Raw genomic sequence first — 144,179 nt, 5'->3', positions numbered from 1 at the left:
GCCATAGGAGCTTGACAATGGGACTATTTAGGTAGCCCCTGGTGGCGACTGCACTCGCCCGAATTCGGGGCACGTATGTGCCTGGCCGGGAAACGACCCTTCGTTAATGCGGGGGAATCCTATAGATTCCGGAGAGTCATCGAGTGGTTGACCAGTCTCACGCCATATCATGACAGTCGGTTTTCGGCTTTCTCTACTGAGGTGCTTGCCTGGCCGAACCAGGGCACAATCGCAGTAGTTCTCCTGGTGCCGCCTTAGCCGATAGAGCGGAACGTAAGGCGGCCGAACACAGGAGCAGGGCAACCCAACATTTGACCAAAATCATGACTCGGAGCTGATGCATATAAGGCCAAACTCGCGACGCCGAACACTCCCTAAGGTATTCGGTCTTTATGAGAGCGGGCTAAGTAACGCTCTAAGGTATAAGCCCCTGGTGTCCAGGTACAAGCAAGAATTCTGACGTGGCCACATGCCAAGACGCCAGCCTCCTCCTTGGTCATAGAACCAGGGGATGTGTATCAACAAGAGATAGTAAAAAAGGTTTACGCAGGGTCTTAATCTGAAAAGAATCCTTGGAACGGGTCCCTACTGCACGTCTGCGCCTGTGTCTCCGTTGTGCCGTATCCTGGACGGGCGCAGCACGACGTTCATCTGTAAAAAAGAGAGCAACTAAGTTGAAAAAGGGGCGTGCCGAACAAAAGTTATATGAAATAAACAAAGTGTAAAGTAAAATATGGAAAATTGAGCTTTATTGTCTCTTATTTTATACGTGTGAAGCCCCTAGTACAGGGGTATATGGCCACTAAGCCTTTATCAACGATACTTTTGTGCCGGACTCGTCTATCCGTGTCCGTGGTCTTAATGACCTGTTCTGATGTTCTGGATGGTGAAGCCATTGTATGGTGGGGCTGTTAAAGCGGCCGCACAATCCTCCGCTTGGGGGAGGCGCCCTTACTGCTTCCCTGTTAAGGAGATGATGCCGCGTGGACCGAGCATCTTAAGCGTAAGAGATGCATAATGCGGTATTGCGTTAAAGCGGGCGAAAGCTTCGCGTCCCAGCAGTGCTTGATAGCGACTTGAGAATGGGACGATGTGGAAAGTCAGCTTTTCGCGACGGAAGTTATCGGCAGAGCCGAAAATAACCTCGAGCCGGAGAAAACCCATGCAATGGGTGTCTGGACCTGGCGTTACTCCTTGAAAGGAGGTTTTGCTGTGGCGAATTCTTTTTGGGTCGATCCCCATGTGGCGGATTGAGTCCTGATATATCAGGTTGAGTCCGCTGCCACCATCCATAAGGACATTTGAAAACTGGAGTCCGCCAATTATTGGATCGAGTACCAGGGCAGTCCAGCCTGGGTTCCTGATACTTCTAGAATAATCCAGATGATCGAAGATGATTGGTTTTGACAACCAGTGGGAGGATTCCTTTGGGATAGACCGTGGGGCGCGTACCTTTATGGCCGCCGCATGTTTTGTTATGTGGAGTAAGTTTACTGTTTTTACTTCTTGTGGCAAATTCTTTTGTTTCCCGGTACTCTGCTTTTGGGGTTCGTCCTCGTCTTCGCTTGGTGTATCGAGCCCCTTGTGTTCGGCGTTGAGTCTGCCGGATTGTTTGAAAACCCAACAATCTCTGTGGGTATGGTTAGCAGGCTTTCCGGGAGTATTGTGTATTTGACATATCCTATGCAGGATTTTGTTTAGGTTGGATAGGTCGTCCCTGTTATCTTGGAGGGGCAGCTTTTTCTGATTCTGTCGTGTGCTTTTGAATCCGGTGTTAACTGCCATGCTCTTCGGACTTTTTTCCTTAGTCCGGTGATGGTCCTTATTGCATCACGGTTTTCTGTTTCCATCCCTAGTTTCGGATGTACTTAGGTCGCTGGTGTTGCATCTTGCCAACCAGCTATCCTCTCCCGCGCAAAAGCGGGTCATGATGCTTGTTAGTGCGGCCATTGTTCTTGGCTTTTCTTGGCCGAGGTGTCTGGCGAGCCATTCGTCTCGGACATTATGCCTGAAAGCTGCTAAGGCTTCAGCGTCCGGACAGTCGACTATCTGATTCTTTTTAGTAAGAAATCTATTCCAGAATTGCCGAGCTGACTCTCCGGGCTGTTGAGTTATGTGACTAAGATCGTCTGCATCCGGAGGGCGGACATAGGTCCCTTGAAAATTTTCTCGGAAAGCGTCCTCGAGCTCTTCCCAACTTCCGATTGTGTTTTCAGGAAGGCTTTTAAGCCAATGCCGGGCTGGCCCTTTAAGCTTGAGGGGTAAGTATTTTATGGCGTGGAGGTCATCTCCTCGAGCCATATGTATGTGGAGGATATAATCCTCGATCCAGACTCCCGGGTCTGTTGTTCCATCATATGCCTCTATGTTTACGGGTTTGAATCCCGCTGGAAATTCATAATCCAGGACCTCATCAGTGAAACATAAGGGGTGTGCGGCACCCCTGTATTTGGGTGTGCCGTGTTCTGATAATGGCTTTATTGTATTGCTTACGAGAGCTTGCTTTCTTGGCCCGTAAATGGACCTGGCTGGGCCATGATGCGAATCCTTAAGTGGGTCGCATACCGGCTTAAGTGCGGCGCTGCTTGCCGCTTTAAGCTGGCCCTGGGGTCGTCTATCCGACCGTGTGGCTTTCTTACTTTTTGAATGCGAGGGATCTAAGGCCTCCTTGTCGAATTTAGGCAGTAGTTTTCTCCTCAGATAGATTTTAGTGTGGTGACTGCCGCCGTATTTGTCTGCGGTATTGATTACTTTACTCCATATGATCCTGAGTGCATCTTCCGCAGTCTTTAGCTTCCGCTTCTACTTTTTCAGGCTGCGTGCGGTTGCAACAAGCCGTTTGTGGAGGTTCTTCTGCTTCGTGGGCTTGTCCGACGTAGGGTCGTCCGAAATGCCATTTTCGCCGGGGGAGGAATGTTCAGTTTCTCTATCCGGGTTGTCTTGTTGGGACGGTTGCTCTAAGGCATGCTCGTCGTCTACCGTCTCATCCTGCTCTATGGCTGGGTCTTTATCGAGGCGGGGCTTAGGTCGGCGTTTACGCCGACGCTTTGATTGTTTTTCGAGAGGTTGATCCCCTCCCCGTTTTCCTCATTGTTGCTTCCTTTAGGGGTATCCACCATGTACACATCGTGAGATGAGGTGGCTATCCAATGCCCTATAGGCGTTTGTTCTTGGTTGTCTCCTGCATCGTCGTCCATACCGTCGATGTCTTCGGAGTCGAAGTCGAGCATGTCGGTTAAGTCATCGACAGTGGCTACAAAGTGGGTGGTGGGTGGGTTTTGAATTTCTTCATCGTCCGTATCCCAACCTTGCTGACCGTAGTCCGACCAGGGCTCTCCTGATAAAGAGAGAGACTTTAGAGAATTCAGGATGTCGCCGAAGGGCGAGTGCTGAAAGATGTTCGCGGCAGTGAACTCCATTATCGGTGCCCAATCGGATTCGATCGGCGGGGGCACCGGGGGCACGGAGTTCGGAGAGGAATCCGGCTCTTCGGAGTCACGGGCCATGCGGAGTGCGGGGCTGGAGTTCGGCTCGATCGCCTCTGAGATCGTAGCCCCTGAGGCAGCGTCTAACCGCTGATCCTCGATCGGCGCAGTAGGCTCTAAATCAATGGTCGGAACCGGTGCGTGTGCGGCCTCCCAAGCGCTGCTCGGCGGCAGAGCTATATCATGCCCATCGAGACAGTGCGGTGCGCTTGGCTGTGGCTCAAATCCGTCGAAGATCAAGTCTCCGCGGATGTCAGCCGTGTAGTTTAGGCTTCTAAACCTGACCTGATGGCCAGGGGCGTAGCTTTCGATCTGCTCAAGGTGGCCAAGCGAGTTGGCCCACAGTGCAAAGCCGCCGAAGACGAAGATCTGTCCGGGGAGGAAAGCCTCACCCTGGACTGCATCGTGGTTGATGATCGAAAAAGCCATCGGGCCTGAAAGCGACGATACAGAGGAACTCTCAATGAAAGCACCAATGTCAGTGTCAAAACTGGCAGATCTCGGGTAGGGGGTCCCGAACTGTGCGTCTAGGCCGGATGGTAACAGGAGACGAGGGACACAATGTTTTACCCAGGTTCGGGCCCTCTTGATGGAGGTAAAACCCTACGTCCTGCTTGATTAATATTGATGATATGGGTAGTACAAGAGTAGATCTACCACGAGATCAAGGAGGCTAAACCCCAAAAGCTAGCTTATGGTATGATTGTTGTATGATGAAGTTGTCCTATGGACTAAAACCCTCCGGTTTATATAGACACCGGAGAGGGTTAGGGTTACACAAAGTCGGTTACAATGGTAGGAGATCTTGAATATCAGCATCGCCAAGCTTGCCTTCCACGCCAAGGAAAGTCCCATCCGGACACGGGACGGAGTCTACAATCTTGTATCTTCATAGTCCTGGAGTTCGGCTGAAGGTATAGTCCGGCTACCCGAACACCCCCTAATCCAGGACTCCCTCAACGAGAAGAGAAGGCAAAAGCACAGTCGTACAACTATGATCAAGAAGTGACCCTAGAACAACCTATGTCAAGCATTACTCCAACACCGTGTTCACTTCCCGGACTCTGCCGAGAAGAGACCATCACGGTTACACACGCGGTTGGTGCATTTTAATTAAGTTAAGTTTCAGGTTATCTACAACCGGACATTAACAAATTCCCATCTGCCCATAACAGCGGGCATGACTTTCGAAAGTTCAAATCCCTGCAGGGGAGTCCCAACTTAGCCCATCACAAGCTCTCACGGTCAACGAAGGATATTCCTTCTCCCAAGACATTCCGATCAGACTCGGCATCCCGGTTACAAGACATCCTCGACAATGGTAAAACAAGTCCAGCAACACCGCTCGAATGTGCCGACAAATCCCGATAGGAGCTGCACATATCTCGTTCTCAGGGCACACTCAGATAAGCAATCAGTACAACTAAAACCAGCCCTCGAGTTTCCCCGAGGTGGCGCTGCAAGGGGATCTAGTTTGGACCAACACTCAGAGGAGCACTGGCCCGGGGGGTTTAATAAAGATGACCCTTGGGCTCCGGAAACCCAAGGGAAAAAGAGGCTAGGTGGCGAATGGTAAAACCAATGTTGGGCATTGCTGGAGGAGTTTTATTCAAGGCGAACTGTCAAGGGGTTCCCATTATAACCCAACCGTGTAAGGAACGCAAAATCCGGGAACATAACACCGATATGACGGAAACTAGGGCGGCAAGAGTGGAACAAAACACCAGGCAAAAGGTCGAGCCTTCCACCCTTTACCAAATATATAGGTGCATTAAAATAAACAAGATAATATGGTGATATCCCAACATTAAAAAAGTTCCAACAAGGAACGATCTCCAATCTTCACCTGCAACTAGCAAGACTATAAGAGGGGCTGAGCAAAGCGGTAACATGGCCAAACAACGGTTTGCTAGGACAAGGTGGGTTAGAGGTTTGACATGGCAATTTGGGAGGCATGATAAGCAAGTGGTAGGCATCGTAGCATAGGCATAGCAAAAGAGCGAGCATCTAGCAAGCAAAGATAGAAGTGATTTCGAGGGTATGGTCATCTTGCCTGCAAAGTTCTCAGAGTTGCCTTGACCCTCGTAAGCATACTCAACGGGCTCCTCGATCACGTACTCGTCTCCCGGCTCTACCCAAAGCAGGACAACAAGCAAAAGGAACACAATCAACCACGTGCAATGCTCAAGCAACATGATGCAAACATGGTATGATATGCGAGATGTGATATGTGATGCATATGCATGATTTGCAAAGGAATGATAGGACCTAGCCTCAACTTGGAAAACCAAGAGTGCCACTAGAAAGAGGAGTTGATTTCGGTTGAAATCGATATAAAGATCACCGGAATCGGATGCACGGTTTGGAAATGGCAAGCAAAACAAATATGGCACCGGTCTGCGATAATCAGCAAGAGGCCATCTAAATGCATCAAGATAAATAAGCTACTGCATTCAAACATAGCAACAAAATACATGGCAGGGATCCACTCATGATGCTTGACAAAAGATGAACACTGAGCTATGGCTAATTCACTCACTAACATGTTCAAACAAGCATGGCAAAAGTGCAAAAGATAACAGGTTTCAGACTTAGTGAAATTAACAGCTTGTCAGGAATTTATCATCAGGAAGCAAAGTTTAGAGCACGATAACTATATGCTAAAGGAACATATCATGGCAAAGCAAGGCATGGCATGAAGCTAGTCAAAGCATATAACAAAAGTCCCTTAGTGACAATGAGCCAAAAGGGATCAGAAAATACAGTTGCAAGCATGTGAACATAGCAAAAACATAAACAGATTCAGACTTGGTGAAAACTGGAGCATGGCAAAACAGATAACGAGTAGGCATGTTTACGAGCTCGATGCACTCACTCCGAGGCATTGCATGAAAAACTAAGCATACACCCAGCAAATAGACATGGCATAGAAGTTAGACATGGCAAGAACAACATTATAGCATGCACGTATCAACAACAACAACCTCGGCAAAATTGCTAAACATGTTAACAATCTGGCAGGAACATTTTATAGCAAAAGTAGAGCTCGATTGACTCAAGCTAGGGTGCTCCATAATTGCAAGAAAAGACATGGATGGAAAGCGCACAACATTATCTACAAAACGTCCTTAATGATCATGCTCAAAAGAGGCACGGATCACTAGGAAACAACCTGAACATATGGCATAAAAATAATGACAGGGCAAGGACTTAGTGAAATTCTAAGTCCCTGAAATCAGCATCATTGAGTAAGCTACTTTACATGCTTGTGCTAGTCACCATGAAGATCACAAAAATACATGGCATACACCCCTATAAAGATAATATGGCATATATCAAAACACATGTAGAGCTCAGGATCATAGCATGCACACATTAATCATGGCAAAAATGACAAAAGTGCATTTGCTGAAACAGATCTGAAACTATCATCACATAACCCTCTTCCAACATCATTTTGGGCATCAAGATAAGCTCAAATGAAAATGAAGCAATGAGATGAAATGATGTACTCGTCGAGGCGAACATTTTGATATGCTACACGAACGAATCGGAGCCACGATGAGGAAGTTATGGCATGTCAAAGAATGAAAAAAATAACTAGGGTTTGGAGGGAAAGTCAATCGAGTGGATCTCAGATCCAGATCCGGATCATGCACTGTAGCGGCGCGGAAAACGAAGTTCAACGGAGGGGTCGACGGAGATGCGCCAGAGTTGCCGCGGGACGTCTCCGGGAACTTGGGCTGGCCGGAGCTTGGGGACTCCGGTGAGGAGAGGTAGCCAGGGCGGTCGCCGACGTTCGGGGCGAGGTAGCCGCGGTGGAGGAGTGCGTCGGGGAGGCGATCGGCGAGGAGATCGACGACGGCGGTGCGGCGGAGCAGCAGGCCGGCGCGGGCGGCGCGCGGCAGCTCTCGGGCGGTGCGGTGAGGGAGGCAGGAGGCGGTGTCGGGCGCGGGGCGCGGCCCGGTTGGCGGTGGAGAGGGCCCGCCCTGGGCCGGGACGGGCCACGACGGTGGGAGAGGTCGAAGGGACACGTGGCGCGCGGCTACTGGCTGGGCGCGGCGGCACGGCGTGTCCATCCAGGGACAGACATGTCCGGTGGCGGCGCGAGGGTTTTTCTAGGGTTAGGGAAAGAAGATTCGGGAATTGGAAATGGGGGTCTATTTATAGAGGTAGAGGGAGCTAGGAAGCTCCAAATGAGGTGCGGTTTGCGGCCACGTGATCATGATCGAACGGTCTAGGAGATGGAGGAGGCTTAGGTGGGTTTTGGGCCACTTTGGAGAGGTGTTGGGCTGCAACACACACAAGGCCTTTTCAGTCCCTCGGTTAACCGTTGGAGTATCAAGCGAAGTCCAAATGGTGCGAAACTTGACAGGCGGTCTACCGGTAGTAAAACAAGGCCGCATGGCAAGTCTCAATCCAATCCAGAAATTTTTAATGCCCGCACACGAAAATAGGTAGAAAGGGACACTAGGTGACATAGGAGCGCCGGAATGCAAAACGGACAACGGGGAAAATGCTTGAATGCATGAGACGAACACGTATGCAAATGCAATGCACATGATGACATGATATGAGATGCATGACAAAGACAAAACACACGGAGACAAAAACCCGACAATGAGGAAATAGAATAACTTAGTGCCGGAAACGGCAAGAGTTGGAGTACAAATAAGGTAAATTACACCTGGGGTGTTACAACACTCCACCACTACGAAAGGATCTCGTCCAGAGATCTAGGACTGGAAAAACTCTGGGTACTCAAAACGGAGGTGATCCTCGCGTTCCCAGGTGGCTTCGCGGTCGGAATGATGTGACCACTTGACTTTGAGGAATTTTATAGACTTGTTGCGAGTCTTGCACTCAGTTTCTTCAAGAATAGCAAGTGGGTGCTCACGATAAGAAAGGTCTTCTTGGAGATTAATGTCTTCAAAGTTGACAGTGCGGTCAGGGGTCTTGAAGCACTTGCGGAGCTGAGAGACATGGAACATGTCGTGCACGTTTTCAAAGTTGGACGGAAGCTCAAGTTGATAGGCGAGATCGCCTCTCTTGCTGACGATCTTGAAAGGACCCATGTATCTAGGGGCAAGCTTCCCTTTGATACCGAAGCGACGAGTACCTTTCATTGGAGAGACGCGGAGGTAAACATGGTCTCCGATCTCGAAAGCCAAGTCATGATGCTTGCTATCATAGTAACTCTTCTAGCGCGGTTGTGCGGCTTTGAGATTATCATGAATGACTTTGCACATCTCTTCTACCTCTGTGATCAAGTCATTGCCAAAAAGTTGACGTTCACCAGTCTCTGACCAGTTAAGAGGGGTATGGCGCTTCCTGCCATAGAGAATTTCAAATGGGGCCTTGCCCGAACTCACTTGGAAGCTGTTGTTGTAGGAGAACTCGGCATACGGAAGACAATCTTCCCACTTCATACCGAAGGAGATGACGCAAACCATGAGCATATCTTCAAGAATTTGATTAACTCGCTCGACTTGGCCACTAGTTTGCGGATGAAAAGCTATGCTGAAGCGAATGTTGGTGCCCATGGCCTTCTGAAAAGAATCCCAAAACTTGGAGGTGAAGATGCTGTGATAGATTCTTTGATAGGAAGGAAATGAGCCACTTTAGTGAGTTTGTCGATGACAACGAAGATAGCATCATTGCCACGCTTGGACTTTGGAAATCCAGTCTCGAAGTCCATCTCAATATGGTCAAACTTCCATTCTGGAATGGCAAGAGGTTGGAGGAGACCAGCTGGTCGTTGGTGTTCTGCCTTCACTCTTTTGTAGACATCACATTCATTCACGAACTGAGCAATCTCACGCTTCATTCGAGTCCACCAATACGACTGCTTGAGGTCATGGCACATCTTTGTACTTTCAAGGTGGATAGAGAGGAGTGAATTGTGAGCCTCGTTCATAATGACTTTACGAAGGTCACCTTTAGGCACAACAATGCGATCCTCGAAGAATAGAGTATCCTTATCATCAAGGCGATAGCACTTGTACTTGGGTTGACTCTTGGCAATCCCAATCTTCACCTTCTTCACCATAGCATCAAAAAGTTGAGCCTCGTGAATCTGATCTTCCAAAGTAGGAGAGACTTGGAGGTTGGCCAGAAATCCATTAGGAACAACTTGCAGACTGAGTTTGCGGAAAGCTTCACAAAGCTCGGGTTGGTAAGGCTTGATAATCAAACTGTTGCAGTAAGCTTTCCTGCTCAATGCGTCAGCAATTACATTGGCCTTGCCTGGAGTATATTCGATACTCGGATTATACTCTTGAATCATTTCGACCCAATGAGTCTGCCTGAGGTTGAGGTTTGGCTGAGTGAAGATGTACTTGAGACTCTTGTGGTCAGTGAAGATGTCCACTTTTCTTCCCAATAAGAGATGTCTCCAAGTTAAAAGAGCATGGACGACTGCCGCCAACTCGAGGTCATGAGTGGGGTAGTTCTTTTCGTTGGGCTTCAACTGGCGAGAGGTATAGGCCACAACTTTATTCTCTTGCATCAACACTGCACCAAGACCTTGAAGGGAAGCATCACAGAAGACCTCAAACGGTTTGGATTCATCAGGAGGAGTCAGAACTGGAGCAGTGACTAACTTCTCTTTCAGGGTGTTGAAAGCGATGTCACATTCAGGAGACCAGACGTACTTCACATGCTTCTGCAGGAGGTTGGAAAGAGGCTTCACGATCTTTGAGAAGTTCTCAACGAACCTTCGACAATAGCTTGCGAGGCCAAGGAAGCTGCGAAGTTGCTTCACGTTCTGAGGTGGTTCCCAATTCACAATTGCAGACACCTTCTCAGGATTAACCGCTATGCCCTTGGCAGAGATGATATGCCCAAGGTAGAGAACCTCATTGAGCCAAAACTCACACTTTGAAGACTTGGCATAGAACTGATGTTCTCTGAGCTTATCCAACACCAAACGCAAGTGCTTGGCATGATCTTCCTTGTTCTTGGAAAAGACCAAAATGTCATCGAGGTAGACCAAGATGAAGTCCTTTGTGTAGGCGTTGAAGATGAAATTCATCGTGTGAGAGAATGTTGGCGGAGCATTGACGAGGCCGAAAGACATGACAGTGTATTCATATGAGCCATAGCTTGTTTTGAATGCTGTCTTAGGAATATCCTCTTCACGAATGCGAATCTGGTGATAGCCCATACGGAGATCAAGCTTGGAGAATACTTGAGCACCTTTGAGTTGTTAAAACAACTCATTGATGTTGGGAAGTGGGTACTTGTTCTTTATTGTCTTCTTGTTCAATGGACGGTAGTCGACACAAAGTCGGCCCGTTCCATCCTTCTTCTTCACAAAAAGAACACCACAACCCCATCGAGAAGAACTAGGTCGGATGAGACCCATACGCTCTTGAATATCGAGTTGCTTCTTCAGCTCCTTCAACTCTTCAGGTCCAAGCTTGTAAGGACGTTTGCAAACAGGTTCCGAGCCAGGCTCAAGATCGATGACGAATTCAACTGGCCGGTGCGGAGGCATTCCTGGAAGCTCTTCTGGAAAGACGTCTTGATATTTGCAAACGACTGGAATTTGAGAGATGGCATCCAGCTCGCCCTTCTCATTGAGAGAAAACAGTCGAATGGTATCATCCCTTGCGGCAAAGACAATTACATCCTCAGACGGATGAGTCAATTGAATCTTCCTGGCAGCACAATCAAGCTGAGCCTTGTGCTTAGAAAGCCAGTCCATTCCAAGAATAAGATCAATATCCGAGTCACCAAGGACATTAGGAGAAGATAGGAACTTATAGTAACCCAATGTGATTGAAACATCCGGAACAAATACTCGAGAAGTCATTTAACGGGCCGGGGAGACAATAGCCAAAGGTTTCGGCAACACTTGAGTAACCAAATCATGCTTAGATGCAAAAGGTCTCGAGATTAAACAATGCGATGCACCAGTGTCAAAAAGAACTTTTGCAGGAATATCGTTAACAGGAAGGTTACCCATGATGACATCTGACGAGTCCTCTGCCTGAGCTGCATTCACCATGTTAACCTTGGCGTGCTTGGGGTTATGCTTGACCACTGTGGTACTAGCAGATCTCACAGGAGGAGGAAGACGCCTCTGATTGAAGCATTTGTTGGCATAGTGACCCTTCTGCTGACACTTGTTGCACGTGACCTCCGAGAGCGGACGGTGATACGAAGCACTTGATCTTGGAGCTTGAGACGAAGTCTTGTTCTGAAAGCCTGGGTTGGGTGTGTGAGAAGATCCACTGCCACCTTTGCTCTTCTGCTGATAAGGCTGACGGAACGGAGGAGGAGGCAGCCAATACTTTTGCTGCTTAGCCAGATGAGTTGAGGGAGAAGGAGTTGCATCTCTAACTCGCTTCTTGGAAGCATCGCACTTGAGTTGAGCAGTCTCTTGCTTCATTGCCATGTTGTAAAGCTCATCCTACTTCTTCGGCTCAAAAAGGACGAGAGCTAGTTGGAGATCTTCTCTGAGGCCACCCCTGAAATGATAAATCATGCTGTTCACGTCAGGGACGTCTTGCTTAGCGAAACAAGCGAGCCTCTGGAACAGAATGTTATACTAGTAAACAGACAAGCTGCCTTGCTTCAAGTTGCGGAATTCCTCACGCTTGCTCTCAACAACACTCTGAGGAATGTGATGAGCTTTGAAGTCTTGACGGAATTCATCCCAGGTAATCACACGGCCTCCTCTGGAATCTTTGTATTGCTGAAACCATTCTGCAGCTTGGTCTTTGAGTTGGAAGGGGGCAAACTTGACAAAGTCCTCAGGCCTGACGTTGCTGCACTCGAAATGCTTGCAGATATCCACGAGCCAATCATCAGCGTGTGAGGCCTCGACACAGTTGCTGAAGGTCTTTGGCTGATTAGCGAGGAACTAGTTGAGTGTAGCAAACTGATTCTGATTGTTCCCATGGCCATGATTCCTTTGGTTGCGCTCTTGCAGAATTTGCATGATCAGCTACGTGTTTGCATTGGTAGCGGCCATCACAGCTTGCCATGCCTCCGAAGGTGGAGGTGGTGGTGGGGGATCCTGATTCTGATTCTGACCCTTAGCAGGAGCCATCCTGAAGAGGGTGACATCCGTTAGCATCTTGACAGACATATATTCAAGTTGAATCCAAAAGATAGAAATTGCAACATATAGTCTTCACATCCGAACAAAATGAACGAATGAATTCCAATTGAAATGGTCACATTTCCATAAATTGAGAAGTCACTTAGATAGAGGTAGAAGAATGAAACAACAAGGTACGGACAAGACCAAATACTTGGTGAGGATTACCCAATCACAAACCAAATATCCGCGGAAGAAATGCTAGAGCTACAAGAATTCCCACCTATGAAACTCCCGAACCTTTCCGGTTATGCAATCAGGTGTTGGGGATACAGGGGAAGCATAATATCTCACCCAAAGCTAGCAAATCCTACATCCAGTTGTATCCATCCTTCAACACATAACAAAGAAAAACTTTGGAAACCATTTACCTCAACCTTCGAAAAGCATCTGTTATACGAGTTATGGAAATACTCCCGAACTCCCACCCCAGTACTGGGTGGCGTCGAGGTTATCTCACCAACAACTGCATAAAAGAGATTTTCAATGTCGGCGAAACTCAGGTATTCCAGAATCTCAACGATAAAATTGTGACGACAACACCTCGGAGCTCAACTCCCCGGGACACTGCCACAACCCCTAAATGACAGCAGGCACCAAGAACAATGTTCTCGTCACAAAACTATCAGAACGATTCCAAGATACCTGCGTGATCCTAATTTTTTTTAGTGAAATTTGAGAAGAGAAGAGTCAAAACTCTACGTCAGGATGCCTCACCAGAGCGACGTAGGGACTGAGGAGTAAAAAGAATTCCTAACTCTCCGATATATATAATCCTAAATGACTCAAAACATTTTTGTAGACTCAACAACTCCAACGATTTGATCCAGCAGGGGGCTCCTAAGGTCGGGGAAGGCTCTGATTACCAACTTGTAACGCCCTTGATGCGGCTATATCTCCGACGTGTCGAAGCACGACTTAGAGGCATAACCGCATTGAAAGCAATGTCGCAAGTGAGGTAATATTCACAACAACCCATGTAAATAAATAAAGTGGAAAGGTACATAGTTGGCTTACACTCGCCATGTCACACAAATACATAAATAAGTCATTACATTCATCCAAATACACTCAAGGTCCGACTACGGAACCAAAATGAAGACAAACCCCCAAATGCAACATAGTCCCCGATCGCCCCAACTGGGCACCACTACCGATCATCTGGGAAAGACACGTAGTAACGACAAGAATCTTCATCGAACTCCCACTTGAGCTCGGTCATATCATCTGGAGCGGTATCATCGGTCCCTGCATCTGGTTTTGGAAGTAATCTGTGAGTCACTGGGACTCAGCAATCTCACACCCTCGCGATCAAGACTATTTAAGCTTATAGGTAAGGTAAAGGTATGATGTGGAGCTGCAGCAAGCGACTAGCATATATGGTGGCCAACATATTCGCAGAAGAGAGTGAGAAGAGAAGGAAAAAGCACGGTCGTACAACTATGATCAAGAAGTGACCCTAGAACAACCTACGTCAAGCATTACTCCAACATCGTGTTCACTTCCCGGACTCCGCCGAGAAGAGACCATCACGGTTACACACGCGGTTGGTGCATTTTAATTAAGTTAAGTTTCAGGTTATCTACAACCAGACATTAACAAATTCCCATCTGCCCATAACCGCGGGCACGGCTTTCGAAAGTTCAAATCCCTGCAGGGGAGTCCCAACTTAGCCCATCACAAGCTCTCACGGTCAACGAAGGATATTCATTCTCCCAAGACATTCCGATCAGACTCGGCATCCCGGTTACAAGACATCCTCGACAATGGTAAAACAAGTCCAGCAACACCGCCCGAATGTGCCTACAAATCCCAATAGGAGCTGCACTATCTCGTTCTCAGGGCACACTCAGATAAGCAATCCGTATAACTAAAACCAGCCCTCGAGTTTCCCCGAGGAGGCGCTGCAAGGGGCTCTAGTTTGGACCAACACTCAAAGGAGCACTGGCCCAGGGGGTTTAATAAAGATGACCCTTGGGCTCCGGAAACCCAAGGGAAAAAGAGGCTAGGTGGCGAATGGTAAAACCAATGTTGGGCATTGCTGGAGGAGTTTTATTCAAAGCGAATTGTCAAGGAGTTCCCATTAAAACCCAACCGTGTAAGGAACGCAAAATCCGGGAACATAACACTGATATGACGGAAACTAGGGCGGCAAGAGTGGAACAAAACACCAGGCAAAAGGCCGAGCCTTCCACCCTTTACCAAGTATATAGGTGCATTAAGATAAACAAGACAATATGGTGATATCCCAACAATAAACAAGTTCCAAGAAGGAACGATCTCCAATGTTCACCTACAACTAGCAACGCTATAAGAGGGGCTGAGCAAAACGGTAACATAGCCAAACAACGATTTGCTAGGACAAGGTGGGTTAGAGGTTTGACATGGCAATTTGGGAGGCATGATAAGCAAGTGGTAGGTATCATAGCATAGGCATAGCAAAAGAGCGAGCATCTAGCAAGCAAAGATAGAAGTGATTTCGAGGGTATGGTCATCTTGCCTGCAAAGTTCTCAGAGTTGCCTTGATCCTCGTAAGCGTACTCAACGGGCTCCTCGATAACGTACTCGTCTCCTGGCTCTACCCAAAGCAAGACATCAAGCAAAAGGAACACAATCAACCACGTGCAATGCTCAAGCAACATGATGCAAACATGGTATGATATGCGGGATGCGATATGTGATGCATATGCATGATTTGCAAAGGAATGATTGGACCCGGCCTCAACTTGGAAAACTAAGAGTGCCACTAGAAAGAGGAGTTGATTTCGGTTGAAATCGATATAAAGATCACCGGAAACGGATGCACGGTTTGGAAATGGCAAGCAAAACAAATATGGCATCGTTTTTGATAATCAGCAAGAGGCCATCTAAATGCATCAAGATAAATAAGCTACTGCATTCAAACATAGCAACAAAATACATGGCAGGGATCCACTCATGATTCTTGACAAAAGATGAACACTGAGCTACGGCTAATTCACTCACTAACAGGTTCAAACAAGCATGGCAAAAGTGCAAAAGATAACAGGTTTCAGACTTAGTGAAATTAACAGCATGTCAGGAATTTATCATCAGGAAGCAAAGTTTAGAGCACGATAACTATATGCTAAAGGAACATATCATGGCAAAGCAAGGCATGGCATGAAGCTAGTCAAAGCATATAAATAAAGTCCCTTAGTGACAATGAGCCAAAAAGGATCAGAAAATACAATTGCAAGCATGTGAACATAGCAAAAACATAAACAGATTCAGACTTTGTGAAAACTGGAGCATGGCAAAACAGATAACGAGTAGGCATGTTTACGAGCTCGATGCACTCACTACGAGGCATTGCATGACAAACTAAGCATACACCCTGCAAATATACATGGCATAGAAGCTAGACATGGCAAGAACAGCAACATAGCATGCGCGGATCAACAACAACAAGCTCGGCAAAATTGCTAAACATGTTAACAATCTGCCAGGAACATTTTATAGTAAAAGAAAAGCTCGATTGACTCAAGCTAGGGTGCTCCATAATTGCAAGAAAAGACATGGACGGAAAGAGCACAACATTATCTACAAAACATCCTTACTGATCATGCTCAAAAGAGGCACGGATCACTAGGAAACAACATGAACATATGGCATAAAAATAATGACAGGGCAAGGACTTAGTGAAATTCTAAGTCTCTGAAATCAGCATCATTGAGTAAGCTAGTTTACATGCTTGTGCTAGTCACCACGAAGATCACAAAAATACATGGCATACACCCCTATAAAGATAACATGGCATACATCCAAACACATGTTGTCGGGGATATACCCCGCGGTATGACCCGACCGGAAGTATGACCCGGCCGGACTTGGCAATTCGCTGGTGACCCGCCCTAACTTGGCGACTCACTAAGTGACCCGCCCGGATCTCTCCACTCACTGATGACCCGGCCGAGCCAGGTGACTCATTGGTGACTCGACCGGCAGAGCAGAGGAGCAACAAGACCCGGTGGCCCAGGCAGACGGTTCATGAAAGGCCGGCTCGTATTATGGTGGGCCGGCTTAAGAGGAAAGCATAAGGAATATTCTCTTACAAAGGAAGCAAGCCTAGGACTCCACTTGTAATAGAGTTGAAGAAAAAGGGTCTCCCCCCGCTTTGTATTCCAAAGCAACCAACCGATACATACAAGGATAGGTGATGGGGCGGAAGCAGCACAATCACACCCAAAAGAAACGAAAGAGAAACAACAAAAGAAAAGAAAAGAATGCCGACAATGGCGGATCGACGGAAACGAAGAAGCTTCACGACCACCGCGCCCACCGAGGATCTCCCACCAAGCTCCAAGGCTCCAAAGCACCGGTACCAATCAGCACCTCCAAGAAGGACCGCGACAAAGACGACGCTGCTGCCAAGGGTTTTCCCCGGTACCCGACGAGGCGAGGGGAAGGGTCGCCCCCGACGCCCTCCAGGAAGGTCCGGCGACACCCACCAGCATCGCCACATCGGTGTCGGACAGGCCGATAGGGGTTTCCCCTGATCCCAACCTTCACCTCGGGTGCTCCAGAGCCTGCCACCAAACGGACCACCATCTTGCGCCACCATGGTCAAGAAGCCTCCATGCCGTCTCACCATGGCACCACGAGGTGAGGTCTACACGACAAGGGATAGGAGCCGGGACTAGGGGCCGTAGCATTGTCGGCACGCGGGAGGGCATAACCTCCACCGTCAACGACGGTAGCCGACCGGACACACAAGCAGGAGCCTACCAGGCCCGTGTGCCCACAGGCCCGGCCGGGAACACCATTCCCGGATAGCACCCGCCATCGCGCTGCAGCCGGCAGACCATCGGCATTGCCGTCCCCCCATCGGAGCCACTCCTCCTCCTCACCACACAAATGACGACGAAGCCACGCCGGGGGGCCGGCCCGCTAGGACCCAGATGGGGCCCGCCGGGCCCAGATCTGGGCCGAGGTCGCGACGACGGACACCCAGCACCACCACGCTGCCCCGCCGCCAAGGAGCAACGCCGACACCACGCCTGCTGCCGGCCGCCGCCGCAGGGCAGCCGGACCGCAGCCACGCCGAGCTGCACCACAGCCGCCTCCCTGCCCCGGGAAGGGAGCACGCGTGCGCGGGGAAGGGAAGGCCCACCGTCACCGGAGCCATCCGGGCCAGCGCCGGGGGCGACCGCTGACGGCGGCGAGCGGAAAAGGGGGAAGGGGAGGCCCGTGGAGGAGGGGCACGAGCTCCGCCCTGGCCACCTCCCGGGGAAACCCTAGTCGCCTATCGCGCCACCATATATATTCCACGCTCCCGTTGGGGAACATTTACAAAGTTCTGTAATAGAGTTATCCTAATCCTAATAGGACTAGTCATGTAAACCGCCCCTTCAACATATATAAGGAGGGGCAGGGCACCCCAAGAGGGACAAGTTTCATAAGTTTCACAAGTTAGGTTTAGACAAGACAAGTCAATAGCTCTCGAGATAGAGCACCCTTGTGATCGTGATCATCATCATCAATATCAATGAAGCAGGATGTAATCTTTTATCTCCACCATGAGGGACCGAACCTGGGTAAAACCTCGCGTCTCTCATTCCGCTCAACCCCTGTCAAGCTACCACATAGATGCATTAGCCTCACGACTAAGTCCTTTTCACGAGGACATTTGCCGTGACAATTCCACGACAGTTGGCGCCCACCATGGGACATGCGCACGGTGGTGTTGAGTTCTTGAAGGGATCTCTTCAGGGATCGAGGAGCTCGTGATTAGACTGATGAAGGTTTGAGTCCAAAGTTTAAGAGTGAATATCAAAAAGCTACCACATTACGGGCTATCGTTCCGAAAAACTACCGCTTTTTTTAATTTTTCAAAAAACTACCACAAAAGTGGCTGGCTGTTCCAAAAAAACCCAAGTGGCCGAACTGTTAAGTTTTAACTGGGGTTATGACATGTGGGGCCCACCCATTAGGGTTTTGTCGGCCACAGTGCTCACGGCGCGCGGGTGACGGCCATTAGGGCGCACGGGCCGTCCCGACCAGGTCAAAATGGCCGCCCCCTCACTCACTCTCACTCTCCCCCCTCACTCTCACTCTCCCCCCTCGCTTTGTTTCCCCTGGCTGAGCTCTCCATCGTCGCCGACCACCTCAGTTCCTCGTCGCCGGCCAGGATGCCTTCTTGGAATGATGGGGATGAGAGCTCCGACGACAGCATGGGGGGCAACCTGATGGACATGGAGTACTTTGTAAGCCTCATCCTCCTCCTCTCTGTCATTATCTAGGGATAGGATTAGGGTTGAATCGATTTGGGAATGAGGGTTGATGAGCTGTATATTTGTATGGATGGATTCATTTGGTTTGGTTATCTATTAGTTTTGATCTAGGGTATGGATGGCACTGTGATGTCTGATCTGACCTTGAGCAAGGCAAAGCTTGAGTCAAGTTGAACTAGTTGATGCATTGGTTCTGATCTACCTTTTACTGCATGTAGGACACACCTGACACCATCCCTGAGCCACTCTGGTGTGGTGCTCCCATGGAGGAAGTTGCCAAGTGTACTCTGCATGATATGAAGCCTAAGAAGTGTGTTGCTTTTGAAGGTGCTAAGACTGGGAGGAGGTTCTATGGATTCCCTGTTCATGTGAGTAATTGAGTATGTTGGGTGGATTCAGTTATGCCTAGTGGATTCAGTTATGCCCAGTGGTTACTGAATTTATACATTAACTCTGTTTGAACTGAATTTAGTACTGAAATTATGGTTACATGTCCTCATTGTGTACCAACCCTCTTTTCAAATTGAAGTTAGAACTGAATTTATGCATTTTCTGAAGTATGTGTTCTCAGATCAAACTATAAGGAGGTGTGAATTGTGATGTAGTTCAATGGGTTGATCCTGCCTGGCCTGATGTACTTAAGAACTGCCTCATCAAGTTGTGGGAAATGTTCCATGAGCAAAACCTTGGAAGGATTCAAGACAAGCATGCATATGAGGATGAGGTTGCCAAGTTGAAGAAGGACTATGATCTACTCTGCACTGAGTATCATAAAATGGTTGATGATGTTAGCAAGATGTTTGACTGGCAGGATGGTGTTGGCAAGATTGACTACCAAAAAGCAATGGATGCTGGGAAATTTGAGAAGCAGAAGGAAGAGCTAGAGCTGGAGATGAAGATGGAGAAGCTAAGGCTAGCAAAAGAACAGAGGTGTATCCTTCAGGCCCAGGCAGACATAATTCACAACACCAGGAAGGCAATGAACGAGATAAAGGTGGACAGGGATCTTCTTGCACAAGAGAAGATAGAGCTTGAGAAAGTAGTTGCTGATCTGCTGAATGCTGACCATGGGAGCAAGGAAAAGCTTGAGAAAATTAAGGCCATACTGGAGGCTTGAAGATTTGGACAATGGTGGTTAAGTAAGTAAGGTGGCCTACACATATAACAGGCCTTGCAAGATGATGGTAGGAGTATATTTTGTGCAGTCCTATATGAACTGTTTAAGTTATGGTAACTAGAGTGGTGGAGAACCTTTGCTAAGTCTGGCTTATGTTATTGTACTGTTAAGAACCTATCTATCTTAAGTAATGCAGTGAAGAACTGTTTTATTTCTTTAGGTTGTTTTCCTAAAAGTAGCAATGTTGAACTAGTATATTTTTGGGCCTAAAGCCATTATGTACACATTGTGGGCCTAGACTGGGCTGTTTTATTACTCCACCTACCTACGACCAACCATTAGTAGTCTATAAAGCCCAACCCTTGAGTGAAACTGCAGTCAATCCCCCCATCCCCACCCTTCTCAACCCCCCAACCGCCAAAGAAACCCTAGAATCCAAGGGAGAGATGGATCCTGGAGAGGTCATAGATGGAGAAGAAGAGGTGCCCAGGTAAGCCAGGCGCAAAGATGCAAGGAGGAGGGCGAGAAGGCAACTTGCTGAGATGATCCTTGCAGCACGCAACCGCAAGGACATAGAGCAGTTCCTGGAGGCATTCCCCCCTGGTTCCAACCCTAGTGATGATGATATCATCTACTGGGCAAGGAGGAGGGCAAATTTCCATCCCTTTCAGGTCACTAGGCAGAGGTGGACTAGGATTCTGTACCCATGATGCTGCTGTTATGTTTCTGTGTCTCTAGATCTGTCTTTCTATCTATGTGATGTTTGAAGTTGGTGTAAGAACAATTTTGAATGAGCTATGTATGTGATGAATCAAGTTGTCTATGATGCAATGCAATGTATGAAGCTGGTGAAAGAATAATGTTGAATGATCTATCTATGTGATGAATCAATTTGTCTATGATGTAATTTATGAGTGAATCTTTTATCTATATTTGTATGTATGAATGAATTGATCTGGTGATCTTGATGTTTTAAGTTAGATATGTTATGGTTTGGTCAGATGGCCATATCTTGTTGTTTTAGGTTTGATCTTTTAGGATTTGGTGCCTAGATGGGCAAATCTTGATGTTTTAGCTTTGATATGTTAGGTTTTGGTTCTAGATAGCCACTTTGGGGTTGGTCGACAAGTAGCCACCCAAAGTGGCCAAATTTGGGTGGCTTTAGGGTTGGTCGACAAGTTCCACCCCAAAGTGGCCAAATGTGGCCACTTTGGGGTTGGTCGACAAGTTGCCCCCCAAAGTGACCAAATTGACCTAATCATATCAATCAATTATCAATAGAATAAATCACTTGATCTACATAACAATGCTCATCATAAGAAATAATTTCATATGAAACAATTCATAACCTAGGACATATCAAATCAAAATAGAGCTTGACAACAGATAACTTAATTGTTCCAAGCAGTTCAAACACAGACCATATAACTTAATTGTTCCAAGCAGTTCATACATAGACCACATAACTTAATTGTTCAAATGAAAACAGAGTCCACTGCAAATAACACAGATAGCAAGCATGCCTAACAAGCAGAGTTCAAGGCATAAAGCATAGTTGAGTGCAACACATTGAATGGTTGCCACTGGCTGTGAAATACAAAGCAAGTTTGCTTGGGGCCTTCCTCTTCCTCTTAGAACCAACATCAGCTTGACCTGATGTTGATGCTGCCCTTGGAGCATTGAAACCTCTTGCACTTGACCTGGTGTTCTTTGCTGGAGATGATGCACTTGACCTGGTGTTGTTGGCTGGTGCTGAAGTAGGTGGTGGGTTCTTTCTCTTTCTTGATCCACCTGTTGAAACTGCAGTAGATGTGGTTGCCCTTGTTGTAGCAGATGTGGTTGCCCTTGTTGAAGCTGTTGCTGGTTTCCTGCCCCTAAGTGGTCCTAAAGCTGGAGCAGGACCTGCAACTGGAGCTGAACCTGAAGCTGGAGCTGGACCTGATGATGTGGCCCTAGCTGGATGTGGCCTGGTTGGTGCTGAAGTTGCTAGGTAGGATGCCCTGTTTTCCTACAATTAAAAACAAGTTGTAGCTCACAAGATGTATGCATTAAAAACAAGTAGCAGATTTTCCTTGTTGAACTGGCTTAGTTACCTGGTGGTTGTTTTTCCTTGTCATAAACTTGGCCTTAAGTCTGTCTCCACACATTGTCCACCTGTGGCCTTGCAGACCACAGTTACTGCATGTTATTGTGCCCATCCTTGATGTATCCTTTGGAGCTGGCATCTCAAATTCACCCTTTCTCCTAGCTGTCTGCTTCTTGCCTTTCTTCTCCCTAAAAACTGGTGGTTCTATATCTGGTGTGTTGGTGTTGGGCCAGAATTCAGGGCCAGGGACAGGGTAGATGATTTGCTGGTATGCAGCCTTATACATTGGCTTCTTAAAGAATGGATGCACATAATCTTCTGGATGAACTTTTATCTTCTGCATTGCAGATATTGCATGGTGGCAAGGTGATCCAGTCATGTCCCACCTCCTGCAAGAGCAGCTCCCTACATCAAGGTTCACACAATATGTGTTCTCTCCACTAGTTACTTGCCAGATGTTGGGACCAGCCATGTTTGCTTCACAGTATTTAGCGCACTTCTTGCTCTCCTCAAGCTTCTCCATGTAATGTGGGGTTATTTCCCACCTACAGCTCTCTGTTTTCTCTCTGATGCCCTGGTACTTAACCATTAGTTTGGTCCTCAACCCTTCAAACATGGTCTTAATTGGTTTTTACCTAACATCTAGAATCATTTTGTTGAAAACCTCACTAAGGTTGTTCACTACCAAGTCAGTCTTGCACACATGATCCATTGCATATGTAGTCCAACACTCCTTAGGGATGCCATTCAACCACATGTAGGCTGGTTCACATGCTGCTTTTAAAACCTCCCATTCCTTCTTTGTGACCATGTTCAGTGAAGGAATAGCTAGCTTTGTCAACCCATTTCAAGTTCTTCTGCTCTAAAGCCAGCTGACTGGAAGTTGGTGTGATGCCCGGGTAATCAAGCTACAGTAACTCTCAGGTAATTATGCCACGTCACCTCGAGTATTGTCGATAATCTCGCGTTAGTTCAGAACTGATTCAAATTCAAATTCAAAATCAAATCAAACGGTAAAAGTTTCCAAACTTTAAAACTAAAATGTTTGAGTTATGCCAAATAAAGCAAAGGTAATTTTGGTGAAGAGACCACACTTTAAAAAAATTGTTTAAATACTATAAAATGTATAAAACGCAGCGAGAACAATTATTTAAATGCTTTTAAATAATAAACAATTACAAACTAATTTATTTTAGGTGCCAAGTTGATTGTGGTGGTGGCATATTGGTTAACACTAATTTAGGTGCAACTAATGTATTTTATAAAACTAGTGTATTTAAAATGTAAAATTAAAACAGAAAATAAAAGGAAATAAAAACAAAATCCAAAAATAAATGAAATGGGGGGAGATAAATACACCCCCCCACTGGACCCTTGGCCCAACTGGGCCATGGCCCAGCCAGGCCGGCCCACGCCTCTGGCCTACTTAGGCCTCCCCACCACCGAACCCTAACCCGTAACCCCACCGACACCTCCCACATCCCCCCACGATCCCCACTCTCCCTCGTTCCCTCCCTGCGCCGTCACCCACTCACCCATAGGAGGGGCGCCCCCTGTTCGATCCCCTCCACCCGACACCCCGTCGCCGGCGCCCACTCTGACGCCGTCCTCCTCGCCTCCTCCCCCTCCCGATCTGGGAGCCCCAACGCCGCGCCTGACCTGCCATTCGCCGCCCGAAGACCCCCCCCCACGTCGCCGGACGCCTCGCAGCTCATCCGTTAAGCCCCCGCCGCGTCCTCCTCGTAGGCCAACGCCTGCTGACGCTGCGCCCGTCGCTCGTTGACCGCGCTGACGCCGCCTCACCGCCGGGATGCAAACGTCCCCGTCCTCCTCCCCAACGATGCCCCGACGCCAACGCCGTTCGCCGTCGCGTACCCCCTGCATCGGGCCTTCCCTTCAACGCGGGTGAGCAACCCCAGGTCGTCCTCCTCTCTCCGTGAAGCAGCCACCGCATCCCGCGGCTCCCCCCCCCACCATGGCCACGGCCTAGCTGCGCTCGTGCTGCGCCGGCCACGCCCGACGCGCACGCCCGCGCATTGCCTCCCTCTCCGGCCGTGCTCACACTCGCCCGTGGCTGTGCCCGATCGGCCTCCCTGCTTCGCCCCCGTTAACCCGCGCCCGATCTCTGAGCCACTGACAAGAGGGCCCCCACCCCCTGAACGTATTTATAAAATAAAAATAAAATTAATTAATTAATTAATTAAAGAATTAATTAACTTAATTAATCCTAGTAGATTAACCTAATCACTAAGTTTAGTTAATTAATCTGTTAGGTTAGTTAACAGTCAATGGCAGCTGGGCCCCACACGTCAGATTGACTCAGTCAACACTCTGTTGACTGCTGATGTCAGCATGACATCATGCTGATGTCATTAATTTATTTTTGAATTAATTTAAATAATTAATTAAATACCAGAAATTAATAAAATCTTTAGAAAATCATATCTTTTAATCCGTAACTCGGATTAAAATATTTTCAACATGAAAGTTGCTCAGAACGACGAGACGATTCCGGATACGCAATCCGTTCGTCCGCCACACACCCCTAACCTATCAAACTCGCAACTTTCCCCCTTCGGCTCCTCTGCCCAAAAACACGAAACACCGGGAATACTTTCCCGGATGTTTCCCTCCTTCGTCGGTATCACCTACTACCGCGATTGGGCACACCTAGCATCGTTACTTGTCATGTCATGCATCGATATGCATTTGTTTGCATTGTATTCATTGTTTCTTCCCCCTCTTCTCTCCGGTAGACTACGAGACCGACGCTGCTGCTGCCCAGTTCGACTACGGAGTTGACGACCCCTCCTTCTTGCCAGAGCAACCAGGCAAGCCCCCCCTTGATCACCAGATATCGCCTATTCTCTTCTATACTGCTTGCATTAGAGTAGTGTAGCCTGTTACTGCTTTCCGTTGATCCTATTCTAATGCATAGCCTGACATTGTTGCTACATCTGTTGATACCTTACCTGCAATCCTAAATGCTTAGTATAGGATGCTAGTTTATCATCATTGGCCCTACATTCTTGTCAGTCTGCCTTGCTATACTATTGGGCCGTGATCACTCGGGAGTTGATCACGGGTATATATTATACATACATACATACTATACAGATGGTGACTAAAGTCGGGTCAGCTCGAAGAGTACCCGCGAGTGATTCACGGATTGGCGGCTGAAAGGACCCTTGTCCCGACGGCCCTCTGTGTGGATCTTTGTGGCGGAGCAACAGGGCAGGTTGAGACCGCCTAGGAGAGAGGTGGGCCTGGCCCTGTTCGGCGTTCGCGGATACTTAACACGCTTAACGAGATCTTGGTATTTGATCTGAGTTGGCTACGAGCTTATATGCACTAACCATCTACGCGGGAGTAGTTATGGGTATCCCGACGTCGTGGTATCAGCCGAAGCACTTCAGACGTCAGCGACGGAGCGGCGCGCGCCGAATTGGACTGGAACGCCACTAGGCTAGGTCTGCTTTCGGCCGCCCACGCAACGTGCAGGTGTGCTCAGGGCGTTGGGCCCAGACCCCTGCGCGCTTAGGTTTAGACCGGCGTGCTGGCCTCTCTGTTGTGCCTAGGTGGGGCTGCGACGTGTTGATCTTCCGCGGCCGGGCATGACCCAGGAAAGTGTGTCCGGCCAAATGGGATCGAGCGTGCTGGGTAAGTTGGTGCACCCCTGCAGGGAAGTTAATCTATTCGAATAGCCGTGATCTTCGGTAATAGGACGACTTGGAGTTGTACCTTGACCTTATGACAACTAGAACCGGATACTTAATAAAACACACCCTTCCAAGTTCCACAGACAACCCGGTGATCGCTTTTCTACAAGGCGACGAGGAGAGGATCGCCGGGTAGGATTATGCTATGCGATGCTACTTGGAGATACTACTTGGAGGACTTCAATCTACTCTCTTCTACATGCTGCAAGACGGAGGCTGCCAGAAGCGTAGTCTTCGACAGGATTAGCTATCCCCCTCTTATTCTGGCATTCTGCAGTTCAGTCCACCGATATGGCCCTTTACACATATACCCATGCATATGTAGTGTAGCTCCTTGCTTGCGAGTACTTTGGATGAGTACTCACGGTTGCTTTTCTCCCCCTTTTCCCCTTTCCCTTCTACCTGGTTGTCGCAACCAGATGCTGGAGCCCTGGAGCTAGACGCCACCGTCGACGACGACCCCTACTACACCGGAGGTGCCTACTACTACGTGCAGCTTGCTGACGACGACCTGGAGTAGTTTAGGAGGATCCCAGGCAGGAGGCCTGCGCCTCTTTCGATCTGTATCCCAGTTGGTGCTAGCCTTCTTAAGGCAAACTTGTTTAACTTATGTCTGTACTCAGAGATTGTTGCTTCCGCTGACTCGTCTATGATCGAGCACTTGTATTCGAGCCCTCGAGGCCCCTGGCTTGTATTATGATGCTTGTATGACTTATTTATGTTTTTAGAGTTGTGTTGTGATATCTTCCCGTGAGTCCCTAATCTTGATCGTACACGATTGCGTGCATGATTAGTGTACGATTGAATCGGGGGCGTCACAAGTTGGTATCAGAGCCGACTGCCTGTAGGAATCCCCCTTTCCAACTCCTTGGCCGAAGTCGAGTCTAGTCGTTGAAAAACTTTTACTAACATGGCTGTGTGGCCCATGGGCCCACGTTGCCATCGGGTGGTAGTAGGATCTTTTACTCCTCGACCTATACTCTGGGACTCTGATCTCTCTACTATTCGGGTTAAATGAATTTGCTAACTCTAAGATTAGGATCTCGTGATCGCATCCACCCGAAGAGCCCCTTATTGCAGAGGATCACCTGCTACATCAGAAGATTCCGAAGATACTCTCTGATGTTCTCTCGAGACTTGTGCCCATCACTTTGGCTATTCCTGACCACCGATAAATCCGTACGGATAACTACTTACACTTGCCATTCATATGATCATCCCCCATTGATCTTGTTATTACAAGATACCCCAAAGTTTTCTCTATTGTTCCGAGAATACTTTGTGCCTACTGCCTAACAGTTCTTTGCCACATGAATACCCCCTTCAAATAAATTCTCGCACTTATCGAGTATCCGCTCATCCCCCAGTTGTTCATGTATTACACAAAAGTCTTCGAAATACCACCCGATATTCCGAAAATCCTCAGCAACCTATTGCTCTGGAATTTCTTGTTTGCTTTCATTATGATTAATCCCATAAGTATATAAATCTTATTGACATTCCTTGTCATTATCATTTTGAGTCTGTTGACTCAATATGTTTGCGAATACACGCAATCATCATTGATCCTTATAAACTACCTTTCCGACTGAGCTGCCATTCTTTTAACTGGAATTGGTTCTCGACCAATCCAATTGTCTTTGATTGTACCCTACGGCTATTCAACTTATCCACCCCTAATCAGAGCATTGCTTCTGATCCCTTGATTTGGAAATCATAATTTCTTTGCATTTGACAATTGAGTTAGTCAGTTGTTTCTATAATCTGCTTCCTCTAGTTGAGTACCGATGCTCACGTTAGATCCCTTGTGGACCACCAGATCCTTTGTTGGATTTTATCTGACAACGCCCTTCATATTCAATAAACTTGTGAGCCTTTTCTCGGATACATAATGCCTTTGGTAAATTGTATCGTCTGCTTTCTCAACCATGCTCTGCCTTCGAGCTTGAGTTAACTACTTCTAAAAGATTCTGGTATAGGATTCTAAGATGCCCCGATGGGTTGAACCTATGCCTTCCTTAATATGTGTGAACTCGAAAGTTTTCACGAGTCGTACTCTTCTGGTATTTTGCCAGATAAAATTTCAACGCTATAAGTTCATCGAAAGCGAGAAGTGAATGAAAGGGTATGCATTGGAGAAGTGGGAGTCGACCTTGAACTTTGTGTTCATGCCCATGGACGCGATGTATATCCTATCATGGAAGCTTCTTGTAACAATAACTATTTCCTTGATAACTAACATATGGTATCTGTGAATTGATCCCTTGCAACCGTGGTTCCGACCATGATTGTTCTTCTTTGATCTCATTTCTCGGACAATTTAAAACAATTGTCTCCTATGGATCAATACGCCAGTCCAACCTTTACTTTGATCTTGTGTCGAGTATTACCCCCCTGGTATCTCGAGATTATCATGGAACTGCATAACTTCTTATGAGTTCTTCATCAAGTGCTACCTTCCAACTAATTCCAATTTTTCACGGGCTCTGAGTTATTATACACTCAAAGACACCGATAACTGAACCGAGTCCGCACTACGGTTCAACAACTCTTCATTAAGCTTCTATAAATACGAGTTTGTACCCGATCACGCCATTCCTAGCCTGTTTGGCTATATCATTGTCGTGATGATATTAACTGTGCTACCCGGTCCTTCTTCTCGGAGCACAATTTTCGACGATGAACTAACCTTACGTCGATCCTCATCGTCATACCATTTCGCCTTGAACAACAAGCTTGGTTTCGAGTTGTGTCGTACCCTTGGTTCCAATAACCTTTCACTTCATCATTACTTTGACTTGATGTCGTCGCCGATCGATTACATCTTCATGAACTCTTGCGACAAAGGTGTCGTGATCATCAACATTCTGAGCTCATCTAGGATATCAATTGAATTCATGATGAGAAATACCATCCTTGTCCCTCGATGATTTGAGTTATCATCGGCAACATTCTTGCCTTCCCCCCCCCAACACAAACTTGTTCACAACTTGTGTTGTACCTTGGTTTCCTTGCTATCCAGCAATTGTTCTTCTTTACCTCGGAAGTATTACCATCTCTTTTTGTCAAGAATGTGGTGAGAATTTCACCACCTCTTAATAATTCTTGATATCATAATACTTCTTGCCATCTTCGTTCATTCCTTGGTCCCCGTATTGTTTTCAACCGGAACACGGACAATGGAGCTATGACGTGTGAATTCAAAACTTCTAACAACCCTATTGCTTTGAAGTGAATGGGCGATAGTTCATTCTAAGTCCTTCGCTAATTGAATCACCATTCTGACATTGGTCGTGCAACCCAACCCATATTTCGGGCGCACCTTTCAACCAATGTTTAATTGTGTATGTTTTCCTCGAGCATACTTCCTTATATCATTTGATCTGACAAATGTTATCTCCTTGTTCACTTAATGGTGGAAATCCATCTTTTGGGAATCTCGGTGAATTGCTGTTGAGTTCACCAGACACCTCCTTGTCCTCTCCTTGGGTTAATGATGGACTCTTGTTAACGGAAATCACTTCATAGTTCATTTCCCCGAGAATCTTACAATGTCATCTCGTCAATTTGCGTTGCACCTTTTCTTCTCAGGTATCCTAAGTTGAGGTATCCTGACACCAATCGGATCTGAATCTCGGTCAGATATGATGGATGGGACAACTTTCCAGGAGTTATGTTGTTTGTCCTTTGATGACCCGGTAACATGATGTCATGCCTAGCACCCCCCCCGGCTGGAGGACCTATCATTATAGATTCCTTTTCAGCAAGGTTATCCGTTCATCCATGGGGAAATTGTAAGACTTATTCTACAAGTTATTCCTGACGGATCCTTCGTGTTTCCAAAGTTTGATCTTCACCTGAAGACCATGTCAATGCTACCTCGAAGCATGTCAATGGTACTCCGATTTTCAACAGGAACATTTGAAGCACGATGCTAAATTTTGTTTATCATTTATCCTAACACCGTTGTATGGGTAATATCATGAGGTTCCTCCCCCCTTACCTAAATGGTTGTCTACTTTATATCCTGTCATGGATATCTTGCTCTGCTTGTCCTTGGGAAGGATATACCCCTGATATATGTGTTTAAACACATTTTCCTTTCCATTATTTGGTTTAACCTTTCTTGTGATCTATATAATCTAAGCAGTAATAATTCACTGTGTAGGTAAAACACCTCGGTGTACAACTCTGATAGTGAGACCCTGTTTCTATTGTTGATGGCATTTCGGTAACCGCTGATGGATGAGAACTTTGCCTCTTGGCCCGCCTCGTTCAACGAGCAGGAAAATAGTTCTCTTCGTCCCTCGCCCTTGGTATCGACGTTGTCGCCGACATAATCGACAGGCTACCCCCCCTGACATGCCTTGCTTGCATGATCACGCAAGACGTCTCCGCCCTTCCTACTTCTAACCCACATGGTGGGCCCATAACCCACAGGTCCACTGGATCGAAACCTGACTCTCCTGTACGACCCTGTTTCTAGTGGTTATTCCCCACGCTTGGCTTCGTATTTAATTCATGGGCCACCTTCCTAGTGCTCTATTATGGTATCAGACGCAATATTTACTGTCGCTACTCTGAACCCCTTTCTCACTCTGGTTCGGACTTCGAGCAACCACCTATCCGCTTGGAACCTCTTATTGTACCTTCGTACCTTACTCTCGATGTATTTTATATGTTCAACTCGAGAGATAATCTTATGCTCATTCATGGGTTAACCCCAGATTGTTTCCCTCATAAGCATTATGTCGTAGCCGAGCTGCCCCTTACCTATTCGTAAGTACGATGGAGATCCTGAAGAAAGGATGCTGACTTCATCATGATGACTGGAAGAAGAGTAATGAAGACATCAATGTAATGGATCGATCTCTTCGAGAAGAGCAACCAAGACCGAGAAGATTCGTTAGAGTTTCGTAACCAGATCTCCCCCTTACTCTCCCTCTTAAATCTCGGGACGAGATTTCTTGTAGTAGAGGAGAACTGTGACGCCCGGGTAATCAAGCTACAATAACTCTCGGGTAATTATGCCATGTCACCTCGAGTATTGTCGATAATCTCGCGTTAGTTCAGAACTGATTCAAATTCAAATTCAAAATCAAATCAAACGGTAAAAGTTTCCAAACTTTAAAACTAAAATGTTTGAGTTATGCCAAATAAAGCAAAGGTAATTTTGGTGAAGAGACCACACTTTAAAAAAATTGTTTAAATACTATAAAATGTATAAAACGCAGCGAGAACAATTATTTAAATGCTTTTAAATAATAAACAATTACAAACTAATTTATTTTAGGTGCCAAGTTGATTGTGGTGGTGGCATATTGGTTAACACTAATTTAGGTGCAACTAATGTATTTTATAAAACTAGTGTATTTAAAATGTAAAATTAAAACAGAAAAGAAAAGGAAATAAAAACAAAATCCAAAAATAAATGAAATGGGGGGAGATAAATACACCCCCCCCACTGGACCCTTGGCCCAACTGGGCCATGGCCCAGCCAGGCCGGCCCACGCCTCTGGCCTACTTAGGCCTCCCCACCACCGAACCCTAACCCGTAACCCCACCGACACCTCCCACACCCCCCCACGATCCCCACTCTCCCTCGTTCCCTCCCTGCACCGTCACCCACTCCCCATAGGAGGGGCGCCCCCTGTTCGATCCCCTCCACCCGACACCCCGTCGCCGGCGCCCACTCTGACGCCGTCCTCCTCGCCTCCTCCCCCTCCCGATCTGGGAGCCCCAACGCCGCGCCTGACCTGCCATTCGCCGCCCGAAGACCCCCCCCCCCCGCGTCGCCGGACGCCTCGCAGCTCATCCGTCAAGCCCTCGCCGCGTCCTCCTCGTAGGCCAACGCCTGCTGACGCTGCGCCCGTCGCTCGTCGACTGCGCTGACGCCGCCTCACCGCCGGGATGCAACCGTCCCCGTCCTCCTCCCCAACGACGCCCCGACGCCAACGCCGTTCGCCGTCGCTGCCACCTCGCCTCGCCGTCGCGTACCCCCTGCATCGGGCCTTCCCTTCAACGCGGGTGAGCAACCCCAGGTCGTCCTCCTCTCTCCGTGAAGCAGCCACCGCATCCCGCGGCTCCCCCCCACCATGGCCACGGCCTAGCTGCGCTCGTGCCGCGCCGGCCACGCCCGACGCGCGCGCCCGCGCATTGCCTCCCTCTCCGGCCGTGCTCACACTCGCCCGTGGCTGTGCCCGATCGGCCTCCCTGCTTCGCCCCCGTTAACCCGCGCCCGATCTCTGAGCCACTGACAAGAGGGCCCCCACCCCCTGAACGTATTTATAAAATAAAAATAAAATTAATTAATTAATTAATTAAAGAATTAATTAACTTAATTAATCCTAGTAGATTAACCTAATCACTAAGTTTAGTTAATTAATCTGTTAGGTTAGTTAACAGTCAATGGCAGCTGGGCCCCACATGTCAGATTGACTCAGTCAACACTCTGTTGACTGCTGACGTCAGCATGACATCATGCTGACGTCATTAATTTATTTTCGAATTAATTTAAATAATTAATTAAATACCAGAAATTAATAAAATCTTTAGAAAATCATATCTTTTAATCCGTAACTCGGATTAAAATATTTTCAACATGAAAGTTGCTCAGAACGACGAGACGATTCCGGATATGCAGTCCGTTCGTCCGCCACACACCCCTAACCTATCGAACTCGCAACTTTCCCCCTCCGGCTCCTCTGCCCGAAAACGCGAAACACCGGGAATACTTTCCCGGATGTTTCCCCCCTTCGTCGGTATCACCTACTACCGCGATTGGACACACCTAGCATCGTTACTTGTCATGTCATGCATCGATATGCATTTGTTTGCATTGTATTCATTGTTTCTTCCCCCTCTTCTCTCCGGTAGACTACGAGACCGACGCTGCTGCTGCCCAGTTCGACTACGGAGTTGACGACCCCTCCTTGCCAGAGCAACCAGGCAAGCCCCCCCTTGATCACCAGATATCGCCTATTCTCTTCTATACTGCTTGCATTAGAGTAGTGTAGCCTGTTACTGCTTTCCGTTGATCCTATTCTGATGCATAGCCTGACATTGTTGCTACATCTGTTGATACCTTACCTGCAATCCTAAATGCTTAGTATAGGATGCTAGTTTATCATCATTGGCCCTACATTCTTGTCAGTCTGCCTTGCTATACTATTGGGCCGTGATCACTCGGGAGTTGATCACGGGTATATATTATACATACATACATACTATACAGATGGTGACTAAAGTCGGGTCAGCTCGAAGAGTACCCGCGAGTGATTCACGGATTGGGGGCTGAAAGGACCCTTGTCCCGATGGCCCTCTGTGTGGATCTTTGTGGCGGAGCGACAGGGCAGGTTGAGACCGCCTAGGAGAGAGGTGGGCCTGGCCCTGTTCGGCGTTCGCAGATACTTAACACGCTTAACGAGATCTTGGTATTTGATCTGAGTTGGCTACGAGCTTATATGCACTAACCATCTACGCGGGAGTAGTTATGGGTATCCCGACGTCGTGGTATCAGCCGAAGCACTTCAGACGTCAGCGACGGAGCGGCGCGCGCCGAATTGGACTGGAACGCCACTAGGCTAGGTCTGCTTTCGGCCGCCCACGCAACGTGCAGGTGTGCTCAGGGCGATGGGCCCAGACCCCTGCGCGCTTAGGTTTAGACCGGCGTGCTGGCCTCTCTGTTGTGCCTAGGTGGGGCTGCGACGTGTTGATCTTCCGCGGCCGGGCATGACCCAGGAAAGTGTGTCCGGCCAAATGGGATCGAGCGTGCTGGGTAAGTTGGTGCACCCCTGCAGGGAAGTTAGTCTATTCGAATAGCCGTGATCTTCGGTAACAGGATGACTTGGAGTTGTACCTTGACCTTATGACAACTAGAACCGGATACTTAATAAAACACACCCTTCCAAGTTCCACAGACAACCCGGTGATCGCTTTTCTACAGGGCGACGAGGAGAGGATCGCCGGGTAGGATTATGCTATGCGATGCTACTTGGAGATACTACTTGGAGGACTTCAATCTACTCTCTTCTACATGCTGCAAGACGGAGGCTGCCAGAAGCGTAGTCTTCGACAGGATTAGCTATCCCCCACTTATTCTGGCATTCTGTAGTTCAGTCCACCGATATGGCCCTTTACACATATACCCATGCATATGTAGTGTAGCTCCTTGCTTGCGAGTACTTTGGATGAGTACTCACGGTTGCTTTTCTCCCCCTTTTCCCCTTTCCCTTCTACCTGGTTGTCGCAACCAGATGCTGGAGCCCTGGAGCCAGACGCCACCATCGACGACGACCCCTACTACACCAGAGGTGCCTACTACTACGTGCAGCTCGCTGACGACGACCTGGAGTAGTTTAGGAGGATCCCAGGCAGGAGGCCTGCGCCTCTTTCGATCTGTATCCCAGTTGGTGCTAGCCTTCTTAAGGCAAACTTGTTTAACTTATGTCTGTACTCAGATATTGTTGCTTCCGCTGACTCGTCTATGATCGAGCACTTGTATTCGAGCCCTCGAGGCCCCTGGCTTGTATTATGATGCTTGTATGACTTATTTATGTTTTTAGAGTTGTGTTGTGATATCTTCCCGTGAGTCCCTGATCTTGATCGTACACGATTGCGTGCATGATTAGTGTACGATTGAATCGGGGGCGTCACAGTTGGCATATATGTGTCTTAGGCAATATCTTTGTGGGGATTGAGGAAATACTTCATTAATTGCTTTAAGAAGGCCCTGTTCTTTGATTACATGAGGTAGTAATGAGATAACTATAGCAGCATTGCTATGTGCATAAGAATAATACAGAGTCAGAGAAAATACCTTCTGCCTGTCAGACATGATGGTGTAGTTTCCAAACTGGTTGCTGGTGCCAATGCAGACTCTAAGTTGGTTTAAAAACCAGGTCCAGCTAGACCCATCCTCTTTGTCAACCACCCCAAAAGCAATTGGGAACACATTGTTGTTCCCATCTCTCCCAGTTGCTGCAAATATCTGCTGGCTTGTGGATAACTTGATGAAGCAACCATCAAGTCCTGCATAAACAGAGATAGTTAGGACAAAATTGAATAACTTGATTACATTTCTAACATGATTAAATCACTGATTTGCACCTATGAAAGGCCTACAACCAGCAAGAAATCCATCTTTTGATGCCTGGAGGCAATAGAACATGTACTTGAACCTTGGTGTGGGAGCTGGGTTCAAAGGATCCTCCAAAGTTGTCACTATGCACCTGCTTCCAGGGTTTGTGTCAAGCACACATTGTAGGTAGTCCCTCAACCTCAAATACTGCTTTCTATGATCACCTTGCACAACATCAACAACCATCAGTCTTGCCGTATATGCCAAACTCCTAGGTACATGCACCCCAAACTTCTTCTTAGTATGTTTGAGAACTGTCTCTACATCAGCCTTTACATTTGATCTAACTGTGTCCTCCACAGCTTCTGCAACCCATTCAGCAGTAACCTTTGTACTCTCTCCACAAGCTCCACAACTATGATCCATGTGGCACTTCTTGATTGTGAATGTATCTTCATGGGCTACTTTGGATGCAGTCATGAAAAATTCATATCCATTCTTCCTCTCTGGGCACCAAACAATAACCCTTAATGGTTCATTCCTATGGTACTAAAAGTTTCTCAAAGTCCTAACATGATAATTTCCCAATGCCTTTCTAAACTCATACACATTGGTGAAGCAAAGGTCCTTGCACAGCCGCTCATGTGCATCAGGTGCCTTTGGGTCATACCATTTCCTCTCTTTCTTCTTCTTCAATCTTCTCTTCCTTCCAGAAGGTAGTCTTGGAGTCTCCCCATCTGAGTCAGAAATGCCCACATCACCAAGGAAGCAATACTCATCAGCTTCAGGTACAAAATCTTGAAACTTTGGGATCTCTGGCTGACTGTGAGCTCTGGAAATTGGACCTGGATTTGTTGCTGCTCTTCTCATAGGCTTGAGTTTCTCAGGCCTGCATTTTCCACAACTATTTCCTCTCCACTGTCAGCCTCTTTCTCCTCCTGCCAAAACTCTAAAACATCACTGTCACCTTCAAACTGTGGTCTGTCTTCTACAACATCTCTTACTTCTTCATTTCCAATATTTTCTTCACCTCTCTTCCAAGCCTTGTAAGACATCTTTATCCCTCTATAGTCACCCCTATCAATCTCAAAGTCTGAGGATGGTTTGTCAATATCATCATCCTCTTGACCAGTAGCCTGTCCATCATCATCTCCACCATTAGCTTCTGAAATGTTGAAGTTACAGCTTTGCTGTGTGTTCAAATTAACTTCAAGAGGGTGGACAACTCCATCTTGTGACAGACTTAACACAAAACCAGGACCCCCCACTGGACTGCCTATTGGAATTTGTTCTTCACAAACAATGTGAGCCCTGTTACAATCAACATCACTATCTTCATTTGCCTTGGAAACAATGATATTGAGCACTGTGAAATCTGAGTGGTCTATCATTTCTTCAACTGCATCTTGACTGTCCAGAAGAAATAAACATTCCTGTCCAATCCCTTGTTCTTTTACCCAGTACATGTAGTCATCTGACCCATAGCCTTCAGTCTCAGTAAGTGCTATCAAGTTCAGAAATGTGATGTCTGAAACAGAAAACCTCCTTTCCATATTATCTCTGCCCTGGAAATGCAGTCTAACCTCCCAAATTTCATCATCCAGCCTGCATTACATAATACGTTATTTGAAAAGCCCAACTAACTAAGTGTTTTTTGCTACAAAAATTCAGTGCACACTAACTATAAAGTACAGTAAGGAATCTAAATCCAACAAATGCTTCTCTGAATCCACCATGCATTTCTACTAAATCTAACTAATCCTTCAGTGCTAAGTGATACTGTTGCATCCAAAACATGCCACAGAGTGTTTGCTCAACTATTATTCAGTGCATGTTCATGTTCTAAGATGAATCACAACAGCATCAACCTAGGGTTTGGTCAAAAAACTAACTAAATTATGCTATGTTGTTTGAAATGAACAAGCAGAAATTCAGAAACTGTTGAAGGAGCTCATAAGAGAAAAAAAACTTACTCCACCCCTCCAAATGCAGAGGCCCAGTGCTGGGAGTTGGCCGGATCTGCCTGCACAACGCTAGCAAGAGACCTCGCTGCTCTGTACTCAAGCGAGAACTGGCAATCATCAGGCGACGGCGGTGTAGCCTGTGGCGTAGGAGCCTGCATCAGAGCTGCAGCCTGTGGTGTCCGCTGCGGCGGCGGCGGCGCCGCCGCCTGGGTTGCGAAGCTACCACTCCCCAGCCAGTTATCAACCTCTGAGAACTCGCCGCCTCCATCCCCCCTTCCACCTCCACCCGTTGAATGGCCGCCATCACCTAGTTTCGCCGCCGCCGCCATCGAAGAGGGAGGCGCGCACGAGAGAGAGGGAGACAGAGAGGGGGAAGACAGAGTGAGGGGGCGGGCGGGATCCGTTTGACCTGGTCGGGACGGCCCGTGCGCCCTAACGGCCGTCACCCGCGCGCCGTGAGCACTGTGGCCGACAAAACCCTGACGGGCGGGCCCCACATGTTATAACCCCAGTTAAAACTTAACCGTTCGGCTAGTTGGGTTTTTTGGAACAGCCAGCCACTTTTGTGGTAGTTTCTTGAAAAATTAAAAAGGCGGTAGTTTTTCGAAACGATAGCCCGTAATGTGGTAGTTTTTTGCTATTCACTCAAAGTTTAAGGTTGCGTGGTGCGCACCGCTACGACCAGATGCTCCGTTGGATCCGGGTCAATTCTGTTCAAATGTCATTAGAAACCAAGGCAAGGTTAATTGCCTCCTCAAGTTCTTAGATGATCAGGCATTGCAGCAAGTTACGAGAAGAAGCGATCTGCTATTTGTCTGATATATATTGTATTGAACCAAGTAGTACTTTTGTTACATCTCACATAAAGCTACGGTCAGGTTGGTTATCTGTGAGTATTGAGGATTGGATTGACAAGGAAAAAAAGAAGGAAAGGGAAGAGTAAGAAGTTTCGACTAGTGCTCCACGACAAGGGAAAGTCCCAAGAGACCTGTTATTTATTGAGAAGGAAAGTTCAGTTAAACAGCACAACAGCTCCATGATCTGAAGATGGACTCGGACGTGGATAGCCAGCCGCGACCCGGAAACGAACACTGGCCACGGATTCGGTCTTTGACCATGCCGTCGGCTCGCCCCGGTCGAGATACCGCCACGGCTGTGCTCCAGCCTCAACCTCCGCCGGCGAGCCGCCCTCCTCTGCGTTGAGTCGCCTCTGCTTGGCTTTGCTCCGGGATCGCTGGCTTTGGCTGCCGTCTCTGAAACCTTGCCTCTGGCGCCGACGCTGCGACCCGCCCTTGTCTACTACGGACTCACCACTTCACCGCCGCACGGAGCCGTTGCTCGCATCCATAGCTGCGGCCCTGCCTCTCACCTCCGCTGCTTGCTCCGGCGGCTCGCCACGGCCTCGAGCCGAGGCCGCGCCAAGCCGCTTCGCTGGGGCCTCCGAGTTGCCTCCGCCGGGCGGCCCTGCCTCCGCCCTTGGTTGCCATCGCGGACGCACCTCTCCAATCAGCCGTTGGCTCAACTGTGCTTCTTCCTCAAGGTGCCTCTGCCGTGTTGAACTGTCCCCGCCGGAGTCCGGGGTCAGCCGTTGCTCTGTTTCCGCTGACCGACTCCAATGTGACCGGTCATCGTTGCTACTGTGCCTCGCCTTGGCGTCGTTCCTCCACTGCCGAGACTGACCTCGAGCTACCTAGCCTAGCCCGCCCGTACGCCTGGACCGCGTTGCCACTCCGGTCGGCACCGGCTCGCCCCCGCCGGCTCGCCGTCTCTCTGTTCCTGCCACGGGTCGCCGCCTCCGTGACCTCGTCTCCACGTTGAGCCGCCCTGTGCAGAGCCCGCATCGAGCAGCCACCGATTCGTTTTCGTTTTCATCTGTTGCAAGCCGCCGCCAAGTGGATTTCTCTGGTAACTATGGAATTCCGCGCCCGACTGTGCAAGCCGCCGCTGGCCAAATCATTGCAGCTGCCTCACTGGGTTTCGACAGCTGCGGAACGAGTCGCCCTGCTGCCTTTGCCTTCGCGCTGCACGCCGCTGCGGGCTCTCACGATGAGTCGCCGCTACGACCACTTTCGGGTTGCCTGGCCCTGCTTCTGTCGCGGGACTTCTCGGCCTCTACTACTGCTGAGCCGCCACGAACGACTAGTGGCTTTCGTCGCTGCAAACCACCTGCGGGCCGAGTCAGCCATCGCGCGACCCCCCCTCGCTTCGATGAGCCGTCATCGTCCTCTACCATCCTGCGCCGGGTCGCCAGGCTCCTGAAGTTGCCCCGGCCCTGCGTCACCTTCACTGTGGCCCGCCTCGCGCCGCCTCCGTGCCCGTACGAGAGCAGCGTGACGAGTTCGTGGCCCTGGACAAAAGAAGATGAAGTTGTGAGCTCTGAGTTAAAGCTAAGTGGTGGCTATCTCCAGGCTCCGTTTGGAAATAATTGTTTTGAGATAATAAGGGATGCAATGGCACATTAAGAGATTTTGGAGAAGTGCCTTGGGCAGTTGTAAGCAGCCACGGTTCTAGTCAGCTCCTCATCCGACGGTATTGAGCCATCGGGGCTATACTGAGTCGCCGCTGCGGTCTGCAGTTCAGCCGCCTCTGGCATGTTGAGCCACCGGGGCTATATTGAGTCACCGGTTTGCCCGAACCGTCTTTGTCATGTTGAATGGATCATCCACCATCCGAACAAAACATGTCAAATCCATCTAAATCTATTTTTGACGCATATTGTTTTTGTCAAAGAACAATTACTTTATCCTGTAATATTTTTACGCGGGATAAATTTTTTATGCCATCATACCACGGATACGGAGTGCATGCACTAGCATTCGTCCATGCCACGCTGCTCGACAGACATGCGCGCAAGCTGCCGTTCCCGCGGTCCAGTCTGCATCAACTCGTCAGGACCACGCAAATTGCCCAATAAGCACGCACAGGCCGCCGTCCCCCGCAGTCCAGTTTTATATCAACGTGCCGGCCAACTCGCCCGTCCACGCCGTCTTACAACGCCACGGACGATTTGCCCGTCCACCTGCGAGACCGGTTCATGCATCCACGCCAGCTTACATCGCGGAGGGTAACTTTCTCGTCCGCACCGGCTTACAACGCCACGGACGACTCGCCTTAATCATGTAGAGCTCAAGATCATAGCATGCACACATTAATCATGTCAAAAATGACAAAAGTGCATTTGCTGAAACAGATCTGAAACTATCATCACATAGCCCTCTTCCAACAGCATTTTGGGCATCAAGATGAGCTCAAATGAAAATGATGCAATGAGATGAAATGATGTACTCGTCGAGACGAACATTTTGATATGCTACACGCACGAATCGGAGCCACGATGAGGAAGTTATGACATGTCAAAGAATGTGAAAAATGACTAGGGTTTGGAGGGAAAGTCAACCGAGTGGATCTCAGATACAGATCCGGATCGTGCACTGTAGCGGCGCGGAAAACAAAGTTCAATGGAGGGGTCGATGGAGATGCGCCGGAGTTGCCGCGGGACGTCTCCGGGGACTTGGGCTGGCCGGAGCTTGGGGACTCCGGCGAGGAGAGGAAGCCGGGGCGGTCGCCGGCGTTCGGGGCGAGGTGGCCGCACTGGAGGAGTGCGTCGGGGCAGCGACCGGCGAGGAGGTCGACGACGGCGGCGCGGCGGAGCAGCAGGCCGGCGCGGGCGGCGCGCGTCAGCTCTCGGGCGGCGCGGTGAGGGAGGCAGGAGGCGGCGTCGGGCGCGGGGCGCGGCCCGGTTGGCGACGGAGAGGGCCCGCCCTGGGCCGGGACGGGCCGCGGTGGTGGGAGAGGTCGGAGGGACACGTGGCGCGCGGCTACTGGCTGGGCGTGGCGGCGCGGCGTGTCCAGCCAGGGACGGACATGTCCGGCGGCGGCGCGAGGGTTTTTCTAGGGTCAGGGAAAGAAGATCCGGGAATTGGAAATGGGGGTCTATTTATAGAGGTAGAGGGAGCTAGGAAGCTCCAAATGAGGTGTTGGGCTGCAACACACATGAGGCCTTTTTGGTCCCTCGGTTAACCGTTGGAGTATCAAACGAAGTCCAAATGGTACGAAACTTGACAGACGGTCTATCGGTAGTAAACCAAGGCTGCATGGCAAGTCTCGGTCCAATCCGGAAATGTTTAACGCCCGCACATGAAAAGAGGTAGAAAGGGACATCGGGTGACATAGGAGCGCCGGAATGCAAAATGGACAACGGGGAAAATGCTCGAATGCATAAGACGAACACGTATGCAAATGCAATGCACATGATGACATGATATGAGATGCATGACAAAGACAAAACACACGGAGACAAAAACCCAACAATGAGGAAATAAAATAACTTAGTGCTGGAAACGACAAGAGTTGGAGTACAAATAAGGTAAATTACATCCGAGGTGTTATAGTCTCCCATGCCCCTCCACCTATATATAGAGGGGAGGGGCCGCCCCAAGAGGACACGCCAAGCCCTTGGCGCCCCCTCTCTCCTGTTACTCCGTAGTTCCACCGCCTCGTCCCGGTGACGCTTAGCGAAGCGATGTCGGTGCTCCACCACGATCATCACCACCACGCCGTCGTGTTGGTTGTGATCCCATCTACTTCTCCTCTCCCGTTTGCTGGATCAAGAAGGAGGAGACGTCATCGAGCTGCACATGTGCTAAACTCAGAGGTGTCGTCCGTTTGGCACTTGATCGGATTGCGAAGAGTACGACTACATCAACCGCATGATAAACACTTCCGCTTAGCGATATTCAAGGGTATGAAGAAGCTCTATCCATCTCGTAGCTATGCATCTCCATGGATAGATCTTGCGTGTGCGTAGAATTTTTTTTGTTTTCCATGCAACGTTCCCCAATAGTGGCATCATGAGCCATGTCTATGCGTAGATGATATGCACGAGTAGAACACAAAGAAGTTGTGGGTAGTGATGTTCATAGTGCTTACCACCAACGTCTTATTTTGATTCGGCGGCATTGTGGGATGAAGCGGCCTGGACCAACCTTACATGTCCACGTACATGAGACCGGTTCCACCCACAGACATGCAACTTGTTTTGCATAAAGGTGGTTGGCGGGTGCCTGTTTCTCCTACTTTAGTTGAATCGAATTTGACTATGTCCGGTCCTTAAAGAAGGTTAAAACAGCAAACTTGATAAATCACCATTGTGGTTTGCGTAGGTGAGAACGGTTCTTTCTAGTTGCCCGTAGCAGCCACGTAAAACTTGCAACAACAAAGTAGATGACATCTAACTTGTTTTTGCAGGGTATGTTGTGATGTGATATGGTCAAGACATGATGTGATATACGTTGTTGTATGAGATGGTCATGTTTTGTAATATTGACAACCGGCAGGAGCCTTAGGGTTGTCCCTTAATTATTGTATGAAATGCAAGCGCCATCTAATTGCTTTATTTTATCGCTATGCATTAGCAATAATTGTAGAAGCAATAGTTGTCAAGACGACCCCGACGCAACGATGGATATCAAGGTGTCGATCCGGTGATGTTGGAGATCATGATGTCGCTTTGGAGATGAAGATCAAAAGCACAAGATGATGATGGCCATATCATGTCACATATTTTCATTGCATGTGATGTTTATCCTTTATGCATCTTATTTTGCTTAGAACGATGGTAGCATTATAAGATGATCCCTTCACCTAATTTCAAGATAAAAGTGTTCTCCCTAAGTATGCACCGTTGCTACAGCTCGTCGTTTTGAGACACCTTGTGATGATCGGATGTGAAAGACTCTACGTTCACATACAACGGGTGTAAGCCAGTTTTACACATGCAGAATACTTGGGTTTAACTTGATGAGCCTAGCATGTACAGACATGGTCTCGGAACATTGGAGACCGAAAGGTCGAACATGAGTCAAATAGTAGATATGATCAACATGAAGATGTTCACCATTGAAGACTACTCCATCTCACATGATGATCGGACATGGTTTAGTTGATTTGGATCACGTATCACTTAGACAACTTGAGGGATGTTGTTTTAAGTGGGAGTTCATTAGTAATTTAATTAATTGAACTAAAATTTATCATGAACATAGTCAAAATGTCTTTGCATATTATATTGTAGATCAATAGCTCGCGATGTAGCTCCCCTATTTTTGATACGTTCCTAGAGAAAACTAAGTTGAAAGATGATGGTAGCAATAATGCGGACTAGGTCCGTGATCTGAGGATTATCCTCATTGTTGCACAGAAGAATTATGTCCTTTATGCACCACTAGGTGACAAACCTATTGCAGGAGCTAATGTAGATGTTATGAATGTTTGGCAAGCTCGATCTGATGACTACTTGATATTTAGTGTGCCATGCTTTACAGCTTAGAATCGGGGCTCCAAAGACGTTTTGAACGCCATGGAACATATGGAATGTTCCAAGAGCTGAAATTTGTATTTCAAGCTCATGCCAATGTTGAGAGGTATGAAACCTCTGACAAGTACTTTGCATACAAGATGGAGGAGAATAGCTCAGCTAGTGAGCATGTCCTCAGAATGTATGGGTACTACAATCGCTTGAATCAAGTGGGAGTTAATTTTCTAGATAAGATATAGTGATTGACAGATTTCTCCGGTCACTATCACCAAGCTACTAGAGATTCGTGGTGAACTATAAATATGCAAGGGATGATGAAAACGATTCCCAAAACTCTTTGCGATGTTGAAATCGGCGGAGGTAGAAATCAAGAAAGAGCATCAATTGTTGATGGTTAACAAGACCACCAGTTTTAAGAAAAAGGGCAATGGAAAGAAAGGGAACTTCAAGAATAATAGCAAACAAGTTGCCGCTCCCATGAAGAAGCCCAAAGCTGGACCCAAGCCTAAAACTGAGTGCTTCTACTGCAAAGGAAATGGTCATTGGAAGCGGAACTGCCCCAAATACTGGCAGATAAGAAGGATGGCAAAGTAAACAAAAGTATATTTGATATACATGTTATTGATGTGTGCCTTACTGGTGCTCGTAGTAGCCCCTGGGTATTTGATACCAACCCAGTTGCTAAGATTAGTAACTCGACACATGAGTTGCAGAATAAACAGAGACTAGTTAAGAGCAAGGTGACGATGTGTGTTGGAAGTGTTTCCAAGATTGATATGATCACCATCGCACACTCCCTCTACTTTCGGGATTAGTGTTGAATAAATGTTATTTGGTGTTTGCGTTGAGCATGAACAAGATTAGATCATGTTTATTGCAATACGGTTATTCATTTAAGTTAGAGAATAATTATTGTTCTGTTTACATGAATAAAACATTCTATGGTCATACACCCAATGTAAATGGTTTATTAAATCTCGATCGTAGTGATACACATATTCATAATATTGATGCCAAAAGATGCAAAGTTGATAATGATAGTGAAACATACTTGTGGCACTGTTGTTTAGGTCATATTGGTGTAAAGTGCATGAAGAAACTCCATGCGAATGGATTTTTTTGAATCACTTGATTATGAATCATTTGATACTTGCGAACCATGCCTCATGGGTAAGATGACTAAAACTCCATTATCTGGAACAATGGAGCAAGCTAATGACTTATTGGAAATAATACATACCGATGTATGCGGTCCGATGAGTGTTGAAGCACACGACGGGTATCGTTAATTTCTAACCTTCACAAATGATTTGAGTAGGTATGGATATATCTACTTGATGAAACACAAGTCTGAAACATTTGAAAAGTTTAAAGAATTTCAGAGTGAAGTGGAGAATCATCATAACAAGAAAATAAAGTTTCTACAATCTGATCATGGAGGTGAATATTCAAGTTACGAGTGTGGCCTTCATTTAAAACAATATGGAATTGTTTCACAACTCACGCCACCTAGAACACCATAGCGTAATGGTGTGTACGAACGTCGTACCCGTACTCTATTAGATATGGTGCGTTCTATGATGTCTCTTACCGACTTGCCTTTATCATTTTGGGGTTATGCGTTAGAGACAGCCGCGTTCATGTTAAATAGGGCACCATCTAAATCTGTTGAGACGACACCGTATGAACCATGGTTTGGCAAGAAACCTAAGACATCATTTCTTAAAGTGTGGGGATGCAACGCTTATGTTAAAAGGCTTCAGCCTGATAAGCTTGAACTCAAGGCGGAGAAGTGCGTCTTCATAGGATACCCGAAAAAAACTATTGGGTATACCTTCTACCACAGTTCCAAAGGCAAATCTTTGTTGCTAAGAATGGGTCCTTTCTAGAGAAGGAGTTTTTCTCGAAAGAAGTGAGTGGGAGGAAAGTAGAACTTGATAAGGTAGTTGTACCTTCTCTCAAATTGGAAAGTAGCACGTCAGAGAAAACTATTCCCGTGATGCCTACACCAACTATAGAAGAAGCTAATGATGATGATCATGAAACTTCGGATCAAGTTACTACTAAACCTCGAAGGTTGACTAGAACACGTACCTCACTAGAGTGGTACGATAATCCTGTCCTGGAAGCCATGTTGTTAGAAAACGGTGAACCTTCAAACTATGAAGAAGCTATGATGATCCCAGATTCTGATAAATGGCTTGAGGCCATGAAATCTAAGATAGGATCCATGTACGAGAACAAAATGTGGACTTTGGTGGACTTGCCCGATGATCAGCAAGCCATTGAGAATAAATGGATCTTCAAGAGGAAGACGGACATTGGTGGTAATATCACTGTCTACAAAGCTCGACTTGTTGTGAAAGGTTTTCGACAAGTTCAAGGGGTTGATTACGATGAGGCTTTCTCACCCGTAGCGATGCTTAAGTCTGTCCGAATCATGTTAGTAATTGTCGCATTTTATGATTATGAAATCTGGCAAATGGACGTCAAAACTACATTCCTTAACGGGTTTCTTAAAGGAGAGTTGTATATGATGCAACCATAAGGTTTTGTCGATCCTAAGGGAGCTACCAAAATGTGCAAGCTCAAGCGATCCATCTATGGACTGGTGCAAGCACCTCGGAGTTGGAAAATACGCTTTAATGAGGTGGTCAGAGCATATGGTTTTATACAGACTTACGGTGAAGCCTGTATTTACAAGAAAGTGATCGGGAGCTCTGTAGCATTTCTGATATTATATGTGAATGACATATTGTTGATTGGAAATGATATAGAATTTTGGGATAGCATAAAAGGATACTTGAATAAGAATTTTCCAATGAAAAACCTTGGTGAAGTTACTTACATATTGGGCATCAAGATCTATAGGGATAGATTGAGATGCTTAATAGGACTTTCACATACCTTGGCAAAAGTTTGGAAGAAGTTCAAAATGGATCAGTCAAAGAAACGGTTCTTGCTTGTGTTGCAAGGTGTGAAGTTGAGTAAGACTCAAAGCCCAACCACGGCAGAAGATAGAGAGAGAATGAAAGTCATTCCCTATGCATCAGCCATAGGTTCTATAAAGTATGCCATGATGTGTACCAGACTAGTTGTGTGCCTTGCCATGAGTTTCGCAAGGGTGTACAATAGTGATCCAGGAGTGGATCACTGGACAACAGTCAAAATTATCCTTAGGTACCTAAAGAGGACTAAGGAAATGTTTCTAGATTATGGAGGTGATAAAGGGTTCGTTGTAAAGGGTTACATCGATGCAAAGCTTTAACACTAATCCAGATGACCCTGAGTCTCAATCTGGATACATATCGAACGTGGGAACAGTTAGCTAGAGTAGCTCTATGTAGAGCATTGTAGACATAAACATTTGCAAAGTACACACAGATCTGAATGTTGCAGACCCGTTGACTAAAACCTCTCTCACACGCAAAACAAGATCACACTCTAGTAAAATCTTTGGGTGTTAATCACATGGCGATGTGAACTAGATTATTGACTCTACTAAACTCTTTGGGTGTTAGTCACATGGCGATGTGAACTATGGGTGTTAATCACATGACGATGTGAACTAGACTATTGACTCTAGCACAAGTAGGAGACTGGTGGAAATATGCCCTAGAGACAATAATAAAATGGTTATTATTATATTTCCTGAATCATGATAAAGGTTTATTATTCATGCTAGAATTGTATTGACCGAAAACTTAAATACATGTGTGGATACATAAACAAATACCGTGTCCCTAGTGAGCCTCTACTAGACTAGCTCCTTGATCAAAGATGGTTAAGGTTTCCTAACCATAGACATGAGTTGCCATTTGATAATGGGTTCACATCATTAGGAGAATGATGTGATGGACAAGACCCATCCGTTAGCTTAGCATATGATCGTTCAATTTATTGTTACTACGTTCTTAATGTCAAATACATGCTCCTTCGACCATGAGATTATGCAAATCCTGGATACCAGAGGAATACCTTGTGTGCTATCAAACGTCACAACGTAACTGGGTGATCATAAAGATGCTCTACAGGTATCTCCGAAGGTGTCTGTTGAGTTGGCGTGAATCGAGATTGGGATTTGTCACTCTGTGTATCGGAGAGGTATCTCTGGGCCCTCTCAGTAATACACATCACAATAAGCTTGCAAGCAAACTAACTAAGGAGTTAGTTTCAATATGATATATTACGAAGTGAGTAAAGATACTTGCCGGTAACGAGATTGATCTAGATATAGAGATACCGACGATCGAATCTCGGGCAAGTAACATACCAACAGACAAAGGGAATTATGTATGTTGTCATAAAGGTTCAATCGATAAAAAATCATCATGGAATATGTAGGAATCAATATGGGCATCCAGGTCCCGCTATTGATTATTGACCGAAGAGGTGTCTCGGTCATGACTACATAATTCCCGAACTCGTAGGGTTGGACGCTTAAAATTCGTTGACACTAGAGTAGTATTGGGATAATTGATGAGTGGTAACCAAATGTTGTTCGGAGTTACAGATGAGATCTCAGACGTCACGAGGAGTCTCATAATGGTCAAGAGGTAAAGATTTATATATGGGAAGTCATATTTTGGGTTCCGAAAAAAGGTGCAGTTTTTTCGGTATTGTACCGGGAAGCTTCGAGAAGGTTCCGGAGGATTCCGGAGGGGTCCGGAAGTCCACAAGTGGGTCCACCATGACCCAAGGGCTAGCATGGGCTGCGGGGAGGTTCCCTAGCCTTATTGGGCTAGGCGCACCAAGTCCTCAAAAGCCCATATGGCTAGGGAAGGCAAAAAAGGAAGGAGTCCTAGTAGGAATAGGATTGGACTTGGAGTCCAAGTCCTCTCCCCCTTGGTTGCGCCCTAGGGCTTGCAGGGGTTGTTTACCACACCCCTCCACCTATATATAGAGGGGAGGGGGCTCTCCAAGAGGAGACACCAAGCCCTTGGCGCCCCTCTCTCTCCTGTTACTCTGTAGTTCCACCGCCTCGTCCTGGCGACGCTTAGCGAAGCACTGTCGGTGCTCCACCATGATGATACGTCTCCAACGTATCTATAATTTATGAAGTGTTCATGCTAATATATTATCAATCCTGGATGTTTTACAATCATTTTATAGTGACTTTATATCATTTCTTGGGACTAACCTATTGACCCAGTGCCGAGTGCCAGTTGCTGTTTTTTTGCTTCTTTTTTACATCGCAGAAAATCAATATCAAACGGAGTCCAAACACCGCGAAACTTTTTGGAGAATTTTTATGGACCAAAACACCCTAGATGGGCCAGAGCAGCACGTAGGGGGTGCCTCGAGGGGGCACAACCCACCAGGGCGCGCCTGGGGGCCCTGGCGCGCCCAGGCGGGTTGTGCCCACCTCGGTGGCCTCCCGCACCCCCTCTTCGCCCTATAAATTCCCATATATTCCAAAAACCCTTGGGGTTAACCTAGATTAGAAGTTCCGCTGCCGTAAGGCTCTGTAGCCACCGAAAACCAATCTAGTCCCCATTCCGGCACCCTGCCAGAGGGGGGAATCATCTTCGGTTGCCAGCTTCATCATCCCGGCGGCCACCACGATGAGGGAGTAGTCCACCCTCGATGCTGAGGGTTTGTACCAGTAGCTATGTGTTTAATCTCTCTCTCTCTCCCTCTCTCTCTCGTGTTCTTGAGATGTCACGATCTTGATGTATCACGGGCTTTGTTAATATAGTCGGATCATATGGTGTTTTCCCCTCTCTATCTTGTTGTGATGAATTGAGTTTTTCCTTTTGATATTTCGTTGTTCAGATTGAATACTTTTATGGATTTGAGAACACTTGATATATGTCTTGCAATTGAATAATCGTGGTGACAATGGGGTATCGTATTGATTCACTTGATATATGTTTTGGCACTCAACTCGCGGATTCCCGAGGTGACATTGGGGTAATCTATGCATAGGGGTTGATGCACATTCTTGTCTTTGTTTCTCCGGTAGAAATCTTGGGGCACTCTTTGAAGTTCTTTGTGTTGGATTGAATATTATGAATCTGAATTTGCTTTGGTGTTATTTCGTACGAACTCTTGGTTAGATTGAGCAGAAAGAATAGCTTTGAGGTGGTTTCGTACTCTACAAACAATTCCGTCTTATATTCTCCGCTAGATAGGAACTTTGGAGTGATTCTTCGTTGCACGTTGAGGGACGGTTATATGATCCAACTACATTAGCACTATTGAGAGATTGCACTAGTGAAAGTACGAACCCTAGGCCTCATTTTCAAGCATTGCAATACCGTTTTTGTGCCTGTTTACTATTTGCTACCTTGCTGTTTTTATTTATTTAGATTATAAAAATATATTTCTACCATCAATATTACACTTTTATCACCATCTCTTCGCCGAACTAGTGCACCTATACAATTTGCCATTGTATTGGGTGTGTTGGGGACACAAGAGATTTCTTGTATTTGGTTGCAGGGTTGTTTGAGAGAGACCATCTTCATCCTACACCTCCCACAGATTGATAAACCTTATGTCATCCACTTGAGGGAAAATTGCTATTGTCCTACAAAACTCTGCGCCTTGAGGCCCAACATGAGTCTACAAGAATAAAGTTGCGTAGTAAACATCAAGCTCTTTTCTGACGCCGTTGCCGGGGAGGTGAGTGCATGAAGGTATATCTTTAGATCTTGCAATCGAATCTTTTAGCTTCTTGTTTTATCACTAGTTTGGTTTATAAAAGAAAACTAAAAAATCGAATTGAGGTTGCATCATAATATTGATCATCTTTATAATATATTTCGTGAAAATGATGGATAAGAAAATTGTGCTCAATTGATAGAGGAAGAATTCAATAGAATGTTTGGTATAAATCATGAGCATGATTGCAATGTTGTTAGTATGAATTCTTTGAATATCCATGATGCTAATGATGTGCAAAGCCATAAGCTTGGGGATTCTATGTTTGATGAAGATGATATTTTTAGTCCCCCAAGATTTGATGTGCAAATTTGTTATAATGATAGCATGCCTCCTATTTATGATGATTATATTGATGAAAGTGGATTTGGAGAGGTCATGACTTTATTTAATGACGAATCCACTATTTTGGAAGAGGATTCAATTGATTATGACAACAAAGTTGCTATCTATGATGATTATGGTGATGACATGTATGCTATATTGAATAATGATAACCATGAAACTTGTCATCATGGTTTTAATTTTCAATCCCATGATAGTTATTTTGTTGAGTTTGCTCCCACTACTATTCATGAGAATAAATTTTCTTATGTGGAGAGTAATAAATTTTCTATGCTTGTGGATCATGAAAAGAATGCTTTATGTGATGGTTATAGTATTGAATTTCTTCATGATGCTACTGAAAATTATTATGAGGGAGGAACTTATGCTTGTAGGAATTGTAATAATATCAAGTTTTCTCTCTATGTGTTGAAAATCTTGAAGTTTTGCTTGTTTTGCCTTCCTATGCTAGTTGATTATTGTTCTCATAAATTGTTTGCTCACAAAATCCCTATGCATAGGAAGTGGGTTAGAATTAAATGTGCTTTCCATGTGATTCATGATGCTCTGTTTGTGTTTTAGTTCTTTTATTTTATGCGAGCATCATTGAAATCATCATGCCTAGCTAAAAGGCATAAAAGAAAAGCGCTTGTTGGGAGACAACCCAACATTTACCCCTACAGTTTTTGTGTGTTCACATGATTAGGATACTGTATTAATCATGTTCTATTGCTTTCGTTTCAATGAAGTGCCAAGTAAGACCTTTGGGATGGCTTATTGTGATAGTTGATTTGATCTTGCTAAAAAATAGAAATTTTTGTGCTCAGAAAAACAATTCTCATTTTTAACAGAAGCGTGATAAAATGTTGATTCCTTTTGCAGAAGATTAATAGACAAATTACCCAGGTTTTCCTATTTTTCAGAATTTTTGGAGTAGCAGAAGTATGGTTGGAGTACAGATTACTACAGGTTGTTCTGTTTTTGACAGATTCTGTTTTCAATGCATAGTTTGCTTGTTTTCTAGTTTCTATGGCTTATATTGCTCAATAGAAATTGTGGAAATTATATGCTATAGTAGGCATTCTGTGAAATAAATTATGAATCTTGTCTTTGACACTACCAAAGTGAAATGGTTTGCTCTTTATCATACTAACCTATCTCACAAAGTTTCGTTAAGTTTTGTGTGATTGAAGTTTTCAAGTTTTGGGTGAGATCTCGATGTGAGGAGAATAAGGAGTGACAAGAACCTAAGATTGAGGATTCCCAAGGAACCCCAAGGTAATATTCAAGGAAGATCCAAGCAACTAAGCTTGGGGATGCCCCGGAAGGCATCCCCTCTTTCGTCTCCAACATTATCGTTAACCTCACTTGGAGCTATGTTTTCATTTGTCACATGATATGTGTTTTGCATGGAGCATCATTTTATTTTGTTAGGATTTCCTTTCTGTTATTTATAATAATATTTTGCATCTTTCTTTTCAATAAAGATATCAAGTATAGCCTTTGACATGCTTATTTTACAAGTCTACATGTTGTTGTTTCAAAACAGAAAGTTTATTGATGTTGCAAAAATTCCCTAGAAAGGTCAGAATATGATAAAATGTTGAAACGTTTTGCAAAATAATCTCTGATAAATTTTCTATAGTGTATAATTGTTTTCATTACATTTGGAGTTAGGGAAGTATTGATACTCTTGCATTCTTTACAGACTATACTGTTTTGGCAGTTTGTTGTTATGTTTGCATATGTTTGCTTATTTAATGATTCTATTTGAGGATAGGAGTATTAAATATGCAGAGGCATTTAGTATGCAATGTTGAATAATAATTTTAGTGATTTGCTACAGTAGAGAATGATAAGGTTTTTGCATTGGTTTATACTAACTTATCTCACGAGTTCTTGTTGAGTTTTGTGTGGATAAAACTTTTGAGATTTAGGAAAACTGTGATATGAGAAGAATTAAGGAGACACAAAAGCTCAAGCTTGGGGATGCCCAAGGCATTCCAAGATAATATTTCAAGAAGTCTCAAGAATCTAAGCTTGGGGATGCCCCAATAAGCATCCCACCTTTCCTCTTCAACAATTATCGGTTAGTATCGGTTGAGCCTAAGTTTTTGCTTCTTCACATGATGTGTGCTATTCTTGGAATGTCATTTTATTTTGTTTTGCTTACTGTTTTAATAAAATGCTTAGATCTGAATGTTTTTGAATAAAATAGAGTCCTCAAATAGTTGCCAGGGAGGCTAGGTATGCGGCATTCACATCCCGTCAACGAAGCTCTTTTTTCTATGGAATTGCTCATGATCTTCACTTATATCTTTTTGGAGTAGCTTGTCATTTAATCTTGTACTTCACTTATATCCTATGAGTAAATTGTTGAATGAATTGAATATCATGAAGTTGAAATCATATCATGCCTAGTGGTAGCTTCACATTGGGTGTAGAAAGTGAAATCTTTTTGAGGCTTGACAATCACAATATTGTTCATACAAGCAATTCACGAATAATTAGTATAAGAAAGAGAACTTTCACATGCAAATACACTATCTTGGAAATCTTTTGTGATTATGAGCCCCCATCAAAATATTATATGCAAAAATTGTTGACATTGGACAAGGAAGGCAACGTGATGGTTTATGTTTGTTCGTATTCACATAGAAGTTATATTGTCATAGATACTTCAACATGTGGTGCTTGCCCCCCATCTCTACTAGCCAAAAATTCCGCACCAAGTAGAGATACTACTTATGCATTCAAAAACCCTTAAACCCAAATCTTATTTTCAAGAGTCCACCATACCTACCTAAGGATTGAATAAGATCCTTCAAGTAAGTTGTCATCGGTGCAATAAGGCAATAAAAATTGCTTCTAAAAATGTTAGATCATTTAGTGTAAGAGAAAATTGAGCATTATACGAACTTGTGATGGCAAAGAATGAAAGTGATAGAATGCATAATAAAGGTTGCTATCATAAGGGACAATATAACATGGCGTTCTTTTGCACTAAGGGGTTGAGCATACAAACAAATAAGCGCATGGCTACCTCTGCTTCCCTCTGCGAAGGGCCTAGCTTTTACTTTTCAGTATTTACTTTTATGCAAAGGGTCAAAGTTTTTCTCTCTATTCCTTTTTATTTTTATCTTTTGGCAAGCATCATGTGGTGAGGAAAGATCTAGGCACATATATCCAGTTGGATATGGGTAGCATGAGTTATTATTGTTGACATCACCCTTGAGGTGAAGACGTTGGGAGGCAAAATTATAAGCCCCTATCTTTCTATGTGTCCGGTTGAAACATTTTGCTCATGTGTATGCGGTGAGTGTTAGCAATCATAGAAGACTATATGATGGTTGAGTATGTGGAGCTCTTACTTAGACTCTGTTGAAAAAGTTGAATTAAAATTGCTTGGTGACTGAGAACAAAGGTTGTTGAGTTTCAAGAGAATTCATTATTCGAACCTTAACATGTGAATTGGTTGCTGCTGTAACATGGGAAGTTTTATAAGAAAGAATTGTTGTTATGATGCTAGGAAAAGTGATTGAAATTGTCATTGATCAAACTTGTGCACTTTGCTAGCATTCACACTTCATAAATTATTTCTTTTATCATTTACCTACTCGAGGACGAGTAGGAATTAAGCTTGGGGATGCTGATACGTCTCCAACGTATCTATAATTTATGAAGTATTCATGCTAATATATTATCATTCTTGGATGTTTTACAATCATTTTATAGCAACTTTATATCATTTTTTGGGACTAACCTATTGACCCAGTGCCCAATGCAGTTGTTGTTTTTTGCTTGTTTTTTACATTGCAGAAAATTAATATAAAGCGGAGTCCAAACACCGCGAAACTTTTTGGGGAATTTTTATGGACCAGAACACCCAAGATGGGCCAGAGCAGCACCTAGGGGGTGCCCCGAGGGGGGCACAACCCACCAGGACGCGCCTGGGGGCCCTGGCGCCCAGGTGGGTTGTGCCCACCTTGGTGGCCTCCCGCACTCTCTCTTCGCCCTATGAATTCCCAAATATTCCAAAAACCCTCGGGGTTAACCTAGACCAGAAGTTCCGCCGCCGCAAGGCTCTATAGCCACCGAAAACTAATCTAGACCCCATTCTGGCACCCTGCCGGAGGGGGAATCATCTCCGGTGGCCATCTTCATCATCCCAGCGGCCACCACGATGAGGAGGGAGTAGTCCACCCTCGGCCTGAGGGTTTGTACCAGTAGCTATGTGTTTAATCTCTCTCTCTCTCTCTCTCTCTCTCTCTCTCTCTCTCGTGTTCTTGAGATGTCACAATCTTGATGTATCGCGGGCTTTGTTAATATAGTCGGGTCATATGGTGTTTTCCCCTCTCTATCTTGTTGTGATGAATTGAGTTTTTCCCTTTGAGATTTCATTGTTATCAGATTAAATACTTTTATGGATTTGAGAATACTTGATATATGTCTTGCAATTGAATACTCGTGGTGACAATGGGGTATCGTATTGATTCACCTGATATATGTTTTGGCACTCAACTCGCGAATTCCCGAGGTGACGTTGGGGTAATCTATGCCTAGAGGTTGATGCATGTTCTTGTCTTTGTTTCTCCGGTAGAAATCTTGGGGCACTCTTTGAAGTTCTTTGTGTTGGATTCAATATTATGAATCTTAATTTGCTTTGGTGTTTATTTTAGTACGAAATCTTGGTTAGACTGATCAGAAAGAATAGCTTTGAGGTGGTTTCATACCCTACAAACAATTCCATCTTATGTTCTCCGCTAGATAGGAACTCTGGAGTGATTCTTCGTTGCACGTTGAGGGACGGTTATATGATCCAATTATATTAGCACTATTGAGATTGCACTAGTGAAAGTATGGACCATAGGCCTCATTTTCAAGCATTGCAATACCGTTTTTGTGCCTGTTTACTATTTGCTACCTTGCTGTTTTTATTTATTCAGATTATAAAAATATATTTCTACCATCAATATTACACTTTTATCACCATCTCTTCGCTGAACTAGTGCACCTATAGAATTTGCCATTGTATTGGGTGTGTTGGGGACACAAGAGATTTCTCTTATCTGGTTGTAGGGTTGTTTGAGAGAGACCATCTTCATCCTACACCTCCCATGGATTTATAAACCTTAGGTCATCCACTTGAGGGAAAATTGCTACTGTCCTACAAAACTCCGCGCTTGGAGGCCCAACACGATTCTACAAGAATAAAGTTGCATAGTAGACATCACACGACCATCACCGCCACGCCGTCATGTTGGTTGTGATTCCATCTAATTCTCCTCTCCTTCTTGCTCGATGAATAAGGAGGAGACCTCATCGAGCCGCATGTGTGCTAAACACGGAGGTGTCGTCCGTTCGGCACTAGATCAGTTGGACCGTGATCGGATCGCGAAGAGTACGACTACATCAACCGCGTGACAAACGCTTCCGCTTAGCGATCTTCAAGGGTATGAAGAAGCTCCCCCCCTCTCGTAGCTATGAATCTCCATGGATAGATCTTGTGTATGCAGAGAATTTTTTTGTTTTCCATGCAACGTTCCCCAACATCTACCTGGGTGTGCGGTGTGATCCGACATCCGAGTGAGGGAAATCGCCGACTCGGACCACCAAATAAATTAGGGCGCTGCTAGCTCGATTGTAACCCTATGGATAATGGTCTTGTTCAAAGTGCAATTATGCCCTTAGTCATGTTTTCGTATTGATGTCACATACTTATATAGGACTAATATGTTTACTAAGTACATGTATAGGTTTTTTTGGAATGTTGGCAGGAGAGCTGCCAAATTCATTGATCAGAAAGAGGCATTACAAGTAACACCTCAAGGAGGAATGCACCGCATAAGGCGAGTGCTAAAAAAGAAGAAATGAAAAGAGGTTGCTCAGTTTATCAAGGAAAACTGGGCAAAAACCTAAACATCGCCTAACAATACTAGGCCTAAAGCACCACAACACATACAACATGTCAGAAGGCCAACACCCCACAACACACACGACCGGCACTCGAGCGCTTTCGCCGCTACCAAAGTGCACACTGCAAATCGTTGTATCAATCCGGGCTGCCATTAGCATATCCTCAAAACTCGGCGACATCAAAGAGAAACGCTATGTCCGATAGAGCAAACATATGCCGCTTCAATCCCGCGAGCTTGGCTGACATAACTCGCCTGACGCACATTGCATGTGGAGGGTGCTTCTGTTGCTCTCACGGAGATGCTACACGAGCCGTCGCCAACCACCTACACAAGCCCTGAGTCCCTCTGACCGGGTCTATCTTCAAGACGATGTCCTCAAGAGGAGACACGACACCAAGCAAAGCCGAAAGCATCGTCATTGTCTGACCCGGGAGACCGGATCTAGGGTTTCCCCCGAATAATGTCAGGCAAGGGAAGGGAGAGGACTGCAAAATCGATGCCTCCAACAAGGGGACGGCGCCCGTAGGCGCCGCCATCGATTGCTCCGGCCACAACCGAAGTGCGGCTTTCACCGGCAGCCTCACCCACCCAAACAAGTGACCCAGCAAGCTTTTCCTGCATACCAATTCCATAGCGCACAAGCACTGTTATACATCTCGCCCTCGAGCCGCGCCCAGGAGGTCGCCGGCCAGCTACCCTGACAGATCTACACCGGGGAAGCCAAGTGTGCACCGCACAAGCAGATCCGTCCAGATCGAGCTCAGCCCCTGCTCACCACGCCCAGGAGCTTGACGCTCCCGCGACGCCCACGCGCCTCTGTGTAGCTCTGGCCCGTCCCGTGCCCAGCCGCCCGCCAAACCCGCCGCCGCGACTGCGGCATGCCAGATCCATGCATGCCCGCATGGCAGCGCCCTCCCAGTCCGCGCCCGCATTGCCCAGCCTCCGGCTAGCCAGGCTGCGACACCCCGCCAAGCCGCGCTCGCGCTCGCGCCCAGCACCCGCGCCGCCAAGCGCCTCCTTCGCCCAGGGGAGCAGCCCCGCGCAGCTCCAGGTCTAGGCGGAAGGGAAGAGAAGGCCCGCCGTCGCCGACGCCGCGCGGGCTTTACCCGCCGGCCCTCGCCGGCAGCGGCGGAGGGAGATCTGGTGGGGGTTGTGCGGCCTCCGGCGGCTAGGTTTAGCGCCCGGGCCGCCCCGCGGGGGAGCGGCATGGGGCTCGGGTGAGTTGCTCTGAGATGAAGCCTCGTTACATGTATAGGTTTTAATCCCCATGGATATGTTGTGTTGTGGATCTTGAGGCCGGGCTCCCTTACGTCAGGTACCCCAGGTACAGGACCCCATCAGTAGCTCCCAAGCTTGGCAGAGGCTGCAGGCATCCGGGCTCCGAGGCCTCTGTCGGGCTCCTTCCTTTGCATGTCCGGCCACCTTGATCTTTAATGAAGTAGATTCCTTCTCATGCATCCTCGGTAGTGTCGCTGCTTCTTTGGACGGGAAGGCCCAAAGTCTCATGGGCCCACCCACCACTGGCGCAGGCGCCGTCTTGAACAAAATCCGTGTGCCCACCTTCTTAAATAGGGGAAGGGGAACGACGCTCCCTGGCCTCGTTTGGTAGGAGAGGATCGAGGGGTTTTTGAAGGGAATTTCCTCGCGTGGCCCAGAAACCCCGCAAAACCTCGTGGGCCTATTTGGTACATGGGGTTTCGGCGGCCCAACCCCCTCCGACCCCCTCCTATACTCTTCTTTCCACGCGGTTCAGAGCCCTCCAGGGGGGACGCGCGGATTTGGGGAGGAAACGACACCTCGCCGCCGCTCGACCCCTCTTCAACGCGCCGTCGACCAACTCCTCGACGCCGGCGTACCTACTCCGCCATACTGGGCTTCTTCCCGGTGGTAAGCCCTCGTCTCGTCTCCCCCTCTTGCTGAAATCTGAGATGGGCTCTAGGCCCATATTGCAATTTCTGAAAAATCTCTAAGGGCCCATGTGGGTTATATGGCACTAGGTGTGTGGGAAGTTTAGTCCCACCTTGGAAGTGGAAGGAGAGTTGGAGTGGTTTATAAGGGACTCTCTCCCTCATGCTATTGGAGCTTGAGAAGAGATGAGGCCCTCGCGCACTCCTCCTCCTCCGCTCGCCTCGCCACGCCACGCCTCGCCACGACGCGCCGCGGGTTGCGGGATTGAGCCGAGCCGAGCTCACTCCTATGCGCTTCTTTTTGCCGGTCAGGTACGGAGAGTCTTTGACAGGTGGGGCCACGATCTGAGACGTCGGATCGTGGGCTACCGACTTGGACGTGGGTTCAGCCCACGTCTCTCCACGCGCGGCCGCACATATATATGTGGGGCGCTGCCAACCCTAGCCGTCACGAAACAGAACGCATCTCCGCCTCCACGCCCACGTCGTTCCTCTGCTGCTGCTGCCGCCGGCGACTCCGTCCCGTTCACCGCGTACACGGTTGACGGGAGAGCAGGCCTCCGAAACCACGCCTCTCCGGATCCTGTACGGGGAGAGGGGCGATTAGGTTTTTGGGTAGCGACTACGCGACTGCTCGCTTCTGTTCATCTACGTCCGCATCACCTTCATCATCACCATGTCGACCGACACCGACCGTGCCGCTGCTGAGAAAGCCGAGGCCGACAAGAAGGCCGCCGAGGATGCCGCGGCTGCTGTCACCGCCACCGCCACCGCGTGGCCGATTGGAGGGTATACATCGCTTATCCCTCTCGTGTTTCTTTCTGTTGTAGCAGTACTAGCGGTATGCGTAGATGTCTCTACTATATGCGTAGTACATGCTCTGTTAGATCATAATCAGTATGTTATCAATGCTGTCCATGTCATGCTCATGATTTATTCATGGATTAATTTAATCGGAAAACTGCCTATTTTCTCATCAATCCAAAAACCTAATATCTGTAGGAGTTTTTCGAATTCTGGTTTTGCTGCTGCACTGAAACCGTCCCCGTTTACGGGGACGTACTTTAAGCGTTGGCAGACTAAAACCACCTTATGGCTCACGGCCATGAACGTGTTCTGGGTCGCCGGTGTGACTCCTACAGGAACGATCGCTCCTGAACAGGAGAAGGCGTTTAAGGAGGCCACCGTGGTGTTCCTCGGGGCAGTTCTGAGCGTGATTGGAGATAAGCTGGTTGATGCATATTTACATATGCGGTCTGCCAAGGACTTGTGGGAGGCGCTCGAATCTAAGTTCGGGGCTGCCGATGCAGGGAGCGAGATGTATATTATAGAGCAGTTCCACGATTACAAGATGGTTGAAAACCGTCCTGTATTGGAGCAGGCTCATGAGATAATATGCATTGTTAAGGAGCTTGAGCTTCTTAAGTGCGAGTTACCGGGCAAATTTGTCGCGGGCTGCATAATCGCTAAGCTCCCCAATTCCTGGAGGAACTTTGCCACCACTCTGAAACATCAGAGGCGTGAATTCTCTGTGGAGGATGTCATTGGCCATCTGAGTGTTGAGCAGAACTCAAGGGCAAAGGACTCGCACGGAAAAGGGGTCGAAGGAACTTCTGTGGCCAATATGGTGCATCAGAAGAACTCCAATTCCCACAAGCCCAGGGGAAAGAACGGTGTCCAACAGACTGCCGACTTTAAGAAGAAGGGTAAGAAGACCTTCAAGAAGAACAAGAAGGATGAGGGCTGCTTTACTTGTGGTTCGGCTGAACATTGGGCCAACAAGTGCCCAAACAAGTTTAAGAAGTCAGGACAGGACTCCAAGTCTGTCAACATGATTGTGAGCAACAATGAGAATGGTGCATCTGGGTACGGTAATTTATTTACTGTTTTTTCAGTGTTTCAGCCTACCGATTGGTGGGTGGATACAGGTGCAGGTGTTCATGTGTGTGCTGACATTTCATTGTTCTCTTCTTACCAGGTCACAGGCCACGGGTCCGTATTGATGGGGAATGGCGCGAGTGCTTCTGTTCATGGTGTTGGCACGGTCGATCTGAAGTTTACTTCGGGAAGGATCGTGCAGCTGAAGAACGTGCAGCATGTCCCCGCCATCAAGAAGAACCTCGTTAGTGGCTCCCTTCTATGTAGAGAAGGGTTTAAGTTGGTATTCGAGTCTAATAAATTAGTTGTTACTAAGTATGGACTATTTGTTGGAAAAGGTTATGAGAGCGGAGGGATGTTCCGCCTTTCCCTCGCAGATTTCTGTAATAAAGTCGTGAACCATATTCATTCGAGTATTAATGAATCTGAGGTTTGGCACTCACGTCTTTGTCACATAAGTTTCGGTGTTATGACGCGGCTAGCCAAGTTGGATTTAATCCCGAGTTTCACTTTAGCCAAAGGTTCTAAGTGCCTTTCATGTGTGCAAGCTAAGCAACCTCGCAAGCCTCATAAGGCCGCGGAGGAGAGACACCTGGCACCATTAGAACTCATACATTCTGATCTTTGTGAGATGAATGGTGTGTTGACTAAAGGTGGAAAGAGATACTTCATGACATTGATAGATGATTCCACTAGATATTGCTATGTGTATCTGTTAAATACTAAAGATGAGGCTCTACACTACTTTAAAATCTATAAGGCAGAAGTTGAAAATCAACTTGAAAAGAAAATTAAACGAGTCCGGTCAGATCGTGGTGGAGAGTACTTCTCGAGTGAGTTTGATTCCTTCTGTGCGGAACACGGCATTATTCATGAGAGGACGCCTCCCTATTCACCCCAGTCAAACGGGGTTGCCGAGCGGAAAAACCGTACTCTAACTGATTTGGTTAACGCCATGTTAGATACATCGGGTTTATCCAAGGCATGGTGGGGGGAGGCTATATTGACGGCATGTCATGTCCTGAATAAAGTTCCGACAAAGGATAGTGAGATCACTCCCTATGAGAAATGGGCAAAGAGAAGGACGACACTCTCGTACTTGCGCACTTGGGGCTGTTTGGCGAAAGTCAACGTGCCGATCCCCAAAAAGCGTAAGCTTGGACATAAGACCGTGGACTGCATTAATTTGGGCTACGCTAAGAACAGCGTTGGCTATAGATTTCTAGTAGTGAAATCTGAGGTACTTGACCAGAAGATCGGTACAATTATGGAGTCTAAGGATGCTACATTCTTTGAGGATATTTTTCCTATGAGAGATATGCAAAGCACTTCTAGACAGGAATCTGAGGAGACTCCTGAACCTGCCATCCCTATGGAATATTATGAACAAACACATGATGAAAATCCCGAGGAGGATGACGAGGAAACCCTTGGTAGGGGCAAGAGACAAAGGACTGCAAAGACCTTTGGTGATGATTTCTTCGTGTACCTCGTGGATGATACTCCAACTTCTATTTCAGAAGCGTATGCCTCTCCAGAAGCTGACTACTGGAAGGATGCGGTCCGTAGCGAGATGGATTCCATTATGGCTAATGGGACATGGGAGATCACCGACCGTCCCTATGGTTGCAAACCACTGGGATGTAAGTGGGTGTTCAAGAAAAAGCTTAGGCCCGATGGTACGATTGAAAAGTACAAGGCTAGACTTGTGGCCAAGGGCTATGACCAGAAAGAAGAGGAAGATTTCTTCGATACTTATTCACCTGTGGCTAGACTGACCACCATTCGAGTATTACTCTCGTTGGCGGCCTCACATGGTCTTCTCGTCCACCAAATGGATGTCAAGACGGCTTTTCTGAATGGAGAGCTAAATGAGGAAATCTACATGCAACAGCCAGATGGCTTTGTGATAGATGGTCAGGAAAGAAAGGTGTGTAGGTTGCTGAAATCTCTATATGGCCTAAAGCAAGCACCTAAGCAATGGCATGATAAGTTTAATACAACTCTGACATCTGTTGGCTTCGTTGTTAATGAAGCTGACAAATGTGTATACTATCGCCATGGTGGGGGCGAAGGAGTTATACTGTGCTTGTATGTTGATGACATACTGATATTCGGAACCAACCTCAAAGTCATTGAGGAGGTTAAGTCCTTTCTGTCTCAGAACTTTGAGATGAAGGATCTTGGTGTGGCTGATGTTATCTTGAATATCAAGCTACTGAGAGATAATGAGGGTGGGATCACACTTCTGCAATCCCATTATGTTGAGAAGGTGTTGAGTCGCTTTGGATATTCGGACTGCACACCATCTCAAACACCATATGATCCTAGCGTGTTGATTCGAAAGTCCAAAGGCATGGCTAAAGATCAATTGAGATACTCTCAAATCATTGGTTCACTGATGTACCTAGCGAGCGCAACGAGGCCTGACATCGCGTTTGCTGTGAGCAAACTGAGCCGGTTTGTTTCCAAACCGGGTGATGTACATTGGCATGCTGTAGAAAGAGTTATGCGCTATCTCAAAGGTACTATGAATTATGGACTTCACTATACCGGAGACCCGTCGGTACTTGAAGGGTATAGTGATGCGAATTGGATCTCTGATGCTGATGAGATGAAGGCCACAACTGGGTATATGTTTACTCTTGGAGGTGGCGCTGTTTCTTGGAAGTCTTGCAAGCAAACGATCTTAACGAGATCGACAATGGAAGCAGAATTAACAGCATTAGACACTTCTGGTGTTGAAGCAGGATGGCTTCGAGATCTTTTGATGGACTTGCCACTGGTTGATAAACCGGTTCCGGCTATCCTTATGAACTGTGATAATCAGACTGTTATCACCAAGGTGAAGAGTTCAAAGGACAACATGAAGTCCAACAAACACATAAGAATGAGATTAAAGGCTGTCAGAAAATTAAGAAACTCCGGAGTGATAGCGTTGGACTATGTCCATACGGCTAAGAATCTGGCAGATCCCTTTACGAAAGGGCTATCACGTGTAGTGATAGATAGTGCATCGAGGGAGATGGGTATGAGACCCACATGAGTTACCATGGTGGTAACCCAACCTATGTGATCGGAGATCCCGTGAAGTAGGACCTGGGGAAACAAGCCAGTGGTGAACTGAGGAGAGTAACTTTACTAACCCACTCCGTTGGAGATGCAATACTCTCGGAAACTGTACGGAAGGATGACTATTGTCTTAATGTGTTCCAAGGCTTATATGTATAAGCAAGATGCTATCCTACAGAGCGATCTTTGGAGGAACACACCTATGTGAGCCCGACTGCTAGTCACAGTCTATGAGATTGGGGTGATCTCTAGTAAACTCATGAATAGGCCAGGAGTGTGACTTATATGCTCCACCCGAGGGGTCAGCCTTCGGCAGCCCAGTACTAGTAAGACATGTGGTGAAACTTCTTTACGCCAAACTGACAATTCAAGGCATAGTCCATTGTTCAGTTGTGAAGGAATGTAGCTACTTGCTCTAGGTGAAGCTCAACCTTAATAGGTCTTCACTGAAACACTAGTATATCAAAACAGTATTTGGAACAGAGGACACTATGGGCCCTCGAGATCTGGTGGGGGATTGCTGAAATCTGAGATGGGCTCTAGGCCCATATTGCAATTTCTGAAAAATCTCTAAGGGCCCATGTGGGTTATATGGCACTAGGTGTGTGGGAAGTTTAGTCCCACCTTGGAAGTGGAAGGAGAGTTGGAGTGGTTTATAAGGGACTCTCTCCCTCATGCTATTGGAGCTTGAGAAGAGATGAGGCCCTCGCGCACTCCTCCTCCTCCGCTCGCCTCGCCACGCCACGCCTCGCCACGACGCGCCGCGGGTTGCGGGATTGAGCCGAGCCGAGCTCACTCCTATGCGCTTCTTTTTGCCGGTCAGGTACGGAGAGTCTTTGACAGGTGGGGCCACGATCTGAGACGTCGGATCGTGGGCTACCGACTTGGACGTGGGTTCAGCCCACGTCTCTCCACGCGCGGCCGCACATATATATGTGGGGCGCTGCCAACCCTAGCCGTCACGAAACAGAACGCATCTCCGCCTCCACGCCCACGTCGTTCCTCTGCTGCTGCTGCCGCCGGCGACTCCGTCCCGTTCACCGCGTACACGGTTGACGGGAGAGCAGGCCTCCGAAACCACGCCTCTCCGGATCCTGTACGGGGAGAGGGGCGATTAGGTTTTTGGGTAGCGACTACGCGACTGCTCGCTTCTGTTCATCTACGTCCGCATCACCTTCATCATCACCATGTCGACCGACACCGACCGTGCCGCTGCTGAGAAAGCCGAGGCCGACAAGAAGGCCGCCGAGGATGCCGCGGCTGCTGTCACCGCCACCGCCACCGCGTGGCCGATTGGAGGGTATACATCGCTTATCCCTCTCGTGTTTCTTTCTGTTGTAGCAGTACTAGCGGTATGCGTAGATGTCTCTACTATATGCGTAGTACATGCTCTGTTAGATCATAATCAGTATGTTATCAATGCTGTCCATGTCATGCTCATGATTTATTCATGGATTAATTTAATCGGAAAACTGCCTATTTTCTCATCACCTCTTTCCCCTGGTCGTCTAGGTTTGTTCCATCCGCCCGGCCATGGCTGCCGCCTCGTCTTCCCCAGCGAGCTCACGCCATGTCCGAGGGTACCAGGGCCGTCACCAAGTTCACTTCGTCTTAGATTGCCGCTGCCTGAGTCTGTTTAGTCTGGTTCAGTCTGTTCGTGATGCTTTTAGTGATGGATGGAAGTTGCTGAATGATTCCAGAACTGAATTTCTGATGCTTTTTTGGTAAACTGGGACTTTGAAAATAATGATTTATTTCTGCTGTGTTGTAATTATCACTATAATCTCTGCCATGCGATTGTTCCTTTTAGTAATACACACAGATTCTAGATAGGTGATTGATCCGCCCACAAGGGTATACTTCTAAGTTAGGTGCAGTACCCACCAGATTGTTCAATGGCCCCGTTTAATTGCGTGTTGTCACTGAGCATTGCTGTTGTGATGATCATTAACCTGGTTTGCCAATGCTTTGTTGGCTCATTGGTGGTCACTGAGTTTGTGCTGCTCTTTCAACCTGAGATTTTGAAAGCAGCAATACAGCTTCACATCCTCTTAGGTTTAGTTACTTTGGTGGTTGTTGACTCTAGTTATCTGCAAGTCATTGTAGTACTAGTGCTGGATGGAAGTTGTCCAGTTATCGCTTGGCTCTTTGGTTGTAAGAACTGAATTTGTGATTCTTCTTGTAAACCGAGACTTCGAAAGTACTGAAATTATTTTTGTTGTGATATATAGTTGTTAGTTGTTACTAATCTCTGCCATACAGTTGTGCTCCTTATAGTAGTAGTAATAATAATCTGCAGTAAGATTTTAGACTGATGATCCACCGACAGTAGGCTGATGATTCATTTTGCTGATTTTCTGCTGCAGTTTGATGGTTACTAGATGGTTCTCCTAATCTCTGCAAAATGATTCTGCTGTTGTAGCAACGTAAATGTAAATTTTGCAGTTTCTTGATCCACTGACAGTTGATTTGTGCAAAACCGAGTGTCACGGGCACTGATTGTTGTTATTGTTCCCTAGTGTCATGGGCTGGGGGTGTTATTTTGGTTCTAGATTAATTTATTGCAACATTGGTTCTCCACACTCAGATTGTACATCGACATTTTACAAACATTGGTACTCACATGACTTGGAGATGTACCGACTACAGATTGCCGTATGGATGGAAAGTTGTATTATATCAGATTTGTCAAGTTTTTACTGAATTTTGTTTCCAGGGAAATATTTCATCCCGAGCTTTTAACACATTCTAAGAATTTTAGAAGTCCTGCCGTATTGTAGTTAGTTTCAAATGTGCTTTGCTTCACTTTGGAAGTTTTCAGTTGTTTGAATTTTAATTCTGTGATCTGCTCGAGACTTTTTTGTTTTGTTCTGAACCTTGTGCTTCTGGCTTTGTCGATTTCGTTGAATTTTGTTTGACCAGACTGATAACAGGAGATGTACAGACTTAGGATGGAAAGTTTTTATTTGACCAGGTTGGGTGAACTTCACACTGAATTTTGTTTTCAGGGGCAAGATCTCATTGCGAGCATTAACACCATTTACTCGTTTGAAAATTCCGAAAGTCGGCCCTATTCTAGTGATTCTGTACACAATCTAACCCAGTGCTGATGGTGACACTTTCACGGTCTGATGTGAGGTTATGGAACTTCGAAATATACCTGATCGCTGCTGTGTCATTTCATATAATTTCTTGTAACTATATCGGTTGATGAGATATTGATTTTAAGTCATGCAAAATTATGTTTCTGCTGGAAAAAGTTGTTACTAAATTATTCCCCTGTAGCAACTTTGTCTCATTTTTATTAGGTGACCTTTACAATTGTGTCGCAAGGATATAAAGGGAGTTAGTTACATTGTAAAGATTGAATTTTTAAATGTTCTACACCATGTTATGTCAATATGACAAACCCTGCCTACCAAACAGAAATTTTGAACAAAGAGGATTGTGGATGGAGGGGTTTTGGGTATTCAAGGGGTTTTGAGGGGATTTGGTGGAAGGAAGGGAATCACCCAATCCCCTGAAATCCCCCCTTCCCAAACCTCTGCAATCCACTTCTACCAAACAAAGCCTAAGGGTATTTCCTCCTTCAGCTTCCCGTATTGACACCGTCCTCAACTGTCGCCTCGCGCGTATGGCAACCAATGTCAACATCATCTGCCGCCTCCGATGATCCGCTGAGACGGTTGCTCAGCTGATTCACAACCGACCCGTCCCAGCGCCACGCCAGAGTGGAGCAGTGACTGTAAAAGGTCCTCGATCAGCAGGGATGACTTGGAGCATTTGGTGGAACTGGGATGGTTGCCCAAAAAACCTTCGATGTTGTGGTTGGCGCCCGCCATGGGGGAAAGGGTCCCGCGCCCGTTGCTATGGAACTTGGTTGTCCATGAGGCTTTTGTCTTCCACGGACTTCGATTCCCTTTGAGTGCTTTTGTTTGTGGAATCCTCAACCACGATGGGCTTCAGCTTGACCACCTGACCCCGAGCGGGGTACTCCATTTGTCGAGTACACCGCGGATTCCCGCGGTGAACTCATCCTGTTGGGATGGGCCCTGGGTCAAATTGAGAACTTTCCCGGCTCCGGAGGCTTGACTCCAGAACCGATCTCATTCGCAACGTCACCAGAGACCCCCAACGCAACCACTCTGGGCGGTCCCCTTCTGATCTCCAGTCCTGACATAGATCTGGTTCCCACCTTTGAAGTCGCGTCAGGTTTAGAGCTGACCTCGACGCAGAATCTGAAATTGCTTCCAGATCCCTTCGCGCCGAAGATACGTCAAGTTACACGTCAGGCATACTTTGAGTCAGCCCCACTTACAACCGAACAATAAATATCGAAGAGCTATCCCACCTCAATGAGATGCCTGACCATATCCAGCATATGTCTATCTCGAATGGCAAGGCTTTGGTTTATGATCAAAACAGACTTAAAGCCGACGATCGGGAAAATCACATCCCACCCACCACCCACCTAGTCACCACAATCGATGATTTAACCTACGTGCTAGACTACGGCGAGACCACAAACATGGATGAAGATACCGATGGCCCAATAGAAAACACCTCGCCTCTGGTAAACACCGGCAGGTGGACTGCTACATCTACTTATGATGTCTACATGGTGGACACTCCCAATTCCCCTCCAAGACGTCGGCGTAGAAGCAGAAGAGGCAACAATGGGGAACCTAACAGCAATAACGCAATCGCCAGCAACGGCAATGCGGCAACCGGTGATGTCGATAACCCTAAGGGGGCCCTCAAGCTTCCCCAGTGTGGAACGGCACACCTAAAGGACCTCTTGAGGACTTAGACCCCGATGACATCTTTGAAGGGGCCGGTGAAAACTATATGCTGGAATCTGAGGAAGACGAGAGCCTCGACACCGAGGACTACATCGTTCCTGAAGACCCTTTCGAACAAGAGCGCTTTTGTCGGCGCCTCATTGCCACGGCTCGGAGCATGAAGCGCAAGCAGCAGCAGCTGCTGCAAGCCAACACTAATGCACTAAATGAAAAATGGGTCTAAGTGCTCTCTGTCGAGCAAGATATGGAAGACAGGTGCCGTAGCGCACCAAAATCATACCTACGCAGGCGTCAATGCCGGAGTTTGATGAGGAGTTAGCCACCGATGAGCCTGACCGACCCCCTAGAGGTCGGGACAGGCCAATACGGAAAAGCCCCAACACTCGGCCATCTCCACGCCGTTATGGCAAGGACCCTATGGATTATTTAGACCCTCACGACATTCGACGTCACATTGAGGCAAACAAGGCACCTCCTCGGTCCATCTACGGATCCAGAGGATGATCGCCCGCTGGGCTGGACGACTATGACGCCTGGATGGACAGGAACAACCGCGCCCGAGATCAAGCCTACAAACGGCTCTCACTCGACCTCCGACGGGACACCACCCGATTTTGAGGTCCAGACCACCCGATTTGCTTCACATACAGGGTAATGGAACATTAATTCCCTGAAGGGTTTAAGCCCATCAATATAGAATCGTACGGCGGCACCACCGATCCAGCAGTATGGATCGAGGATTTCCTTCTCCATATACACATGGCCCACGAAGACGATCTCGACACCATTAACTATTTGCCGCTCAAGGTAAAGGGGGCGGCCAGGCATTGGCCGAACAACTTGCCTCCTCATTCTATTGGTAGCTGAGAGGCCCTCGAAGGCGCTTTTTGGGCAAACTTCCAGGGCACGTACGTCCGATCCCCGGACATTGATGATCTCAGCCGTGTCACCCAACAGCCAGGCGAATCAGCCCGAAAGTTTTGGAACAGGTTCCTCACCAAGAAGAACTAGATCATAGACTGCTCCGAAGCCGAGACCATCGCCGCATTCAAGAACAATATCCGAGATGAAATGGTTGGCCTGTCAGCTCGGCCAGGATAAGCCGGGGACTATGGCAGCCCTCACTTTGTTGATGACTCGCTTTTGCGTGGGAGAGGACACTTGGCTCGCCTGCATGATGAGGACATGACTACCTTGGATACGATCAAAAATATTGCATGCTTGCATATTTGTGAGGTGATTTCTAATGCAAACTATGCAATAATTTATTTATGTTATCCAGGACAAAAATACTTCACAGACTTTTATGTCATGTCTAATTGCAGGTGTATGAGATATTTGTACAATACACATATGAAGATAAGGAAAAAAAGGGAAGTTTGGGTGCTATTCAAAAAGTCCTCTCACGTCACTTTTAGCACGAGAGAAGATAGAGTCCAAGTCTCTTATGTTCTGGACTCAGATTCGGACTGCACAGACATACCTGACTCAAAACGTCAATATCTTTTTCATCCGGACTCCGAATTGGGTGATTCTTTTTTTGTTGAAAAGTAGATTTCATGCACTTCCCAACCCAATTGGATTCACCTTCAAACTCGCGCGGAGCATTGAGATATTGAGGAAATAATCTGACATTGCAGCAGAATCCGAGTCAAACTATAAGTTGCATGACCTAGGTTTAGTTTTAGGCTGCCTTGGGACGTCCTCCCACCTCCTTGGCCATCACCCCTTGCTCCTATATAAGTAGGTCAATCTAGTAGCTTTTTCCTTGGGATTTTTTAGTTAAAAGTTGGCCAACGCAACTTCATGTACTTCGTTTGTGTCCAACGACCAGACCAAGACCGCTTTTGGATCCCCAATTTTATCAATACTTCATATATATATATGCAATATTCAAATTGCTTTATCATATTATTGCTTGTTCTTCAATTGCATGCATGAATAGACCTTTATGGTCAGGCTGAACGTTCTTCCAGCATCGTCAGTAACCTCAGGAGATTGGTTTAGCAATTGCTAAGGCGCAACATCATGAACGTTTATAGTCGGATTGTCAAAGTCGTCTCCAGCAAATTGATAGTTATCATATCATCGAAAGATCGGGACAGCCCGCCTATATCAAGTGGTATTAGTTTTTAGGTTGCTCGGTGAGAATATTCAGTTATCCCTAGATTAGATTTATTTTTTACCTACTGTCCAAGAAAAATCCATAAAAAGTTAGATCTGTTCATCCTTTATCCATGCCAGTCCTAGCCTTTGCAATTTTCTTTTCATTGTTTGCATAGTTGAATTATAGGTTGCATTATCGTGTCGAGTTGCTGGTCTTAGTATCTAGTTCCTTTAGAGTTCTGAGTTCTGTTGACATTAGTCCCAACACCACTATATCATCATCCCTTCCAGTGTCGACCACGGTCATCCATCCATTTCCACCATGTGCTCCCCATCGTTCATTGTCATAATAATACTTGAGGTCATTCGAATCTTTGCTTGATCTAATCTGCATCTTATCTAGTTTGTTTTGGAAAGAGAGAAAAAAAGACAGAAAAAGTAAAAAAAAGTGAGAAAAAGAAAAAAAAGTGAGAGAAAAAAGTGAAAAAGGAGACAAAAAAGAGATTCAGAGTGTGCTCCTCCATTGTTTACGTGCAACACCGTGATTTTGTTAGTGTTCTAGGCTCGCGTCTCTAGCACGGTCTAGCCTGAGACCGGCACAATACCGTGGTGAGAATTTATTCAACATTGCATCTCTGAATTGGTTATTTCTAATCTTTTGCTACCATATATTTAAGCCTTCCAAGCTCCACATATTCCTACTCTATGTATACGTACGTTCCCCTGGCAGTCACTCTCACTCAATCTTCGAAGTTATTTGGCACCGCTGGTTACCTGTCACCACCTACTGCATGGTAAGAACTTGTAAGATATGGATATTTGCTCTATTGTGAGTGCTTTACCACCACATCCTAGTAGTTCATAGGAACATTATTCTCGAATCTTGTTTTTTGTTTCTACTAATTATGACAGGTTCCAGAGATAGAAGTTATTTGATGACGGAGACATCTTCACCACCACGAGAGGTGAGACAACACACAAAAGCATATGGCCAGTTTATCTCTTTACCACCATTTGAAGGTAGATTTAATCCTACCATTTATCTAGCTTGGGAGCTAGAAGTAGAACAAATTTTTACTAGCCATGATTTTTTTGAACTTGAGAAAGTACGAGCCGCCACTTGAGAATTTAGTGGTTTTGCTTCTGTTTGGTGGAGTGCGCATTGTAAGAAATGCTGGGGAACGTAGCATGCAATTTCAAAAAAATTCCTACGCTCACGCAAGATCTATCTAGGAGATGCATAGCAATGAGAGGGGGAGAGTGTGTGTACGTACCCTCGTAGGCCGAAAGCAAAAGCGCTTAACAACGCGGTTGATGTAGTCAAACTTCTTCTCGTTCCAACCGATCAAGCACCGAACGTACGACACCTCCGAGTTCTGCACACGTTCAGCTCGATGACGTACCTCAAACTCTTGATCCAATAAAGTGTCGAGGGAGAGTTCCGTCAGCACAATGGCGTGGTGATGGTGATGGTGAAGTGATCCGTGTAGGGCTTCGCCTAAGCACTACGTGAATATGACCGGAGGGGTAAACTATGGAGGGGGCGTCTCACATGGCTAACAACTGTTGATGTATGTTCTAGCGGTGCCCCTCACATATATAGATTGGAGGGGAGGAGAGGCAGCCAAGGGGGCGCCCCAAGTAGGAGGAATCCTATGTGGGCGCTGTCGTGGTTCTAAGCCTGACAGTAGAGTGGGGGGTAGGTATGGAGAGGCAAGGTCCTAGCTATGGAGAGGTTGTAAGCACAAAGGATGTACGAGTTCAGGCCCTTCTCGGAAGAAGTAACAGCCCTACGTCTCGGAGCCCAGAGGCGGTCGAGTGGATTATGAATGTATGGATTACAAGGTGCCGAACCCCTCTGCCTGTGGAGGGGGGTGGCTTATATAGAGTGCGCCAGGACCCCAGCCAGCCCACGCAGGAGAGGGTTTAAGGTGAGTTAAGTCTGGGGCGTTACTGGTAACGCCCCACATAAAGTGCCTTTACTATCATAAAGTCTACTTAATTACAGGCCGTTGCGGTGCAGAGTGCCTCTTGACCTCCTGGTGGTCGAGTGAGTCTTCGTGGTCGAGTCCTTCAGGCCAGTCGAGTGAGTCTCGTTGGTCGAGTGAGTCCTCGTTGGTCGACTGGAAGGCGACCTCTTCTAGGGATGTCCTAGGGTGAGTTACTTGGAACAGGTCCGTGACCCTACCCTAGGTACATGACCCCATCATTAGCCCCCGAATGGATTGAGGCTTCGAGTGAAGAAGGAGTTGATGTCGTTTCCGATTAACCTTTGCGCTCTAGTTGTGCGCTGTTCTGGATCAAAGAATCTCTTCGTTGACAGGGAGCAATTTGTCTTCGGTCGACTCGATCCATTCTATTTTTGCGTCGAGTGATCTTTCGAGCTTCGACGATCTCCGAGCGACGGATCGCCGGAAACACCGCGTCTGACAGACTAATTTGTTGCTCGCGGATTCTGCGGGGTGCGAAATTTGGGGGCGCGCGCGAAGCGGGGCAGACCGCGGCGTTCGGATGGGACGGGGCATAGACGCCTCGATCTCCGCGCCGCCTTTTTCGCCACGTATCCAGTCCTCATAACTGCTCCCAGATATGATTAGATCGACCGGGCCCACATGTCAGCCACTCGGAAGGGACCTTATAAATGTGCCCGGCGAGGATTTCTGTGCTGCGCCCCAGCATTCTCCCTCTCTCCCTCTGCTTCCTTCCTCCCTGCTCAGCGCGCTCGCTCTCGCCCCCGCACCACTTCCCTTCGTGCATCTCACCGGCGACCATGGCCAAGGAGAAGACGGCGGCGCTGGAGCGTGCCAAGAAGGCGTCGGCATCGGAGAAGGCGAAGGGGAGATCCACCAGCCGCAGAGGGTCCTCGTCCAGATCCCGCCTGCCGAAAGGCTGGGTCCAAGGAGACTGGATCCAGTCGACCATCACGGAGAAGGACCTCCTCGACATGGCCAACGAGGGCTTGATCCCTCACGGAGCTGCGAGGTTGCCGGGGAAGGAGTGGCAGCCACAACCAGAAGAGGGTGAGTGTGTGCTTCTGGCCACTCATGTTGATCGTGGGTTTTCCTTGCCGCCAAGCATTTTCTTCCGTGGCTTCTTGAATTTCTTTGGAGCGCAGCTCCACCACTTTACCCCAAACTCCATTGCCTATCTTGCTGCATTCGTGTCCATGTGTGAGGGTTTCTTGGGCTGTCGACCGCACTGGGGCTTGTTCAAACGTATCTTCACGTGTCGCTCTCAGACCGTGAAGAAGGCGAGCCCAGGTGACGAGAAGACCCGAGTCGTCCAAATGTGTGGGGGCCTGGGGATTCAGGTGAGGAATAATAGCACCTTCCCGCCCATGTCCTTTCCCGAGTCCGTCAGAGGCTGGCAGTCGACTTGGTTCTACTGCCAGGTCCAGTCGACGCCAGGGCAGTCGAGTGGACTCCCTCCGTTTACCATGGACCGAGTGAACAAGCCCTCCCCTCTGAAGCTGATTCCGGAGGAGAAAGCCGACGTGAAGATGTTGATGGAGCGCGTGGTGCAGCTGGTTCGGGAGGGTGTGACAGGCATGGACCTCTTGGAGGTTTTCCTCAAGCGTCGCATCCAGCCTCTCCAGTTCCGGAGCCACTGCATGTGGTTGTACTGTGGGCCCGAAGACGAGACTAGAGTCCATCCAGAAGAAGTCGACGATGTCACTCTGGAAAGATGGATGGTAGCCGTTACCGGAAACAGGGACAACCCGCGCGGAGCCAGAAGGATTCCTCCACTCGACCACAACAGCGTCCCAAACAAGGTACACTTGCTCTGCTTTCCATTGTGTCCTTGTTGTATTCATTTCTGCTAACCCTGCCGACTGGTCGACTGATCCTTGTTTGGGCATCTGCTAGGCCTTCACCGAGCTGTACTCGATGCCCAATGGGGCACAAGCTCCGACTGAGGAAGGCGAGGCGAGCGGGGGCGAGGCGAGCGGGGGCGAGAGCCAGGAAGAGGAGGAATGGGACTCGGATGCTGCAGGGGATGACGACGACGATGATGATGATGAAGGTGATGAAGATGACATCGAGGACGAGGAAGAAGAGGAGGAGGAGGTCGTTCCACCGCGCTCAGAAAGGCGGTCGAAGCTTGTCCACGACCCTTCGACCGAACGTGGTAAGGGGGTTGCGACTGCCACTCAGTCGACCAAGCGCCCTCGGACCACCTCTCCGGCGCCGACTGAAAAGGCGCCGAAGCAGCCCAGGGCGGCCTCCTCGAAGCCGACCAAGCTCCTGCCGAAGATGAAGGTGTCCATCCCCACCATATCAGGGTAATTGTGTTGCTCATATTTTCTTATTCTTGTGCGAACTTTATCTCTGGTCGACGCTGAGGTTAGTCGACTGATCCTTTGGAGTTGCAGTGCTGCTACTTCTGAGACCTCGGCCCGGGCCGATGACCACGAGATGGAGGATGCAGCAACTTCGAATCCAGGTACTGTGTTCTTAATACCATTCTTAGTCGACTGACTCGCGATCTCTGATCCTGACCCTTCTCCGCAGCTCCACCCAACACTGTTATCGATCTTCCTGATGATGATGAGGATGAAGAGCCGCTGAAGCACAGGAGGAGTCGAAAAGCGTCCGCCAGTAAGGTGCCTCAGGATGTGTCAGCGCCTGAAATTCTGACTGTGGAGGAAGAGAACACCACTCGACACACGGTGACCTTCGCGACCCCACTGACGAGTGCTCAGCAGCCCTCCCTCTTCACGACTCACCACGTCCCAGAGGACCAAGCTGGTGCAGCGAAGGAGGCAATACGCCAGGCGGGACTCATGATGGAGCAGCTGAAGACCATCCGGGATGCGAGCCAGGCAGCTTATGACGCCAGCTCTGCCCTCCAAAGCAATGTCCAGGTCAGTCGACTGCTGTTTGTTCTGTTGGATATGCTACCAAAAACTTTTCTTTTCCGGGATTTATATTAGTCACCCACTGGGTGTGTCGAATAAACTCCGTGTTAGCGGGGGCACGCTGAGTGCACCCGCTGGGTGTAGTCCCCAAGGCTAAGGTCGACTGCTGGCAGTCGGCCTTAGGCTTTATAATGTCAATCTTTCTGTCAGTCGACTGGTCGACTGGATTTCGCAAACCAGTGGGGGCACGCTGAGTGCACCCACTGGGTGTAGTCCCCGAGACTGTGGTCGACTGCTTGCAGTTGATCACAGTCTTAGAGAATGCGTCTCGCACACTGTTTTTTTTTTGAGGTCGACTGGTCGACTTTGTCTTCAACAGGATTAGTGGGGGCACGCTGAGTGCACCCACTGGGTGTAGTCCCCGAGACTACGGTCGAATGCTTGTATTCGGCTGTAGTCTTAGAAACTTGTGTTTTTCCCTTTTTCACTCGGAAGTGAGTTACATTTGACGTTTAGTCGATTGGTTCTTCGCAGAACTCCTGTGATCTCGTGGCTCGCTACTCAGAGCTGGAACAAAAACATACTCAAGTCGAGCTGAGCTTGAAGCTGGTTCAGGAGAAGCTGACAAAGGCAAAGGAGGAGACCGAAGGTATGTTTGGTGAGACCCTGACGACTGCTTTTCCCCTTGCTTGTTTCGGCATCTGATCTCGCTGTAACTTGCAGGTAAGGTAAGGGAGGCCCAGCAGAAGAAAGACCTTGAGCTAGCTGATAAGATCAAGCTTGCTGACGAGAAGTTGGCTTCAGTCACCAAGCTCGAACAAGACAATACCAATCTGAAAACTGCTCTTGGGATTGCCAACAAGGAAGTCAGTCGACTGAGAACTGACAAAGCTGCCTTGACCGACCAAGTCAGCAAATTGACTGAGAAGAAGACTGAACTGGAGGCTTTCCTGAGTGGCCTTGCCAAGAAGCTGTTTCTTATGCTTGAAGGTAAACCTCCATGTTTGGCAAATATTTCCAACTGTGGCTTCTTCCATTCGACTATTCCCTTGACTTAGTGATCACCCTTGCAGAATTTTGTCAAAACTTTGAAGAGGAAACCAGCCGACTGGAGCCGAACCTTGACCCCGTCAATTCTCCGGTGAACGACGAAGTTGCCATGGATGTTTTCCGACTGGAGTCTCGTGTCGCAGCTGTCGTGGACTATCTCGCAAGGCTGAAGGCCGCCACATCTCGCATCGACTCGACGCTCTGGCCTGAGGAGACACTTCAGAATGACCTTGAGTCGCTGATGGCCCGCTTGAACGCGATCCCTGGTCGAGTGCAGGAGTGGAAGAAGTCCTCGGCTCGGTGTGGTGCAGATGTCGCTCTGTGTCTGGCCCGAGTCCACTGCAAAGATGCACGAGAGGAGAAGCTGGCGGCCCTTCGGGTGGCCAATACCAAGAAGCACGACTTCAGGTCCTTTATGGAGACTTTCCTTGCAGCTGCCACTCGGATCGCCGACGGAATTGACCTTGATGAATTTGTTGCACCTTCCAGCCCTCCACAGGAGGGGTAAAAAACTTCTTCTGGCTCGACACTTTAAATTTGCCTCGGTATGCCGAGTGGAATTGTAACCGACAAACCTTAACAGGCTTGACGCCTGAGCACTTTCGGTTCCTTTAGATATCGATTCAAACTTGAATTTGGCGCTTGAATATGATTGCCTTCGGCTCAAAATGTCTTTTGCAGGTTCAAAGCAAGGTGCCTGTGCTTAGGCGAGCTTGGACTGCAGCTAAGCCTCCGAGTGAGAGGTCGCTCTTCACTCGGTAGGATTTTGTAACTTAGGCGAGCACGAGGCTGCAGCTAAGCCTCCGAGTGAAGGGGCTCCACTCGGTAGGATTTTGATAACTTAGGCGAGCACGAGGCTGCAGCTAAGCCTCCGAGTGAGAGGTTGCTCTTCACTCGGTAGGATTTTATAACTTAGGCGAGCACGAGGCTGCAGCTAAGCCCCGAGTGAGAGGTTGCTTCACTCGGTAGGATTTTGATAACTTAGGCGAGCGACTGCAGCTAAGCCCCGAGTGAGAGGTTGCTCTTCACTCGGTAGGATTTTATAACTTAGGCGAGTGCTTGGACTGCAGCTAAGCCCCGAGTGAAGGGCTTACCACTCGGTAGGATTTTATAACTTAGGCGAGAGCTGCAGCTAAGCCCCGAGTGAAGATTGCTCTTCACTCGGTAGGATTTTCACAACTTAGGCGAGTGCTTGGACTGCAGCTAAGCCCCCGAGTGAGAGGATCGCTCTTCACTCGGTAGGATTTTATAACTTAGGCGAGTGCTTTGGACTGCAGCTAAGCCCCCGAGTGAGAGGATCGCTCTTCACTCGGTAGGATTTTGATAATCTTAGGCGAGTCCTTGGACTGCAGCTAAGCCCCCGAGTGAGAGGATCGCTCTTCACTCGGTAGGATTTTGATAAACTTAGGCGAGTCCTTGGACTGCAGCTAAGCCCCCGAGTGGAAGGATGGCTTACCACTCGGTAGGATTTTTATAACTTAGGCGAGTGCTTGGACTGCAACTAAGCCCCCGAGTGAGAGGATCGCTCTTCACTCGGTAGGATTTTGATAAACTTAGGCGAGTCCTTGGACTGCAGCTAAGCCCCCGAGTGGAAGGATGGCTTACCACTCGGTAGGATTTTTATAACTTAGGCGAGTGCTTTGGACTGCAGCTAAGCCCCCGAGTGAGAGGATCGCTCTTCACTCGGTAGGATTTTGATAATCTTAGGCGAGTCCTTGGACTGCAGCTAAGCCCCCGAGTGGAAGGATGGCTTACCACTCGGTAGGATTTTGATAAACTTAGGCGAAACGGATTCGCAGCTAAGCCTCCGAGTGAGAGTCTGGCTTACCACTCGGTAGGATTTTGATAAACTTAGGCGAAACGGATTCGCAGCTAAGCCTCCGAGTGAGAGTCTGGCTCACCACTCGATAGGATTTTTACAAACTTAGGCGAAACGGATTCGCGGCTAAGCCACCCACTGAGGGGGAGTTTTTATGTGGGCAAAAATAAAAAGTGATGACACAATTATTTCTAAACCCATGAATTACAGAAGTACTTTATTGCAACTCATCCGAGTGATAAAACTTAAGTGTAAAATGGGCGGAGTAGCTCCGCGTTCCAAGCTCGGGGCTCGTCGATATTATGCTCGACGTTGTAAAGACGGTACGCCCCGTTGTGGAGAACCTTGGTGACGATGAAGGGGCCTTCCCAAGAAGGAGCAAGCTTGTGTGGTTTGTGCTGATCCACTCGGAGAACCAAATCCCCTTCCTGGAAGGCTCGACCTCTCACATTTCGGGCGTGGAAACGGCGCAGATCTTGTTGGTAGATGGTCGACCGGATCAGAGCCATCTCCCTTTCTTCCTCTAAAAGGTCGACTGCGTCCTGCCGCGCTTGTTCAGCTTCTGCTTCGTTGTAGATTTCGACTCGAGGAGCATTGTGGAGAAGATCACTCGGCAAGACTGCTTCGGCTCCATAGACCAAGAAGAATGGAGTTCTTCCGGTCGACCGATTGGGCGTGGTCCGCAGTCCCCAGAGTACAGATGGAAGTTCGTCGACCCAAGCTCCAGCCGCGTGTTTGAGATCACGCATCAGTCGCGGCTTCAGTCCCTTGAGAATCAGTCCATTAGCTCGCTCTGCTTGTCCATTCGACTGCGGATGGGCGACTGATGCGTAGTCGACCCGTGTGCCCTGGGAGTTGCAGAAGGTTCTGAATTCCTCTGAGTCAAAGTTCGACCCATTATCCGTAATGATGCTGTGCGGGACTCCATATCTGAATATTAGTTCCCTGATGAAGCTAACAGCAGTACCGGTGTCGAGGCTCTTGATTGGTTTAGCCTCGATCCACTTGGTGAACTTGTCGACTGCCACCAGTACATGCGTGAAGCCACTTCGTCCTGTTCTCAAAGGGCCGACCATGTCCAGCCCCCAGACTGCAAAAGGCCAGACGAGTGGGATGGTCTTCAAAGCTGACGCAGGTTTGTGCGACATATTCGAGTAGAACTGACATCCCTCGCACTTATCCACTATCTCCTTTGCCATCTCATTCGCCTTGGGCCAGTAAAATCCGGCTCGGTATGCTTTGGCCACGATGGTCCGGGAGGACGCATGATGACCACAGGTCCCCGAGTGAATATCATTGAGGATGAGTCGACCTTCTTCTGGTGTTATGCACTTCTGACCGACTCCAGTCGTGCTCTCTCTGTATAATTGTCCTTTGATGACGGTAAAGGCCTTAGATCGACGGACGATCTGTCGAGCCTCTTCCTCATCCTCCGGAAGCTCTTTCCTCAAGATATATGCGACATACGGAATCGTCCAGTCGGGAATGACTACCAAAACCTCCATGATCAAGTCGACCACCGCTGGGACTTCAACTTCAGTCGGATCTGTGGCACTCTTGGGCTGCGGAGTTTCTTCGGTGAAAGGATCTTCTTTGACTGACGGAGTATGTATATGCTCCAAGAACACACCACTCGGAATGGCTTCTCTCTTGGAACCTATCTTTGCTAGATCATCAGCTGCTTGATTTTTCAGTCGGGGTATATGATGGAGCTCCAACCCCTCGAACTTTTTCTCCAGCTTCCTCACTGCACTGCAGTATCCAGTCATGGCTGGGCTTCTCACGTCCCACTCTTTCATCACCTGATTGACCACTAAATCTGAGTCGCCATAGACCATTAGGCGACGGACGCCGAGTGAAATGGCCATGCGCAACCCATACAGGAGGGCCTCATATTCTGCCTCATTGTTGGAGGAATCAAAGTGAATCTGGAGCACATATCTGAGCTTATCTCCTCTGGGGGAAACCAGGACAACCCCAGCACCGGAACCATTCAACATCTTAGAACCATCGAAAAACATGGTCCAATGCTCCGAGTGAACTTCAGTCGGCTGCTGCTGTTCGATCCACTCGGCGAGGAAATCTGCTATTGCCTGGGACTTAATGGCTTTCTTTGCCTCAAACTTGATATCAAGGGGAAGAAGTTCAATCGCCCATTTGGCCACTCGACCAGTTGCATCTCTGTTGTGCAAAATCTCTGATAGTGGAGCGTCGCTGACGACTGTGATTGAATGGTCAGAGAAATAATGAGCAACCTTCTTTGTGGTCATGTATATTCCATACACAAGCTTCTGATAATGAGGATATCTCTGCTTGGATGGAGTCAAGACTTCAGACAAATAATACACTGGGCGCTGAACTTTGAGAGCTTTTCCTTCTTCTTCCCGCTCGACCGTTAGCACAGTACTGACGACTTGTCCTGTGGCTGCGATGTAGAGCAACAGAGGCTCTTTGCTGATTGGAGCAGCAAGCACCGGCTGGGTGGAGAGCAGAGCTTTTAGCTCGGCAAACGCTGCATCAGCTTCCGGAGTCCACTCGAACTTGTCAGCCTTCTTCATCAGTCGGTAAAGAGGCAATGCCTTTTCACCGAGTCGTGAGATGAATCGACTTAATGCGGCCAAGCATCCAGTAAGCTTCTGGACATCGTGCACTCGCACAGGGCGTTTCATTCGGAGAATAGTGCCAATCTTTTCTGGGTTGGCGTCGATTCCCCGTTCGGAAACGAGAAAACCGAGTAACTTGCCACCAGGAACTCCAAATGTGCACTTTGATGGATTGAGCTTGATATCATACCTTCTGAGGTTGGCAAATGTTTCGGCGAGGTCAGCGAGCAGGTCGGAACCTTTTCGTGACTTGACAACAATATCATCCATATAAGCTTCCACATTCCGACTGATTTGAGTGAGTAGACACTTCTGGATCATTCGCATAAATGTGGCTCCGGCATTCTTGAGGCCGAATGGCATGGTGATATAGCAGAAGCACCCGAATGGAGTGATGAAAGCTGTTTTTACTTCATCGGGCCCATACAGACGGATCTGGTGGTACCCGGAGTAAGCATCTAAAAAAGACAACCTCTCGCATCCCGCGGTCGAGTCAACAATTTGATCTATGCGAGGGAGAGGAAAGTGATCTTTCGGGCAGGCCCGGTTGATGTGCTTGAAATCAATGCACATTCGGAGCGACTTGTCCTTCTTAGGAACCATGACGACATTAGCGAGCCACTCGGAGTGGAATATCTCTCGGATAAATCCTGCCGCCAACAGTCGAGCCACTTCTTCACCAATGGCCTTTCTCTTCTGGACGGCGGACCGCCGAAGATGTTCTTTGACTGGCTTTGCAGACTTGTCGACTCTTAGGCGGTGCTCAGCCAGTCCCCTGGGAACACCTGGCATGTCAGCGGGCTTCCATGCAAAAATGTCCCAGTTCTCACGGAGGAACTGGATGAGCGCTTCTTCCTATTTTGGGTCGAGTGTTGTGGAGATGCGGGTCGGAGCTGCTTCGGGGTCGGTCGGGTGAATGTGAACAGGCTTCGTCTCACCGGACGACTGGAATGCAGATTCTGTGGCGGGCTTCTTGGACCGCAGCAAGTCACTCGGATCTGCGTTTTGCTTGTATTCTTCGAACTCGACCGCTGTCACTTGGGAATCGGCAATTTTGGAGCCCTTCTGAAAGCACTCCTCTGCCTTTTTCCTATCACCGGTGACAGTGATCACACCTTTGGGACCGGGCATCTTCAATTTGAGGTACACGTAACATGGTCGAGCCATGAACCGTGCATAGGCTGGCCTCCCCAAAATGGCATGATATGCACTTTGAAAATCCACGACCTCAAACGTCAACTTTTCTTTGCGAAAATGCTTTGAATCGCCAAACACTACGTCCAAAGCTATCTGGCCGAGTGACTCGGCCTTCTTCCCTGGTATAACTCCATGGAAGCTCATGTTACTAGTGCTCAGTCGGGACATCGGAATGCCCATACCTTTCAACGTGTCTGCATATAACAGATTCAGGCCACTTCCACCGTCCATCAGCACCTTTGTCAGTCGAGTGCCTTCGACAACTGGATCGACCACCAAAGCTTGCCTCCCAGGGGTGGCAATATGAGTCGGGTGATCAGATTGGTCGAATGTGATGGGTGTTTGAGACCACTTCAGATAATTTGCCTTTGCTGGGGCAACCATGTTAACCTCTCGGTTAATCACTTTCAGTCGACTTCTGCTTTCCACATCTGCGAAGATCATCAGAGTGGAGTTGATATGCGGATATCCTCCCTCACTGTCCTCTTTGTCTTCGGCTTTGTCCGACTCCTTCTCCTTGTCCTTAGACTGTTTTCCCTGAAACTGCTGGATCAGGAGTCGACATTGGCGAGTGGTGTGCTTTGGGTAAATGATATTCCCCTCTTCATCTTTCTTCGTGTGAATATGACACGGCATATCCATCACGTCGTTCCCTTCTTTATCCTTCACCTTCTTGGGGTTCCAGGATCCTTTTGGTTTCCCCTTAAACTTTCCTTGAGTCACGGCCAGAGCCTCTCCAGGAGCTGCCGGTTCAGCCTTCCGCTTCTGTTTCCGACTGGAATTTCCTTTTTCCGACTGACTCGGCTTGTGCTTGCCGCTTCGGAGTCGGTCTTCTTCTTCGCCGTTGGCGTACTTGGTAGCAATCTCCATCATCCGACTCAAGGTCATGTCACCGGTTCGACCAAATTTCAAACTCAGTTCTCTGTTCTTGACACCATCTTTGAAGGCGCATACTGCCTGATGGTCAGAGACATTTTCCACAGTGTGGTGCAAAGTGATCCACCTCTGAATATACTCTCTGAGAGTCTCATTGGTTTTCTGCACGCAGACTTGCAACTCTGTCAATCCCGCTGGTCGCTTGCAAGTCCCTTCGAACGTTCTGACGAACACTCGGGACAGATCTTCCCAAGTGTAAATGCTGCTAGGAGGCAATTGAGTCAACCATGCCCTGGCAGAACCTTCCAACATGAGGGGCAAATGCTTCATGGCCACCTCGTCGTTCCCACCACCGATCTGAACTGCCACTCGGTAGTCTTCAAGCCAAGTTTCAGGCTTAGACTCACCAGTGAACTTGCTGACTCCTGTTGCCAGCCTGAAATTGGGGGGAATAACAGCGGCTCTGATAGCTCTGCTGAAACATTCAGGACCAGAAACATGTACTCGACTGCTCGTGGGCACATCTCTGTCGAGTGCACCTCGATGGGCTCTGTTCCGGTCGACCAATCCTTGCACGATAATGGATCGCGCGTCGAAGCCTGGCTCTCTGGGGTCAACTGGAACCCTACGCCCTGTACTGTACTGACGCCTATCATCTGGCTGCCGAGGAGCGTAAGACCCACCCCTCGGAGGGGAATAGGGCACTCGACGCCTATCGTCTTGGTCGAGTCTGTCGCCATATTGATCTCGTCGATTCTCACGCCCTTCGCGTCGCGGAGGCGATCTGGGGCTGTGAGCCGACTGAACCGTATTCACAGTGACAGATCGACTGTGAATTCTGTTGCGCGACTGAGACACGGCTGAATTCTGATCTCCTGCTGCCCGGAGCAGATCCCTGATCTGCAGCAAACCTCTGCCAGCTTCTGACTGCGAAGGCTGAATGGACTCTGCTATACGGGTCGCAGCTGTTAAATTCTGAATTGGGGTTCGATATACCTGAGTCGGCGGGAAGAGTTGACGTCGACTGGTGTCGGGAACTCGTTGCCGCGCGCGCTCGTCGAGTGCTCGCTGAAGGTTCTCCAGTCGAGTGCGCTCGGCCAAATTGGCCAGACGCGCCTCCTCCAAGGCACGAGCCTCGGGGGTTTCTCCTGCGATGGGAACACGCAGGGGATCCTCGTTCCTGCGGCGAAGCTCTTCTCTTTGCAGAGAGTCGAGTGGCTCGGGCTGGTACTCTTCGTAGCCTCGAGCAGGGTCGCCACCGTCACCTGCTCCACCACCGCGGGCGAAGCCAGGAGGGCTGTGGGGCCCGTCGACCATCAAGATTTCCGCCGCTGGATCACTGCTTCCGCACTCGGATGCAGTCTCTCCGGAGCCAGTCGACTGATCGAACAAGCCGTAGAGAGATTCGTTGGGCTCGATTGCCGCAACTTGTGTAGTGGCCGACTGGCGAGCCACCGCGTGACTCACCCATCGCTGAAGCCTCGACCGGCCTGAGCGCTTGCGCTGGCGGGAGACCGGGAGGGTGGAAGATGGAAGATCCGACCGATACTGGGTCGATGGTTGCCGCAGCAGAACGCCGCGGACACATGCGCGAAAATGCGTCGCACCGCGGACGGGGAGCGCATCTACGTCGAGTGGAGCCTCCTGGAGCCATGCGGAGTCGTCGGCGATGAAGGTGAGAGTGCCGAGACGGATCTCTTGACCCTCGATCAAAACTCCAGCAGACACCATGATGAAAATACTCGGAAGAATCGCAACTTCTCCACAAAATCGCTAAAACACCTGCCCCACGGTGGGCGCCAACTGTCGTGGTTCTAAGCCTGACAGTAGAGTGGGGGGTAGGTATGGAGAGGCAAGGTCCTAGCTATGGAGAGGTTGTAAGCACAAAGGATGTACGAGTTCAGGCCCTTCTCGGAAGAAGTAACAGCCCTACGTCTCGGAGCCCAGAGGCGGTCGAGTGGATTATGAATGTATGGATTACAAGGTGCCGAACCCCTCTGCCTGTGGAGGGGGGTGGCTTATATAGAGTGCGCCAGGACCCCAGCCAGCCCACGCAGGAGAGGGTTTAAGGTGAGTTAAGTCTGGGGCGTTACTGGTAACGCCCCACATAAAGTGCCTTTACTATCATAAAGTCTACTTAATTACAGGCCGTTGCGGTGCAGAGTGCCTCTTGACCTCCTGGTGGTCGAGTGAGTCTTCGTGGTCGAGTCCTTCAGGCCAGTCGAGTGAGTCTTCGTTGGTCGACTGGAAGGCGACCTCTTCTAGGGATGTCCTAGGGTGAGTTACTTGGAACAGGTCCGTGACCCTACCCTAGGTACATGACCCCATCAGGCGCCTCCCTATTCGGCCTCCCCCTTCCATATCCATCCAGAGGGGGAAGGAAGGATGAGGGAGGAGAGAAGGAGGGGGAAGGATGAGGGAGGAGAGAAGGAGGGGGAAGGACGAATTGCTCCCCTTCCTTTCTTTCTTCCCCTCCTTCCTTCCCCCTTATTTGGCTTACATAGGGCGCACCAGCCCCCTAGGGGCTGGTCTGTCCCCTTCTTGGCCCATTAGCCCGATGTAGTTGCCGGGGGGATGCCCGGAACCCCTTTCGGTGACCCGATATGTACCCGGTACCCCCACAACACTTTTAGTGTCCGAATACTATCGTCCTATATATGAATCTTTACCTCTCGACCATTTCGAAACTCCTCGTCATGTCTGTGATCTCATCTGGGACTCCGAACAACATTCGGTCACCAAATCACACAACTCATATAATACAAAATTGTCATCGAACGTTAAGCGTGCGGACCCTACGGGTTCAAGAACTATGTAGACATGACCGAGACACCTCTCCTGTCAATAACCAACAACGGAACCTGGATGCTCATATTGGTTCCCACATATTCGTCAAAGATCTTTATCGATCGTAGCGTAATGACAACATACGTTATTCCCTTTGTCATTGGTATGTTACTTTCCCGTGATTTGATCGTCAGTATCTTCATACCTAGTTCAATCTCGTTACCGGAAAGTCTCTTTACTCGTTCCGTAATACATCATCCCGTAACTAACTAATTAGTCACATTGCTTGCAAGGCTTATTATGATGTGTATTACCGAGAGGGCCCAGAGATACATCTCCGATACTCAGAGTGAAAATCCTAATCTTGATCTATGCCAACCCAACAAACACCTTCGGAGATACCTATAGAGCATCTTTATAATCACCAAGTTATGTTGTGACGTTTGATAGCACACAAGGTATTCCTCCAGTATCTAGGAGTTGCATAATCTCATAGTCGAAGGAATATGTATTTGACATGAAGAAAGCAATAGCAATAAAACTGAACGATCAATATGCTAAGCTAACATATGGGTCTTGTCCATCACATCATTCTCCTAATGATGTGATCCCGTTCATCAAATGACAACACATGTCTATGGTTAGTAAACTTAACCATCTTTGATTAACAAGCTAGTCTAGTAGAGGCTTACTCGGGACACGATGTTTTGTCTATGTATCCACACATGTATCAAATTTCCGGTTAATACAATTCTAGCATGAATAATAAACATTTATCATGATATAAGGAAATATAAAATAATAACTTTATTATTGCCTCTAGGGCATATTTCCTTCAAGAAAAACATTGATAACCAACCCACAACTTGGAAAGATTTGAAAGTTGTAATGAGACAACATTTCTTTCCTCCTTACTATCGTCGTGAATTGCTGCGCAAATTGGAACAACTAAAACAAGGCAGTAACGCTGTTCATGCTTACTACCAAGAGTACAAATCTTATATGCACCATTGTTTTAGGAACGAAGTATGTCTACCAGAGGGGGGTGAATGGGAGTTTCAAAATTTCCTCGAAAATCTCAAACCTCTTGTTACCTAGCAGCGGAGCGAATGAAAATACGGAACACTCGGCGAATATAACCTACCGAATGGAAACTAATACAAGCATCAAAGCAAATCACATGATTGAGATAATATGAATGCAAAGAGGGGGAACAGATGAAACCAGTGATGCTCGATGGTGACAGGGTATTTGTTTGACCAGTTTGTCCTTCTGCACAAGGACTACGTCTGGTTGGAGGGGTTGTGTCACGCCCGGATAATTAGTCTACAGTAATCACTTACTAATGATGCCAAGTCACAATTGTCAGTGTTGATTAATCTCGTGTTAGTCCAAAACCGAGTCAAATTCAAATTTCAAATAACAAGCCAAATTATTATTTCTTCAAACTATCAAATAAAAATGTTCGATGGGCGGCAAATATTCACCAAGTAATGAACATGTTGGAACTAACCTCATTTGGTTTCCCAATTTGCCCATGAAATTAATTTAGTGGAACAACAAGATTGAATAAAAGCATTTTAATTCAACTATAAATTTGAACAGTTCCAATTGGCCTCAAACTTTTTATGCAACCTTATAGTGTTGGCTAGGAATTATGTGCAAAGTTTCATAGTTAACAAGTATCATTTGGCAGCTAAAATAAATAGAAAACAGTAAAGGAAGAATAAGTAAAAGGGAAAATTAACAGAAAAGTAAAAAAACAAAGAAACCCCCACCCCCTGGGCCACGGCCCAGCTGGCCTAGCGACCAGGCCGGCCCACCCCACGCCCCTCCTATGACCTAGCCCACGCCCAACTCCCTCCCGATCCCCATCTATCCCCTCGTCTCCCTCCTGGCGCCGCAAACCCCCGCACACACACACACACACACTGCACAGGAGGTGCTCACCCCTTGCGACGTAGCCTCCCCCTTACGACCCCTAGGCCGCCGGCCATGGAGGCCCACGTGCGCCCGCAGCTTCGCCACCAGCAGCCGTCGCCGTCCTCGCCGTCTTGGACCTCTCCTGCACCACGGCTACCGCGCCTCTGACCAACCTTCCGCCGCGCCCCTGCCTCAGCGGACGGCCTCGACCTCCCCCGGCTTCACCGATTCCTCCACGAGCTCCGCTGTGAGCCTCACCGACGATCCCCCTCTCAACCTCGTCGCCGTAGTCGTCGTTTGCGTCCTCCCGTTGCTGCATCCGGTGCCCTGCTCCGTGCACGACCAGGCTGCGCCCGCGCGGGCCTCTGCCCCGCGCCTGCCGTGCTACCCTAGCTCCGCTCACCCACCGCGCCTTGCCCCCGCCGAGCGCACGCGCTCACCTTCCCCACCGCGGCCCTGCTGTTGCGGCTTGCGGCGCGACCCCTCCCGTTCCCTCTTGCCGCGCCCGCCTCTCCCTCTGCTTGTCGATGCCGCGCCCAGGCGTGCCCTCGCCACAGCCGACGCTTGCCCACTGCGCCCACGCTCACACACTCGTCGCCGCCCCACTGGACCTCGTCGTCGACGTCCATCTCGGCATCTCCGGCACCGACCACTAGCCCCACTGGACGCGCGCTGACACGCTCGTCCTGCTGGTGCTCATGGGTGACCAAACGGTCGCCGAAACGCAACTCCGGCGAGCCTCCGCTGTGTTCCGTGGCGGCCGGCGACTAAGCACCAACATCGCTGATGTGGCGTCCTTTGTTTATCCCCTAACCCCCTGCCTGTGGGTCCCGCACTACTTAACTAACCTACTAATTAAAATGTTAAGTATAACTAACCTAGGCACTGACATCGGGCCCCACCACTTAATTAACCTCTATGTTAAATTCAACCTCTCGAATAAATAGTCCATGACAGGTGGGTCCATGCCACTATGTAACTGGATAAGGTTGACACGTCAGCCTACTAACTCAGCAGGGGCCCCATCAGTCAGCCTCTGCTGACTGGACTGTTGACCCAGTCAACTGGCTCACTAGTCAGCCCCAGTGTGGTCTGTCTGGGTACAAAACTGAGTACACATAGCAATCGCATTTAGTATATTTTTGAATTAATTTAAATCTGGAAATGAGAAAATCATTTGAATCTTTTAAAAACAATATAAAATAAACCGTAGCTCGGATTGAAAAACTTTGTACATGAAAGTTGCTCAGAACGACGAGACGAATCCGGATACGCAGCCCGTTCGTCCATCACACATCCCTAACCTATCGAACTCGCAACTTTCCCCCTCCAGTTCATCTGTCCGGAAACGTGAAACACCGGGGATAATTTCCTGGATGTTTCCCCCCTTCACCGGTACCACCTCTTACCGCATTAGGGCACCCCTAGCACTGCTATTTGTCATGTCATGCATTGCTATGCATCTGTTTGCTCTGTTATTTATTGTGTTCCCCCTCCGTTACTTCTTTCCCGTAGACCCCGAGACCGCTGCCGGTACCCCCGATCGACTACGGTGTTGACGACCCCTACTTGCCAGAGCAACCAGGCAAGCCCCCCCTTGATCACTAGATATCGCCTACTCTTCTCTATACTGCTTGCATTAGAGTAGTGTAGCATGTTACTGCTTGTAGTTAATCCTATACTGCTGCATAGCCTGTCCTTGCTACTACTGTTGTTACCTTTACCTGCTATCCTACTGCTAGTATAGGTTGCTAGTGTTCCATCAGTGGCCCTACACTCTTGTCCGTCTGCCATGCTATATTACTGGGCCGTGATCACTTCAAGAGGTGATCACGGGCATATACTATATACTTTACACTGTTACATTACCTGTGATACTATTCGGAGATGGGGGCTGAAGGGGCAGGTGGTTCCACCCAGGTAGTGGTGGGCCTGGGTTCCTGACGGCCCCCGACTGTTACTTTGTGGCGGAGCGACATGGCAGGTTGAGACCACCTAGGAGAGAGGTGGGCCTGGCCCTGGTCGGTGTTCGCGGATACTTAACACGCTTAACAAGATCTTGGTATTTGATCTGAGTCTCGCTACTGGCCTATACGCACTAACCATCTACGCGGGGACAGTTATGGGCACTCGACGTCGTGGTATCAGCCGAAGCCTTCGTGACGTCAGCGACTGAGCGGGGCGCGCCGGATTGGACTAGAATGTCTGCTAGGCTAGGTCTGCTTCCGGCCGCCCTCGCAACGTGCAGGTGTGCAATGGGCAATGGTGTTGGGTTTTGTAGTGATTTCAAAAAATTTCCTACGCACACGCAAGATCATGGTGATGCATAGCAACGAGAGGGGGGAGTGTGATCTACGTACCCTTGTAGATCGACAACAGAAGCGTTAGCACAACGTGGTTGATGTAGTCGTACGTCTTCACGGCCCGACTGATCAAGCACCGAAACTACGGCACCTTCGAGTTTTAGCATACGTTCAGCTCGATGACGATCCCCGGACTCCGATCCAGAAAAGTGTCGGGGAAGAGTTCCGTCAGCACGACGGCGTGGTGACGATCTTGATGTTCTACTGTCGCAGGGCTTCGCCTAAGCACCGCTACAATATTATCGAGGACTATGGTGGAAGGGGCACCGCACACGGCTAAGAATATGATCACGTGGATCAACTTGTGTGTCAAGGGGTGCCCCCTACCCCCGTATATAAAGGATCAAGGGGAGGAGGCCGGCCGGCCCTCTATGGCGCGCCAAGGAGGAGTCCTCCTCCTAGTAGGAGTAGGACTCCTACTAGGAGGGGGAAAGAAGTGGGGAGGGAGAGGGAAAGGGGGGGGCGCCGCCCCCCTCTCCTAGTCCAGTTCGGACCAGGGGGAAGGAGGCACGCAGCCCACCTCTGGTTGCCCCTCTCTCTCTCCACTAAGGCCCATATGGCCCATTACTTCTCCCGGGGGGGGGGGGGTTCCGGTAACCCTCCGGCTCTCCGGTTTTCTCCGAAATCACCCGAAACACTTCCAGTGTCCGAATATAGCCGTCCAATATATCAATCTTTATGTCTCAACCATTTCGAGACTCCTCGTCATGTCCGTGATCACATCTGGGACTCCGAACTAACTTCGGTACATCAAAACTCATAAACTCATAATATAACTGTCATCGAAACCTTAAGCGTGCGGACCCTACGGGTTCGAGAACAATGTAGACATGACCGAGACACGTCTCCGGTCAATAACCAATAGCGGAACCTAGATTCTCATATTGGCTCCTACATATTCTACGAAGATCTTTATCGGTCAGACCGCATAACAACATACGTTGTTCCCTTTGTCATCGTTATGTTACTTGCCCGAGATTCAATCGTCGGTATCTCAATACCTAGTTCAATCTCGTTACCGGCAAGTCTCTTTACTCGTTCCGTAATACATCATCTCGCAACTAACTCATTAGTTGCAATGCTTGCAAGGCTTATGTGATGTGCATTACCGAGAGGGCCCAAATATACTTCTCCGACAATCGGAGTGACAAATCCTAATCTCGAAATACGCCAACCCAACATGTACCTTTGGAGACACTTATAGAGCACCTTTATAATCACCCATTTACGTTGTGACGTTTGGTAGCACGCAAAGTGTTCCTCCGGCAAACGGGAGTTGCATAATCTCATAGTCATAGGAACATGTATAAGTCATGAAGAAAGCAATAGCAACATACTAAACGATCGGGTGCTAAGCTAATGGAATGGGTCATGTCAATCAGATCATTCACCTAATGACGTGATCCCGTTAATCAAATAACAACTCCTTGTTCATGGTTAGGAAACATAACCATCTTTGATTAACGAGCTAGTCAAGTAGAGGCATACTAGTGACACTCTGTTTGTCTATGTATTCACACATGTATTATGTTTCCGGTTAATACAATTCTAGCATGAATAATAAACATTTATCATGATATAAGGAAATAAATAATAACTTTATTATTGCCTCTAGGGCATATTTCCTTCAGTCTCCCACTTGCACTAGAGTTAATAATCTAGATTACACAGTAATGATTCTAACACCCATGGAGCCTTGGTGCTGATCATGTTTTGCTCGTGGAAGAGGCTTAGTCAATGGGTCTGCAACATTCAGAACCGTATGTATCTTGCAAATCTCTATGTCTCCCACCTGGACTAGATCCCGGATGGAATTGAAGCGTCTCTTGATGTGCTTGGTTCTCTTGTGAAATCTGGATTCCTTTGCCAAGGCAATTGCACCAGTATTGTCACAAAAGATTTTCATTGGACCCGATGCACTAGGTATGACACCTAGATCAGATATGAACTCCTTCATCCAGACTCCTTCATTTGCTGCTTCTGAAGTAGCTATGTACTCCGCTTCACATGTAGATCCCGCTACAACGCTTTGTTTAGAACTGCACCAACTGACAGCTCCACCGTTTAATGTAAACACGTATCTGGTTTGCGATTTAGAATCGTCTGGATCAGTGTCAAAGCTTGCATCAACGTAACCTTTTACGATGAGCTCTTTGTCACCTCCATATATGAGAAACATATCCTTAGTCCTTTTCAGGTATTTCAAGATGTTCTTGACCGCTGTCCAGTGATCCACTCCTGGATCACTTTGGTACCTCCCTGCTAGACTTATGGCAAGGCACACATCAGGTCTGGTACACAGCATTGCATACATGATAGAGCCTATGGCTGAAGCATAGGGAACATCTTTCATTTTCTCTCAATCTTTTGCAGTGGTCGGGCATTGAGTCTTACTCAACTTCACACCTTGTAACACAGGCAAGAACCCTTTCCTTGCTTGATCCATTTTGAACTTCTTCAAAACTTTGTCAAGGTATGTGCTTTGTGAAAGTCCAATTAAGAGTCTTGATCTAGCTCTATAGATCTTAATGCCTAATATGTAAGTAGCTTCACCGAGGTCTTTCATCAAAAAAACTCTTATTCAAGTATCCCTTTATGCTATCCAGAAATACTATATCATTTACAATTAGTAATATGTCATCCACATATAATATTAGAAATGCTACAGAGCTCCCACTCACTTTCTTGTAAATACAGGCTTCTCCAAAAGCCTGTATAAACCCAAATGCTTTGATCATACTATCAAAGCGTTTATTCCAACTCCGAGAGGCTTGCACCAGTCCATAAATGGATCGCTGGAGCTTGCACACTTTGTTAGCTCCCTTTGGATCGACAAAACCTTCTGGTTGCATCATATACAACTCTTCTTCCAGAAATCCATTCAGGAATGCAGTTTTGACATCCATCTGCCAAATATCATAATCATAAAATGCGGCAATTGCTAACATGATTCGAACAGACTTAAGCATCGCTACGGGTGAGAAGGTCTCATCGTAGTCAATCCCTTGAACTTGCCGAAAACCTTTTGCGACAAGTCGAGCTTTGTAGACAGTAATATTACTGTCAGCATCAGTCTTCTTCTTGAAGATCCATTTATTCTCAATTGCTTGCCGATCATCAGGCAAGTCAACCAAAGTCCATACTTTGTTCTCATACATGGATCCCATCTCAGATTTCATGGCTTCAAGCCATTTTGCGGAATCTGTGCTCACCATCGCTTCCTCATAGTTCGTAGGCTCATCATGATCTAGTAGCATGACTTCTAGAACAGGATTACCGTTCCACTCTAGCGCGGATCTTACTCTAGTTGATCTACGAGGTTCAGTAGTATCTTGTTCTGAAGTTTCATGATCATCATCATTAGCTTCCTCACTAACTGGTGTAGGTGTTAGAGAAACAATTTTCTGTGATGCACTACTTTCCAATAAGGGAGCAGGTACAGTTACCTCGTCAAGTTCTACTTTCCTCCCACTCACTTCTTTCGAGAGAAACTCCTTCTCCAGAAAGTTTCCGAATTTAGCAATAAAAGTCTTGCCTTCGGATCTGTGATAGAAGGTGTATCCAGTAGTCTCCTTTGGATATCCTATGAAGACACATTTCTCCGATTTGGGTTCGAGCTTATCAGGTTGAAGCATTTTCACATAAGCATCGCAGCCCAAACTTTCAGAAACGACAACTTTGGTTTCTTGCCAAACCACAGTTCATAAGGCGTCATCTCAACGGATTTTGATGGTGCCCTATTTAACGTGAATGCGGCCGTCTCTAGAACGTATCCCCAAAACGATAGCAGTAAATCAGTAAGAGACATCATAGATCGCACCAGATCTAGTAAAGTACGATTACGACGTTCGGACACACCATTACGCTGTGGTGTTATGGGTAGCGTGAGTTGCGAAACTATTCCACAATTTTTCAAATGTACACCAAACTCGTAACTCAAATATTCTCCTCCATGATCAGATCGTAGAAACTTTATTTTCTTGTTATGATGATTTTCAACTTCACTTTGAAATTCTTTGAACTTTTCAAACGTTTCAGACTTATGTTTCATTAAGTAGATATACCCATATCTGCTTAAGTCATCTGTGAAGGTGAGAAAATAACGATATCCGCCATGAGCTTCAATATTCATTGGACCACATACATCTATATGTATGATTTCCAACAAATCTGTTGCTCTCTCCATAGTACTGGAGAACGATGTTTTAGTCATCTTGCCCATGAGGCACGGTTCGCAAGTACCAAGTGATTCATAATCAAGTGGTTCCAAAAGTCCATCAGTATGGAGTTTCTTCATGCGCTTTACACCGATATGACCTAAACAGCAGTGCCATAAATAAGTTGCACTATCATTATCAACTCTGCATCTTTTGGCTTCAACACTATGAATATGTGTGTCACTACTATCGAGATTCAATAAAAATAGACCACTCTTTAAGGGTGCATGACCATAAAAGATATTACTCATATAAATAGAACAACCATTATTCTCAGATTTAAATGAATAACCGTCTCGCATCAAACAAGATCCAGATATAATGTTCATGCTTAACGCTGGCACCAAATAACAATTATTTAGGTCTAATATTAATCCCGAAGGTAGATGTAGAGGTAGCGTGCCGACTGCGATCACATCGACTTTGGAACCGTTTCCCACGCGCATCGTCACCTCGTCCTTAGCCAATCTTCGCTTAATCCGTAGTCCCTGTTTCGAGTTGCAAATATTAGCAACAAAACCAGTATCAAATACCCAGGTGCTACTGCGAGCATTAGTAAGGTACACATCAATAACATGTATATCACATATACCTTTGTTCACCTTGCCATCCTTCTTATCCGCCAAATACTTGGGGCAGTTCCGCTTCCAGTGACCAGTCTGCTTGCAGTAGAAGCACTCAGTTTTAGGCTTAGGTCCAGGTTTGGGTTTCTTCTCTTGAGTAGCAACTTGCTTGCTGTTCTTTTTGAAGTTCCCCTTCTTCTTCCCTTTGCCCTTTTTCTTGAAACTAGTGGTCTTGTTGACCATCAACACTTGATGCTCCTTCTTGATTTCTACCTCCGCAGCTTTCAGCATTGCGAAGAGCTCGGGAATAGTCTTATTCATCCCTTGCATATTATAGTTCATCACGAAGCTCTTGTAGCTTGGTGGCAGTGATTGGAGAATTCTGTCAATGACGCAATCATCTGGAAGATTAACTCCCAATTGAATCAAGTGATTATTATACCCAGACATTTTGAGTATATGCTCACTGAGAGAACTGTTCTCCTCCATCTTGCAGCTATAGAACTTATTGGAGACTTCATATCTCTCAATCCGGGCATTTGCTTGAAATATTAACTTCAACTCCTGAAACATCTCATATGCTCCATGACGTTCAAAACATCGTTGAAGTCCCGATTCTAAGCCGTAAAGCATGGCACACTGAACTATCGAGTAGTCATCAGCTTTGCTTTGCCAGACGTTCATAACATCTGGTGTTGCTCCAGCAGCAGGCCTGGCACCCAGCGGTGCTTCCAGGACGTAATTCTTCTGTGCAGCAATGAGGATAATCCTCAAGTTACGGACCTAGTCCGTGTAATTGCTACCATCATCTTTCAACTTTGCTTTCTCAAGGAACGCGTTAAAATTCAACGGAACAACAACACGAGCCATCTATCTACAATCAAGCATAAACAAGCAAGATACTATCAGGCACTAAGTTTCATGATAAATTTAGGTTCAATTACTTTACTTAAAGAACTGCCACTTAGATAGACATCCCTCTAATCCTCTAAGTGATTACGTGATCCAAATCAACTAAACCATGTCCGATCATCACGTGAGATGGAGTAGTTTCATTGGTGAACATCACTATGTTGATCATATCTACTATATGATTCACGCTCGACCTTTCGGTCTCCGTGTTCCGAGGCCATATCTGTATATGCTTGGCTCGTCAAGTATAACCTGAGTATTCCGCGTGTGCAACTGTTTTGCACCCGTTGTATTTGAACGTAGAGCCTATCACACCCGATCATCATGTGGTGTCTCAGCACGAAGAACTTTCGCAACGGTGCATACTCAGGGAGAACACTTCTTGATAATTAGTGAGAGATTATCTTATAATGCTACCGTCAATCAAAGCAAGATAAGATGCATAAAAGATAAACATCACATGCAATCAATATAAGTGATATGATATGGCCATCATCATCTTGTGCTTGTGATCTCCATCTTCGAAGCATCGTCGTGATCACCAACGTCACCGGCGCGACACCTTGATCTCCATCGTAGCATCATTGTCGTCTCGCCAATCTTATGCTTCCACGACTATCGCTACCGCTTAGTGATAAAGTAAAGCATTACAGCGCGATTGCATTGCATACAATAAAGCAACAACCATATGGCTCCTGCCAGTTGCCGATAACTCGGTTACAAAACATGATCATGTCATACAATAAAATTTAGCATCATGTCTTGACCATATCACATCACAACATGCCCTGCAAAAACAAGTTAGACGTCCTCTACTTTGTTGTTGCAAGTTTTACGTGGCTGCTACGGGCTTAAGCAAGAACCAATCTTACCTACGCATCAAAACCACAATGATAGTTTGTCAAGTTGGTGCTGTTTTAACCTTCGCAAGGACCGGGCGTAGCCACACTCGGTTCAACTAAAGTTGGAGAAACTGTCACCCGCAAGCCACCTATGTGCAAAGCACGTTGGGAGAACCGGTCTCGCGTAAGCGTACGCGTAATGTCGGTCTGGGCCACTTCGTCCAACAATACCGCCGAACCAAAGTATGACATGCTGGTAAGCAGTATGACTTATATCGCCCACAACTCACTTGTGTTCTACTCGTGCATATAACATCAACATATAAAACCTAGGCTCGGATACCACTATTGGGTTTCGTAGTAATTTCAAAAAATTTCCTACGCACACGCAAGATCATGGTGATGCATAGCAACGCGAGGGGGGAGTGTGATCTACGTACCCGTGTAGATCGACAACGGAAGCGTTAGCACAACGTGGTTGATGTAGTCGTACGTCTTCACGGCCCGACCGATCAAGCACCGAAACTATGGCACCTCCGAGTTTTAGCACACGTTCAGCTCGATGACGATCCCCGGAATCCGATCCAGCAAAGTGTCGGGGAAGAGTTCCGTCAGCACGACGGCGTGGTGACGATCTTGATGTTCTACTGTCGCAGGGCTTCGCCTAAGCACCGCTACAATATTATCGAGGACTATGGTGGAAGGGGGCACCGCACACGACTAAGAATATGATCACGTGGATCAACTTGTGTGTCAAGGGGTGCCCCCTGCCCCCGTATATAAAGGATCAAGGGGAGGAGGCCGGCCGGCCCTCTATGGCGCGCCAAGGAGGAGTCCTCCTCCTAGTAGGAGTAGGACTCCTACTAGGAGGGGAAAAGAAGTGGGGAGGGAGAGGGAAAGGGGGGGGGCGCCGCCCCCCTCTCCTAGTCCAATTCGGACCAGGGGGGGAGGAGGCGCGCAGCCCACCTCTGGCTGCCCCTCTCTCTCTCCACTAAGGCCCATATGGCCCATTACTTCTCCCGGGGGGGGGGGGTTCCGGTAACCCTCCGGCTCTCCGGTTTTCTCCGAAATCACCCGGAACACTTCCGGTGTCCGAATATAGCCGTCCAATATATCAATCTTTATGTCTCGACCATTTCGAGACTCCTCGTCATGTCCGTGATCACATCCGGGACTCCGAACTAACTTTGGTACATCAAAACTCATAAACTCATAATATAACTGTCATCGAAACCTTAAGCGTGCGGACCCTACGGGTTCGAGAACAATGTAGACATGACCGAGACACGTCTCCGGTCAATAACCAATAGCGGAACCTGGATGCTCATATTGGCTCCTACATATTCTACGAAGATCTTTATCGGTCAGACCGCATAACAACATACGTTGTTCCCTTTGTCATCGGTATGTTACTTGCCCGAGATTCGATCGTCGGTATCTCAATACCTAGTTCAATATCGTTACTGGCAAGTCTCTTTACTCGTTCCGTAATACATCATCTCGCAACTAACTCATTAGTTGCAATGCTTGCAAGGCTTATGTGATGTGCATTACCGAGAGGGCCCAGAGATACCTCTCTGACAATCGGAGTGACAAATCCTAATCTCGAAATACGCCAACCCAACATGTACCTTTGGAGACACCTATAGAGCACCTTTATAATCACCCATTTACGTTGTGACGTTTTGTAGCACACAAAGTGTTACTCCGGCAAACGGGAGTTGCATAATCTCATAGTCATAGGAACATGTATAAGTCATGAAGAAAGCAATAGCAACATACTAAACGATCGGGTGCTAAGCTAATGGAATGGGTCATGTCAATCAGATCATTCACCTAATGATGTGATCCTGTTAATCAAATAACAACTCCTTGTTCATGGTTAGGAAACATAACCATCTTTGATTAACGAGCTAGTCAAGTAGAGGCATACTAGTGACACTCTGTTTGTCTATGTATTCACACATGTATTATGTTTCCGGTTAATACAATTCTAGCATGAATAATAAACATTTATCATGATATAAGGAAATAAATAATAACTTTATTATTGCCTCTAGGGCATATTTCCTTCAGATGGGCCCAGACCCCTGCGCCATAGGATTTAGACCGGCGTGCTGACCTCTCTGTTGTGCCTAGGTAGGGCTGCGACGTCTTGATCATCCGAGGCCGGGCATGACCCAGGAAAGTGTGTCTAGACAAAGGGGATCGAGCGTGTTGGGAAATGTGGTGCACCCCTGCAGGGAAGCTAATCTATTCGAATAGCCGTGATCTTCGGTAATAGGACGACTTGGAGTTGTACCTTGACCTTATGACAACTAGAACCGGATACTTAATAAAACTCACCCTTCCAAGTGACAGATACAACCCGGTGATCGCTCTCTAACTGGGCGACAAGGGGAGGATCGCTGGGTAGGATTATGTTATACGATGCTACTTGATGCTACTTGTAGGACTTCAGTCTACTCTCTTCTACATGCTGCAAGATGGAGGTGGCCTGAAGCGTAGTCTTCGACAGGATTAGCTATCCCCCTCTTATTCTGGCATTCTGCAGTTCAGTCCACCGATATGGCCCTTTACACATATACCCATGCATATGTAGTGTAGCTCCTTGCTTGCGAGTACTTTGGATGAGTACTCACGGTTGCTTTTCTCCCTTTTTCCCCTTTCCCTTCTACCTGGTTGTCGCAACCAGATGCCGAAGCCCAGGTGCCAGACGCCACCGTCGACGATGACTCCTACTACTACTCGGGAGGTGCCTATTACTACGTGCAGCCCGCTGACGACGACCAGGAGTAGTTTAGGAGGATCCCAGGCAGGAGGCCTGCACCTCTTTCGATCTGTATCCTACTTTGTGCTAGCCTTCTTAAGGCAAACTTGTTTAACTTATGTCTGTACTCAGATATTGTTGCTTCCGCTGACTCGTCTATGATCGAGCTCTTGTATTCGAGCCTTCAAGGCCCATGGCTTTTAATATGATGCTTGTATGACTTATTTTATTTGTAGAGTTGTGTTGTGATATCTTCCCGTGAGTCCCTGATCTTGATCGTACACATTTGTGTGTATGATTAGTGTACGATTGAATCGGGGGCGTCACAAGTTGGTATCAGAGCCGACTGCCTGTAGGAATCCCCCTTCCACACTCCTTGGCCGAAGTCGAGTCTAGACATTACAAAACTTTTTACTAACATGGATGTGTGTCTTAGGGGCCCATGTCGCCATTTGGGTGGTATTAGGATCTTTTACTCCTCGATCCTTACTCTGGGACTCTAATCTCTCTTCTATTCGGGTTAAATGGTTTTACTAAATCTGACTCTAGGTTCTCGTAACTACTTCTCCCGGAGATCCCCTTATCACAGATGATTGCCTACTGCACCAGAAGATTTTGAACATACTCTTCAATCATTCCCGAGACCCTTGTGCCCTCTGCCTTTTCAATTCCGTATTACCGATATATCCATATGGTTAACGACATACACTTGTTGTTCATACAATTACTCCGAGTTTCTCTTGTTATTACAAGATGCATCGGATTGCTCTCCGACTCTTAAGAATCCCTTGTACCACTGCCTTGCAGTTCTTTGCCACATGAATACCCCTGCGGATAATTCTTCACACTTGCCGAGTATCCGCTCATCCCAAGTTGTTAATGTGTTTCACAAAGGTCTACGAAATACAATCCGATCTTTCAAAAATCCTGAACAACATATTGCTCTTGAAATTCTTGCTTGCCTGCATTATGATTAATCCCATAACTTTGGTAATCTTATTGGCATCCTTTGTCATTATCATTTTGAGTCTGTTGTTTCAATATGTTGAGAATGCTCGCAATCCTCAACCAGATCATAGAATTCATCCTTGCAGCTCATACGTCATTTTAACATGTGCTGGATCTCGACCAATCAAATCGCCATCGATTGTACCCCTAAGACTATTCTACCTATCCATCCCTCATCAGAGCATTGCTTCTGATCCCTTGTCTTAGAATTCATAATTTCTTTGCAATTGAGCTTTGAGTTAGTCAGTTGTTTCTATAATCTGATCTCCTTGCATTCTTTCTTCTTCTGGTTGAGTATCGATGCTCACATCAGATCCCGTATGGACCACCAGATCCTTTGATGGATTTTGTCCGACACCGTCCTTCATATTCAAGTAACCTTGTGTGCCTTCCCACAGATATATAAAGCCTTTGGTAAATTTTATCCTTTGCTTGCTCAACCATGCTCTGTTTTTTTTCGAGCTGGTGGTATTTACTATTGAAGCTTGCGGCATATGTTCCCACGATACCCTGACGGGTTGAACCTATGCCTTCTTTATTAGGTGTGAACTCGAAAGTTTTCACGAGTCATACTCTTCTAGTATTTTGCTAGATAAAATTTCTACACTACAGCTTCATCAAAAGCGAGAAGTAAAATGAAAGGTTATGCATTGAAGAAGTGGGAGTCGACCTTGAGCCTTTGCGTCATGCCCATGGACCCGATGTGGAACTTACCATTGAAGCTTCTTGTAAATGATAATAATCCCGTTGTTATAAGTTCGTCCTGTAACTATGTTTGGTCCTTTGCAATCATGGTTCCGACCATATTTTCTCATTAATACCATTTATCGGACAAGTTAAAGTACTTGTCTTGAGCAGATCATTGCACATGTCCAACCTTTACTTTGATCTACCGTCGAGTATTACACTATGATATCTTGATAATGTCATGGAACTGCATAACTTCTTATGGGTTCTTCATCAACTGTTATTTCTCACCGATTCCAATTTTTTCTGGGTTCTGGGTTGTCGTCAACCGAGAACACGAATATGTGAACCGATTCTGCATTCCTGTTTGATAACCCTAATTAATTTTTGTTTCTTATGAGTTTAATAATCCTTCACGCCATTCCTAGCCCGATCGGCTATACCATTATTGGGCTAATTTTTAACTGTGCTACCGGGTCCTTCTTCACGGAGCACAAATTTCGACAGTGAGCTAATCTTACATTGATCTTCCTTGTCATATCATTTCTCCTTGAATAGCAAACTTGATTTCGAGTTTGTTTCATACCCATGTTTATGATAACTTTCGCTTCACCCTTCATTGTGCTTGATGTCATCAATGATCGATTATAGCCTCATGAAACCCCTCGACAAGTATGTCGTGATCATCGTCAACATTTTGAGCTCTTCCTGGATATCAATTGAATTCATGATGAGAAATACCATCCTTGCCTCTCAAGGATTTGTGTTATCATGAACAACATTATTTCCTTCCCTCCAACACAAACTTGTTCATGTTATGGAGCTCCTTGCTATCCAGAATTTGTTCTTTACCTTGGAGTATTACCATCTTTTATGTCAATAATGTCATGAGAATTTCACCACCTCTTAAGACTTCTTGATACAGGTGATACTTCTTGCCATATCCGTTCACTCCTTGCCATATCCGTTCACTTCTAGCAACCCTATTGCTTTGAAGATTAATGGTCGATGTTTCACTCTAAGTCTATTGCTTATTGAATCATCATTCAAACATTGATCGTGCTACCTAGTCCAGATTTCCGGGTGCACCCTTCTATCATTTTTAAATTGTGTATGTTTTCCTCGAGCATACATCATTATATCATTTGATCTGACAAATGTTATCTCCTTGTTCACATAATTGTGGAAATCCATCCTTTGGAAATCTCGATGATTTGTTGCTGAGTCCATCAGCCACCTCCTCATCCTCTCCTTGGTTTACTGATGAACTCTTGTTTCGGAACTCACTTCCATAGTTCATTTCTCGAGAATCTTATGCCGACTTCTCGTCAATTCGTTTCGCACCTTTCTATCTCAGGTTTTTGAGTCTGAGGTATCCTGACACCAATCAGATCTGAATCTCAGTCAGATATGATGGTTGGAACATATTTCCAAGAGTTATAACATTGGTCTTTATATGACCCGGTAAGGTGATGTCATGCCTAGCACACCTGGCCGGAGGATCTATTGTTATAGTTTCCTTTTGGCAAGGTTAGTCATTATTCCATGAGGAAATTGTAAGACTTATTCTATAAGTTGTTCCTGATGGATCCTTTTTGTTTCCAAAGTCTGATCTTCACCTGTTGACCATGTCAATGCTATCTTGAAGCATGTCTATGGTACTCCGATTTTCAACAGGAACATTTGAAGCCCAATGTTAAATGTTTCCTACTCAATTATCCAAACACCGATGTATGGGTAATGTCATGAAAATTCTCTCCCGTACCTAAAGAGTTTTCTACTTTCTATCCTGTCATGGATATCATGCTCTGCTTGTCTTTGGAAGGGTATACCCCTGAAATGTGTGTTCAAACACATTTTCCTTTCCATTGTTCTGTTAATCTGATAATCAAAATTTTTCTTTCCCTTGTTTTGTTTAACCTTCTTGAGGTTTATATGATCTAAGTAGTAATAAGTCACTGCTTTTGTAAGCACCTCGGTGTACAACTTTGTCAGTAAGAACCTGTTACTATTGTTGATGACATTCTGGTAGCCACCGATGGATGAGAACTTTGCCTAATGGTCCGCCTCGTTCAACGAGCAGGAAATGGTTCTCTTTGTCCCTCGCCCTTGGTATCGACATTGTTGCCAACATACCTGATAGTCTACCCTCTGACATGCCTTGCTATCATGACCGGTGCAAGATGTCAACGCCCTTCTTACTTTAACCCACATGATGGGCCCATAACCCACAGTTCCACAAGATCAAAACCTGACTCTCCTGTAAACCCCCTGTGGCCAAGGTTGTTCCTCGCGCGTGGCCTTGTAAGTAATTCACGAGCCACCTTCCGAGAGATCATCAATTCCGTTATCAGATGCAATACTTATTCCCATTGCTCTGAACCACTTTCACACCTTGTTACAGGCAACGAACGATTGCCTATGCGCTTGAAACTTCTATTTTGCACTTTCTTACTTTGCTCTTGATATTTTCTTAAGTTTCAATTAGAGAGTTACTATCCGCCACCCTCCTTGATGTCCTCTACCAGATACGCGACCTTGTAGAGGTCAGTTCTTCCGAAGATACCCCTTATCATTTTTCATAAGTACGATGAGACTTTTGAAGAAAGGATGAAGACTTCATCATGATGAGCACGGAAATGAAGGCATCAACTTAATGGATCGACCTCTTGGAGAAGAGCAACCAAGACCGAGAAGACCTGTTAGAATTTTGTAACCAAATCCCTTCCCCCTTACTCTACCTCCTAAATCTCGGGACGAGATTTCTTATAGTGGAGGAGAATTGTCATGCACGGATAATTAGTCTACAGTAATCACTTACTAATGATGCCAAGTCACCGTTGTCAGTGTTGATTAATCTCGTGTTAGTCTTCAAATTTCAAATAACAAGCCAAATTATTATTTCTTCAAACTATCAAATAAAAATGTTCGATGGGCGGCAAATATTCACCAAGTAATGAACATGTTGGAACTAACCTCATTTGGTTTCCCAATTTTCCCACGGAATTAATTTAGTGGAACAAAAAGATTAAATAAAAGCATTTTAATTCAACTATAAATTTGAATAGTTCCAATTGGCCTCAAACTTTTTATGCAACCTTATAGTGTTGGCTAGGAATTATGTGCGAAGTTTCATAGTTAACAAATATCATTTGGCAGCTAAAATAAATAGAAAACAGTAAAGGAAGAATAAGTAAAAGGGAAAATTAACAAAAAAGTAAAAAAACAAAGAAACCCCCCACCCCCTGGGCCACGGCCCAGTTGGCCTAGCGACCAGGCCGGCCCACCCCACGCCCCTCCTATGACCTAGCCCATGCCCAACTCCCTCCCGATCCCCATCTATCCCCTCGTCTCCCTCCTGGCGCCGTCAACACCCGCACACACACACTGCACAGGAGGCGCTCACCCCTTGCGATGCCGCCTCCCCCTACGACCCCTAGGCCGCCGGCCATGGAGGCCCATGTGCGCCCGCAGCTTCGCCACCAGCAGCCATCGCCGTCCTCGCCGTCTTGGACCTCTCCTGCACCACGGCTACCACGCCTCCGACCAACCTTGCGCCGCGCCCCTGCCTCAGCGGACGGCCTCGACCTCCCCCGGCTTCACCGAGTCCTCCGCGAGCTCTTTTGTGTGCCTCACCGACGACCCCCCTCTCAATCTCGTCGCCGTAGTCGCCGTTCATGTCCTCCCGTTGCTGCGTCCAGTGCCCTGCTCCATGCACGACCAGGCTGCACCCGCGCCGGCCTCCGCCCCGCGCCTGCCGTGCTGCCCAGGCTCCGCTCGCCCGCCGCGCCTTGCCCCCGCCGAGCGCACGCGCTCACCTTCCCCACTGTGGCCCTGCTAATGCGGCTTGCGGCGCGACCCCTCCCGTTCCCTCTTGCCATGCCCGCTTCTCCCTCTGCTCGTCGATGCCGCGCCCAGGCGCGCCCTCGCCACAGCCGCCGCTTGCCCGCTGCGCCCACGCTCACACACTCGTCGCCGCCCCACTGGACCTCGTCGTCGACGTCCATCTCGGCATCTCCGGCACCGACCACTAGCCCCACTGGATGCGCGCCGACACGCTCGTCCTGCTGATGCTCATGGGTGACCAAACGGTCGCCGGAACGCAACTCCGGCGAGCCTCCGATGTGTTCCGTGGCGGCCGGTGACTAAGCACCAACATCGTTGATGTGTCGTCCTTTGTTTATCCCCTAACCCCCTGCCTGTGGGTCCTGCACTGCTTAACTAACCTACTAATTAAAATGTTAAGTATAACTAACCTAGGCACTGACATCGGGCCCCACCGCTTAATTAACCTCTATGTTAAATTCAACCTCTGGAATAAATAGTCCATGACAGGTGGGTCCATGCCACTATGTAACTGGATAAGGTTGACACGTCAGCCTACTAACTCAGCAGGGGCCCCATCTGTCAGCCTCTGCTGACTGGACTATTGACCCAGTCAACTGGCCCACTAGTCAGCCCCTGTGTGGTCTGTCTGGGTACAAAACTGAGTACACATAGCAATCGCATTTAGTATATTTTTGAATTAAATTAAATCTAGAAATGGGAAAATCATTTGAATCTTTTAAAAATTAATATAAAATAAACCTAGCTCGGATGGAAAAACTTTGTACATGGAAGTTGCTCAGAACGACGAGACGAATCCGGATACGCAGCCCATTCGTCCATCACACATCCCTAACCTATCGAACTCGCAACTTTCCCCCTCCGGTTCATCTGTCCGGAAACGCGAAACACCAGGGATAATTTCCTGGATGTTCCCCCCTTCACCGGTACCACCTCTTACCGCGTTAGGGCACCCCTAGCACCGCTACTTTGTCATGTCATGCATTGCTATGCATCTATTTGCTCTATTATTTATTGTGTTCCCCCTCCGTTACTTCTTTCCGGTAGACCCCGAGACCGCTGCCGGTACCCCGATCGACTACGGTGTTGACGACCCCTACTTGCCAAAGCAACCAGGCAAGCCCCCCCTTGATCACCAGATATCGCCTACTCTTCTCTATACTGCTTGCATTAGAGTAGTGTAGCATGTTACTACTTGCAGTTAATCCTATACTACTGCATAGCCTGTCCTTGGTACTACTGTTGTTACCTTTACCTGCTATCCTACTGCTAGTATAGGTTGCTAGTGTTCCATCAGTGGCCCTACACTCTTGTCCGTCTGCCATGCTATACTACTGGGCCATGATCACTTCGGGAGGTGATCACGGGCATATACTATATACTTTACACTGTTACATTACCTGTGATACTATTCGGAGATGGGGGCTAAAGAGGCAGGTGGTTCCACCCAGGTAGTGGTGGGCCTGGGTTCCCGACGGCCCCCGACTGTTACTTTGTGGCAGAGCAACATGGCAGGTTGAGACCACCTAGGAGAGAGGTGGGCTGGCCCTGGTCAGTGTTCGCGGATACTTAACACGCTTAACGAGATCTTGGTATTTGATCTGAGTCTGGCTACTGGCCTATACACACTAACCATCTACGCGGGGACAGTTATGGGCATTCGACGTCGTCGTGGTATCAGCCGAAGCCTTTGTGACGTCAGCAATTGAGCGGCGCACGCCGGATTGGACTGGAACTCCTGCTAGGCTAGGTCTTCTTCCGGTCGCCCTCGCAACGTGCAGGTGTGCAATGGGCGATGGGCCCAGACCCCTGCGCCATAGGATTTAGACCGGCATGCTGATCTCTCTATTGTGCCTAGGTAGGGCTGCGACGTGTTGATCTTTCGAGGCCGGGCATGACCCAGGAAAGTGTGTCCGAACAGAGGGGATCGAGCGTGTTGGGAAATGAGGTGCACCCCTGCAGGGAGGTTAATCTATTTGAATAGCTGTGATCTTCGGTAACAGGACGACTTGGAGTTGTACCTTGACCTTATGATAACTAGAACCGAATACTTAATAAAACTCACCCTTCCAAGTGCTAGATACAACCCGGTGATCGCTCTCTAAGAGGGCGACGAGGGGAGGATCGCCGGGTAGGATTATGCTATACGATGCTACTTGATGCTACTTGGAGGACTTCAGTCTACTCTCTTCTACATGCTGCAAGATGGAGGTGGCCTGAAGCATAGTCTTCGACAGGATTAGCTATCCCCCTCTTATTCTGGCATTCTGCAGTTCAGTCCACCGATATGGCCCTTTACACATATACCCATGCATATGTAGTGTAGCTCCTTGCTTGCGAGTACTTCGGATGAGTACTCACGGTTGCTTTTCTCCCTTTTCCCCTTTCCCTTCTACCTGGTTGTCGCAACCAGATGCTGGAGCCCAGGAGCCAGATGCCACCGTCGACGACAACTCCTACTACTACTCGGGAGGTGCCTACTACTACGTGCAGCCCGCTGACGACGACCAGGAGTAGTTTAGGAGGATCCTAGGCAGAAGGCCTGCGCCTCTTTCGATCTGTATCCCAATTTGTGCTAGCCTTCTTAAGGCAAACTTGTTTAACTTATGTCTGTACTCAGATATTGTTGCTTCCGATGACTCGTCTATGATTGAGCTCTTGTATTCGAGCCTTCGAGGCCCCTAGCTTTTAATATGATGCTTGTATGACTTATTTTATTTGTGGAGTTGTGTTGTGATATCTTCCCGTGAGTCCCTGATCTTGATCGTACAGATTTGCGTGTATGATTAGTGTATGATTGAATCGGGGGCATCACAGGTTGTGACTTAACACGAAAGATGAACTCTCTTCACCCTATTCTCCTCGAATATTGGTTTGTCAACCAATGCTGATCACTCATGGTAGATACTTGAGGCGATCTCCGAACCTTTACAGACTTCTTCTATGAGAACCACAATCACTCTTGGTCTATGAAGAAATTGACACCTAACCGTCTAGAGAGTTTGTAGCTCTAAAGAGTAATAGGCAGAGCGTACTGGACTTAGATTCGAGTGATGCTGAACCACTATCTAATTTTTTGGCTCTAGGGGTTTTCTCTCGGTGGATTTCAAACTCAAATCACTCGGAGAAGGGGTTGCTCAACAATCTTCTCAGAATCAAATGGAGCAGCCACCGGACAATGCCGGCACAGGGTGGCTATTTATAGCCGCAGCCTTCCCAGATGGGAAATGACCATTTTGGACACGCGGTCCAGCCAATGGCCAACCGACACATTCTCAATGGACGGATTTCAAAGAGTAACGGTAACATTACTTGAGGAACAAGTAATGCTAACTCGGTCTGAGACAAATCTCTCGCAGCGAAGAAGATCTCAGTCTCTTGCTGGCAAGTATGTGCTCGTAGCACAAAGAGATTTCTCTCACAACTTTCATAGGATTTGGGTTTAGCATCAGAGAATCAAAGTTTCGAATGCTACACCCCTGTTAATAGTACAGTGGTCTTATGACTCAATAAAGAGAAGAAGAAGAACGAAATAAATGCTACGTCTTCACTTCGTCTTCAATCTCCTCGATCGCAATCACTTCCTTCGGACGAGCACCGAACCAATTGCTTCATGTCAGCAACTTTTGAGGGGTCACTCTTGTTTTCATTATCTTCGATGATAACCTTCACTGCAACGCAGGGAGATTACCTTCATTGTTTGCATCAAACTCCTCGTGACTTCAGGGACCTGTTACTTTATGTGCACTAGCAAACAGATAAGTCCCATACTGTTTATGTCAACAAACCAAAACATAAGGGCCAATCATTGCACCAACAATCTCCCCCTTTTGGACGGTTGTTGACAAAATAGATAATCATCAAAGTGAAGATAGATAAGTGAAAAGTAAATAGAACAAGAGTGAATTTGTGTTGCTTAGCTCGCTGATGAAATAGACTCCCCCTAAATATATGTCGGGCTAAAGATAAGAGAATAATTCCCCTGCACAAATTGAGGTAAACAGAGGAAATTTCAATCATTCGAGTCAATGATTCGCACTGATGGTATATAATCCATCGAGATTGTAGTGCAATCATTTGGAACTTGTGGTAATAATTCCACCTGCAAAACAAATGCTTCAAGAGAAATAGTGCAGCAGGCGGGGTTATTGACATTACAACACTGAAGTTTTACATCATAGAGCAGACAGTCTTTAAAGGCATAAGTTCGACTCACACGAAACCAAACCAAAGAAACACATAAAGCAAATCTATCGAAACTCAATGTAGTTCTCCCCCTTTTTGTCAACTAGTGTAAAAAAGGTGACGAATAACATGAGTGTAGAAGCTGTGAACTTGGGTCACTCGATGGCATCTCCAGAAGAACTGTCCGAGGAGATTTCTGATTCGGCGGTAACTAGAATAACTTCATCGTCAACAGAGCAAATTTTTCTTTAGAAATAGCAGCTTGGGGCTGAGAGGATGACACCACATTGGGATTAGCCACTTGAGCAAAACGTGTAAGCACATTTCCTTCAGCAGGTTTTTCTGTCGGTGAGTTGGCTTCATATTCTTTGATCAGCTTGCGAAGCTTAAGATGTAGAAGATCAGTAGTTGTCTCTCGAGTAGGCAGCGAAGGAGTACTGCGAGCTTGGAAATCTTCAATAGAGAAGCCTTTGTCAATGTAATCATAGAGCTCTTTGAGATCGACATTTAGGAGTTGTTTCTCGGTGAAGAACTTGCGAAGTAACTTCCAGGGCCATTTCTTGTTCTCATCAGCAATAAGATGAGTGATTCTTGTTCGGTTGTTGATAGCATTTAGCTCAGCCGCAAGGTGTTCTTTCTCTCTTCGATCCTCAGTAATGTGCTACAGCAGCAGTTGTTGTGTTCACAGACTGACTTCCAGCTGCGATGGAGGTTGATGAAATATCTTTCGATCACGCTAAGGCAGACGTGGCCCATAGAATCCCTTGTGGTAATCTTGAGGGCTTGAAACAAGCAATTTACCCGAAGAGATATCTTTCAAGACTTGCAGGGTATCGGGTACTGGAGGAATCAAGCTTTTGTGACTAACCTTCGCCGGATACTCTGTATGCATGGCATGATCAACTACTATCTGAATCCATGGTGCATATACTTTGAGGGTTTTTGGATACTGAGCAGAATCCTTCAATATGCGCAGAAACATATCCTCAACATCAAAGACATATCGCTTAGAGATTGCATTTCAAAGAACATCTGATATGATATTATCTGTATTCATCCTGGCCAGAGGGCAAATAGTGTAAGTGAGCAAATGATATAAAGTCTGATTCTCAAAAGTTAAATGCTCTAGCTTAGGAGGACCATTGTAGTCATGAATCTTCTCTACATTCATGGTGCATCGAAAGATTTCATCTGAAATGACATCAATATTGTGCACGTAAATTTTAGTTTTACCATGCTCAAAACGAGGGAAATGGAAGTGTGAAACAAAATCTGTGGAGGTGCACTTGATGCGTTTGCCTTCGGTTGTCCATTCCAAGATCCATGTGGAACTGTCAGATTCATCACGAGAGATGTACAAGGTTGCATAGAACTGGAGTATGATTTCTTTGTTCCACGAATGTTCGAATGAAAAGACATTGGTGAGGCAAAAATCTTCCAGATCTTGTAGTAACTGATCAAAACAGCCAATACTCTTCATGGTTGGGATGTCCGGGAACTCATGAGGGAATATCTTCATGGTGTCATAGAGAACCCGAGCGTAATAGATAGCATGTTCCTTGGTACAGAACTGAGGCGATTCAGATGTGCGTGGTCCATTGTACGGACTTCCCTGAAAGAATTGAGGATGCGTGTTCCGATTGAAAAGCAGACCTTTGGTGCCAGCGCCTACCGAAAACAAAGGCATTTCTTCATGAGGATATGGATATTTGAGTTCATCTTTGATTGAAATTACTTCATCTCCATATACCACGGAGTCAGTATGACGAGCAGAGACAGATTTATGTACGAACGGACCAACATCTGAAATTCTTTGCGCTGTGTTGATAGACAACTTCAGTTGAGAGGGAGCATATGGAACATTGGACGGAGCCGCGGAGGCAGTTTGCAACTGAGCTGATTCTTTTTCGGTAGGCACTGGGGATGAATCAGTGACTAGGGGCGGTTGAGGTTGTCCTTCGGTAATCTGATGTTGTTGAGAGGTTTGGGGAGCTGAAACTTTTGGTTCTTCACGAGCTGGAGAAGCTTGGTGCTCGGAGTGAGGGATTTCACCTTCTTTAGAAACACTTTGCTGAGATGGAATATCAGATCTAACAGGGGAGGCCACAGGCACTGTTTCAGTTGGCCTTGGCGAGGGAGGAGCATATGTGACTTGAACAGTGGGTTGCAAAGGAATTGTTGGCTCAGGGGAGTTTTCATTCTGAGGTTGAGCGTCAAAGTGAGTTGGTGTAACATCCCAATTTTCAATTTGTATGTTGGTCATCATATGCATATCATATTTTAATTGCATTTTGTCTGTGATCCTAGAAATCTTATGCAACTCAAGGACCCAAGGAGAGAGTTGGGGATTTCATTTATTTTCATATTTGATTTTTCTCAAATTTGAAAAGAGGGATCACTTTGATTTTAATATTTTTCTCTCCAATTATTTCCAATAAAAAAATAAAAGAGGGGAAACAATATGACTTCTTCAAAAAGAGAGGAATATTGGAGGTAAAATTTTAAAATCAAATAAATATTTTATTTGGATTTTATTTGAGATTTTATTTGAATTAGAAAAATATGCATTTTTTAAAATTGCATTTTAGGCCAAAAAAAGTTCACTTTGTTCTAAATATTTTATTTGGATGGTGAAAATTGTTTTTGGCATTTTTATACTTTTTTTTATTTTATTAGGATTTTTCTTCGGCGGAATTTTATTTAAAAAAAATCCGCCCGACTGGGCCAAAGGCCCACCCGAGCCGGGCCGAAGCCCATAGCGCCGCCGCCTTCCTCCCGTCGCCGCCGTGCGTGGCACGGACGTCGAGGAGAGTCCGAGCCGGACTCCGCTCGCGCCGGCCCCGTCCCCAAGCCGCGCCCCCTGGCCCCTTTATAAGCCGCCGGACCCTGCCGCCCTCTCCACCCCGCCACCGCACCGCCGCCGCCAGTCCGTGCTGCTTGCCGCGCCGCCACCTGCCGCTGCCGGACCCCGCCGCCCCGCCGAATCCCGCCGCCTTGCCGGAGATGCCCGTCCCGCCGGACCTCGCCGCCGACCCCGGTTTTCTAGAACCGGTAAAAAATCGACCAAATCGTCGCGCCGGTTTTTTCGTTAGATCGGTTAGTTTTTTTTCCGGTTTCGCTAATTAGCGAACGTTCACCCGAACGTCCCTGTTAGCAAACATGTTCGCCCGTTTGTCTCTGATAGCGAACGTTCGTTCGTTAGTACTTTTCTTTGATTTTATTTTCGGCCAGGGACCTATCCACAATTATTTTTATCGCAAATTAGCCCTTGATCTTCAAACGTTCGCAACTTTTTGCTCGTTTGTCCAAATCCAGTGAAACCAACGCCAAAATCTTCGTCTCGGACTCCTATTTCCAGTTAACCAACTTGAACATGATTTTGACAATTTAAAATTTGATTGCAAGCAGATTTGAATTTGAACTTCTTTTGATCGCAATTTGAGTTTCATAGCTCCGATTTGATTGATTCTTTTTGCAAATCGAAGCTCTTCTCTTGTACTTAGATTTGGATCTTTTCTCTTGAGTTTTACCCTTGCATCTATTGCTTTAGTGCTTATATATGTTATTGTTTGCTTGCGATAGAGTTTCCGGAGTGCGAAGCGTGCTACTACGAGTCACTAGGGTTTTCAGATCGTCAAAGAAGGCAAGTAATACTTTGATCATATCTCTTATTACCCAGTTTTTATGCATTAGTCTCAACCCTCCAACATTGCATGAGTAGGATCTGCTTAACATGTGGTTATTGGGAAGTAGTTGTTGAGGTATTACCTATTGCCCTTTTCATTCAAACCCTGGGAGTTACTTCTACGTTATGCTTACACCGCTATGCTATGCTCGTAGACGTTGTTTGGTTTGAGTGATTCACGACTGTTGTGAGTATTGTTATGAACTAAGGGTTTATTTTAAGGTGGCTACTTTAACACACATCTGTGTAGATTGTTTGTGGGCACCTGGGGCAATCCAGTGTTATCCAAGGAGATCCTGGGGAATCCGTGTGATCATCCTATGGTCTGCCACCCAGGCTCAAAGGGATCATAATGTTATTCATGCTGGAAACTTTTGTGTGCAACCACAAGCCATTATGGGCTCTGACATAGTTGATTATGTTGTGTGACCTCTTTCAGTGGTAAACGAGCAGATGTAGGAGATGTAGGTGGTACGGTTTACCCATCGAAAGAGCTAATGCTTCTGAAAGACTGTATCTCGGTCATCCGTTTCTCAAACATCATGTAGTGCGAGAAATCAATAGAGGAGATCGAGTCCTGTGGGGAAAAGTGCGCAAACCTCTACAGAGTGTATAAACTAATCATGGTTAGCCGTGTCCCTGGTTATGGACATCTTGAGTATCAGGTGCTTGAATTATTATGTTGATCTCATCACTTTATTTAATTAACTTGATGGGTTAATGATTACTTTAAATGGGATTGAGATGGGGTTACCATTCTCAATGTTTTCAACAAACTTTGTTGTTAAATAAAATATTCCTTTGTTGTAGGAAAAAACTAGCTTTCTGCAAAAATAAACATAGAGCCTCCACCAGCCAAATATGCATATAGTTATAGCTGCTACTTGTTCATTGCTCTATAGTGTTATTTTGCCAGCATATTCCATGTGTGGCCCGTTTCGGGCTGCAACGTATTATGTTGTAGATTTTTCAGACGAAGAGTAAGGTGCAGCAAGCAAGGATCATCCCAAGGACCATCCCAAAGACTACATCATCATCAACGACACCGACTCCGACCCAGACAGTGATGATGACTATGAAGACGAAGTTGGAGCAGATATCATGGAGTCTTCTTCTGATCAAAATTTCTAGTCGACCACCATATTATCAATAGTATTCCCCCATGTATATTGATGACCCACAAGTATAGGGGATCTATCATAGTCCTTTCGATAAGTAAGAGTGTCGAACCCAACGAGGAGCAGAAGGAAATGATAAGCAGTTTTCAGCAAGGTATTCTCTACCAGCACTGAAATTATCGGTAACAGGTAGTTTTGTGATAAGGTAATTTGTAACGGGTAACAAATAGTAAAAGTAAATAAGGTGCAGCAAGATGGCCCAATCCTTTTTGTAGCAAAGGACAAGCCTGTACAAACTCTTATATAAAGGAAAACGCTCCCGAGGACACATGGGAATTATCGTCAAGCTAGTTTTCATCACGCTCATATGATTCGCGTTCGTTACTTTGATAATTTGATATGTGGGTGGACCGGTGCTTGGGTACTGCCCTTCCTTGGTCAAGCATCCCACTTATGATTAACCCCTCTTGCAAGCATGCGCAACTACAAAATAAGTATTAAGGTAAACCTAACCATAGCATGAAACATATGGATCCAAATCAGCCCCTTACGAAGAAAAACATAAACTAGGGTTTAAGCTTATGTCACTCTAGCAACCCATCATCTACTTATTACTTCCCAATGCCTTCCTCTAGGCCCAAACAATGGTGAAGTGTCATGTAGTCGACGTTCACATGACACCACTAGAGAAGAGACAACATACATCTCATCAAAATATAGAACGAATACCAAATTCACATGACTACTTATAGCAAGACTTCTCCCATGTCCTCAGGAACAAACGTAACTACTCACAAATCATATTCATGTTCATAATCAGAGGGGTATTAATATGCATAAAGGATCTGAACATATGATCTTCCACCGAATAAACCAACTAGCATTAACTACAAGGAGTAATCAACACTACTAGCAACCCACAGGTACCAATCTGAGGCTTTGGGACAAAGATTAGATACAAGAGATGAACTAGGGTTTGAGATGAGATGGTGCTGGTGAAGATGTTGATGGAGATTGACCCCCTCCTGATGAGAGGATCGATGGTGATGACGATGGTGATGATTTCCCCCTCCCGGAGGGAAGTTTCCCCGGCAGAAGAGCTCCGCCGGAGCCCTAGATTGGTTCCGCCAAGGTTCCGCCTTGTGGCGGCGGAGTTTAATCCCGTAAGATTGCTTATGATTTTTTCCATGGTAAAAGACTTCATATAGCAGAAGATGGGCACCGGAGGCCTGCCAGGGGGCCCACGAGGCAGGGGGCGCTCCCAGGGGGTAGGGCGCGCCCCCACCCTCGTGGATGGTGGGTGGCCCCCTCTGGTACTTCCTTCGCCCAATATTTTTTATATATTCTGAAACATGCTCCTGTGAAGTTTCAGGACTTTTGGAGTTGTGCAGAATAGATCTGTAATATTTGCTCGTTTTCCAGCCTAGAATTCCAGCTGCTGGCATTCTCCCTCTTCATGTAAACCTTGTAAAATAAGGGAGAATAGGCATAAGTATTGTGACATAACATGCAATAAATGCCCATAATGCAATAAATATCAATATAAAAGCATGATGCAAAATGGACGTATCAACTCCCCCAAGCTTAGAACTCACTTGTTCTCAAGCGAAAGCCGATATCGAAAAATATGTCCACATGTTTAGAGATAGAGGTGCCGATAAAATAAAATATGGACATGAGGGCATCATGATCATATATATATTCTTATATGATTTCTTATGCTAAAGTAACAATTTATTCACAATTTCAAGTATGAATCAGAAACTTCATTAAGAACCAAGAAACTATAATCTCAGTCATTGAAGCAATTGCAATTTATCATAACATAGGAAAGAGTCAATATAAGAGCTTTTCAGCAAGTCCACATACTCAACCATCATTTAGTCTTTCACAATTGCTAACACTCACGCAATATTTATGGTTATGAAGTTTTAGTCAGACACAGAGAAAGATAGGGGATTATAGTTTTGCCTCCCAACCTTTTAACTGAAGGGTGATGTCAACAATAATAGTTCATGAAAACTCACATCCAATTAGCTATATATATCAGGATCTTTCCAACACATTGTGCTTGCCAAAGGATAAAATGTAAAAATGAAAGGTGAAGATCACCATGACTCTTGTTTGAAGTATAAGACAAGAATAAAAGATAGGCCCTTCGCAGAGGGAAGCAGATGTTGTCATGTGCTTTTATGGTTGGATGCATAAAATCTTAATGCAAAAGAACGTCACTTTATATTGCCACTTGTGATATGGACCTTTATTATGCAGTCCGTCGCTTTTATTGCTTCCATATCACAAGATCATATAAATCTTATTTTCTCCACACTAATAAATCATACATATTTAGAGAGCAAATTTTATTGCATACAACATGACAACTTACTTGAAGGATCTTACTCAATCCATAGGTAGATATGGTTTAAGGTTATTCGGAAGCACAAGTAGTATCTCTACTTGGTGCAAAGAATTTGACTAGCATGATAGGGAATGGCAAGCTCAACATGTTGGATGGTCCATGACAATATAATCTATTTCAGATGTAAGAAAACATAACCCATTACGTTGTCTTCCTTGTCCAATGTCAACTCTTTAGCATGTCATATTTTAATGAGTGCTCACAATCGTAAAATATGTCCAAGATAGTATATTTATATGTGAAAACCTCTCTTTCTTTATTACTTCCTATTAATTGCAACAATGACCAAAACTATGTTTGTCAACTCTCAACAACTTTTATTCATCATACTCTTTATATGTGAAGTCATTACTCTCCATAAGATCCATATGATCCCTTTATTTCTTTTTATTCTTTCTCTTTTATTTTTATTCCCTCAAGATCACAACAAGATAATCAAGCCCTTGAGTCAACACTAATCTTTATTATATATAGCTCACGGACTCAATTACATAGAAGGATCATAAAGCAAAAACTCAAAACTAGATCATACTAAAACTTTATTCTGCTAGATCAAGATATTACCAAAAGGATCAAACTAAGTAAAACGGTAAAGATAAAAGTGTGATGGTGATACGATACCGGGACACTCCCCCAAGCTTGGCAGTTGTCAAGGGGAGTGCCCATACCATGTGTTTATGTCTCTTTCTTCGGGGGTGGTGATGTTGGAGTTTTTGATGATTGTGCCTTCAGCTTTTTCATATTGTTGAGAAGGGCGATCTCCTTTAAATCATTGACCTCCAATTCCAGCTTCAAGATCTTGTCACATAAATCTCCTTTGCTTTTCTGCCAAAAACGAGAAGGAATAGATCGGTTGTTAGACAGTTTAGCCCTCTTGGGGAGACTAGACTTCTTGAACTTCACGCGCATATCCCCAGGTTGAGGTAGAGGGACATCCTCCTCCTCCGAACTTGAATCATTGATCATCCTCAAGTGAGCATACTCCTCATCATCCGTAGTTCGACCACAAGGAGATAGGTCCCCATTGGTCTTTGGGTCAGCAATGAGATGTGAGACATAGCTCTCTCCGTCGGAGTCTTGAGAAGACATCTTGATCTAAATCTGCAGCAAAACAGCTCGAAACAAAAATAGAGGATCTTTGCGCGGTACGATGGTCAAAAGCCTTGGGAGATTATATAATGAATTTTTATTGACCAAAAGAAGTATCGTGCAAGAAAACGGAGTCCGGAGAGCACACGAGGTGCCCATGAGGCAGGGGGCACGCCCAGGGGGGTAGGGCGCACCCTCCACCCTCGTGGATGCCTCGTGTCCTTCCCGGACTGCTTCTTATTTTTCCTATTTTCTTAAATATTCCAAAACGGAGAAAAAGTGCTATTAGAACTGTTTTGGAGTCGGTTTACTTATCGTACCACATACCTCTTCCTTTTCGGAGTCTGAAACGTTCAGGAAAGTGTCCCTTATGTATTCCTCCGGGGTTACGGTTTCAATAACATTAGTTTCAACATTTATGGGATTACCTGAGATATAATGTTTGATTCTTTGACCGTTCACCACCCGCGGATTTGTGCCTTCAAAGTTGTTGATTTTTATGGCACCGGAACGATAGACCTCCTCGATAACGTAAGGCCCTTCCCATTTAGAAAGGAGTTTGCCTACAAAAAATCTTAAACGAGAGTTGTAACAATACATAATCACCTACATTAAACTCACATTTTTGTATCCTTTTGTTATGCCATCTTTTAACTTTTTCTTTAAACAGTTTGGCATTCTCATAGGCCCGGGTTCTCCATTCATCAAGTGAGCTAATGTCAAAAAGCCTCTTCTCACTGGCAAGATTGAAATCATAATTGAGCTCTTTAATGGTCCAATATGCCTTATGTTCTAATTCAAGAGGTAAGTGACATGCTTTACCATAAACCATTTTATACGGAGACATGCCCATAGGATTTTTATATGCAGTCCTATAAGCCCATAATACATCATCAAGTTTCTTGCACCAATTCTTTCTAGATCTATTAACAATCTTTTGCAAAATTAGTTTAAGCTCTCTATTACTTAGTTCTACTTGACCACTAGATTGTGGGTGGTATGGAGATGCAATTCTATGATTAACATCATACTTAGCAAGCATTTTACAAAAAGCACCATGAATAAAATGTGAACCACCATCAGTCATTAAGTATCTAGGGACTCCAAACCTTGGAAAAATAACTTCTTTAAGCATCTTAATAGAGGTGTTATGATTAGCACTACTAGTTGGAATAGCTTCTACCCACTTAGTAACATAATCAACATCAACTAAAATATATGTATACCCATTAGAGAAAGGAAACAATCCCATATAATCAAAGCCCCAAACATCAAATGGTTCAATAACAAGTGAATAATTCATAGGCATTTCTTGACATCTACTAATATTACTAATTCTTTGACATTCATCACAAGACAAGACAAACTTAAGGGCATCTTTGAAGAGAGTAGGCCAATAAAAACCATATTGCAATACCTTATGTGCAGTTCTATCTCCAACGTGGTGTCCTCCATAAGCCTCGGAGTGGCACTTGCGTAGGACCTGTTCCTGTTCATGCTCAGGTACACAACGTCTAATAACACCATCTACTCCTTTATAAAGGTGTGGGTCATCCCAAAAGTAATGTCTTAAATCATAGAAGAACATTTTTTGCTGGTATGTGAAACTAGGTGGTATAAATTTAGCAACAATGTAATTAGCATAATCAGCATACCATGGAGCAGTACGAGAAGCATTTATGACAGCTAATTGTTCATCAGGAAAGCTATCATCAACAGGTAGTGGGTCATCAAGAACATTCTCTAACCTAGACAAGTTGTCTGCAACGGGGTTCTCAGCTCCCTTTCTATCAATAATATGCAAATCAAATTCTTGTAGCAAGAGAACCCATCTAATAAGTCTAGGTTTAGAATCTTCCTTTCCATAAGATATTTAATAACAACATGATTAGTGTGAACTGTTACTTTAGAATCAACAATATAAGGTCTGAACTTATCACAAGCAAATACAACTGCTAAAAATTCCTTTTCAGTAGTAGCATAATTTCCTTGGGCACTGTCTAGATTTTTACTAGCATATTGGATAACATTTAATTTCTTATCAACTCTTTGTCCTAACACAACACCTGCAGCGTAATCACTAGCATCACACATAATTTCAAAGGGTAAATTCCAATCAGGAGGCTGAACAATAGGTGCAGAAATCAAAGCTTTCTTAAGTATTTCAAATGCTTCTACACAATCATCATCAAAGACAAAAGGAACATCTTTTTGTAAGAGATTAGTCAGAGGCCTAGAGATTTTAGAGAAGTCCTTAATGAACCTCCTATAAAATCTGGCAGGACCAAGGAAACTTTTTATACCTTTAATGTCCTTAGGACATGGCATCTTTTCAATAGCATCAACTTTAGCTTTATCCACTTCAATACCTCTTTCAGAAATTTTATGCCCCAAGACAATACCTTCATTAACCATAATGTGGCACTTCTCCCAATTCAAGATAAGATTAGTTTCTTCACATCTCTGCAAAACTCGATCAAGGTTGCTTAAGCAATCATCAAAAGAACTCCATATACAGAAAAATCATCCATGAATACCTCAACAATCTTTACAAAAGTCACAGAATATAGCAGTCATACATCTTTGAAAGGTAGCAGGTGCATTGCATAAACCAAAAGGCACACATCTATAAGCAAAGGTACCGAAAGGGCAAGTAAAAGTTGTCTTTTCTTGATCCTCTTTTGACACATGTATTTGAGAGAAACCAGAATAACCATCTAGAAAGCAAAATGTGTATGTTTGGATAATATTTCTAGCATTTGATCAATAAAAGGTAAAGGGTAATGATACTTTTTAGTAGCTTTATTTAATTTGCGGAAATCATTTACCATTCTATAACCTGTAACAATTCTTTGTGGGATCAATTCATCTTTATCATTAGGAACAACAGTAATACCTCCCTTCTTAGGGACACAATGGACATGACATACCCACTGACTATCAGCAACGGGATAAATTATATCTGCCTCCATAAGCTTTAGTATTTTTTCTTACCACTTCTTTCATCTTAGGATTTAACCGTCGTTGGTGATCAACAACTGGTTTCGCGTCTTTCTCCAATTTTATTTTGTGCTGGCATAGAGTGGGACTAATGCCCTTAAGATCATAAAGAGTGTAACTAATAGCTGCATGGTGCTTCTTCAGAGTTTTCAATAATTTCTTTTCTTCATACTCTGAAAGGTTAGCACTTATAATAACATGATATATCCTTTTCTCATCAAGATAAGCATATTTAAGAGTATTAGGTAATGGTTTAAGCTCAAACACGGGATCACCCTTGGGTGGAGGAGGATCCCCTAGGATTTCAATAGGCAAATTGTGTTTCAAAATAGGTCCCTGTTTAAAGAATACTTCATCTATTTCTCTTCTTTCATTCATAAACATATCATTTTCATGGTCTAGCAAATATTGTTCTAAAGGATCATTAAGAGGCACGACATTAGAGGCAAGACCAATAATTTCATCTTTACTAGGCAATTCTTTATCATTGGGTTGTCTACGAAATTTAGCAAAATTAAACTCATGAGACATATCCCCAAACCAATAGCAACCACATCATTTTTGCAGTCTATCCTAGCATTAACAGTATTTAAGAAGGACCTACCAAATATAATGGGACACAAGTTATCTTGTGGGGAACCAAGAACAAGAAAATCAGTAGGGTATTTAATTTTCCCACACAAGACTTCAACATCTTTAACAATCCCAACTGGTGAACTAGTGTCTTTATTGGCAAGTTTAATTGTAACATCATTCTCTTCCATCTCAGCAGGTGCAATATCATGCATAATTTCTTTGTATAAGAAATGAGGTATTGCACTTGCACTAGCACCCATATCACATAAGCCATGATAGCAATGATCTCCTATTTTAACAGAAATAACAGGCATGCCTACAATAGGTCTATGCTTATTTTTAGTATCAGGTTTAGCAATTCTAGCAGCTTCATCACAGAAGTAAATAACATGCCCATTAATATTATCAGCTAAGAGATCTTTAACCATAGAAATGTTAGATTCAACTTTAATTTGCTTAGGGAGTGTAGGTGTTCTAGTGTTACTCTTACGAACCACAGTTGAAGCTTTAGCATGATCCTTTATTCTAACAGGGAAAGGTGGTTTCTCAATATAAGCAGTAGGAACAATAGGATCAACATTATAAGTAATAGTCTTTTCTTCAACTTTAATAGGTTCAACTACTTTTACTTCAACGAGAGGATTATATTTAAACCACTTCTCCTTAGGGAGATCAACATGAGTAGCAAATGATTCACAAAAAGAAGCTACTATCTTAGAGTCAACTCCATATTTAGTGCTAAATTCATAGAAAACATCGATATCCATAAAAGATTTAACACAATCAAACTTAGGTGTTATACCTGACTCCTTACCTTCATCGAGATCCCAATCTTCAGAGTTGTGTTTAATTCTTTCCATTAAATCCCATTTGAATTCAATAGTCTTCATCATAAAAGATCCAATACAAGAAGTATCAAGCATGGAGGGATTATTGAGAGAAAGTCAAGCATAAATTTTTTGAATAATAATTTCTCTTGAGAGCTCATGATTGGGGCATGAATATAACATTGACTTAAGCCTCCCCCAAGCTTGAGCGATGCTTTCTCCTTCGCGAGGCCAAAAATTATATATATAATTACGATCACGATGAACAAAATGCATAGGATAAAACTTCTAATGAAATTTCAATTTCAATCGGTTGTAGTTCCATGATCCCATATCATCACATAGCCTAAACCATGTCAATGCCTTTCCCTTCAAAGATAAAGGGAAGACCTTCTTCTTAATAACATCCTCGGGCATACCTTCAAGCTTAAATAATCCACAAACTTCATCCACATAGATTAGGTGCAAATTGGGATGTAATTGTGACGCCCTCAATTTGACCGTCCACTAATAATACACGCAAATGTGTACGATCAAGATCAAGGACTCACGGGAAGATATCAAAACACAACTCTAGGCACAAATTAAAAAAATAATACAAGCTTTATATTACAAGCCAGGGGGCTCGAGGGTTCGAATACATAGCTCGAATACACAAGAGTCAGTGGAACCAACAATATCTGAGTACAGACATAAGTTAAACAAGTTTGCCTTAAGAAGGCTAGCACAAAAGTAATAACGATTGAAAAGGCAAGGCCTCCTTCCTAGGACCTCCTAACTATTCCTCGAAGCTGAACTCCATGTAGAATCATTCTCGGGATCCTCTGGCTCCTCGACTCCAACATATGATCACAATAACCGGGAAAAGGGAAAAAAGAAGTAGCAAAGCAACCATGAGTACTCATCCAAAGTACTCGCAAGCAAGGATCTACACTACATATGCATTGGTATCAATGAAAGGGGTAGTATCTGCGGACTGAACCGCAGAATGCCAGAATAAGAGGGGGATACCTAGTCCTATCAAAGACTATGCTTCTGGCAGCCTCCATCTTGGAGCAGTAGAAGAGAGTAGATGGTAAGTTAACCAAGTATCATCGCATAGCATAATCCTACCCGGCGATCCTCCCCTCGTCGCCCTGTGAGAGAGCGATCACCGGGTTATATCTAGCACTTGGAAGGGTGTGTTTTATTAAGTATCCGGTTCTAGTTGTCATAAGGTCAAGGTACAACTCCGGCTCGTTCTTTTACCAAGGGACACGACTATTCGAATAGATAAACTTCCCTGCAGGGATGTACCACATTTCCCAACACGCTCGATCCCTTTTGGCCGGGCACACTTTTCTGGGTCATGACCGCCCTCGGAAGATCAACACGTCACAACCCTACCTAGGCACAACAGAGAGGTCAGCACGCCGGTCTAAATCCTATGGCGCAAGGGTCTGGGTCCATCGCCCATTGCACACCTGCACATTGCGAGGGCGGCCGGTGAGCAGACCTAGAAACCTCCATTACAAAGGAAGTTGCGTTACGCGGTCCAACCCGGCGCGCGCCGCTCAGTCGCTGACGTCACGAAGGCTTCGGCTGATACCATGACGTCGAGTGCCCATATTGTTCCCACGTAGTTGGTTAGTGCGTATAGTCCGGTGGCCAGACTCAGATCAAATACCAAGATCTCGTTAAGCGTGTTATTTTGAAGTAACCACGGACGCCAACCAGGGTCAGGCCCACCTCTCTCCTAGGTGGTCTCAACCTGCCTTGTCGCTCCACCACAAGTAACAGTCAGGGGCCGTCGGAAACCCAGGCCCATCACTACCTGGATGGAACCACCTGTCTCTTCAGCCCCCACATCGAAATCACTAGCGGGTACTCTTCGAGCCGACCCGACTTTAGTCACCACAAGTATCATATATTATGTATAAGTATATACACGTGATCACCTCCCGAGTGATCATTAACCGATAGTATAGCATGGTAGACGGACAAGAATGTAGGGCCACTAATGAAATACTAGCATCCTATACTAAGCATTTAGGATTGCAGGTGAAGATAACAATAGTAGTAGCAAAGACAAGCTATGCATCGAGATAGGATTAACGGAAAGCAGTAGCATGCTACACTGCTCTAATGCAAGCAGTAAAGAGAAGAATAGGTGATATCTGGTGATCGGGGGGGGGGGGGCTTGCCTGGAAGCTGTGCAGACATAAACGGACCCTCGAAGGTGAAGTAGTCGATCACTGGTTCAACCGCGGTCTCGGGGTCTACCGGAAAGAAGTAACGGAGGGGGGACATAATAAATAACAGAGCAATCAAAGCATCACAAAGCATAACATGGCAATATGCGGTGCCAGGGATGACCTAACGCAGTACTAGGTGTTACCGACGAAGGGGGGAAATCATCCGAGAAAGTATTCCCATTGTTTCGCGTTTTCGGACATATGAACCGAAGAGGAAAAGTTGCATGTTCGATATGCTAGGGACGCGTGCTAACAAACGGATTGCGTATTCAGATTGGTCTCAAAATTCTGAGCAACTTTCATGTACAAAGTATTTTCATCCGACTTACGGATATAATTTACAAAGTTTTAAATGACTTTTTGACTTTCTGGATTTAATCTAATTCAGAAATAAAATTCTAAGTACTTTTATTACACGGCCAGACCCAGCCACAGTCAATGACATGTGGGGCCAGTCATCTGAGTCAGCAGGTCAACTGTTGACCAGTTGGCCGGTCAACAGAGTCAACCAGGACCCACGTGTCATTAACTGGTGTTGTCCTGTCAACAGTTTGACCAGTCAACTAGGCCCCGTGGGACCCTCCTGTCAGTGTCACAGATCAGATTAGACTTATTTTAACTATTTAGTTAAATGAAAGGGGCCCACACGTCATACACCGGAGTTAAATTAATTTAGTTAACTTCTTAGTTAGTGGGAGTGGGGCCTAGATGTTAGTGGGGGTTAGCGTGGGGGGTTAGCATCTAACCCAAACAAGGGTCGGCGATGGCCTCAGCAGGCACAACACACGCGGCGGCCACGACGCTCGGTCGGCAGCGGTAGGCCGCGGGAACCTCGGCGTGGGGCTGCGTGGGCGGGCCCAGGAGGCGGCGGAGCCGAGCCACCGGCGGCAGGAGGGACGGAGGTGGTCTGGTGTGTCATCCACGGCGACGCTTGGCGACGGCCGACGACGTCGCTCGACAGGTACGAGCAGGCGAGCACGAAGGAAGGCAGCAGCAGCGGCCGGGCTTCGCGGGCGCGGGCGCAGGCGCGGGTGGCTGCAGGGCGGCTGCGGAGGCGAGGCGAGGGCGCAGCCGGACGACAACGGCGGAGGAGAGCAGCGGTACGCAGCAAAAGCAATGCAACAGCAGTAGGAGGCAACTGCAGGCAGCGGCAGCGGTTGCACGTGAGCAGCAGAAGACAGTAGTAGCAGCAGCGCAGTGCACCTGGGGAGGAGAAGCAGGGCGCAGCCCCGGGCAGCAGTGGCCGACGGCCGCGCGCGCACGCGCATGCACAAGACACGGCCAGGGCGCGGTGCTTTGCGTGCATGAGAGTAGAGCTCTAGAGAGTTCGGCCATGACGGTGTACGGTGTCTATGGAGACGGGTTGAAGGGGGAAAGGCTGGGAATCGGAGGAGGGCCTCACCGTGAGCGGGACTGCGAGGTAGAAGTGGCCGGGGCCGAGCTAGAGTAGGGTGAATCGAAGGCGAGGCAGTGGCGACCGAGGAGGAGGAGATGACGATGGCGTCGGCTTCACGGCGCTCTGGCTCGAAGCGATGCCCGGTGTCGATGAGGGCGACCACGCTGGAGCTCCTGGCCGCCCTCTCGTGTCTTGGAGTGGCCGGTAGCCGTGGAATCGACAAGGGCGCAGCAGTGGCTGCTCTCAGGTGCGGACGAACGAGAGAGGGAGACAGGCGAGTGAGGGGAAAGTGGTTCTAGGGTTTGACCACGACGGAGAGGAGGCTGGGCGCGGCCTTATCCCCTCCACGACTCGTCGGATGGGCGACGCGTGGCGATCCTTGCCATGGACGGGCGCTCTGCGTCCACGGCGCTTGGGTGAACAGGAGGAGGAAGGAGATCTCCTGGTGGGCTGGGCCGGCAGTGAAATGTGTAGTCTTGTCTCTTGTCTCTTTCCCTTTTACCTATTTCCATTTCCTTTTATTTCTTGTTGTTTTGTATTTTCTTTTAATAGCAACAAAAATTTGTTGCAGATGAAATAGGTCACATAACTTAGTAGGCAATGCTTTGATCTAGCACACAGAGTTTCAATTTATTTTGGAAAATATAATTATTTGTTTAAATTTGAAATTGCTCAAATTAATGTTGCTGGATTTGTTTAATTTAGATTGTGGGCATTTTCAGTATCCAAATAATATTGGTTCATTCATGATAATTAGTTCATGAATATTTGGTACCCAATGAACATTTTTGACTTACAATTTGAAGAACTAATGATTTGACTTGTATTTTAAAATTGAATTTGACTTTGATTTTACTCAAGTGGCAATTTGGCCTAGTCAAATTTGATGAAATGGCAACATCAGTGTGATGTCAGTGTAGCATGACACTTGGGGTGTTACAGTAATGTTCCATCTCCTGTAAAGGGATTAGCTAACAGTTTCTCTATCATACCCGAAAGAATTTCAAAGTAAAAAATTTCAGTAGGTTGAGGAGCAACTCTTTGCTCTACTGGTCGGGGTGAAGATACCCGAACAAGCCCCTCAAAGGATTATGTTCCATAGTAACAAGTGACAGTAAATTTCAGCACTCTATATAAATTTTTCCTTACCAAATTCCACTCACCAAAGGCGCTTCTCTCCACAACAACGACGCCAGAAAAGAGTCTTGATGACCCACAAGTATAGGGGATCTATCGTAGTCCTTTCGATAAGTAAGAGTGTCGAATCCAACGAGGAGCAGAAGGAAATGATAAGCAGTTTTCAGCAAGGTATTCTCTGCAAGCACTGAAATTATCGGTAATAGGTAGTTTTGTGATAAGGTAATTTGTAATGGGTAAAAAATAGTAAAAGTAAATAAGATGCAGCATGATGCCCAATCCTTTTTGTAGCAAAGGACAAGCCTGTACAAACTCTTATATAAAGGAAAACGCTCCCCAAGACACATGGGAATTATCGTCAAGCTAGTTTTCATCGCACTCATATGATTTGCGCTCGTTACTTTGGTAATTTGATATGTGGGTGGACCGGTGCTTGGATACTGCCCTTCCTTGGACAAGCATCCCACTTATGATTAACCCCTCTTGCAAGCATCTGCAACTACAAAAGAAGTATTAAGGTAAACCTAACCATAGTATGAAACATATGCATCCAAATAAGCCCCTTACGAAGCAACGCATAAACTAGGGTTTAAGCTTCTGTCACTCTAGCAACCCATCATCTACTTATTACTTCCCAATGCCTTCCTCTAGGCCCAAACAATGGGGAAATGTCATGTAGTCGATGTTCACATGACACCACTAGAGAAGAGACAACATACATCTCATCAAAATATCGAACGAACACCAAATTCACATGACTACTTATAGCAAGACTTCTCCCATGTCCTCAGGAACAAACGTAACTACTCACAAATCATATTCATGTTCATAATCAGAGGGGTATTAATATGCATAAAGGATCTGAACATATGATCTTCCACCGAATAAACCAACTAGCATCAACTACAAGGAGTAATCAACACTACTAGCAACCCACAGGTACCAATTTGTTGGGACAAAGATTGGATACAAGAGATGAACTAGGGTTTGAGATGAGATTGTGCTGGTGAAGATGTTGATGGAGATTGAACCCCTCCCGATGAGAGGATAGATGGTGATGATGATGGTGATGATTTCCCCCTCCCGGAGGGAAGTTTCCCCGGCAAAACAGCTCCGCCGGAGCCCTAGATTGGTTCCACCAAGGTTCCACCTCGTGGCGGTATAGTTTCGTCCCGTAAGCTTTCTTATGATTTTTTGTAGGGTAAAAGACTTCATATAGCAGAAGATGGGCACCGGAGGCCTGCTAGGGGGGCCACGAGGCAGGGGGTGCGCCTAGGGGGGTAGGGTGCGCCCCCACCCTCGTGGATGGTGGGTGGCCCCCCTCTGGTACTTCCTTCGCCCAATATTTTTTATATATTCTGAAACGTGCTCCCGTGAAGTTTCAGGACTTTTGGAGTTGTGCAGAATAGGTCTCTAATATTTGCTCCTTTTCCAGCCTAGAATTCCAGCTGCCGGCATTCTCCCTCTTCATGTAAACCTTGTAAAATAAGAGAGAATAGGCATAAGTATTGTGACATAACGTGTAATAACAGCCCATAATGCAATAAATGTCAATATAAAAGCATGATGCAAAATGGACGTATCATATATAGAGTAGTCCGAGTACTTTGTAACGGTAGCTAGATCGTTTGTACGCCCTTGTTTGAATTGAGTGGTGTGATATGATTGTGTTTGTCCCATGTGCATATGGGTAGTGATTTTCTCATTAGACCCCACTCTATTCTAAACCCTCCCCTCTAAAACCTATCAGATGCCTCCGAGACGTGACCCCGGATTTGTTTTCCCACCGGAGCTCACCCAGCTGACCCAACAATAGAATGCCTTGATGCAGCTATTAGTCCAGAACCAAGGCAACAACAACAACCCGCCACCACCACCTCCAGTTGACAACTTAGCTCGTTTTCCAAGGTTGAATCCGCCGGTGTTTTCTAGTAGCACCGAGCTGATTGTTGCTGATGACTAGCTCCGCAGGATTGGAAGGGAGCTGACCACCGCAGGTTGCACATATGTTGAGAAGGTGCGCTTTGTCGCACATCAATTGGATGGACTTGTAGCCTCATGGTGGGAGAATTACACAGCCACTTTTCCCGTAGCCAATGTCACATGGGATCAGTTTCAGCAAGCTTTCCGCACAATCCATGTCTCTACAGGAGCAATGAATATGAAGAAGCGTGAGTTTCGCAACTTACGCCAGGGAAAATCGCACTGTAGGGCAGTACGTGGATGAGTTTACCAAGTTAGCCCGCTATGCCCCAGATGATGTGGCCACAGATGCCGCGAAGTAGGAGAAGTTTATGGAAGGGCTGAATGATGAGATGAGTATGCAGTTGATGGTGGCAACATTCACTAACTACCAGGAGTTGGTAGACCGGGCCCTTACGATTGAAAGCAAACATCAGCAGATAGAGAGCTGCAAACGGAAGTATGGACAAGGGAAGTATAATTCTGGAGCTCAGCAGAAGCCTCGCTTTACCCCTAACTCCGGATGTTACACCCATAACCATGGAGTCCATACCCACAATGGAGCAAGCTAACATAACCAAAGTGGCCTAAGAATGGAAACGGGAATGGAGCAAGCAGTAACCATAACGGTCCCAACCCAGCAACACTCGCCAAGAAGGACCTGTGCCATGTTACCTATTACAAGTGCGGGAAGACTGGGCACTACGCCAATGATTGTTCTGAGTTGAAGAATGGCAATGGAAATGGAAGCTTTGGGAAGAATCCCAATCCCTTCACCAGAGGTCAGGTGAACCACATAAACGTGGAGGAGGTTGAAGATCAGCCTGACACAATGATCGGTAAGTTTTTGATTAAGTCATTTACCACACTCATTCTTTTTGATACTGGTGCATCGCATTCATACATATCAAGAGGATTTGTGGACAAGTTGAAGTTACCAACCTTAGCCCTTAGGTCACCCATGTTAGTAAGCTCGCCAGGAGCAGAGTATATGGCCAGCCGATGGTGTGATCGGTTACCCATAACCATTGGTAGCTATGTTTTCCCCTCAGATCTAATAATTTTGGAGTCACAAGGATTGGATATAATATTAGGCATGGATTGGTTATTGAAGTATGGAGGAAAAATCGATTGTGCTAGTAAGTCAGTTTTACTCACCACCCTGAGGGAAAAAGGATCAAGTATGTGTCTAGACATGCGCCAAGGAGGACCCAAGTAAATTCTCTCTCGGGAGTTGTTCAGGAGGAAGTGCCAGTTGTAAAGAATTACTCGGATGTATTTCCAGAGGAACTATCAGGCATGCCACCAAATCGAGACATAGAATTTTTGATAGAGTTGTTGCCAGGCACCAGACCAATATCGAAGAGACCGTATCGGATGCCCGCCAATGATCTGGAGGAAATTAAGAAGCAGATTAAGGAGTTATTGGAGAAAGGTTATATTCGACCAAGTTCATCCTCGTGGGGAGCCCCAGTGCTCTTAGTTGAGAAGAATGATGGATCTTTGAGAATGGTGGTTGATTACCGGGCCTTTAATGAAGTGACGCTCAAGAACAAGTACCCACTACCGATGATCAATGATCTATTTGACCAGTTGCAGGGAGCTAAAGTATTCTCCAAGGTCGACCTCTGATCAGGATACCACCAGTTGAAGATCCAGGAGCAGGATATACCTAAGATAGCTTTCACCACAAGGTACGGGCTATATGAGTACATGGTCATGTCTTTTGGGTTGACTAACGCCCCTGCCTATTTCATGAGTATGATGAACAAGGTATTCATGGAGTTTTTGGATAAGTTTGTAGTGGTGTTCATTGATGATATTTTGGTGTACTCGAAGAATGAAGATGGACACAAGGAACACTTGCGCTTAGTTCTCGAGAAGCTCAGGGAACATCAGCTATATGCCAAGTTCAGCAAGTGTGAGTTTTGGTTGAAGGAAGTTGGATTTCTTGGACATGTTATATCAGGAGAAGGTATAGCCGTTGATCCTATAAAGGTTCAGTCTGTCACTGAGTGGTTGGCACCCACCTCAGTTGGAGAGATCCATAGTTTTCTAGGACTCGCAGGATATTACCGGAGGTTCATTGGAAATTTCTCCAAGATTGCGAAACCCATGACAGAGTTGTTGAAGAAGGACACCAAGTTCAAATGGACTGAAGATTGTTAGGCCAGTTTTCAGGAGTTGAAGAAACATTTGGTTACAGCCCTAGTGCTGATTCTTACGGATATACGCAAAGATTTCCAAGTGTATTGCGATGCTTCTCGCTTAGGACTTGGATGTGTACTGATGTAGGACGGAAGAGTTGTTTCGTATGCCTCACGACAGCTTCGACCTCATGAGTTGAATTATGCCACCCATCATTTGGAGTTAGCAGTCGTACTGCATGCGCTTAAGACCTGGAGACATTTTCTGATTGGAAATAGTTGTGATGTGTACACGGATCACAAGAGTTTGAAGTACATTTTCACGCAGAAGGAGTTAAATCTCATGTAAAGGAGATGGTTGGAGCTCATAAAGGATTATGATATGAAATTGCATTATCATCCAGCAAAGGCCAATGTCGTAGCAGATGCTTTGAACCGCAAAAGTTATGCCAATACCCTTGTAAGCGGAGGATTACTGCAGGAGTTAGTCGAGAATCTCAAGGAGCTTCATTTGGAGATAGTTCCAAGAGGTTTTGTCTCAGCAATGGAGGTTTAGTCTACATTATTGGGAAAGATTCGAGAAGCTCAGAAGGATGATAAGGAAATTGCCGAGATAAAGGAGAAGATGAGCAAGGGAAAAGCCAAGGGTTTTCGTGAGGATGAGCACGAGACTTTATGGTTTGAGGATCGTATATATGTGCCCAATAATGCGGAGATCAGGAAGTTAATACTTCAGGAAGCTCATGACTCGCCATACTCGATTCACCCCGAAAACACCAAGATGTATTTGGATTTGAAGGAGCATTTCTGGTGGATAGGTATGAAGAAGGATATTGCCGAGTATGTAGCAGTATGTGATGTATGTCAGAGAGTGAAGGCAAAACATCAGAAGCCGCCAGGATTGCTTCAGCCTATACCGATACCCGAATGGAAGTGGGACAAGTTTGGCATGGATTTCATCATCGGATTACCTAGGACCCGATCGGGATATGACTGTATCTAGGTAGTAGTTCATCGCTTGACCAAGGTAGCTCACTTTATCCCAGTGAAAACCACCTATACAAGCGCGAAGTTGGCCAAGATATATATGACCAGGATCGTATGTCTGCATGCAGTTCCGAGGACCATCATATCAGATAGAGGGACACAGTTTACCTCAAAGTTTTGGAATCAGCTGCACCAGACTTTGGGTACCGGGCTAGAGTTCAGTACAACCTTCCATCCGCAGACCGATGGACAAACAGAGAGAGTCAATCAGATTCTGGAGGACATGTTGAGAGCTTGTGCGCTAGATTATGGATATAGTTGGGACGATAATTTTCCCTACACAGAGTTCTCATACAACAACAGTTATCAGGCTAGTTTGAAGATGGCACGTTTTGAAGCCTTGTATGGAAGGAGATGCAGGACACCGTTAATGTGGGATGAAGTTGGAGACCGTCAGTTGTTTGGACCAGATTTGATCAAAGAGTTTGAAGAGAAGATTAAGTTGATTCGAGATAGACTGAAGGTAGCTCAGTCCAGGCAGAAGAGTTATGCCAATACTAAACACAAGGAGGTAGTCTATGAAATTGGAGATCGAGCGTATCTTAGTGTGTCACCACTGCGAGGAGTTAAACGATTTGGAGTTAAGGGAAAGTTAGCCCCGAGATTTGTAGGACCATACCGAGTTCTGGAACATATGGAAGAGGTTGCCTACAAGTTGGAGTTACCCAAAGGATTGTCAGGAGTTCACGATGTGTTTCACGTTTCTCAGTTGAAGAAGTGCCATGCTGAGATGGCCGATATTCCCCTAAGAGATACAGTGCCCCTGGAAGCAATTCAGTTGGAGAGTGATGTGACCTACGAGGAGAAACCCGTCAAAAATCCTCGAGTTTGCTAGCCGATTTACATGCAGCAAGGTTATCAAGTTTTGCAAAGTTCAGTGGAGCCACCATACCGAGGATGAAGCCACCTAGGAGCGAGAGGAAGATCTACGGAAAGACCACCCACACTTATTTTCTAGCCAACCCGAATCTCGAGGGCGAGATTCATCTTAAGGGGGTAGGTTTGTAACACCCAAAATTTCAATTTGGATGTTATACATAGGTCATCATATGCATATAATATTTTAATTGCATTTTGTTTGTGATCCTAGAAATCTTATGCAACTCAAGGACCCAAGGAGAGAGTTGGGGATTTCATTTATTTTCATATTTGATTTTTTTCTCAAATTTGAAAAGAGGGATCACTTTGATTTTAATATTTTTCTCTCCAATTATTTCCAATAATAAAAATAAAAGAGAGAAGATAATATGACTTCTTCAAAAAGAGAGGAATATTGGAGGTAAAATTTTAAAATAAAATCAATATTTTATTTGAATTAGAAAAATATGCATTTTTGAAAATTGCATTTTAGGCCAGAAAAATGTTCACTTTGTTCTAAATATTTTATTTAGAGGGTGAAAATTGTTTTTGGCATTTTTAGATTTTTTTATATTTTATTAGGATTTTTCTTTGGCGGAATTTTATTTTAAAAAAAATTCCGCCCGACCGGGCCAAAGTCCCAGCCGAGCCGGGCCGAAGCCCACAGCGCCGCCGCCTTCCTCTCGTCATCGCCGTGCGTGGCACGGATGTCGAGGAGAGTCCGAGCCGGACTCTCGCTCGCGCCAGCCCCCTCCCCAAGCCGTGCCCCCGGCCCCTTTATAAGCCACCGGACCTTGCCGCCCTCACCACCCTGCCACCGCACCACCGCCGCCAGCCCGTGCCGCTCGCCACGCCACCGCGTGCCGCCGTCCGCCGCAGCCCGCGCCGTCGCCGCCGCCAGTCGCCGCCGAACCCTGCCGCACCGCCGAATCCCGCCGCCTCACCAAAGCCGCCCGTCCCGCCGGACCTCGCCGCCGACCCTGGTTTTCTAGAACCAATAAAAAACCAACAAAACCGTCGCCCCGGTTTTTTTGTTAGATCGGTTAGTTTGATTTTTTTTCGGTTTCACTAATTAGCGAACGTTCACCCGAACATCCCTATTAATGAACATGTTCGCCCGTTTGTCTCTGACAGCGGACGTTTGTTCGTTCGTACTTTTATTTTATTTCATTTTTGGCCAGGGACCTATCCGCGATTATTTTGTCGCAGATTAGCCCTTGATCTTCAAACGTTCACAACTTTTTGCTCGTTTGTCCAAATCCAATGAAACCAACGCCAAAATCTTCATCTCGGACCCCTCTTTCCAGTTAACCAACTTGAACATGATTTTGACAATTTAAAATTTGATTGCAAGCACATTTAAATTTGAACTTCTTTTGACCATAGTTTGAGTTTCGTAGCTCCGATTTGATTGATTCTTTTTGCAAACTGAAGCTCTTCTCTTGTACTTCGATTTGGATCTTTTCTCTTGAGTTTTACCCTTGATATATTGCTTGAGTGCTTATATATGTTATTGTTTGCTTGCGATAGAGTTTCCTAAGTGCGAAGCGGGCTACTACGAGTCACTAGGATTTTCATATCGTCAGCAAGGCAAGTAACACTTTGATCATATCTCTTATTACCCAGTTTTTATGCATTAGTCTCAACCCTCCAACATTGCATGAGTAGGATCTGCTTAACATGCGGGTATTGGGAAGTAGTTGTTGAGGTAGTACCTATTGCCCTTTTCATTCAAACCCTGTGAGTTACTTCTACGTTATGCTTAAACCGCTATGCTATGCTCGTAGACATGGTTTGGTTTGAGTGATTCACGACTGTTGTGAGTATTGTTATGAACTAAGGGTTTATTTTGAGGTGTGTACTTTAACACGCATCTGGGTGGATTGTCTGTGGCACCTGGGGCAATCCAGTGTTGTCCAAGGAGATCCCGGGGAATCCGTGTGATCATCCTATGGTCCGCCATCCAGGCTCGAAGGGATCATAATGTTATTCATGCTGGAAACTTCCGTGTGCAGCCACAAGCCATTATGGGCTCTGGCATAGTTGAGTATGTTGTGTGACCTCTTTCAGTGGTAAACTAGCAGATGTAGGGGATGTAGGTGGTACGGTTTACCCGTCGAAAGAGCTAATGCTTCTGAAAGACTGTGTCTCGGTCATCCATTTCTCAAACATCATGTAGTGCGAGAAATCAAGGGAGGAGATCGAGTCTTGTGGGGAAAAGTGCGCAAACCTCTGCAGAGTGTATAAACTAATCATGGTTAGCCGTGTCCCGGTTATGCACATCTTGAGTATCTGGTGCTTGAATTATTATGTTGATCTCATCACTTTATTTAATTAACTTGATGGGTTAATGATTACTTTAATTGGGATTGAGATGGGGTTACCGTGCTCAATGTTTTCAACAAACTTTGTTGTTAAATAAAATATTCCTTTGTTGTAGGGAAAAACTAGCTTTCTGCAAAAATAACCATAGAGCCTCCACCAGCCAAATATGCATATAGTTATAGCTGCTACTTGTTCATTACTCTATAGTGTTATTTTGCTGCAACGTATTATGTTGCAGACTTTTCAAACGAAGAGTAAGGTGCACTAGGTCGCTGTCGTGCACTCAGCTATGCCTTTGGAGTTGATGGACTCATTGTACCTTCGAAGCCTTCCGCTGTTATCTTCATTAGATGGCCTTCAGCCATATTATTGTAATAAGTACTCTCTTTTGAGATATTCGATGTAATAAGTGTGTGATTGAACTCTGTTATAAATCCTTCAAGTACTGTGTGTGTCAGCATTACATATCTAGGGATGACACTTATGCACAGAGATTTGACCGTTTGAGGTCGGATTGCTACAGTTGGAGACTTTTCGGTCGGAGCAGGGGCTACATTCTTCTTCACAGTTTTCTTTCGCCTCTTCTTTGTTTGCTGAGAAGTTTGATTAATGTGTCCCTTCACAAGATCGTTGTACCCTGTGACTTGTGCTTGATGCTCATTGCAAATATTGTGAACAATATCATCCAGATCTGAGTGAAAACCCAATCTTCTGTTACAGAGGATAGTCAAAGCCTGATAGATATCCATGTAAGATTCTTCGAGTTGTCTAAAGACAAATTTGGAAGAAGCAGATTTCATTCGACCATCAAGGTCATTAAGTTCGGCAATGAGGGTGTTGATTTCAACGAAATCTTCTCTCATGTCTTGAACAAGATCAGTTGCCTATGATATGACTTCTGGAGGGATTGGCAAAGATGCTACTTCTGCATCGAAAGGATTTTCCATAAATTTATCGAGTTGCTCCATGATGGATACATGATGGTAGTAATGAGGAGCATTAGATTGAGCAGTTGGAGTAGGTTGCACTCGAACTTGCTCAGATGGGGGCATCGAGGCCAATGCATGCATTAACTTTGGAGCAAATTCAGCAGCCTTCTCATTCGGAGCATCAGTTTGAGGAGCATTTTGCTCGGTTGTAGGAGCCTTGATTTTCTTTACTTTAGGCTTGGGAATTTGTTCGCCTGGCTTAGCTGTGCTGACAGGGGCATGATACGTATCCGTCGTATCTACTTTTCCAAACACTTTTGCCCTTGTTTTGGACTCTAACTTGCATGATTTGAATAGAACTAACCCGGACTGACGTTGTTTTCAGCAGAATTGCCATGGTGTTATTTTTGTGCAGAAATAAAAGTTCTCGGAATGGCCTGAAAATCAATGGAGAATTATTTTGGAATATATAATAAATATTGGAAGGAAGATCCACGTCAGGGGGGCCTCCACCTGTCCATGAGGGTGGGGGGCGCGCCCCCTGCCTCGTGGGCCCCCTAACGCTCCACCGACCTCAACCTAGACTCCATATATTCACTTTCGGGGAGAAAAAAATCAGGAAGAAGGATTCATCGCGTTTTACGATACGGAGCCGCGCCAAGCCCTAAACTCTCTCGGGAGGGCTGATCTGGAGTCCGTTCGGGGCTCCGGAGAGGGGAATCTGTCGCCATCGTCATCATCAACCTTCCTCCATCACCAATTTCATGATGCTCACCGCCGTGCGTGAGTAATTCCATCGTAGGCTTGCTGGATGGTGATGGGTTGGATGAGATTTATCATGTAATCGAGTTAGTTTTGTTAGGGTTTGATCCCTAGTATCCACTATGTTCTGAGATTGATGTTGCTATGACTTTGCTATGCTTAATGCTTGTCACTAGGGCCCGAGTGCCATGATTTCAGATCTGAACCTATCATGTTTTCCTCAATATATGAGAGTTCTTGATCCTATCTTGCAAGTCTATAGTCACCTATTATGTGTTATGATCCGTTAACCCCGAAGTGACAATAATCGGGATACTTACCAGTGATGACCGTAGTTTGAGGAGTTCATGTATTCACTATGTGTTAATGCTTTGGTCCGGTACTATATTAAAAGGAGGCCTTAATATCTCTTAGGTTCCGCTAGGACCCCGCTGCCACGGGAGAGTAGGACAAAAGATGTCATGCAAGTTCTTTTCCATAAGCACGTATGACTATATTCGGAATACATGCCTACATTACATTGATGAACTGGAGCTAGTTCTGTGTCACCCTAGGTTATGACTGTTACATGATGAACCGCATTAGGCATAATTCTTCATCACCGATCCATTGCCTATGAGCTTTCCATATATTGTTCTCCGCTTATTTACTTTTTAGTTGCTATTATTATCATCACTACAAAACACCAAAAATATTACTTTTGCTGCCGTTACCTTTTGCTACCACTACTATCATATTACTTTTCTACTAAACACTTTGCTGCAGATATTAAGTTTCCAGGTGTGGTTGAATTGACAACTCAGCTTCTAATACTTGAGAATATTCTTTGGCTCCCCTTGTGTCAAATCAACAAATTTGGGTTGAATACTCTACCCTCGAAAACTGTTGCGATCCCCTATACTTGTGGGTGATCAAGACTATTTTCTGGCACCGTTGCCGGGGATCATAGCTCTATTCTTTGAGTCACTTGGGATTTATATGTGCTTATCATTATGAAGAACTTGAAAGACACGAAAGAAAAAATTTATCCCTCAACTACGAGGGGAGGTAAGGAACTGCCATCTAGCTCTGCACTTGATTCACCTTCTGTTTTGAGTAAGCTTGCGACACCTACACCTGCTATTCATTCTGATATGTCGCATGTTATTGATGATGCCACTTCTACTATGCATGATACTTATGATGAAACTACTTCTATGCTTGATACTACTATGCCACTTGGTGAATTTGTTGATGAACAACTTGCTAGGGCTAGAGAGAATGAAATTATTGAGACTGATATTATTGATGAAAGTGATGATGAAGACTCTCCCCTAGATATGAATTACCTATTGCGCTGAGGGCTATGTTATGGATGAAGAAACTGCTAGAGATTTTCTTGCTTGCAATGATAGGAGTGATCTTAAGAAATTATTAGCTAAGCTAAAACAAAAAACTCTGAATGCTAGAATGAAATATGATCCTTCTTATGCTGCTTCACCTATCTTTGTTACGGATAAGGATTGTGATTTCTCTGTTGATCCTGAGATAATTACTTTGGTTGAATCTGATCCTTTCTATGGTTATGAATCTGAAACTGTTGTGGCACATCTTACTAAATTAAATGATATAGCTACCCTATTCACTTATGATGAGAAAACTCGCTACTATTATATCCTTAAGATATTTCCATTCTCATTAAAGGGTGATGCTAAGATATGGTTTAATTCTCTTGATCCTGGTTGTGTGCGTAGTCCCTAGGATATTATTTATTACTTCTCTGCTAAATATTTCCCCGCTCATAAGAAACAAGCTTCTTTAAGGGAAATATATAATTTTGTGCAAATTGAAGAAGAGAGTCTCCCACAAGCTTGGGGGAGGCTTCTCCACTTACTTAATGCTTTGCCTGATCATCCTCTTAAGAAAAATGAAATACTTGATATCTTTTATAATGGACTAACCGATGCTTCTAGAGACCACCTGGATAGTTGTGCTGGTTGTGTTTTCAGGAAAAGAACACCAGATGAAGCTGAAATTTTATTGAATAATATGTTGACCAATGAAAATAATTGGACACTTCCTGATCCAATCCCTGATCCAATTCCTGAACCAACTCCTAAGCCAACTCCGAAGAAAAGGGGTATTCTATTTCTCAGTCCCGAAGATATGCAAGAGGCAAAGAAATCTATGAAAGAAAAAGGTATTAAAGCTGAAGATGTTAAGAATTTACCTCCTATTGAAGAAATAGATGGTCTTAATTTACCGCCTGTTGAAGAAGTACATGGTCTTGATAACCCGACACAGGTAGTAAAGGCAAATTCTCTCTATAGATATGATAAAGCTGAAATCCCATTTACTAAGTTTGCTAGCCCATGCTTGGATGAGTTTGATGACTTTATGGTTAAACAAGAAAACTTCAATGCTTATTTTGGTAGAGAATTAAAACGCAATGCTGATATGCTTGAACACTTGGGTGATTATATGGCTAATGTTGAAGGTGAACTAAAACTTATTAGTAAACATGCTTCTATGGTTACCACTCAAGTAGAACAAGTACTTAAAGCTCAGAATGATTTGCTCAATGAATTAAACAGTAAGAAAAATGATAATGCTGTTAGAGTTATGACTAGAGGTGAAAAAATGACTCAGGAACCTTTGTATCGTAAGGGCCATCCTAAGATAATTGAGCAAGATCCTCAGTGAAATATTATTGATGCACCTAGTCCTTCTAAGAGGAAGAAAAAGAAAATTGATAGGACTTTGCATGCTTCTGGTGAACCTGTTGTAGACACACATGAGAATCCCAATGATATTTCTATTTCTGATGCTGAAACACAATCTGGTAATGAACATCAACCTAGTAATAATGTTAATGATGATGTTCATGTTGATCCTCAACCTAGTAATAATAATGATGTAGAGATTGAACCTGATGTTGATCTTGATAACCCACAATCAAAGAATCAACATTATGATAAGAGAGACTTTGTTGCTAGGAAGCACGGTAAGGGAAGAGAACCATGGGTTCAGAAACCCATGCCTTATCCTCCTAAACCATCCAAGAAAAAGTATGATGAGGATTTTGAGCGCTTTGCTGAAATGATTAGGCCTATCTTTTTGTGTACGCGTTTGACTGATATGCTCAAAATGAATCCTTATGCTAAATATATGAAGGAAATTAGTACTAATAAAAGAAAGATACCGGAAGCTAAAATTTCCACCATGCTTGCTAATTATACTTTTAAGGGTGGAATTCCAAAGAAACTTGGAGATCCAGGAGTACCAGCTATACCATGCTCCATTAAAATAAACTATGTTAAAACTACTTTATGTGATCTTGGAGCGGGTGTTAGTGTTATGCCTCTCTCTTTATATCGTAGACTTGATTTGAATAAGTTGACACCTACTGAAATTTCTTTGCAAATGGCTGGTAAATCAATTGCTATACCTGTTGGTATTTGTGAGGATGTGCCTGTTGTGGTTGCAGACGTTACTATTTTAACGGACTTTGTTATTCTTGATATTTCGGAGGGCGATAGTATGTCTATTATTCTTGGAAGACCCTTTTTGAATACTGCAGGGGCTGTTATTGATTGCACCAAAAGCAATGTCACTTTTCATCTTAATGGCAATGAGCATATGGTACACTTTCCGAGGAAACAACCTCAAGTCCACAGTATCAATTCTATTGGAAAAATTTCAACAATTACTATTGGAGGTTTTGAATTTCCTCTTCCTACTGTCAAAAAGAAATATGATATTCTTATTGTTGGGGATGTGCATATCCCCGTTGAGGTAACCTAGTGTTATTTGAAAATTCTCTGGTTCCATGTTATTCAGAATGGGTTTGTTAACAAGACCTAGTCAACCTTGTTAGTGGATTCCTTTTGATGAGCATGAGATGGATGAATTTAGAAAACACAACTCTCTGTACCCTCTTTTTACTTTCTATTATTTATATTAAATAAAGCAAAAATAGTAATTTCTGTCTGTTTTTTGAATTATCAATGCAATAAAAATACCCCGAAAATAGAAGTTCACCAAATGCCCTGAAATTTAAATATGATTTTTCTAGAATATTTGAGAATATCTGGCACTGAGAACATAGCAAGGGGAGCAAGCACCTGGCCACGAGGGTGGAGGGCGCGCCCTACCCCCTGGACGCACCCCCTGCCTCGTGGGCCCATGGTGCCTCCCCTCCACTTAATCCAGCTACCACACACTCCTTCTTCCTCCCACAAACACCACTAACTAGCTCAAACCCGAGTCCAAGCTCATTTTGCTGCCATTTTCGATCTCCTTGCTCAAAGCACCTCTCACAAAACTGCTTTGGGGGATTGTTCCTTGGTATGTGACTCCTCCAATGGTCTAATTAGTTGTTCTAGTGCTTTATTCATTGCATATTTTTGCTGCTTAGGTGACCCTGTTCTTGAGCTTGCATGTCAAATTTATGTGGTCAAAAGTAGTTTTGATGCATGATATTGTTTCTAGGCACTTGTAGGAGTAGTTGCTATCAATATTGTTGAGTTTGGTTCACTTTTATTTTGAAGTTACTAAAATTTCAGAAATTTTTCAGAGGAATAAATATATTTAGGAAAATGTACCAAGGTGGTCCTTCAAGGAAGCAAGGACCCAGTCTCGCAATGCGCGATGCCAACGAAGAACCACCGAGGGAAGCTCAAGTGCAGGCTTGTGAATGGCCTTCAGAGGACTTTATGGATCAAGCAGGAATCAATGAAGAATTTAATGCAAATGTGCATAATGCTGATCTTGAGAGCTTTGAGGCAGACAAATGCCGCCAGTACCACTATCTCACTAATTCCTTTGTGAGGAGGTTTGAATTTTCATCATAACGCAATTCTCAAACTGTCCTATTTGATCTCTATGAAAATTCTTATACTATGGACTTAGAGGATTTTAACACTGCTTGCAAACTTCCACAATGGGATAGTCCTAATGAACCTCGCAAATCTGAATTTAGAGATTTTCTTGCTAGTATAACTGTGGGGGAATCTAGAGATATAACCCAAGCTACCATAGGGAGCATTCATTTTCCTGCTATACATTATTTTGTTCTCTTCATAGGTAGGTGCATAAATGGTAAGGATGAAGCATGTCACATGTGTGTCCCTGACCTCAGTGTTCTCAGGAGTGCTGTATTAGAAGATAGATATTATAATTTGGGAGCCATTGTTGCACGTAGGTTGCATAATAATAGATTTAGTGGAGATTTCTTCGATGGAATTTATGCAACCCGTCTACCTAATTTTCTTGGTATACCCATACATGGGTATGATATTGAGTTGCCTCCTGTTTATCTAGATTATGAGGCCATGGTTCGTCATCAGTTTGTTGAGAGGAACGACCAGTTCCTCCAGTACCAACTAATCTTTGACAGACGACGCACCTATCACGTCTCTCTCCCTGCTCCTGCTTTTTTGACTCTCAGGCAAAAGGGAGATATGTTATAACCAGGGAGGAGGCGTACGAGTATAAGAGGAGGACGGAGACGGCTCGTCTCCAAGCAGTAGCTCATGAGGCAATAGCTGCTGCATCTCAGTACGACCCCAACTATTACTTTGGATATCTGCCAGGCCAGCCGTGGCCATAGACCAACTTAGGCCAAAAGCCTAAGCTTGGGGGAGTACATATTTCTCACCGACATTACATTCATGTTCACACAGTCATTGCTAGTTGTCGGTGCTCATACTTTTTCATTGTATCATCCATGCTAGTTTATTTTCCTTTTTACGCTTTCTTCCTGTGTGTTTAATAAACCTTAAGAAAAACAAAAAAATTAGTTGTAACTTTTAATCAGTTTACTTTCCATGCTTGTAGTAGTAATTAAAAAGAAAACCCAAAAAGATTTCTCGTTCTTCTTTTGCTTGTTGGGAGCTTTCCCGTGTAAATAGTTTTATTTCTTTTCTTCCCTTTGGGGGTCGAGAGGAGAATACCATAATTAAAATGTCAAAGTGGCTCTCATATGCATTATCGTTTATCTAACAAAGAGCCCATATTACATTGTCTTCTCTCTTGAATTGAATGCTTACAGATTCCAGCTTAGTCCAGTGCACGTGCACTATTATTATTATCCACACTATTCGGTCGTGCAAGTGAAAGGCAATAATGATGTTTATATGATGAACTTATTGAGATGAGAAAAGCTGGTATGAACTCGACCTCTCTTGTTTCTGTAAATATGATTAGTTCATCGTTCCTGATTCAGCCTATTATGAATAAACATGTTTGCAATGACAATTAGAGATTATAGTTGCTTATGCCATGCTTAATTAGCTAGGAGCTTATAATGGTTTACCTTGCGTGCCAACATGCTATTAAAATGGTTGTGATGTGGTATGATAGGGTGGTATCCTCTTTTGAACGATTTGAGTGGCTTGACTTGGCACATGTTCGCGCATGTAGTTGAAACAAAATCAACATAGCCTCTATGGTATTTATGTTCATGGTGCATTATATCCTACTCAAGCTTGCATTCGGTGTTGATTAATTTTAATGCATGTTCATGACTGTTGTCGCTCTCTAGCTGGTCGCTTCCCAGTCTTTTGCTAGCCTTCACTTGTACTGAGTGGGAATACTGCTTGTGCATCCAATTCCATAAACCCCAAAGTTGTTCCACATGAGTCCACCATACCAACCTATATACGGTATCTACCTGCCGTTCCAAGTAAATTTGTATGTGCCAAATTCTAAACCTTCAAATAAACATTCTGTTTTGTATGCTCGAATAGCTCATGTATCAACTAGGGTTGTCCGTATCTTCCATGTTAGGCGGGTTATTCTCAAGAGGAGTGGACTCCGCTCCTCACTCACGAGAAAATGGCTGGTCACCGGGATACCCAGTCCCATGCTTTATGCAAATCAAATCAAAATAACTGCAAACAAAACTCCCCCGGGACTCTTGTTAGTTGGAGGCACTCGTTGTTTCGAGCAAGCCATGGATTGATGCTTGTTGGTGGAGGGGAGTATAAACTTTACCATTCTGTTTGGGAACCGCCTATAATGTGTGTAGCATGGAAGATATCGCCATCTCTTGGTTGTTATGTTGACAATGAAAGTATACCGCTCAAAATATTATTCACATCTATTTCAAAACCGAGCTTTGGCACCTCTACAAATCCCTGCTTCCCTCTGCGAAGGGCCTATCTATTTACTTTTATGCTGAGTCATCATCCTCCTATTAAAAAGCACCAGTTGGAGAGCACCACTATCATTTGCATTCATTACTGTTAGTTTACATTGAGTATGACTTGACTGGATCTCTTTTACCATGAATTACAATGTCTAGTCAGTCCTTGATCTTTAAAGGTGATCTGCATTTATGTTTTGCAGTGTCAGAAAGGGCTAGCGAGATACCATCCTGTTATACCATATCATGATTGTTTTGAGAAAGTGTTGTCATCCGAGATTTATTATTATTGCTCGCTAGTTGATTATGTCAATGATATGAGTAAACATGAGACCTAAATGTTATTGTGAATATGGTTAGTTCATAATCTTTGCTGAAAACTTGAATGCTGGCTTTACATATTCACAACAACAAGAGCAAACATAGTTTGTAAAAGTTTTTCTTTATCACTTTCAGTTTATCAACTGAATTGCTTGAGGACAAGCAAAGATTTAAGCTTGGGGGAGTTGATACGTCTCTGTCGTTTCTACTTCCAAACACTTTTGCCCTTGTTTTGGACTCTAACTTGCATGATTTGAATAGAACTAACCCGGACTGACGCTGTTTTCAGCAGAATTGCCATGGTGTTATTTTTTTGCAGAAATAAAAGTTCTCGGAATGACCTGAAAATCAACGGAGAATTATTTTGGAATATATAATAAATATTGGAAGGAAGATCCACATCAGGGGGCCTCCACCTGTCCACGAGGGTGGGGGTGCGCCTGCCCCCCTGGGCGCGCCCCTTACCTCGTGGGCCCCCTGACGCTCCACAGACCTCAACCTGGACACCATATATTCACTTTCGGGGTGAAAAAACTAGGGAGAAGGATTCATCGCATTTTACGATACGGAGCCACCGCCAAGCCCTAAACTCTCTCGGGAGGGCTGATCTGGAGTCCGTTCGAGGCTCCGGAGAGGGGAATCCATCGCCATCGTCATCATCAACCTTCCTCCATCACTAATTTCATGATGCACTCCGCCGTGCGTGAGTAATTCCATCGTAGACTTGTTGGACGGTGATGGGTTGGATGAGATTTATCATGTAACCGAGTTAGTTTTGTTAGGGTTTGATCCCTAGTATCCACTATGTTCTGAGATTGATGTTGCTATGACTTTGCTTTGCTTAATGCTTGTCACTAGGGCCCGAGTGCCATGATTTCAGATCTGAACCTATTATGTTTTCATCAATATATGAGAG

The sequence above is a fragment of the Triticum aestivum genome, chromosome 1A (assembly GCF_018294505.1).
Source record: "Triticum aestivum cultivar Chinese Spring chromosome 1A, IWGSC CS RefSeq v2.1, whole genome shotgun sequence".
Classification (NCBI taxonomy): Eukaryota; Viridiplantae; Streptophyta; class Magnoliopsida; order Poales; family Poaceae; genus Triticum; species Triticum aestivum.
The sequence above is the reverse complement of the archived record's forward strand: the minus strand, read 5'-3'. Positions refer to the sequence as shown.